Source organism: Ambystoma mexicanum, chromosome 6q, assembly GCF_040938575.1.
Source record: "Ambystoma mexicanum isolate Mex_15411 chromosome 6q, UKY_AmexF1_1, whole genome shotgun sequence".
NCBI lineage: Eukaryota > Metazoa > Chordata > Amphibia > Caudata > Ambystomatidae > Ambystoma > Ambystoma mexicanum.
In genome coordinates, this window is record NC_090937.1 from 1,096,150,045 (window position 1) to 1,096,294,223 (window position 144,179).

The following is a 144,179-nucleotide window of genomic DNA, read 5'->3' on the forward strand; positions in this document are numbered from 1 at the left end:
GACCTGGATCAATGGAGTGTGTGACGAATACGCATTCTATGTTGCGGATGTCTAGTATCTGGTGTTTGACACAATGACTGAGACAGCCCTGCCCGAAACCAGTATGAATGCAGTGTGGAGTGTTGAATGGCTGGGTACTTGTCCCAATACACATAACTTGTTGTGAGTGTCTGGAGAGAAGTGAATGGCCTGAATGCACTGTGTGCCTGATTGGCTGCCTGCCTGCATGAATGTCCTTAGTCGTGATTGGATGCTTGAGTATGACCCAGCGGAATGAATGAGAGATCAACAGTATATCTGGGGAACTCTCACTGCTAGGAATCATGTTCAGAAGCTGAAGTCCACTACGACGAGTAACTGGAGTAACTGAAGCTTGACCTTGAAGCCCTGCTGGATGAGAAGAATTGCTGTTGCTCTCCTTCACAATCTGAAAGCTGCTGTGCCTCCAAGGACTGACCCAGAGAGGACCTGGTAAGGCGTCCTCTTCCCGAGCTACGAAGGACCATCGTGCACCAGCTGATCTTTGCCAAAGCTCCCTGGTAGACAGACCTTCGGCAGGCTGCCGACCCGAGATGAGGACTGCTGCGGAACTCCAGGGAGAAGCACCCGGACTGTTGTCCGCCACTGTCGCCGACCGTCGTCGCCGACTGGAGCCGCCGTGCTCCCGTTTTGCCTAAGAACTTTCGAATCCAAGGACACTCTCGTCCGCATCGTCACCACTGTATCCTGCTGGAGAAGGCCTGACTGTCGACGCTCCGTGGAGCATCCACCAGTGGGTTTCCCGCCACCCAAAGACCACCGAGATGCCGACAACTCGACGCCCTTGCTGGGCCACAGATCTTCCAACTCTTTGCATTCCAGAACTATCGACACAGAGGTACCCCACACGCCTCTTCCTTGCAGGACGTTTACGCTTCCTCGTCAACGAGCACCGCTAGGAACAAAGCTGCCACTTCACTGTTGTAGCTCGACCTGTTCTCTGTCGGACGTTCGACGACCCGTGACTCCTGCCTTAAAGAGAGGGCACTCAAGAAGGGCCGTTGATTCCCCGATGAGGAAGGCTACAACGCCAGGTACTTTGGGGTTGCAGAACTATTGGCAAGGCTGTTGAGAACAATATATGGACTGGGCTTGTATCTTTATTTCTACAGGTTGCCCAGGTGGGGGGATCTCCACACAGAGCTGTGTTTAACAGTAGTGACCAGTATTCTGCCAATTGTTCAACCATCTTGCTTTCCTTCCTCTCTCTACTGCTGGATTCCTCTTTATTTTGATCTGTGTGTCATTCTGACCGTATGCACTTTAATGAGATCTGATAAGATTGGTGGTACCACTTTAGAACTGTATATATTTACCATTATTGATTTTTGGAGCACAAAGTGAGTTATTGTGATAGTGTACATAACCTTGAATATTAATTATATAAAGACTGTGTTTTAAACAATACAGTGTGTGGACATTCCTTTGTGGGTGCTTGGGGACTACACTGTACTTAAGAACCAGCCTGCAACACATCCTGAGAAGCTAGGCCTTGATTGCTCGACCACCTACCAATAATAGAGAATCTTGGCTGGGGTCATCTGTGCCTCTCCTCTGCCATATAGAGAGCAGAAGTACAGACACCCCCCTCCGGCATCTTTACAGCGGGGTCCTTTTGAAATTGTAGGCAGAATCTCACCAATTGCCTACAAAATCTGCATACCCAAGGGCAGTTTGGCAGAAGGGGACGGTAAGTGGGTCCACATAAACCAGCTGAAGAGTTGCCATCCCAGGCATACTTTGCAGCAAATATAGGAGACAACCGGAAATCCAGAGGGGTACATTCCGGATACCTAGAAGAATCCAACTGTTAAAACCATTAGTAAATCCAGGCGGGGAATATTGTAAAGTGTATTTAATGTATGCATCTGCCCCACTACATGAGTAGTAGTGGGGACATTTCCATAACCATGCTCTTTTCTGTCTCATAGCATTGGAACCAAGAATTTCTATTTACCAAGGAGGACCACTCAGGGACCGGGAGGAAAGACCCAAGGAGCCTGGAGTATCGCTCCATTCTGCCCTCCAGAACTGGCGAGGAGAGCTTGTCGATCCAGCATTGATGGGAGAAGCAGCTGAATTTCTCCACCTGGACCAAGGAAAGAATGAACATCCCAATCTCCCGGCCTCCCCTTGATGGGCGGTCACACTCAAGTCGGGAGGGGGCGTTCTGTGCAATGTTTTAACCCACTTCTGCTCTGCTATGCTGCAGCACTGTGTTATGATGGTGCCAGAAATAGCACAATGGCCGCAAAACCCTTGTGCGTGCCAAAACCTCTGGAAACCGCGCTTTGCAACACAAAAAGATGGCTGCCCAATCTGCCATGCATGTTGTCAGTGGTGGAACAGAGATCTCATTCCTGGAAATGTCACTGGGCTCCACAACTTGTGAAAATGGAGTACAGAAGGAAAAAGTAGGGTTTTGCTAAATGAAACCCCAAAATCTTGCTTCAAATCCCTTTTTTTCTTTGTTGCTGAAACTGCAGAATGCCAGTACAAAACACCCTCAAACATCCAAAATTCTTGCTGGGTGTTACCATTCATTTAGTTTAAGAAATGTGAACTTGCGAGGTCCTGAAAAGCTGAAAGCATAAAGGGATTTTCACAGCAAAAGTGGCCTGTCTGTGGAGGTCAAAAATGCCTGTGCAGCAGAGGGCTGCTGGGATGACAGCTGTCAGGAACCTGCCTGATTAAACTTTAAACATGTATAAACTGAAATCAAATCTTTGCAATCTAAAAGGCCTGTTGCTGTAAGTAACCTATGTCGTAATTGTTTTGATTCCATGGTTTAAAAATTTGAACGAGAATTCTAGATGCTATTTTGAAAATCACAAGTTTGTTTTAAGCTAAGGAAAAATGCAACAGAATTAACACTTAAATCAAGCCTGGCTAAAGCTAACCAAACTGGAATAACAGGTTCCTCACAGATGCCTTTCCCTCCAGCAGCAAATTACACCTAAGCGATAATTATAGGGTATGGAAAGAACCTGCTCTACAAAGGCATGAGGAACAATGAACAGCTGCTGCTGAGGAAATGCAAGGTGTGAGGATAGTCGTAAAGGGCCTCTGCCAAGCGCAAACAGGGAGGAGATTACTCCTGGACCGCAGGGAGACAGGAAGAGGCGGACCCGAACAACCATCTGTGGCTGAACATTAACAAGGGACACTTTTTTAAAAGACTTATGATTTGCCAGTTAAAATTGTGAAAAATATAAAAGTAACAGATTTGTGAATCAAAATTGTGGCTGCACGTTTCAAGAGGTGAAACAATCGTGTGACATGTTCTGGAAAGAAACGGCAGGAAATGTGATTTTACACAAAATGTATTTCTGCTAGAAGTATGAAATTTTATATACTTATGCCCATGTTAAACGTGCACACTTGTAGAATTTTGCTTAAAAATTGGACATTGTGTTCCTGATGAAAAGGGCAAAATTCTGTGAAAAGCCAAGACAAGATCCCACAGCTACTGGGTTTTGAGGGATAGCTGCTATATAAAATATGTAATCTGTATATGTGATTGTTATAGAGGTTGCACATGTGGAAATATGTATGGTGCCAAAAGTAGATTTTGTGTTCAAGGTGCTAGGGGTAGATTCTAAGCCTCATAAAATCACACCATAAAAGTGACACACTGTTCCTCTTCTCCTATCAAGGTAGAGAGGGAACTCTGACCCAATCACCTACCAAAGGGGCAAGCTTAGGATAAAGCAGCCCACACACCTCTTTATCATAGCATAAATAGAGACAGCTGACCACTCAAAAGGACAGACATATTCACTCACTATCCTGATACTGGCAGAGCACCCTGCTGCTGAACTCTACATCTTCCTTGCTCCAGACTCCAGAAACTTGGCAAAGCAGAAACCCATTGCATAGATGTACCATTTTCAGCTAGGCCTCAAATTCCAGAACCAGAACCCCACAAACCTAAGGGGAAGCATCAAAATACAGCCGAGCTGTGCTGTACTGCTTGCCTGCTGAAATAATTATCATCAGAACCAAGAAGGGCAGACCCAATCCAGTCCTGTGCCGGGCTGTGACCAGAGTGCTTTGTAGATCCAGTCCAGTCCTGTGCCGTGCTGTGACCAGAGCGCCTTGCTAATTGCAGATCCAATCCGATGTGTCCAGCCGTCTGTCTTAGAACCAGATCCAATTCCCTGACCAGAATCTTGACGGACCAGAATCCTGATGGTTCTATTTAAAAACATATTTAGTGAGTATCTATAGATAGAACTGTGTCACTAGCCTATGTACCTTGCTTAGTCAATCCCTATCTTAAACCCATCCTATCTTGTATTCAGAACCTGCATTGTTATGAGTATTTTTGAATTGTCTGAATTCTCTATCCAATCCCTCCTATCTTCCTCCTGTACTAATATTGCTAAAACTATCTTTGCGCTGATCTTTTCTCATCTGAAGAAGGCAAGTCCTTAGCAGGCAGTCATTCTGATCAAGTGGCTGTGTTCCTGTGGGGTGTGTGCCGGATTGAAATTACTTACCATATTTTTCCAATGTACTGCACTGTCACCACCCCCTTCCACTCCGCACTTTTCCTCTTCCCTCTTCCCCTGCACTTGCATTATCTGAATGACACTTGGCCTAGTAGGATCGTTGTCTCTGTCTTCCCTCTGTTCCCCCATGTCACGCACCTTCCTAGCTGGCGCTTATGGAGACACTGGCACCAGCGCCGTTGGTAACCCCTTATCTGTTCGTGTTTGTCTCTTTTCTATGTTCCCTGTTTATTTCCTCCTTGGGTTTGAGTCTTAGTCCGTTTTCTATATCCACTGGTCTTTATCTCTTCTTGGTAGCGGTTCAGTATGTTTCCTTTAGTCCTTTCAGCCATCACCAAGTTGTTTTCCGATCCCTTCTAAGGTGATCTTCATACCAATAAGAAACTCCTTTCTTTCTGTTTTTTCAAAATAGGATCAGACAGAGATCAGCCCGTGTGGCTTATACAACTTTCAAATAACAGAACCTTTGGAATTAATACACCAATAGGTAAGCTGTGTGTGTTTTCAATACTGCACAGCACATGATTCATTCTTCCTTACATAATTGGTGCATGAATACTCCCCTGACAACTGTCTCCATTCCCCCTGCAGCACAGACATCATACAGTACAGACCCCCATCCTGATGAAGGCCGTATACCAGATGTGGCATATTAAGCCCACCTAGAAATGGCTGAAACACCGTGGTGTAGACGCACGATCCCCAACTGTAGTATATTCATGCTGCTTTACACAAAGAAAATGACCTGTTTTTGTTGAAATGTTCAAGTGATGTTGTAAATGTCCAACTATTCATATGTTTGCCATTTTCATGCGAACTCCATGACAAATTAAATTTGAATTTGACTTTGTCTTGCACACACAAAATGGGTGTTTTACCGAAAAACCTTTGGCTCCGTGTGATGTAAATATTTTCTGTACTTTAGGTCAATGACCTCCCCCTTTTTTTTATGTTAACTCTGGAGCGTCCATTTTATATTGAACTGTACAACTTTAGATAAAGAATAAGATTGATTCTACAACAGAGTTTGAAAATATTTATTCTTTCTTGATGCAGAGGGTGACAAAAAAACAGGAGTATTCTGACAGCACCTATTTTTCTTGAACCTATTCAATTGTAATTATTGTTTCATGCCTATATACTATCAATTGATAAAGTAATATTGTACAGTAACTTTGATGGTGAGAATAAGTTTACTTGTACGATTTTGTGCCACACAAGCATAGTAGCGTGCCAGTGAGAAGGGCTTACACTCCCGGCTTCAATAATTACTCCAAATTCTTACATGGAGGGTCATAGAGAGCTTGCCACTCATTCCTGTGCTCCATGGTTGTCAGCCCGAGTTAGGTTTATGGGCAACTCTATCCCTATAATTAAAATTCAATTATGAAGGTCAACCTGTTCTCAAGGAAGTCTCCTAACAGTGGCAGACAGGCACTATAGAAGACCACTTACATTACATTAATGTTTGAGCAGAATCAGTATTTCTATTCGCAGCAGCACAGTCAAGTCTCACGTTTGAGGAATTAAAACCATTTGCATCTACTTAGTTGTGTAATGTTGCTGCATATAGTGAGATAATGTGGAGTTTAATGTGATAATGATCTTGTTAATAGAAGTATTCATTTTGTGGTGTATGTTTGTGTTTAAAGGATAGTTCCGGGACTTTTTTTTTATTGTTCCTATGGTTCGGCCATGTGTTTTTAAGCATAAATCGGTAGATCGTAGAAAACTTTCCTATGGACCTTACCCGACTTTTCGTCCATTAACGCACTCGAAAACATCCGCCATTTTATGATAATCCTCTCACTTGCCGCATCGCCCTGGCTCACCTGCTTTTGCGGCACTAAAACAAATCCCCCGCCCCTGAAACAGACATGATCAAAACATTCATATTCCCCGCCTCTATCCGTGACGTGACTGAGCTGCGTAGGCAAACGCGCCCAGGCGTCTTCTACGCGACTCCACACAGAACCAGGAAATCAACACAGATGAGCTCACACAACACAGCGCGCCACAATTGGGAATATGAAACTGTACTTTTAAATTAAACCGCAAGATTGTAAATTTGGTAAAGTACATTTATTTGACATCAAATGTTTTGAGAATATTCAGCGATTTGCATTTTTATTTGCTCACGTTCCAAAAAGTTTGTTTCGAGGCACACGATGTTCCTTTGCTGTACACAGGGTCTTAGATCATCTCACAATACAGCGCCACAATTCGGAATATGAAACTGTGGTTTAAAAGCAAACGGCAAGATTGTACATTTGGCAAAGTACATTTATTTGACATCAAATGTTTTGAGAATATTCAGCGATTTGCATTTTTATTTGCTCACGTTCCGAAAAGTTCGTTTCGAGGCACACAATGTTCCTTTGCTGTACACAGGGTCTTAGATCAATGAATTTTTATTTGCTCTCGATCCAAAATATTTCGTCTTGAGGCAAGCGATGTTCGTGTGCAGTAGACAGGGTGTTGGTTTACGATAAAATAAGCTCTTCGGTCGCACTGATAATCGCATGGCTGTTCCAACAACGAGGCACTAGGCCACCACAACGGTCTGTATGTTGCATCTAGCCGTTAGTACCGCGTAAGGGCATACTTGTACTTAGCGATCAACCCACAAAATGGTCAGGGTGCTAACGTTGTTCACGCGGAGAAGCAACTGGTGGTTAAAAAATCCATCCGCCGGTGTCTGGTACTCGTGACACAGACAATAATGGACGATGTATCTATTTGAAAAACATAAAAAAAGGAAATTAGTCTCACCATCAGATCTTTATTAAAATTATTCATCTTATATATTAGGTCTGGAAATTATTTCATAGCTAGGACAGTGCAACTGGGTTTTATACGTCAAGGGGGGGCTGTAGGATACTGAGACAGTCCCCCAGTGCAGGGGTTGACAGGGAGTGCAGGTGGAGAGTGGAAGGGCCCAGGACCGAGGTCGCAGACAGTGGACCAGTTGTAGCAGGGGAGAGGGAGAGAGAAAGCAGAAGCAAAGAGGAAGGTTTTGAGGTGCTTCCGTAAAAGGAGACGGTTCTCCCCAAGATAGTGCGCGGTACAAAACAATATGCCACATAGAATGAACAAGTACAACTTAACCCGTCTTTAAAGCTACTGTATAGTAATTAAATTGCGGTATAAACTCATCTAAAGAGTTACTTACATTATATTTGCATTTTCCATTGTGTCTGTGCGTAGGGCAGCCCCGAAATACCACTCCTTCTATGCCGACGTTTTATTTCTTCTAATGAACGAACATGAAATGGCTTTCGTTTCTGAAATTATATTCATTATCGTTTCTTACGTGGTCCCGGCCTGTCAAGGTCAAATAACAATAGAACCTTATACTGAGTCGTGGGCCATTCTGGCACCTGAGAAAAAATCAAAGCAGCTGACCTTCACTTTGAACGAACACACATTCCTAGTTAGCTACATTCAGTGTAAGGCCGTCTTACAGGACTTGAAATTTACACTCCATCTTTGCATTTTGTCTGCGTGCTTTGCAGCCCCACAGAACCATAAATACGGAGACATTCTATATTTTTGGAAAAATCATTTATATTACTGTTTGGTTTAATTTAATGCGCAAATGAACAAGGTTGGATAGATAAACATATTCAATGGGCCTGCGACATGAGGAGACTCGAGAGAACAGACAATCAAATTACAATCATTTAAACCGTGATGTGTATTTCTCAATGAGCTCTTCTTTAGGTGGACATGGAACAGAGGCAATGTTGGGTGGCAATGCAGTTGTCACCTGCACAGGTTCGTTCACAACTCCATTTATGTGCCTATCTAGGACGTCAACAATAAGTCTCTCAATAAACTCATATTGCATATCCTCAAACACTGGTTTGATCACCCATTGTTTACTTCTTTTAGTGAAGGCCTTATTGTAGCGAAGCGTCCCTAAAGTTCCGGTCGTCCTACTTTGTTGACGGCCGACATTATGGTTATGTGCCAAGACCGCTAAAAGAGTCCGATTTATCATGCCCTCCATGCCAAAATGCAATCGTTTTGGCCTGTACTTTAGGCACATATTGTGGAACACCTCCAAATCTCCTGTGTGGCAGAATTCCGTGAGTCCCCTCAAAGCTTTTGTTATAGTTTTATCAAATACAATCTTTTCAATGGCTTTGTGAGTGGGTGATGAAGGAATCAACCACTTCTTCTTCCGTGCCTCCTCTGTGGACAAATGGCCATGTTCACAATTGTGGAAATGTTGGTTGGTGTTCCAGCTGTGCACGTTTGTACAGTGTAGCATTACTGACCGCCATTTTTCCAGTAGAATTTCCAACGACCCTCCACATGTTTTTGAGCTCCACCAAAGATGGTTGCTGATTGACTTGGACCACTGTGAAATACCTTGCATATCTTTTTTTTTACCTGCAGCCGACAATTTTTTATTGATTGTTTTTGCAAGATGCCAAACGTCAAATTGGTGATTTATATTTTTGTACTCTTCTCTCATTGTCTTGGCAATTGAAACGTGTCTGTCCGTGGCTATCAGGTCGATCACCATTCCCCGCGATTGTAGTTCTTGCAATGATGCTACAAAGCCAACTTTCTCCATGGCCACTGAGGATGTACTTTGTGACACCTGCACGACCACCGAACTCACAATTTTCTTACTTTCCATGTCCTGAAAGTGGTAGGTGCAGTACTTGGCTGAAAATCCTGGGCTGTCGCACTGTCCATCACCGGCTAGCCTGAACCGTTTGCCCGCGAATGTACTATCAATAGACATTTTTTCCATTCTCCAAGCTTCGCTAATGGCTGGAAATAGATAATCGGTTTGGTATTTGTAGAAGAGTTTTCGCAATGAAATGGATTCCCACAAACTGAAAGAAAGACTCTAATTTTTTAAAACTTGAACCACTAAAAAGTGCAGCCGCTGCACAAAGTAGATTGCCTGCTGGCAGTTGTCCCAGCATGGGTTGTGCAGACCATGAGAAAGGATGATATTTTGTACAGGTGGCATGTATTTTAAGGTTAGTGCCTCGAATTGCACGAGTCACATTAATCAATGGTTCCCCACATACTTCCCCACCTACCGAATGCCCACATTTCAACCGAATAATAATATCAATCAAACAACTATCGAATACAATGAATTTGGCCTCTTTCCTTATACTGTCACTCTGCATCCCAGCAGGTTCGGCCTGTAACGTTGAGGACATGTCACTCACATGAAAGGTAGAATCTCTGATATCGTCTTCCGCTATGTTCAGTGATATTGATGGTGTTTCATTGTAATCCACTTCATTCTCTTCCATTGCAACATCTGTTCCTTCTACGGCGATGGGTGAATAAGACAATTTCTTCAACTTTCTCGCGGTCTTAGTTTTTGCGGGTGTGGATTCTGTGAATTGATCTCCGACTGCATCCGAACTACCAGGAGGACATTCACTATCAATGGCTGGTGGTGGTATAGCTCCGTTGTCAATCACTTCATATTCTTCCCATTGGCTCGATGCATCTCCAGTCTCAAGTCCCTGCCAAAAGGTTTGACAAGCAACATCTCTCGTTCGCTTCACTGTCTGTGTAGATCTAGTTCGTACACCCACTCGCAACTAGAGGACAGATTGGAAAAGGGATGTTCAGTTTAAACACAACTTACAGTATTGAACTATTAACAGTGAAAAACAACATAATATAGTGACCAGGACACTAACCTTCTTTTGCTTTCTTTTCTTTGAAACTTTCTTGCCTCGAACTTCAACATCAGGACGCTGTTGCTCCGACTCGTGTGTGCATGTCTCCACTTCCTCTTGCGCTGCAACGACTACATTTTCATGATAAGCACATCCATCACGCACTGACGCTCCATCGACTCCCTGAAACATAGAACTTTCATTAGTATGTATAATAATATCGAAAACACAAAATGTACTTGGGGACCAATACCCACGTACATCTCAATAGCAAAACACGAATGAACGCTTTGTGTAGAACATTCAAACGACAATTATTCACGCATTGTTGATCTAGTTAGATGGAACTGTCAAGATCCATACCTCGGGCTCCTCATAGACTTCCATTGATGATATTATTGAAGATGATGCTTCAGTGACTCCCTGAAACACAGTAATTGCATTAGTATGGTTTTCTATTTTGATAAAAAGAACAGAAACTTTGTGCAGGCGTGAACGGCTCATCTGAATAGACCTGCACAAATGATCAGTTGTCTAAAATAAATAATGGATATGTAAATATGATTCGATTTGCTTGATCGTTGGAAGTGTCACCACCCAGAGATCTGCATCAACTACTAGGGGTGATGTTCTTGTAGAAGAAGCTCCGTCATCTCCCTGAAACATAGTACTTGCGTTAATAAAGAAGGAAGTATAGCGGATGTAATCACGTCATATGATTTCGCTTGATCGAACTGTCAGTATCCATACCTCGAAATGCATAAGAACATCAAGGGACGATGTAACTGCGGTGCACACTTCTGCAAGCTGTTGCACCGACCCGTAACTGCATGCTCCCCCTTCTTCTTGGACTAATGCTCCATCGACTCCCTGAAACATAGGACTTTCATTAGTAATGAACACAAAATTGAAAAAAGAAGACACATAGGAGGGCGACGGAACTGTCCTGAAACGTACCTCGAGCATCTGAGTGACATCAACGGTAGTCGTCAATACGTTGGACTCCTCAGCATCTCCCTGAAAGACAGTACTTGCATTATTTTGGATAACAATAATTATAACTGAAAACAAAGACTAGAGGACGAGTACAAGGGTGTACCATTAGGTAACATAATTACACGATAAATTAAAACTATTGATTTACATGCCTAAAACAAGTCAGTGGCAGAATAGCCAACTAAGATTACCCGATAGGCGCTTGAAGTGGCTGATGACTGCAATAACGACACGGATGGAGAATCTTCCGCCTTCATATTGAGTGGATACATAAATGGGGAAATTATTGTTAGCTAATGCTACACACTACCGCAAGGCCAAGAGATAAATATGTAAACTTGACTCACCAGTGGAGGGATGTGGACGAATAGAGTGGGAATAGCGGTTGAGAGCAATTTTCGCCTCGCTCGCGGTGTGTTCTTCTTTATTAGCAATGATGTGGAGTACATGTCAGAGGTAAAGTGCCTGCTGCAGATGCGGTATCGATCACCCCTCTTGTCCGCAAAGACCTCTAGGACTCTACTTTCAAGCTCAGACGGTGGATATCCGCAATATCGGACCCATTCTCTTATCTGATCTATTGTCTTAGGGAAAACATGCATTATAGTACCTTCAGATTTATTATGGGTCTTCGAAGGGCAACCGCCAATGGAACAGGCAGGCATTGTGGAAAGTTCTGAAAAGTAAAGATCAACAATTCTCTATGAATACCAATGTAAACTCAGAACATGTGACTAGTTCCTTGCATGTACTGTCTTGAACGAAAAGAAATTGGACGCAGAATGATTATGGTACATGGCCTTACCTTGACGAACAAACAGTTAGATGCAGGGATCAGAGTAGTTTCTTGTCGTAGAACAGGGAGCAGTTCACAGGTTGCAAACTGGCGAGTTTCCTCGAAGTGGTCACGGAAGTTCACAGAGACGAAGAGCAGATAACCAGCACCTTCACGGGTTGACTAGCAAAGCGCAAAGAAGTGCTCATTAGAAATATGAAGTGGGTTATAAAGAATTCGAAACAGGGGTGTGTTTGTGAATGAATGACGTGTATATGTCATGGCATTATGTGGATTGCAGGGGGCCGTCCAGCGTGAGGGGGGATGCTTGGCAGGAGACACGGGGTCTGGAGGTAGACATGGGAACAACAACCCATGCTCTATAGACCACTTTGAAGTGTACATGGTCTTTGGCACCTCTTGGCCTTTATCGCTCCCTGACTGCTCCAGTTGCCAGCACAAGTACCCCGGTGCGAACTGCCTTTGATAGGGCGGGGGGTGGATTGGGGCGGTGGTCGTGCAGACAAGACACAGGAAGACTCGTGAATGGAGACACACCTATGTGGATTGCAGGGGGCCGTCCAGCGTGAGGGGGGATGCTTGGCAGGAGACACGGGGTGTGGAGGTAGACATGGGAACAACAACCCATGCTCTTTAGACCACTTTGAAGTGTACATGGTCTTTGGCACCTCTTGGCCTTTATCGCTCCCTGACTGCTCCAGTTGCCAGCACAAGTACCCCGGTGCTAACTGCCTTTGATAGGGCAGGGGGTGGATTGGGGCGGTGGTCGTGCAGACAAGACTCGTTTGCCGCAGGGCCTCACCAAGGAGAGGCCATCTAACTGCATGTAAGAGGCTGGCTGCAGGATCTAGTACATGGAAGGCAGGGGGGTGAGTTTATAAATACCTCACCCTCCCAGGAGAATATATGGGTGCAGTTCACCCTGGAGACCCTGGATGCCTAGGCAGTTAGTCAGCAGCAGGCTGGCCTGTGGTGGCAAGGCGGCACGGGCCAGAGGTGGTCATCTCTGTACCCGGTGCCCAAAAGGATGATTTATTATGATGAACCATATTTACCTATAACCATGTTTTGTATCAATAAAATACAACGGCCTTCCTTTTATTGCCAACGCTTGAACAAATCAAAACAACCATTGTTAAAATATATATTGGGTTTTATTTTGGATCTTAATTTCAATTGAACATAAATAATAAACATTACACATTGTAAATTTGCGGTTGCAGCACATCCAGGGAAAATCCGCGGTATTGTCCACTGTCGCTGGGGAAATGTTGTCTAATGGCAAGTACCGCACAGGCAGGTATTACTCTCCGAACGCGGTGTCCGAGCCTCCCGTAAAGCCACCAAGTGAAGCAACGATAGGCCACCAGCCTGTACCACCTGTGAAAATGAAAGATGCAAACTGTATTAAAATGACAAAACTTTCTTATCACTGTCGATTCAGGTAAAAAATGTCATTCTGCTTTGAAAAAAATTCTATCTAGAAAATGCACAATATGGAACCAATTTACATGCATTCGAATGATATGTAGATGTAATTTTATATGTGGGAGACGACCATGACATAGTAGTGGCATCACTGACATCACAACCAGAGTATACTTACTCGTTACTCGGATTACGCGGACGAACAGTGCCGCGAAGTTCGTGCATAAGCACCATCATCATCCTCAACACGGTCCGTGAGAGGCAGGCTTCCCTGAACTCTGGCAGCTCGGTGATGCATTGCGGACTTGGCTCGCCTTCCGAAATGTAGGCCAGGCATCCCGAGTTTTCTCGGCAGCAGCAGTTCTCCTCCTCAGTTGGCATTAGCTCGCACCGATTGCACGTGCACCAGGTGGAGACGCCGTCCATGCGACATGGTCCAGCTCTTCATCCGTTGACTGGTCCTCCCAACTGCCGTCCGAATCCCCATCGTTTTTGCGTGCTTGCCTTTCCAGTAGTTCTTCCTCGGTGTACTCGGGCTCGTACATATACGGCATTATTGTAGCCATTATGTGGTAAAGAAAGTAAAATAATTTATAGCGGTGGTACTGGTATCTGTTCACACGGGCTACAATCAACGAAGGTAGCTGACCAGAGCACAGAAACGAGTCACAGAATACTCAAAGTAACACAGAGAGAGGAATGGATTCTGCTGCTGTGTGTTGTGAAACGGTCTGTTTATACTTATTGAGGAAAGAGGCGTCCTGCCATTTCCATGGCGACACTTCATTAGCTGAGGCGCAGCGATTGTTGACACGAAACGGGAAATGGGCGGTACGCGTCTGCTGATGTCAGGCTCAGGGGCGGGGGATTTGATTTAGTGCCGCAAAAGCAGGTGAGCCAGGGCGATGGGGTAAATGATAGGATTATCATAAAATGGCGGATGTTTTCGAGTGCGTTAATGGACGAAAAGTCGGTTAAGGTCCATAGGAAAGTTTTCTACGATCTACCGATTTATGCTTAAAAACACATGGCCGAACCATAGGAACAATAAAAAAAAAGTCCCGGAACTATCCTTTAATAACCTGCAGATGATACACAAAGCCTTCATTATGAGGTTCAACTTCTACTTTATGGTGTAGACGTAACATCATTTATTGGTGTTTCTAACATTATTGACTTACTGATCCATAGTGCTGACGAAATGTTTGTAAGAGGTAAAGCATGACAATGTATGCTGTGAATGACCATCACAGATACTACAGCACGTGTTTTAACGTTTTTTGCATTGTAATCTCTTTCACCGGACACAAAACTAACATTTTTTGGAGGGATCTGCATGACGTACCTTTGGCTTTGTGCCCCTTTTTCTCTATCATGTATGTGTTAAGATTTTGTGAGTCAAACCTTTCAAGTATATTTTCCGTCAGCTCAAATACATGTTTTCTTTCACCCAGCTAGAATATTCAGACTAGTCCATGATTATTGTTGTGACAGTTCTTCCTTTTGAGTGTCAGTGGATAGGCCTCACTACGCCATACATTGTAGGATTAATTACCCCCTATGAAGTGGCAACTGTGAGCAATTTGAACTGTAGGAAGAAGTAATCTCCACATGTAGTTTTCAGCTGATTCAATCACCCCATGCAATAGAAATATTAGCGGCCTGATGATTTAAAGAGGGTTTACTCACATTGATGTTTGTGACAACATTCAGATGAGATGCAGTACATCCAAGACCCTTGAGTCCAAACCTGAGTCCTAATAGCACTTATTTCTTTCACCACGACTGAGCTTAATCATTATCTTCCTCCCAGTAGGCACTGCATTATCAATCCAGGTGATGTCAACCTCTGCCAATCTTACTTATCTATGAATTAATGTGCAGAATCACAAACCCACAGCCTAATAGCACCTGTGTTCAAGCAATACGATTGTGCAAGATCTTGTCATCCACCGGGTATACAAGGTGGTCTCGGATCTAGCCATGTTGCCCTGATCTGCCTGAGAATTTGATGCCATGAACTCCTTCACCTGGGGCGCAGTATCAACTATGCTTTGAATGGACTTGCTCCTTGCCCTCTTACAGATATGCACTACACTCTCCAATCAGACGAGCTCTCTAGCACACTCAGCTCTCGCAAGGGACAATGATGCGGCATAATTCCACAATTCAAACCATGAACTATGACAGGAATAACCACCCACTCGCTGGAAACAATTAACTGGAACCCGGAAAATTGGACCACCAGCCCTTATAAGCCAGTTTCAGAAATGGACTAACTGTTCCACCTCAAGGGAATACGCTCTGAATCAAGTGAAGAATCTGGCAAGGAAATACTCCTGCGAGTGACATTGAGGTGCTTACGCCTGTCATCAATATTCAAACCGCACACCAGGTCAGGAACACCCTAAACCCTGCTGCATATTGCAATGTCAGCCAGACACATCACTAACATCATGGCCGGATCTGTTGCTGGACCTTTGGGTTCACTGAGTACTATTCTTCACACCTAGGATGTACTCGTATGTCCGATTCAACAGAACTGAAGTGAATGCACACTGAGAAAGTGTCATCCTACAAGCAACTGCAGACTCAACAAGAAACAGGGATAACCATAGTCGCTGATACTGGGCCTTGGGTCCACTGAAAACCAGTCATTGAATCTAGTTAGTACTCATAAATCCAATAGACCAGAACTGGATGTAACTTCACAACGAGAAAATATCATCCAAAAAACATGGGCAGGCTGAATGAGGCACAGACCTGTAATCTGCTTAACCCAAAAAGGATTAGGAATAGGGCAGCTCAACACTGATGACACTGCCAAGCAGGGAAAGACAATCCCAAGCCTGGTAATCAGAAGAAACTCCACACTAGACAATGAAACTCTAGAATTGATACGGTCAGCCCAGCAGGCACTGGAAGGTAATCCGGAATAGCGGTCTCACACCAATCCACACAGACACTCACAAATACCGATATGCTCACGCTCTCCTCTACAACAATAAACAATAGAATGCAGCTATACTCCTCAATCAGTTTCGGCCTAGCTGCACACATACCTACACACATTCATGAACACCTCAACAGTCTTTAGAACACAGCTATACCCCACGAGAAATGGGGCCTAGTTGCACACATAATATCATACACAAGCTCCACCACCACCAGAATGCAGACCCTGAGCTCAACGGCCTTGCTGCACACACTCCACTGAGATCACACAACCACCGCACCCCACCTAGAATTCGAATGCAACTGCACCCCACGTCAACCGCACTGGCTGCACACATATTGAGCACACCCAAGCACTATCTACTGGCCTACTCTCTCTACTGACCTGGACTGCGGTCTGTGAGGGTGTTCAACCCACAGCGCTTTGAGCTCATACCAATACTATATGATATGATATGGCATTTATAACGCGCTATACAAATGCACATAAGGTGCTATACAAATGCACAGTAATATGACATACCATCTAATGAAGGTCACTTTCTGTTTATCCGCTCAATGTGGGGGAGCCGGATCAAGGGATTCTAACTTCATCACATGTAGCACTGATACACAGTTGGTTATATCCAATAATCATCAATTATTGTACTCAAATAAGAGCATTTGCCATTAACTAATTGTTGCCATACGGCTTTTGTTGTTGTGAATTTATGAAGGGTTGTTTGCAGTGTATCTATTTCTGGTCTACCCTTCCTTCTTGTTGTGACAATATATTCTCTCTTGCAGAGCCCAAATCTAATTTAAAAGTCACATCTGCAGTGAAGTGTGTCTGCGTGAGAAGGTTAACCTATAATCAACTATTTAAATGTAAGAGAATGTAAAGCGTTAGAAAAAAACAGTGGCTTTAGGATAGTCTAGGAAGTTTTTCCACCAATTGAAGTCTCCCTGAAAAGCAGCACTCTCTTTGCTCAGCATGCTTGGGATCTCCTCAGAAAGCAGCTTTTTGTGGGCCCAGTATGCCTGAAGTCTCCCCAGAAAGCAGCACCCTCTGTGCCCAGTATGACTGCAGTCTCCCCAGAAAGCAGCACCCTCTGCGCCCAGCATGCTTGAAATCTCTCCAGAAAGCAGCACCCTCTGTGCCCACAATGCTTGAAATCTCCCCAGAAAACAGCACCCTCTGTGCCCAGTACGACTGCCGTCTCCCCAGAAAGCAGCACCCTCTGTGCTCAGCATGCTTGGAATCTGCCCAGAAAGCAGCATTTTCTGTGCCCAGTATGCCTGAAGTCTCCCCAGAAAGCAGCACCCCCTGTGCCCAATGTCAATCTCAGCATATATGTTCCCTCACTCCCAAATTTGCATGTGAAATATTGCTGAGAAAAACTTACAGTAAATATAGTTGTCGTTACTTTGTAAAGCTATTAGAACCTGTTAAAAAAAGAGTTGCATAACTTATGTTCTACTGAAACCCACAACCTCATCCCTCATCACATGGTTTTAAATACACATACCTCTACACATATTTTGATCTACTTAAGAAGTAACATTTATGGGGCAAAACCACTTTTAAGTAATTGAACGACGACCTGAAGGAACCCGACATTTTCGTTATCAGCGGTTTATTTTATTATTATTCTGTACCATTAGTCAATGGGATGAAAATGAAATGTGCAAAATGTAGAATATTAGCAAATTAACTTTGTGAAATATATCTTTACAACCTCAAGATTAGCAAAGCAGGTAATAATTAAAGATTAAATTGCTTTCTACAAAATAAACTATTATCATGAGAATGTTTCCTGGCTCCTTGGAATGGAGCTATGTATAAGGGGGAGCGCAGTGAACAATGAGCAGCAGCTGCCACTCAGACAATGTATCAATACTCCCCAGGGCCGACTCATGCCTTTATCTTTTGTGGTCGTAAACTGAGTGATGTGATTGGTTATTTATAACTTGCTTAATACCCAGAGGTTTCTAAGCACGGACCTGGGCATCGAACCTGTGTTGCTCCGTGTCGTCTTGTCTCCAAGACAAGCATGTTGCTGCTGAGCTATCCTCCCAAACGATACCACAAACGTCAATAGTGACGGAAATTTGTAACAGTTCCATGCCTTCTGGAATTTCCAGTTGTAAGCATATATACAACACCAAATCTATCATTATTGTTGTATGTCTCCGGTTATACCCGGAGTGCCCATGAGCCCCCTGCCGCCTACAGATCCAAACAGACACAGATGTAGTCGGTTCGGGCTCCCCGGTCGCTCTGCCGCGGCCAGGAACGACTTTTATTTATAGGGCACGGGGCGGAGTGCAACGTCACTCCGCCGCTTGTGTGTGCCCTTAAAGGGGCAGCACCACATTCCTCCTTTTTCATAACAACAACAACGAACAAAGGATTGCTACCTACCAAATATATAAGCACACTGCACACCAACATTACCAGAGAACCCCTTTAATGACCGCGACCCTGGTTCCCCTCATAACTGTCGGTCCCCAGATGTTGCTACCAGTTCAGGTCTCCAGCACATAGTCAGTGAGGCAGGCAGGTTTCCCTCGGCCAGTCCTCTGGGGTACCTCCGGCCGGCCTCCCAGATTGGGACTTCCTTACTTGGGCTCTCTCGAGCCGGAGAGCTTGGCAGAAAAGCCAGGCCATGGCCCTCATCGGGTACTGCCATCATGTCCTTGCTCTGCGCCGTCTCTGCCTTGAACTCGCCCCGCCTCTTGAAGAAACTGGCCTTGCGAGTGACGGATGCAGTCCCATTAGATGCGGTCACCATTGGCCCCTTCACAGCCACCACGTACATGGGCCCCGGCTCATACGTTAGTGACAACTTTCCGTGTGTGTGCTGGTTCCTTACCAACACCTTTTCGCCGTGGGGGAAATGCTGAGGCCTAGGTCCCCTCCGAATGTTCTCCTGCTCAGTTCTTTCCTTCCTCTAACTTTCCACCTGCTCATTGTCTATGACGGCGGGCTCACGCTCACCCCTTTCTGTCAAAAGACCTCTTGGACATCACTGAACATCGTTTCTGCTGGTGCCACCCCAGTAGATGTGTTGGGGGTGGCTCGGTCTTCCCGCAGAAACTTGTACAGGACCCTCTGTAAACACTGACCTTGTCCCTGAGCAATGCAGAAGACCTTGTTGAGAGTCCTCATCATTTGCTCTGTCTCGCCATTCACCCTGGCCCACAGCGGTGTGAACTTCCGGTGATGTACTCCATATTCTTCCATCAAATTAGCAAAACTCTTGCCTTGAAAGGGTGCTCTGTTGTCTGAGCACAGCACCTTGGGCAGTCCATGAGTGGTAAAGATGTTCTCGGCAGCCACCACCACATTCTCAAATGCCACCGATTCAACAAACGCCACCTGCGGGAACCGGGACAACTCATCCACGATGACCAAGAAGTGCGTGTCCTGAGTCGTAGACCCAAAGTCTGCGTGGACCACCTCCCATGTTCTGGTGCCCTGTGGCATTGTCTCTATGGCGGGCTCCTTCTGCGCTGGTGACGCCACTTGGCACCACACACATGCTACCACAAATTCCTCCACCCACCTTTCCAGATCTGGAAACCTCATCTTCTGGCGCAGACAGGCCTTTGTTTTGGCAGTGCCCTGGCGCCCCTGGAGGGCCAGCTCGATGATCTGCTATATCCTCCCTTGTGGGATCACTATTCGGTCACCTCTGAGCAGTAAGCCAGTCTCTGAGAATGTCAGCTCATCCTTCACCCTCCAGAGTTGTTCCAATGTGTCTTTGGCTTATTCAGTTCTTAGGGCCAGGGTGTTCAGTACTGCCCTCCACGAACCCTGGTGAATGGCCATCTTTAGAATGAGGAACCATTCATCCTCCGCTGAGGCCTGCTCCAATTCGGCCATCGGCACTGAGTTGGGAGTGGCCACTTCCACCACAAGCCGAACATGCTCCACCGCTTTTTCTGCACAGATGTTACGTGGCCCTTTGGGCTCACGTCTCGGGTGTCTAGAGAGGTAATCAGAGGTAATCAGCTGCGTTGTTGCTGCCAGGCCGGTACACCAGGGAGACCCCATACTCCAACAAAGCCAGCATCCATCGTTTAATCCTCGCTGGTGGCTTGGAGGAGGACCCTGCCAGGATGGGCAACAGGGGCTTGTGGTCCGTGACCACCATCACCGGTCTCCCCAGCACATACAGCCTGAAATGTCGACAGCACCACAGGCCTCTAGCTTAATTTGACAATGGGGGTCATTCTGAGTTGGGTGGTAAGGGTTAACAGGCACCGGTAAGGATGCCGTGCCAGTAAACCCTTACCGCCCAATTCTGAGGTCCTTTAGCAGAAACCGCAAAGGACGTGTGGTCAGACCACACGTCCTTAGCGGGTCCCGCTAAGGGACCAGGGTGCTAATTACGGGCCCACTATTTGTGGGCCCGTAAGTAGCACCTTCCCCATTCCCATTGAGCCCTATGGGGAATGGGGGCTCAATGGGAATGGGGAATGGTTTACTGAATGGGGACTTACCGGGTCCTCCAGGGTCGGAATGACCCAGTAAGTCCCCATTCAGCCAGACCGGACCCGGTATTGGAGGCAGCCATGGTGCTAATAGCACCATGGCTGCCTCCAATCTTGGAATGACCCCCAATATCTTTGTTCCGTTTCCGACAAGCCTTTGCTGGATGGACTTCCAAATTTGCGTCAACCTAGGTGAGCACTGCACCTAGACCAAACGGCTGGCATCCACCATGATCTTAGATTGAAGGGCGGGGTCGAAAAAAGCCATGGTGTCCTCCCCAGTCAGGGCCACCTTAATGTCCTCAAACGCAGCCCACTGCCAGGTGACGTCCTTCTTGGTAAGGGCCCTCAGAGGATCAGACCTGGACGCAAGGTTCTTGATGAACCAGCCACAATACGTGACCATTCCCAGAAAACTACGCACCTCTGAAATGTTTTCCGGCGGTCGGGCCTCCATTATGTCCTTCACTTTTCTTGGGTCAGGTGACAAGCCCCCTTCTTTAAATACAAAGCCAAAGAATTCAATTGTAGTTTTTAGGAATTTGCATTTGTCCTGGTTTAATGTTAAGCCCAGCGACTGGAGCCGCTCAAATGTCTTTGCTAGTTTGTTCAAATGCTCAGTTTCGGACTTGGTGAATACCAAAATGTCATTGCTAATATTGAGCACACATTCCAGGTCAGCAAGGGCCCCACGGATTATGTTTTGGAACACCTCGGCTGCGGACGACACCCCGAAGCTTAGCCTTTTGTAGCGGTACAGGCCACGATGGGTGGTGAACGTGGTAATGTACCTCGACTTAGGGTGCTGCAGTCCATGGTGGTATCCAGCCTGCAAGTCCAGCTTTGAAAAGAACCGGGCTCCTTGCAACTCCGTGATTATGTCATCAATGGTGGGCATCAGATGTCATTCCCTCTTGATTGCTTTGTTAGGGAGCTGCATATCCACACATATTATGGAGAGTCAGGCTGCCTTGGCTTTCTCACGATGACAATCGGAGAGACCCACAGAGTCGGGCCCTCCACCTTTTCAATGATGTCTAGTTTGACAAGGTTGTCCAGCTCCTAATCGACCAGGTCTCGCAGATGGAATGGTACCCGCCGATGTTTCAGGGCAATCGGTTGGATTGACTCGTCTATATGCAGTCTCACTGGATCACCAGCAATGCGCCCGATCCCTTCAAACAGGCGGGCATACTTCTCCAGCAGCATCTGAATGTCCTCCACATACACTGAGTAGGCAAAGCTGACGATTCACAGCGCTTCCGCAGCCGCACTGCTCAGCAGGGTGTTACTGCTAACTGTGGTGACGTAGAAACATGCTCTAATTACTTAAACACCATGCCTCACATCAGCCACAAATGCTCCATCCAGTGGGATTGGCTGAGCCCCACCAAATTTAAATATGCGTGCCTTTGGCGTGGCTAGCATTGGTGGACACTCCATGGCGTCATATTGCTCCTGCGCCATGACATTCACTGAAGCTCCTGTGTCCACCAGCACTGGAACCGATGATTCATTTACTTGCACTAGGCACCTTGGTTGCCGCCTATTCTTGTACCATAGGACACCCACACTGGATACAAAAATGACATTCTCCTCCACTTCTTCTTCATCATCGTCCAGCGCGGTACCTTCCTCCCCTTGATCCACCTGGGCAACATTGGGCAGGCGTTGTTGGCGAATGAATCGCACTCTGACTGGACCCTTCAGGACTATGAGTGGGAGCGGAGCCCTGCACATGCGGCATAGTGGTCCGCGACGCCACAGTGGCCGCACGACTTCCCCACTGCTGGACATTTTGCTGGATGTGGCAGGTCGTACCCATACTTTGTGCAAGAGTACACTGACCTGGTGCCTCTGTCCTGCTGGTTCCAACCTGGGCGCCTACCCTCTGCCACCTAGGCCATGGCCCACTGCAAAAATGTCCTCTGCCTTTCCGCGGCACACCCCCACCTCTCCCCAGGATGCCCTCAGCTCCGACACCTCCTGACACCGCCTGAGCTCCAGGATGCGAGGCAGAGAGATACCGGGCTCCCGCAGTACCTGCCTGCGCAGTTTTCCTGAGGCACATACCTGGATTATCTAGTTCCGTATCATGGTGCCAGGATTGTCCCAGCCACACGGAACCACTAGCCGGCACAACCTTCCGTAGAACGTGTCCAAAGTCTTGTCATTCTTCTGGCGAGACAAATTCATGACGAAGCGTTCATAGTCTGCTTTGGCAAGTCAAGTGGCAGGAAATAGTCATGTAGAGCATACTTCGCCCAGCAGAGTATAGCAGAGTTGCCAAATAGCTATCATCATTGGTCTCCATGGTGGTCCGAAAGTACATCTCCAGTTTATCAATCCACATCTTCCATCTGGGTGCTAGGCTGGATGGGGCACCCGAGATATCAAACTTGGCCATTGGTTGTAAAGCGCCAGGTGGTCTCATCCGAGGCAGTTGTGGCACTGGGGCCTGGGGCATCTGCACAGGGAGCTGCAGAGGTGCAGCTTGGTGGACATCACTCATGATGGCGAGCGCACAGACATCCCACCCAACTTAGATGGGGCCGCAACTCACCACACCCTTCTTTGCGATGTAGATCTTCACTCCCCCGATGGCACTGGGCCTCAGCAATCACCACTCCACCAGTCTGTTGCAGCATAGTCTTGAGCACCCCCACAAATGTCTAAAACAGAAGATTCCAGGCCCCCAAGCAAAGCACTACAGTCCAAACTGCGCAGGATGGGAAGATGTTACTGCCAGGAACATTAGGCCAGTCAGTGGCTCCAAAAATTGAGCTTGGTGGGCCCAGTGGGTCAAACAAAGGAACAGCAGGCCTCCCTTGGCTCCTCACCTCAAACTAGATGAAATTCTGAAGAAAACAACTTCACAGAGCACTTCACGTGCCATATCAGCTGTTCCGCTGATGGATTTTCCATAAATTGAGCCCGGATGGCGCACAGACGCTCTAAGATAGAGCCGCGACCATCCCGTGCCCGTCATACAAAATGGCCACCAAACTGCGTGGTCCATCCCCTCTCCGCGGTATTCAGGACAGTGAAAATCAACTCAGGAGAGAAAAAGAAATTCACTGCCTTCCCCACCGTACCCGTGTGGCCGATCCGATCTTCGTCGCCACTGTTGTATGTCTCCGGTTATACCCGGTGTGCCCATGAGCCCCCTCCTGCCTACAGATCCAGACGGACACAGATGTAGTCGCTTCGGACTCCCCGGTCGCTCTGCCGTGGCCAGGTATGCCCCTTTTATTTATAGGGCATGCGGCGTAGTGCCACGTTACTCAGCCGCGTGCGTGTGCCCTTTAAGTGGCAGCACCACAATTATCATTATTAATTATTATTATTATGTACAACTGCTTCCAATTTTGTAGTATCAAGAAATAATTGAATTGTGACCAGTGTGGCCACGTGTACATTTTATTGTTCCTTAAGTCTTTCAGCTATACACTCAAGCCAGGTGTTGCTCTGAGCTAAGAGCTGCCTTTTGTCTAGCTCTTGCCAGATTGCATGCTCAAATCTCCCCCACCACCCGTTCCCACCCGCCCCCAGGTTCATGCAATAGCAAAATAAAAAATGTATAAATTAATTGAATAAAACAGAAGAAATCCAAGGGTGGAAACAGCTGTGCAATAAAATGAAACATGCTGTTCCTGAAAATTCACAAGTACAAAACGTGCAACAAACAATGGAAAACGTGTGCGGTTATGGAATAAAACAGTCACTATCCAACTGTGACAGGGTTTTCTGCCTCTGATAAAGCAAGCTGGCCGGGCGGAGTGACAAAGAGGCACCGAGCCACTGCTGCCTGACAGGGCTCAGACGACCGCCCTTCTAATGGGAACGATCTGCCACACGTCTGCCGGCTCTTGCAGCTTGCAATAACAAACCTCTTCCAGCAGCAAATCATCGTGAGTGCCGGGGACCTGGAGGTCAGAGTCACAATCATTAGCAGGCTGCCTTCTGAGTATTTATGCTCTGAAAGAGGAAAGGGACTTTTAAACCTCTCATGTGTAAACCCTGGTGCTGCAGCAACAGCTCGCAACTCCACCCGTCAACCACAGCAGACAATACCACAACTTATGATGAAGTTCGATGTGTGTTTGAAAGAACACAAATATTATGAAGAAAAAGTGATGCTGCTTCTAAAATGTTGTCGCGCCTGTACAACCCCTACCGCTCTAATTCCAACAATGCACACTCGCTAGCACCTCTACAGCTCCGATAGCACCTCTACAGCTCTATTTCCAGCAGTGCACCCGCTCGCACCTCTACTGCTCTATTTCAAGCACTGCACACCCTGGTGAATGAATGGGCGGATAAAAAACTAGAAGGCTGAAAAGAAAAAATTAAACATGACTTACATGTGTGGAAGGGACCTTCCATGTTTTTGCTGTATTTGCACATTCTGATTGCTGTGGGCCGAGCGAAGCGTGTTGTTGGACACACTGCAATGGACATGCCCCATGGCGTGAGGAAGAGGCATCCCTTTCTAGTGGAACTGGATTATTTCTCTGAATTGAGCCTGCTAAAACCAGGTGCTACATGTGGAAATCTATCGTGGAATAACATTGTCATTTTTTTATGGTGAGCATGATTGCTGGTCTCTGCCATGGGTAATGTGCTCATGGTGGCGATCCCTCCAGAATCATTGAATGCATGAAGTGATCTACTGCGCCATCTCCACTGTGCTCGGGGTGGAGCAGAATGAAGAGGAAACACCCGACGAGAGGTCACCCAATCAGTTGGGATCTTTTCAGAGGTGTTCCTGCTTTATGAACCTGCCTATGTTTTATGGCATCCAAAATGCTGATATTTGTGGTACAAACGATCGATACTGAGCAGTCACTGGAGTTGACCAAGACATTCTATATCCTTTGACTAGCATATGTCTCTTTTCCACCCAACTATCTTCCCACCATTTTAAGAAACTATTGCATTGGAAAACTACTATGAGGAAAATGACACGTGAGGAGGGACACACAGCCTGTGGTTTTTTAATGGTTATTTAACCGCCCATTGACTGTCCATGGCCATGCCAATCCCTATGGACATTCCCACCCACTACCTGCCGCAGCCTTACTACAACACATCCACCGGGACCTTTTTGGACTAGCCTTATCAAGCATTAGCTCCACTGAAGGGGACACTGGCCAATGAGGATGCTCGGAACATGGGCTGTATTGTATAGAACAAGCCAGCATTGCGAGCAGCCTGGGTGCTGCTAGCCTGCGCCCCCTTTTCTTCATCGCCCCTCTAACCACACCTAGCACCAGTGTAGTTTTAAAAAAAAAGAAACTTAACTTTGCTGCACAGTACAGAGCTGCGCAGACTTTTTCCAAGTCCGTTTTCAATGTTGAAGACTTCAGTTCATGACTTCAGTTATCAATATAAAAAGCGGATTTAGGAACCGTAGTGCAGGGCTGCACACAAAGGTACATTTAAAAAAAAAGAAAATAAAATGATTAGCCCCTGTTTAGAGAACTACATGGGTGCTAATGGCAAAATGCCCCTCGGCGGTGGGCCGACCCTGTCCATAATAGCACCGCCACCCTTGTTAAGGGACCCTTGCTTTGCTCGAGCCCTTAACTTGGAAGGCAGCCCATTACCGACAGTGTTAACCCGCCACCGAGAGGCATATCGCCCACAGGACACAGGTTCCTCATACAGCAAATCCACCAACCATCTTGAATTACAACCTGAGCCACAAAAAGAGCACCCACAAACAATCCTTCTCTTGTCACCCACCCATGCTCAGGAACCAGTGGCGTAACACAAGCTCTGGGGGCCCCCCTGCAAGCCATGCTGAGGGCCCCCCCCAACTCGGCAACAAATCACAAGTCGCGCCACACTCTGGGCCGCCCTAGATTACCACGCTTGCGCAATACGCACAAACGTGTTGCTGAAGGGGTATGCCACACACTGCAGTAGGAGAAAGATAGAAATATGTGTTTTAATGCAATATACAGCACACTTTGAAATAAATTGACTAAAAAGCCACTGTGTTTGCTATTGTTGTGTAGAAAAACATCAATCCAAAACATGCAAGTCACCAACAATGCACATGAACATTAATGCTTTGCTATTAAAAATGCCATGCCACAATGAAAACATGTCCACTGGCTGCACAATGTAGACCAGTGTAGACACATAATAACATTACAGTAACATTAAGCCATACCTAGACTGGTTGCACCAAAATGCCAGTCGAAGCAATAAGACTCATCAAGAAGAGAGCACACATTCAAGCCTGCGTCTCTACGGCCTCTAACAACACAGCCAAACTCTTTTAAATCTACAAGGAACTGGCCAATCCTGTTGCGGTTTCTACCTCTCCTGTTCCCTCAAAAGGACCTCTGTACGGCTTTGGCCTCTCGCTTCTCTGCTAAAACTCAGGACATCCTGTCCACTATCTCCTCTTCCTCTCCCTCTCCCCTTCTCGGTCCCCTTTGGCCATCTCTCACTCTCCTCCTCCTTTCTCCTCTTTCTCTCTAACACCTGACAAGGTTTCTAGACAAGTCCCATCTATGGAAGTGTCGTCGAAACAGATGCTCGCCTGCTCCTCCAGAGCCATCAAGGACCACATTGACACGATCCAGCCTTGGCCGATTACTGTAAACATTCTTTTGCCACTGGAACTTTCCCCTCATTCTTTTGCCACTGGAACTTTTCCCTGCTCCCAAATTCTTGGAAAAGCTGGCCAACTGCCAGCTTACACTCCACACTGAATCTGTTGGTTGTCTCCATGACCATCAGTCTGACTTAAGAGCTGCCAGAGGCAAGGAAACTGCTCCCCTGAACACCTGTGAAGATCTGATCTCTAACCTTGATTCCAACATTCCTTCTGTCCTCATCATCCTGGAACTGTCCTCTGCTTTCGACACGGTCAACCACGCCATCCTGATCAATTGACTCTTTGAGAACCTGGGCATCATGGATCAGGCCCTGGAGTGGCTGACCTCCTTCCTCTTGGACCACCTCTCCCAGGTCCAACTTTGTCCCTTTCACTCCGCCACCTCTCTCTACATGTGGCGTTCTCCAGGGCTCTATCCTCTCACCATGGTTTTTCAACCTCTACTTGGCCCCTTTGACCCACCTGATCTCTCCCTTCTCCTCTAACTTACAGTGTTATGCGGATGACACTCAGCTTTACTTCAGGCTCCCCTCAGCCTACTCTCCTCTCTCGCTTATTCTTGGTGTCATCTTCAACTCCACTCTCTCTTTCTCTCCTCACATCTCGGATGTCGCCAAGAAATCCCACTACCAGCTGCACCTCCTCAAAGGGACTCTTCCATTTCTCACTTTCCCCCAGAAGCTCACTGTCTCCAGAGCGCTGGTTCTCTCTAGGCTGGACTACTGCAACAGCCACTTTCTCAATCTGCCTTCCTCTACTCTCCACCCTCTGCAACTAATCCAGAACAGGACTGCAAGACTTATCCTTGGCCTCAAGCCCAGGGACTGTATCTCTCCAGCCATGATATCTCTCCACTGGCTCTCGGTGGCTGCAAGGATCAAGTTCAAGACCCTTTTCATTATCCACAAGGCTTTCTGGGGCTGGTATCTGCACTACATCCAACGCTATCTTCCAAAATACCTTCCTTCTCGAGCCCAAGGGTTAGATACTTCTCCAGGCAGAGAGTGGGGGTAGATCCTTCCGAAATGGCCCCCCTGACCCTCCCAAACTTGAGCCGGACCACCTGAAGTTCTGGAAGCAGCTCAAAACGTTCCTCTTCTCCTCTGCTTTCTCTCTCTCCCTCCCCTGCTGACCTACCTGTCCGCTGTACCAACTGGTTGCTTGGCTACCCTGTGTCTCACTGAGTCCAGGCTCTTTCTTGATCAGTCACCCTTGCACTGCCTCCAGGCCTACCACGCAGTTAGGGGCTGTAACTGTAACCCTACAGTAACAGTACCTTGTTCTCCTTGCACTACCCAGAGCCGCGCTGCCCTGGCGGCACTTACTCAGAGTATTGCTGCCCTGTTTTCCCCTCCCCTCTCCCTTGCACTTCCCCCTCCCTTCCACACTTCTCGTTCTCGCACTTGCACGATCTGAATGACACAAAGCTTAGTAAGATCATTTGTTTTGTCCTCCCTCAGTTTTCCTTCTGTTATTCTGTTGTGCCTAAAAACACTTGTGTACAGGTGTGTTATATATGACTTATCATATCATAACATATAATTTTATCACAGATGCCCAGAAAAATATACAGTGCCGCAGTAAGAAACGGCTAGACTGGCAGAACCCAAATGCAAGTCTAGCCAGGTAATTACACTTAGCAGGACTGCTTTATCCGAAATACACAGTTAAAAAAAGTCATATCAAACTGAGGAATGACTAGACTGGCAGCACCAAAATGCCTCTCTAGCCTCTAATACCACATATCATGCCTGCTTAGCATGGACCATTATGATCTATTGCATAGTGCCTCATACACAAGTACTGCCTCATACACAAGTACTGGGATGAGGAAGAATAGGGCTAGGTGTAAAGAAGATTACCAATAATTAATCAAGGCATTAAACACAAGTAGTGGTACAACACCATTGAGCTGACTGGGCTTCAGCACCCCCCCGCCCCTCCACACTGAAATTGTGGGCTATGTTGACTTGACCTGTCTGACCTTCAGAGCAGTTGCCGGACAGAAAAAGAACACAGATGTTAAACGGCACCTGGGTTTTGCCATTAACAAGGGCCCGACCCCGCAATTACTGATGTACATCATTTCACTGTTAGTACCTGCATTCAAATGCCAATTTTTTTAAGCAATTGAAATTGTGATTTGGGTTTAGTACTTGCATGCCAGGGAGTGATTGGAAGGGTAGAGCGGAAACAGGAGACCAGTCATTCTCACAGCAGCCCATAAGTGGGTGCTTTCAGACCTACAGGAGGGAGTTAACTGCTTGTAACATTGAAGCTGCACTAGAATAGTCTCATTAAAATGCGTAAAGAAGTTAGATGCCCCCACACAAATAAGTTTGCTCCTCTCCACCAAATGTGAAGTTAGCACCTCTCCCAGCATTTTAAAGTTAGCCCCCCTGAAATGTAGGTTTTGTTGCACCCCTCAACACAAGCACACACACCATTCACCATATATACACACGCACACCCAGCCATCCATATATTTAAATGTGCACCCTTTCACCATACAGGCACAGGCAGGCAGCCACCCGTACATTTAAGTGTGCAACCTTTCACCACACAGGCACACACACACAGGCACCTACCCATACATTTAAGTGTGCACCCTTTCACCATACAGGCACACCCAGGCAGCCACCCAAACATTTAAAGGCATGGTCTAGTAAAAAATGTTATTGTCCCTACGGGTTGGCCATGTTTTTTTAAGCCTAAGTGGCTCGATTTTAGAAAACTTTCCTATGGACATTACCCGAGTTTTCGTCCATAAAACGCACGCGAAAACAGGCACCAGGGAGCTGCCATTTTGTGATAATCCTATCACTTTCCGCATCGCCCTGGCTGACCTGCTTCTGCGGCACTAAATCAATTCCCCCGCCCCTAACCCTGTCATCAGCAGACTCGTACCGCCCATTTCCCAACGCCAAAGCACGTCTTGTGTCAATGTTCGCTGCGCTTCAGCTAATGACGTGTCGCCATGGAAATGGCAGGATGCCTCTTTCCTCAAAAAGTATAAACAGACCGTTTCACAACACACAGCAGCAGATTTTAGATTCCATTCCTCTCTCTGTGTTACTTAGAGTATTTTGTGACTCGTTTCTGTGCTCTGGTCTGCTACCTTCGCCGCTTGTAGCCTGTGTGAACACCTGTACCATCTCGGTAAATTATTTTACTTTGTTTACCAAACAATGGCTACAATAATGCCCTACATGTATGAGCCCGAGTATACCGAGGAGGAACTACTGGAAAGGGAAGCACGTGAAAACGATGGGGATTCGGCGGCAGTTGGCAGGACGAATCAACAGATGAAGAGCCTGGGCCTAGTCGCATGTACGGCGTCGCCACCTGGTGCACATGCAATCGGTGCGAGCTAATGCCAACCGAGGAGGAGAACTGCTGCTGCCGAGAATTTCGGAAGGCGAGCCACGACCGCAATGCATCACCGAGCTGCCAGACTTCAGGGCAGCCTGCCTCACACGGGCCGTGTTGAGAATAATGATGGTGCTTATGCACGAACTTCGCACAAATGTTCGTCCTCGTAATCCGAGTAACGAGTAAGTATACTCTGCTTGTCATGCCACTCCTATTTCATGTTCTTCTACTATATCCAAAATGACATCTACATATCATTGTAACGCATGTAAGTCGTTCAATAGTGTGCATTGTCTAGATAGCATTTGTCCGTGCAGAATGCCATTAGTTACAAGAATTGTCATTGACAACAAACGTTTATTAAACTTATCTTGGTCATTTAAAAACTGTTTGTTTCATTCCTTTTCACAGGTGGTACAGGCTGGTGGCCTATCGTTCCTTTACATGGTGGCTCCACGGGAGGCTTGGACACCGCGTTCGAAGAGTGATACCCGCCTGTGCCGTTCGTGCCATAAGAGAAACGTTCCCGAGTGACAGCGGTCAGTACAGGGGATTTTCTCTCGCTGTGCTGCAACCTGACCTGTATAATCTTTAAAGTCTTGTATTTTTGTGTCATGAAAATAAGATACAAAATAAAACACCACATATATTTTAACAACGGTTGTTTCGATTTCTTTAAATGAATCAAGTGTGCCTCCATTCAAGGATGGATGTCAGACATCTGTGCTCCGAATGGGTGAAGGTCTGGTCGCTGTGAAGCAGGGTGGTCACTATCTAAGCTAACATAAAATATTCTCGATAATGCATGCACTAAATAACACTTGTTCAAAGTCTTTCAGTAGGTTATGACTCTATAAAAGTCACACATATATCTATACTAAAAATTAACATTGGATTATACAGGCCTCAGGTTAAGGGTCTTGACCACTATAATACACCGGTTGAAGTGTGGGTCTGTGCTCACAAGAATCTCTGGTATGTGGCATTTGTTATTGATAAGCAACGATGTACTGCAGTAGGGGTCTAATGTTAATTGGGGATCTGCTAGGTGGGCATCATGTTGTGGTCAGTGGTCTGGCACTTGAAGAGAATACCTTGCAGGTACACAGGGTCACAATGGCAGTAAGTTTCCACTGGCGAGGGTGCGTGGGCAAGGACACGTTTATGGAGATGAACGAGCGATGTGCTTAGTTCAGGCTGGTTCACATGCAGGACAGTGATCTCAGAGGAAGAGTCATGCTCAGTGGTCCCATCTACGCGATTGTCAACCAAAGATATCACATAAGGGCAAGGGGTGAACCCACTACTGGAGGCACTTGGTCCGAGTTTCTACTGAGAAGTAAAGCATGAGAGGAGCCATCGAGAGGGGCCTGATGGCCCCTCGTTCCCACACACTTATCTGCACGCCCACCGGCCCATCAGTCCACCCCCCCTATCAAAGGCAGTTTGCACCCGTGGATGAGCGCTGGCATGTGGGGCTGTCTGGGGCGCGAACGGCCAAGGTGCCAAACAACAATTACACTTCAAAAGGTATCTTACGCCCAGGGTCCATTGTTCACATGGTCTCCTCAGACCCCGTGTCTCCAGGCAGGCCTCCCCTGAGGCAGGCCGCCCCCCTGCAATCCACATAAGTGTGTCTCCATTCAGCAGTCTTCCTGTGCCTTATATGCACGCCCCAGGCCCATCCAGCCCACCCCCTCTATCAAAGGCGGTTCGCGCCAGTGGATGCGCGCTGTCAGGGGCGCGAAAGGCCAAGGTGGCAAACTACATGTACACTTCAAAAGGTATCTTACACCCAGGGGCCATCGTTCACATAGTCTCCTCAGACCCCGTGTCTCCAGGCAAGCCTCCCCTGAGGCAGGCCGCCCCCCTGCAATCCACATAAGGGTGTCTCCATTCAGCAGTATTCCTGTGCCTTATCTGCACGCCCCAGGCCCATCCAGCCCACACGCCTCTATCAAAGGCGGTTTGCGCCAGTGGATGCGCGCTGTCAGGGGCGCGAAAGGCCAAGGTGCCAAACTACATGTACACTTCAAAAGGTATCTTACGCCCAGGGGCCATCGTTCACATGGTCTCCTCAGACCCCGTGTCTCCAGGCAGGCCTCCCCTGAGGCAGTCCGCCCCCCTGCAATCCACATAAGTGTGTCTCCATTCAGCAGTCTTCCTGTGCCTTATCTGCACGCTCCAGGCCCATCCAGCCCACCCCCCTCTATCAAAGGCGGTTCGCGCCAGTGGATGCGCGCTGTCAGGAGCGCGAAAGGCCAAGGTGCCAAACTACATGTACACTTCAAAAGGTATCCCACGCCAAGGGGCCATCAGTCACATGGCCTCCTCAGACCCCGTGTCTCCAGCCAGGCCTCCCCTTGAAGCAGGCCGCCCCCCTAATACCACGACATACATACGTCATTCATTCACAAACACACCCCTGTTTCTAATACTTTATAAACCACTTGATATGTCTCATGAGAACATCTTTGTGCTTTGCAAGTCAACTCCTGAACGTGCTACCTGGCAACCACTGAGATCTACGCTAATCTGCTTGTCGTCGTGCTATCCGTAAACTTCTGTGACCGCTTAGAGCAAACCCATCAGTGTGCTACCTGTGGCCACTCACCTATTCTCCTGCAACATACTGCTCTGCTTGCTGAATCCAACTGTTTGTTGGTCAAGGTAGGCCATGTATCCTAGTCATATTTCGCAGATTTTTAAATTTCTATCTATTTGCGAGTAGAGTACACAATAGTGCTATGTTCATTGGTCTCATTGCTATTGACTTGAACATCCAAGACAGAACATCCAAGGGACGAGTCACATGTTCAGATTTTAGTCACATCATTTATACATTTCTGCAACTTATCCAAATACTAAGCCGCACATAATGAACTGGTATTGTTCCTGCGACCAAAACAAACCTTGCATTGATCATTGTATGATTCATTTACTTTTGTATCAAATCTTTATTCTTGAAGATTGTATAATAATGTCGATATTTACTTTTCAGATTTATCAACAATGCCTGCCTGTTCGATTAGCGGTTGCCCTTTGAAGACCCATGAGAAATCTGAAGGCACTACAATGCATGTATTCCCGAAAACTGTTGATTGAATAAGAGAATGGGTCAGACATTGCGGATATCCACTGGATGAGCTGGAAAGTAGAGTCCAACAAGTCTTACAGGACAAGAGGGGTGATCGATACCGCATCTGCAGCCGGCACTTTTCCTTGGACATGTACACAACATCTTGGGTAACAAAGAAGAATAAACGGCGAACGACACGGAAATTGATCGAAAACGCTATTCCAACTCTATTCGTCCACATTCTGCCACCGGTGAGTCAAGTGTCCGGATTTAGCTTAAGGCCTTGCTGTAGTGTGTAGGTAGCCGAATGGATTAATTGATATTGTAGGTGTTCTATCCCTTGTAATAATTTCGATATTGATATGAGTGTATAGTTTTTTGAATAATGACATTTATCATATATTCTTTTTCGATTTCATAACCCACAAACGCAATGTATATATATAATGGAACAGGGAACTGTGCTGTATTGAGCATTTTTCAAGTATTCTGTCGCCTTACATGGCTATTTTTAATATTGGCATTTCATTATCAATCCTTAATTTACCTTTACAACTTCTTGACTATCCCTTGAATCTGAAGCAAGAACATTCTACATCCTTGACGTGGTCGCAGTTATCAACCACTTCTAGCGCGTATCAGGTAATCTTACTAGGCTAATCCGCTACAGACTTGTTTTATGCATGTCAAGTAATAGTTTTATTCTATCGTGTAATTATTTTACCGAATGTTTGGTTAGTGCTTTCCAATTGATATACACCTTAGTTATCGTCCACTGGTGTTTGTTTTCAGTTATAATTAGTGTTATCCATACTAATGCAAGTACTGTCTTTCAGGGAGATGCTGAAGCGTCCGCCACATCTACAACATTTCTAGATGTTCTTCACCAGCAGGAGGTATGGATACTGACAGCTCCATCGAGCGTCATCATCAGAGCTGGAATTCTTGTTGTTTGATTGTTCTACACAATGTTTCATTCGTGGTTAGCCGTTGATATGTACCTGTGCTGTCGACCCCAGGTGTGTGTTATGTTTTCACTATTGTAATCCTCACTAATGCAAGTACTATGTTTCAGGCAGTTGATGGAGCGTCAACCCCTGCACTTGATGCAGAACCTGACATTCAAGTAATTCCAGGGGAAGTGGAAGCGGGACCTTGCGTATACGAATCGGCGCAACAGCTTTCGGAAGTGCGCACTACATTTGCAACATCCATAGATATTCTTCAGCAGCACGAGGTATGGATACTGACAGCTCCATCATGCGTGATCATATAACATGATTCCATTTGCTATACTTTCTTCCCTATTAACGCAAGTGCTGTGTTTCAGGGAGACGACGAAGCTTCCACTACAATCACAACATCCAATTTAGATGCTGCAGATGTAAATAAATCGGAGAAATAAGTCGATGAAATGTGATCATATTTAGATTTTCCTTGATTCTTTTAGACAATGCATCATTTGTGGTTATCTCTTTATATATACCTGTGCGTTCGACCCCAAGTGTGTGTTATGTTTCCAATATTGAAAAACATACTAATGCAAGTACTGTGTTTCAGGGAGACGATGGAGCTTCAACTACAATCACAACATCCCATTTTGATGATGCAGATGTAAAGGAATCGGAGAAATAAGTCGATGAAATGTGATCATATTTAGATTTTCCTTGATTCTTTTAGACAATGCATCATTTGTGGTTATCTCTTTATATGTACCTGTGCCGTCGACCCCAAGTGTGTGTTATGTTTCCAATATTGAAAACCATACTAATGCAAGTACTGTGTTTCAGGGAGATGCTGATGCCTCCTCTCCAATACAACCATTCATGGCAGTCCATGCAGAGCCAGAGGTATGGATACTGACAGCTCCATCGAAATAGATCATCACTGGTCGAATACTTGTCGTTTGATTGTTGCACACAATGTTTAAATCGTGTTTGGCTATTGAGATGTACCTGTGTGTTCGTCCTCAGGTGTGTTTTATGCTAACAATATTTTGATACATAGTAATGATGCGGATACAGAAAATATAGTCGTTGCAGCACAAGAGGAAGGGAGGACATGCGGAAACGAATCAGAGCTACAGCGTGCAGATGTTGAAGGTCGAGTCAAAAAAGTTGCAAAGAAAAAAAAACAAAAAAGGTTAGTTACAAATAGTTCATAATTTAAAAAAAATGTTTGTGCTGGGGACTATTTTATGTTTTTTTCCAGTCAATTGGACTACACTTTATCTTGTGTTTAAACTGAACATCCCTTTTCCAATCTCTCCTCCAGTTACCCGTGGGTGTCAGAACTATACATACACAGACAGTGAAGCGAATGAGAGATGTTGCTTGCCAGACCATGTACACTATGGAGGAACTATTAATTGAGGCGAGGCATGTTCAGGCTCGAGATGCTCATGTCCAATGGCCAGAACATGAATTAACTGTGTTTGGAGAATACAGCAAAGTTGCATTGGACCATTGCTACAGTGCGACCGCACCACCACAAGAAGATGTTATTGAATGTATTGAAGATAGCTCTGAAGTAGTTGCAGATCAATTCACACAATCTACACCCACCAAATATTTGCCACCCAAAAACCTGTCGACATTGTTGTGTTCTCCCATCAATGTTGAAGTAATAGATGTCAAAATGACAGAGAATGAACCAGCCGCAGCATCCATAGATGCATCAGAACTTGATATCAGCGATATTACTTTCCAATGTGTTGAAATCTCCACAACGTCACAGGCCGAAACAACGTTGACGCAGGATGACAGTCTAATGAAAGAGAGCAAATACATTGTATTCGACAGTTGTTTGATGGAAATTATAAGTATGCTGAAATGTGTGCATTCCGTTAGAGGGAAAGTATGTGGGAAGCCATTGATTAATGTGACTCGTCAAATAAAAGGCAGTAACGTCAAAATAAATGCCGCCTGTAGATTAAATCATAGGTTCTCATGGTCTGCACAAACGATGCTGGGGAAAATGCCAGCAGGCAATCTACTGTGTGCAGCTGCATCACTTTTTAGTGGCTCCAGTTTTAGAAAGTTAGAGGCTTTCTTTCAGTTTGTGGGACTCCATTTCATTTCTAAATCGCTGTACTACATATACCAACGTGATTATCTGTTTCCGGCCATTAGTGATGCTTGGAAAATTGAACAATTGTCTCTAGCAAGTACATTCGAAGGCAAACGATTCAGGCTAGCCGGCGATGGACAGTGCGACAGCCCTGGATAATCTGCCAAGTACTGCACCTACCACTTTCAGGACATGGATAGTAAGAAAATTGTGAGTTTGGTGGTCGTGCAGGTAACACAATGTACATCGTCAGTGGCCATGGAGAAACTAGGATTTATAAAATCAGTGGAATATCTACAATCAAGGGGAATGCACATCGACCTCATAGCCACGGACAGACAAGTTTCAATTGCCAAGACAATGAGAGAGCGGTTCCCACATATTAATCATCAATTTGACGTATCGCATCTGGCTAAATCAATCAGTAAGAAAATCTCGGCTGCAGGAAAAAAAAAAGGTTTTGAAAGTATTTTGCAGTGGTCCCATTCTATCACCAACCATCTTTGGTGGAGCTCAAAAACTTGTGAAGGGTCAGTGGAAATACTACTTGAAAAATGGCGGTCACTGATGCACCACTGTACCAACGTTCACCGCTGGACAGAAAATCAACATTTCCACCAATGTGAACATGGCCCTTTGTCCCCAGAGGAGGCACGGAAGAAGAAGTGGTTGATTCCATCTTCACCGACCCACAAAGCCATTGAGAAGATTGTTTTCGACAAAACTCAAGAGATTTGAGAGGACTGACAGAATTCTGTCACACAGGAAACTTGGAGGTGTTCCACAATATGTGCCTAAAGTACAGGGCAAAGCGCTTGCATTTTAGCTTTCGGGGCATGAAACATCGCACTCTACTGGCGGTCTTGGCCCATAACAGCAATGTCGGACGTGAGCAATCTAGGACTAGGGGTAAAGTAAGGATGCCTCGCTACACTAAGGTGTTTTCAAAACGAAGTAAGCAATGGGTGATCAAACCAGTCTATGATGAAATGCAGTTCGACTTTGTGAAAGGCCTTATTGTTGCTGTGTTAGAGAAGCACAGATATGGAATTTTGGACGTTTCTGTGCAGAGCAGTGATCCATTGCCACGGAACATTGCGACTGTGCCATGCCCACCCGAAGCACAGCTGGTTGTGAAGTACAAATCCCGGTTTAAATAATTGCAATACGATTGTCTTTTTGTAGATAAATGTTATTGTACAGTGTACCTGTAACCCTAACCCCTACCTTCACCATCATGGGTGGCGAACAAGCTGGGTGTCATCTTTGAATTCTCTCTATTCACCTCATATATGTGTATGTATATATTTTTCTCATGTCTCATCTCATGTAAATGTAAATGCTGCGCACTGTTGTGCACTGTTAACGGAGGGGAGGCTTGCGTATTTCAAATAATAAAACAAACAAACAAACAATAAATCTCACTTTTAACTCAACTCCTGTGGTACTTTATACTTTCCCTGACCTTCAGCCAAAAATTAAATGTCTCCATTTGGGCTGCAAAGCTCGCAGACAATGGGGACAAAATTGGGGGACTTAGAACGCGCCAAGCGGGCCGTGGCATTTGGGAAAGAAGCCAATTTGCATTTGCACATTGAGGCGCACTACATAGAGGGATTCTAAACTTCAAGTTCTCACAGATGCCTTTACTACGTGATGTTGCAAATAAAGAATGCGAAGGACAGCGGCTTTGATTTTCAGCTCGCGCCCAGATGAGGCCCACAAGTCGCACTGGAAGTATAAGGGTCTATTGTTTTTTGACCATGAGACAGGGACCATGCCGAAAGAACTACATTTGAAGGGGGTGCGCAATAATGTAAGAGACGATAAGGCAGAAAATTCAGAAACTAGACCGAGTTTCATTTTAGTTCAATATACGAAAAATCGTTGTCAAGAGCACGGTCTGTTTTACAGACTGCATTACGAAGAGACACAATGGAAATTTCAAATATAATGTGAGTAAATCTTTACACGCTTTTATACCGGAATGAAGATTTAATGAATGGATGCATGAATAAATGAAGAGCTAGGAAAAGCAAGGGAAACGTGTTCGTAGTGGGCACATGGGCATGCAGGTCCACTGGTCTCACCGATCTCGGTTCTTGGCCCAGCCACTTTTCCCTGCAGTGCCTACCTGCACTACGGGACTGTCTCTGTATCCTTCAGCCCCTTCTCCCGGCATTTACCTTGCACTTGCCACCAGCTGGCCCTATTATTTAATTTGTATTCAACTAACCATGTACAGCACTTTTACTCCCCCTCTCCCCTTCCCCATGCGCAGTCAGAAAGACACCTGGCCTAGTAGGATCGTTGTCTGTCTGCCCTTGTTCCCCACTTGCCTCGTTGCGCCTTGAAACACTTGAGTATATTCGCGTTACAAATGCCATATCATATATCATATCATTCCTCACACATGTAGACTAACTGTCGTTTATCATTGTGTGTTGGCCTCGATTTATTTCGTTACTTTTCGCATTGATTTTAGAGCCAAACATACTCCATTGAACTATCCTTGCAAGCAAATAGTTTCTGATCAGCTGTAATAAATAAACTGAGTAATATTAATGAAGATCGGCTGGCGAGACTAATTATAATTTTTTTGTTTTCATAACAGGTATTTGCTCCCCTTCTGCTACTGCCATCGGTTTGAGACACCAGCAGACGGTTTCTTCGTGAGACACCTGCAGCTTCGTGTGAACAACTGGAGCACACTGACAATTTTATGGGACGATCGCCAAGGGCCCACATGCCCTTGCGCTGTACTAGTGGCTAGAAGCAACATATCAACCTTTACGATGGACTAGTGCCTAGTTGATGGAACACCCTTGCAGTTCATCGTGCTTCCAAAGTGCTTCTTTTAACGAAAAGCAACACCCTGTGTACCATTGCGGATACAGATAAAAGAAAATAAATGGCTTTCGGAGTTCACATGGCAATTGCTGAATATTCTCTAAACATTTAATGTCAAATAAATGTACTTTACCAAATGTACCGTGTTGCTGTTTGATTTTAAAGTACAGTTTCATATTCTGAATTGTGGCGCGCTATGTTGTGAGATGGTCTGTGTTGGTTTCTGGGTTCTGTGTGAAGTCGCGTAGAAGACGACTGGGCGCGTTTCCCTACGCAGCACAGTAACGTCACGGAGAGAGGCGGGAATATGAATGTTTGGATAATGTCAGGCTCATTGGCGGGGGAATTGATTTAGTGCCGCAGAAGCAGGTCAGCCAGGGCTATGCGGCAAGTGATAGGATTATCACAAAATGGCGGCGCCCTACTGCCTGTTTTCGCGTGCGTTTAATGGACGAAAACTCGGGTAAGGTCCATAGGAAAGTTTTCTAAAATTGAGCCACTTAGGCTTAAAAAAACATGGCCGACTCGTAGGGAAAATACAAATTTTTACTAGACCATGCCTTTAAGTGTGCATCCTTTCACCGTACACACACACCCAGCCACCCATACATTTGTGTGCACCCTTTCACCATACACTCACACAGGCTGTCACCTATACATTTAAGTGTGCACCCTTTCACCATACCCTCACACAGACAGTCACCTATACATTTAAGTGTGGACACTTTCACCATACAGGCACAACCAGGCAGCCACCTATAAATTTCAGTGTACATCCTTCCACCGTACACGCACACACGCATACCCAGCCACCCATACATTTGTGTTCACTCTTTCACCATACACTCACACATGCACATGCCATGGGTTGAGGAGAGCCATAATACTTCAAAAATACATTGGGCCTCATTAGGACCCTGGCGGTGACGGTATGAACTGTGCCGGTAAGGCACCGGCACCGTTCATTCCGTCCCGCCGCATTACGAGTTCTGCTCGCGGGTTTCTGACAGCCCGCCAGGTCTTACCTGGCAGGTGGTGCGGCACCCGCGAGCATAACTTGTAATTGCGCCGGCTCCGCTATCAACGGTGCCGGCGCAACCATGCGCCCCACCCCCATTCTGCCCTGTTGGGCAGAATGGGGATCGGGAACCCGGCAATACCGCCACCCGCGAATGGGCAATTACTGGCCCATTCATCTTGTAATGGGCCGGTTATTGCCCAATCGCGGGAGGCGGTGCCGGTAGCGAGAATGTCGGTAGCCGTGCCTGCTATACAGGCACGGCTACCGCCATGCTCGTAATGAGGCCCATTGTTCCTTATTGAAGTCACTCTGACTTCATAAAGAAATTATTTCCGTTAAGGACTGCACCATAACGGAAAAAATGTCTTTATGAAGTCAGAGTGACTTCAAAAATAAATTATTTTTGAAGTCACAGGGCTTCCCCCACCCCATGACATGAAGGCCTCCAGCCTAGGGTCTTCATGTCATGGGGTGGGGGTAGCCACCGGACTTTTTGTATTCAGTCTGCCTTCATAAAGAAATGATTTCTGTTACAGAAAGCATTTCTTTAGAAATGCAGAGTGAGTTAAAAAAGAAAATGTAAAAAAAAAAAATGTGTATATGTTTTTGTTTTACTTCAAGTGGGGCCCCCTTCCAGAACATGTGGTCGCGGGGCCCCCCCGCACCTCACGGGGTGCGGGGGCCCCTGTTACGCCAGTGCCAGGAACTGGTTACAGTTCTCTGCTCAGAATGCGTGCACAATTCTTCACTTTCACAAATCTCTTAAAACGTAGCTTTTTTTTAAAACACCGGACCAAGTACTAATCCCAATGAATGAACAGACTGAGGCCCAGATTGCAAAATCAAGTATGGCACTACTGTTAAAAGATGCAAGCTCAAACACTGGCGGCCCACACCATGTACAGCTCTCAAGCTGCTCTTAAGCTAGGTCCGTGCTTTAAACAAAAAACTAAAATAAAATAATATGCCGTCACATTGAGTATTTTACACAAAAAATAAAAATAACAATAGGGCGTAACTGAGTATTTCACAAAAAATGTGGTCATCCACGACTGTAAAGAAAGTTTGACTGCACCAAGTAGAGGAGAAAATAAGTCCATACAAGAGTGCAAATGAGGCTTTGTTGCACCAAGTGTAGTACACAATAAAGTCAAACAAGACCACAAAAGATGTCCTGTTGCATCGTGTAGGGTAAAATAATATCATACATGACCATGATAGATGCATCTAAACTGAGTGTATCTACTACCCTCTGATGGCTTACAGTAAATGTCCAGATACATATTTGTTCGTTTCCATCCCAGCAAGGCCACTGTGGGTCACCTCCTAGAAAAGAGGAACTGTGATGACTGGCAGCTCAATGCAAATACGGGTTCCCATGAGCTCACTCACTGAATATATGCTCATGACATCATCCCCAAGGAAAACACCAGGAACTCTCAGGATCCTGTTTCAGATATGGATGCCAGACCTTTTACAATGTGTGTTGAAAGCTGGATGGAGTTCAGAATATAAAGAGTGACATGTAATTAGGCAAAGTCATTTAAACCCTCCCCACTGGAAGGAGGAGAGTTTGAGCTTTAATTATGCGTAATTGCTGACTGAAAGAAGATCTATTACAAGAGGTTAGGGCGCACACTGCACAACATTTGACAGAGACCCTACACTTTGGGGAGTCCTTGGGCCCCCTCCCGGAAAGCGCAAGGAGCATCCTCAAACCGTATGAGATCAGAAATTGACTGCTTGTCTCACAGGGCCTTGTGACACTCCCCCAAACAAATGACTGGGGACTGTTGGAATCCTCAGAACCTCTGGATGTAGTCAGGCACCTGTGAACGCTGAGAAAGGGATTACAATTACCAAAATTAAAGTCTTGAAGAGAAAAGATAGGTGTAGCAGGGCCCAAACTGCTGCATATAGACCCCCTGTATCTCTACACTACATTTCAATTAGTTAACAAAAGGGGCCTTCTCTAAAAAGAGGTTTGTTTATGTGATGCTCTGCACAGAGGGTCTCCCACAGAGGTCTTACCTTGACCCTCCCCAGCCTACCTCATGGGCCAGCTTGAACAGTCCTCCCACAGGTGTCCACATACGGCTGTTTCTGTATTGAGCCAAACATGTTGAAGGTTAATGTCCCACAAAGATCTATTCTCACTTTTAAGAAGAAAGGTGTGAGTACGTGGAGAGCGAGGACGTTGATGTGACATGGGTGAGGTTAGGTTTTTTTGTTGTTAAAATTTGTGCTATGAAGAGATTGTTTTGATAAGACATTATAAGGTAAGGCAGAGGTAAGGCAGGGAGCCCCTCCTAGAAAGGGGAAGGAAGATGGTACCACATGACAGTATATTATTTAAAGGAGGAATATAGAAATAAAACTAGTGGTCTTATAATAGGCCTGGAATAAGTAGTGGTTGTTATTTTAGCCTGTTATTTTATTACATTATATTTGTGTTTTATTGGATAGGCCCTAGAAGGGGTGGAAACTGTTTGCATCATGGTGTGGTGTGGTATTGGATGGTTTCGTGGAGTGGTGTACATGTGCAAGGAAGGGGGACAGAAAATGGGGGGGTTGATTTTCTTTCTTTTTGTTAGAAGCAAGTGGCAGTGTGTGCGGCACGTTAGCGGGACTTTGTGGGGTCAGTAAGAGATAGAGTCAATAGCATGGGGTGGAACACCAATAAAACATATCTATAAGGCACTTACACTGTATCGTGACATGGGGGCGAAATATCATAAGCAGCGGATTCGCGGAGACAGGAAGAGGGGGGAGGGGGCGCTCTGCCAACAGCCAGGGCAGGGCTCACACCACAAGCACATTTTGGAGCACATGTCCACATTTTTAGTAGCTAAATGTAAGGGGAAGTAGCTACAGAAGAGAGAAGAAATTCTAGATCTCTGGCATATGTGTGAAGACGCAGAAGATCAAGGGAACAGAGTAGAGGTGCAGAGACAGAAAGATGAGAAGTGCAGGAAGGGAGAAGGGGAGGGCATGGTGCCAGTGGAGTTTGTTATTATGGTATTCAATATAAGGGGATTAGTTATTTTGGATTTGTTAAAATCACATGTAACCAAACAGGTATGCAGTGATTATACCAAATAACAAAATAACAAATCCCATTACAACAAACCAAAAATAACGAATTCCAAAATAACGAATTTGGAAAAAAACAAAAAAAAGGGAGTTAAGAGTGGGGATAGAGGTGTTGAGGGTGGGGGAAAGGTATTAGGAACAAAAAAGGGGGGGTTTGGAGAGAAAACACCAAAAACAACAAAAAATAAATGTATTATTTTGGAATTCGTTATTATAGTATTAGTTATAATGGGATTAGGTATTTTGGATTTGTTAAAATCACATGTAACCAAGAAAACATCCCAAGATACTTTTTATTTCTGTGCAATAAATCAGATATTGTAATAAATAAAAATTCTCTAAGAATAATATCCATATCTACCTTATCTCAGGTAGGGTGAACTGTTGCCAGGAATGGATTTTTGGGGAGTGATGGCTATGGGGGATGGGTTAAGCCTTTAGAGCAGGGAAAGGGCAGCAAAGTAGTGATGGGATTGAGCAAGTAATGGAACCTGTGGCAGGGATGTGCCTTGTTGTAGAAGTGGGACTTGGGGCAGGATGGTCTTCAGATCAGCTAAGGACTGCAGGGAAGGGATGCGTCTGAGAGCAGGTACCGGCTTTGGAGCAAGGCATGGACCTCAGAGCTGTGATTGGCCTCACAGAGGGATGTTCCTCCAGGAAGGGTTGGGCCTCAGAGCAGCCATGGGCCAGAGGAGAGGAGCATGTGTGTGCCTCACTTGATGCACAGGGAGGTGCTTTGGATAATAGAATGGTATTCGTAGGTGCAGAGTGGGAGGTGGCCCTCGCGTGAGGAAGAGAGATTGACCCACAGTTCTCCTTTTGCTGTGAAAAGCATTGACACAGTGTATCTCACATACACTGCAATGATGCCGGAGCTATCCAGTTACATGGAATTGCCAAGCTCTGACATCATTAATGAAGGATTGTAAAAAGATTACCATTTGTATGTTGTATATAGATTATTGATTACTTGGTGCTATAATGGAGGTCATAACAATATCAGACCTAATGCATATAAGCACTGCTCTTAATAGCTTTCAATGCATTGTGCTGCATAAACTCATACTAAAGCACCTCACACGCACAAAGGTGAACTTTGTTTTATTTAATAACTAAATGGGTTTCATGTAGGAAAAAACTGACTGTGGTTTGAATAGATAGCATGCATGTTCACATCACCTCCCTTGGGTTCCTTAGGATCTGGAGAGGTCAGGCTTGAGAAAGGTATCTGCAGGTTCTTAGGCATGATAAAACATTATGCAGTCTGGCCAGGGATAACTTCTTTTGTGCAGTGATAAGGTCTTTCATGTGTGATAAGGGATGCCATGATGGTTCAATTGCATGCTCACTTGAGATCATCCCCAGAATGTTTCATAGTAGTATCGGTTAGGCGATAAGTCGCCCGAGATATATCAGGGACTGGAGTGCCTCTTCAAAGAAGGGTTGTCTGCCTCTATAAAAAAAAAAGTCTATTTAGGAGGTATATTTAGTAAGGTATATGAAGTTTGTTGTGGTTCCAACATTTCTTCTGGGGGGTTTGGGCCATTATGCATCAGGAGATTTTAAGACCATCTTCAACTCTGATGGTGTCCATGTCAGATGCTCCCTGGGAATAATGGGGACCAGCACATCACCACAGTTGCAATATCGGCCGAGAAATGATGCACCATTCTTCCCGATGTAAGACCCGTTGTCTCTTTAATTGACATCTTCTTGATTGATTTGTTCCCATTGGCCAAAAGGGAGAGTAACTGCACCTCTCCAAACTTGCTGCTAGGTGGAAACCGCACTTCCCATGCACAAGGTTTTTTCCCGAGCATAGTGCGTGGTGACGCATGGTGGTGTAACAAAGCTCATCTGTGCTTCTGTGGCTTCATTCACACAATGTTTGGCTCTCCCGATGGATTAAACTTGAACTCCTATCAGACCTAGCCAGCATGTCGACTCTGCCCGCTAGGTGGAAACCGCACTTCCCATGCACAAGGTTTTGCCCGTGCATAGTGCGTGGTGACGCATGGTGGTGTAACAAAGCTCATCTGTGCTTCTTTGGCTTCATTCACACAATGTTTGGCTCTCCCGATGGATTAAACTTGAACTCCCATCAGACCTAGCCAGCATGTCAATTGTGAGGGATCATGAGATTCGAAAGTTCACAACATCAGGAAAGCCCCCGGTTGCAGCCTGACATTCAAAAGGCATAACTAGCTTTGCCATTGCTGGGTTGTGTTGGTTTTGTAACAGTGTGATGGAAATATACACATTCATATTCGGAGAAGCAATGAGCCTTGCATACTGTGGTATGATGCAATGCAATTATAACTTTGTAGCAGAGTGCATTTTGATGTATGGGATGTATTAATGCTCTTCTACCTTTCTCTATGCGTCATTGCCAGATGTTCGTGTGGAAGTGCTGGGAGTCTTTGCCTGTGATGGCAAGAAGCCAGCAGAGCAGGGTTTGACTGTCAGCCCCACCAATGCCTTATTGAATTGGCATTTTTTCAATTTCCTTTTTAACTAAAAGAAAAAATTATAAAAAACAAAATTGAAATAATACTTTTAGATTACAATACTGCATGTGCTCTTTTATATACATGGAGCAGCATTTACAGTTGCGGCTTGATTGGCCAAGGCATTATGTGCATGTGCTTACTAGGATTGGTTAAAATAATGCATCCAGGAATCAAATAGCCCAGCTTTGATATGATATGGCATTCATAACGCGCTTATACACAAGTGTTTCAAGGTGCGACGAGGCAAGGGAGGGTAAGGAGGGGAGAGACAGACAACGATCCTATTAGGCCAGGTGTCATTCAGATCATGCAAGTGCATGGGAAGGGGGAAGGGGAAAAGTGCAGGGGGAAGAGGGAGGGGACAGTGCAGTACATGGGGTAATAGAATAAATAAACAATAAGTAAAAAGTACGGCCAGCAGGTGGCAAGTGCAAGGGCAAGTGCAGACATCAGGTGTCAAGTGCTGGTAGTGGGACTGTAGGGATACAGAAAACAGTCCCCAAGTGCTGAGGTTGCCAGCTAGGCAGTGCAGGCGTGTGTGACTGACGGGGGAGGGAACTGGCTGGCGAGGGACCTGGGCCCGAGATCAGAGGGTGGCCAGGTAACCAGTGCAGTTTCAGCCAGGAGGTCAGCAGGGGAGAGGAGGAGAAAAAGCAGAAGCAAAGAGAAAGGTTTTGAGGTGCTTCCTGAACCGGAGATGATTCTCCTCAAGTTTCAGGGAGGTTCAAGTTTGCTACTGCTTGACAACCAATATCATGTTAGTGTTTGCGGGAAAATAATACTAATGACAATAATACTAATGACAATGGTGTTTATTTTGGCATCTTTATTGAAATGTGCAATATGATATGGGCTGCCTTCTCTATTTCTTAGTTTTCTAAACAGTATCTTTGGATAGGAGTGTTTTGTGGTTTGTCACTCATGCAGAGATGTTAGCCTCATGCAGAGAGCTTAAGGCTGCCTCTGGCCACTCACAAGGAGCCCACACCATGCAACCAGGGACCGTTTTGCTGTCAGGTGTCAACAGTTGGGGAGCTTTGGTGCGCAAGCGGAAGGCAGGTTGAGTTTCAGCTGAACAACAGTTTTGAAAGAGGTGGTGGAGTGGGGGATGGGTCCAACAAGAAGTGTACTGTAGATTGTTTCTGTTTCTGTTGTACTGTATGTAACACGCAAAAATACCTGATGGCCAATGAATTCAATAGGTGCTGTAAAAAACAATGGGATAAATAAAAAGATTAATTAACAAACAAGTGACACTGGGCATATTTTCTGGCACTTATTTATATGTGAAACACAAGCAAAAAGCAGGGGAAAAGGAAAATAAATAATACATAGAAATTAAATAAATGCCACATGTGTAAAATGTACGGTTTACTGAAAGCATTAAACGTAACAATGGGGGTGCGAATCAAATCCTGGGATTCAATTGATGTTGGAGCCCCCCAGTTGATGAGGCTCACACCAGGTTCAGAATCTGGTCCCTAGTCTATCATGGGTGCATCAGGTCAGCTTTCTTATCTGCAGCCACCGCTGCTTAAGAGAGCAATGGGCTCCCCTCTCCCTCACAGTTCATGTGACGGTAGCCAGTTCATGAAGGTACAGGCGCTTCCACACCTGTGAATAGTGGTGATTAATAAACAATGGTCCCCATTACAAGTCCGGCGGTAACTGTGCCGATCAAACCATCAGGTTGGCGTCGGACTCTCAATATTTACCGGAACATGGCTTGACAGAAACACCGGGGGATTACAACCCTGGTTTTCCAGGAAGTCGGTGCCAGTAATTGTACTCAATGGGAATGGGGACCACGGAAGCACCAGCACCATTAATAACGGTGCTAGTGCTTCCGTGAAACTCTGCGGGCAGGTACCGTTCCACCCGCCAGGTCAGACACTGGCGGGCGGGACGGCACCCACTCGCAGAGTCGTACTGTGTCAGTCCAGTAACAACGATGCCGGAATGGCACAGACATAATGAGGTCCTATGTCTGGAAGGGCTGTGCACCACCTGCATCAAAGGTAGGGTTGAGACAAAGCCAACATCAAAATCTGTGGACAATATGGCACACTTAGGCCATAAAAAAAAAGTAATAGTTAAAATCTTCACTCTTAGGTACCAAGGTAGTAAGGTTAGTCACTGGCAGATTTAGTGGCCACGCACTATCCCACATTTACTGCTCAATGAGAGGGAACTTCTTTGCATGTGGGAAGATGTCTGCTGAGATATTTTCTGTTCTAGAACAGCTATATTGGAGAGCTATTCTTCCCAAATGACTATTCCAATATGAGTGAACAGCTTGATGTCTCCTTTCATTGTCTATCAAGGGAAGTGGCAACACCTGTGCTTGAACTAAGACTTGGAAGAAACGTTTGCAAGGTATTTGAACTTTTCTTAGACGATATTGGATTGGGCACTAGAGCTTGACTTGCTTTCTGTTGTTAAGTGGCCCTTGTTGATTGTTTGCAGATCAACATTGGTGTCTGTGCGCATGCAGGTCAAATGAATGCCCCGTGGCATGGCAGGACGAGGAGGCAAGAAGAGCCAGGTAGTGGTTAGGGAGGACCTCTTAGAGTTTGGAAGTGTAGCCGGTGTTTGGAAAGTCTAATCAGGAATTTAGATGTTTTTTAGCATCATGAGCTGGTTGAAGGAATAGATCCAGACAATTGTGAATTCTTTTAGCAATTAAAAAGATTTGATGATTCCCATAATGGATTCAGGGACACTGAACAAGTTGATCATCCTGGCAGAGAATACGCTTCTGAGAGAATATAGGCTCCAAGTGAACATCTAGTCCATCACACCATCCATAACATTTTTAACTGGTCATGGCACAGAACACTATGCACCATCTGAGTGTCTTGTCAGCAGTGCACACAGTTGGATCACTCAGTGGCTTGCTGAATTGAAAACACAGGTGCAATAATGCCCATGGAACTCTGGTATCGTGTTGCCTCCTAATCGCTGTTACAATGTCTCACTTTGACTTGTCGCTGGTCCCCTGGGATTTCTGGGAAGGGCGAATCTCTTTGCAAGTGTTGCTCTGGAATCGTAGAAAGCTCAGTGACTGAGTCCGGGGATTAACTTCCTCTGTTATTCTACAAAGATGTGCTGCAGGCCACGGAGATGGTAATTGCTCATTAGGACGAAGGCTGCTGCCGATGAACATGTGCCAGTTAAGACATGTAGGCCATGCTAGCCATGACTGCATCTTTCCATGCCCCACACAGGGAGAATGTTTAATGTCAGACAGCAACAGGAGGGAAACGTTACCACTTATCCACCCACATGAGCGAAATTGTTTCCGAGCACTGCAAAATAATGTGTTGTGATGCACTTGGGCTGCTTCAAAATAAACACATTTTTAGAGGTACAAGCCATTACCGCTCCCTCTGCTGCAGTGGGAGAAGGCTGTAATGGCTGCACCGCGCAAGGATTTAAACCCATGACGTGGATATTTCACCACAAATGCCTTTTAGAGATATGTTTTAATATCGAATGCTCGAATTCTCGGTTTCCCAAAATGGCCATGCTTTAGCTCTTCTTTCACCATAACCATGTTAAACAATTCACTTCCTGCTTTCTCTCCACATATAACCTATGCCTCCTGGGATTTTAACTTACTACAGTCCTTACTCTGCATACTGAAATGTTCAAACAGTTTGACAAGTAATCTTCGCATCATCTTTAACAGTTCGGCACAAACATTACTAGTTGTTGCTTATGGTAATGGTATCTTATTCCAGAAAGAGAATATTTTGGAGATTAAGGCTGCCTCTGGAGATTAGTTTACAAGGTCGTGAATCCGGCCTATACTCCTCATTCACACAATAAGGATGGTATTGCATGAATTAGGGTCACGTCAAAATTCATCATTGTGGAGTTAGCACCAATAGAAAGTGAACAGTGAGCAAACTGACTCAGAGACCGTTTGAGATATAGGCAAATCTATTGGCAAAGCCATGATGCACTCTGCTGTGTGAAATCTCCTGCTGTGCCTCTGTTTCACCTGAAATCTACCACACATGTGCCACGGATGTACAGCACGTAAAGGACCTGTAAGTGACTTCAATCCAGCACTCCAACTAAGTCAATGCCTGGTCTGGGATGTCCAATGGAAGCCCTTATTTATATATTTTTATGTCAAAGTTCTTTAAATCTGGATGATGAACCCTTATATAACACCCCTCTCTTTGGATCTCCCCGATCTCACTGAGCCAAGAAGTAGGTTTGTTTTGCAAATTAAAAGGTTTATTGAAGAATTGGACAATATATATATATATATCACACTTTTATGAATAAAATAATATCTGAATAGCACACTTATGAATATGTACAGTGAACAGCAATGGGTAATGTTACAAGATCAACAATCTCTTTAATCAGTTAGGAGTAGGAATAGGAAGGATAAGGTAGCAGAGAATACCTTATACGATTCAAGGAAGTGCAATGATGGGAGGCAACACAGAAATAAAACTAGATATGGGTTCTATCAAAAGACAATATGATCACGCTTTCCCCTGTTATTACTCACTCCCCCCACTATGCAATATGAAGGGATGGAAATAAGGGCACACAGGTTTCAGGAATATTAATCAACAATGCAGTTCAATTCCAGTTCCCCCAGCAAGCTTAGAGAAAACAGGTATGATTTTAAACAGTCAAAAATACTTTTGAATGGGATAGCAATGAATTTGAAAAATGGTTTATAGTCATAATTTCGAAAAAAAATGTCGACAAACAAAAATGTCGAAAAATAAATGTCGAAAACAATAATGTCGACATCCTATACTTATAATGTAAAAAGTCATTTTTTAGAAAAAAAATGTCGACAAAAAAAATGTCACTTAGAACTATCAACACCTCACCCAACACCCCCCTGCCACCCCCCCACACACACCCCCACCATCCTCTCACCCCTCATACTCAACACATTATAATTATATATTTCTTTATTTATTTATTTATTTATTTATTTATTTATTTATTTATTCAATAATTAAATAAATAAAAAGAGTATCATTTACTATGGGGGGGTCCCCCCAACCCCCCCCCTCACCCAACACCCCTCTGCCACCCCCCCAACCCCCCCAACCACCCTCTCACCCCTCATACTCAACACATACTAATTATATATTTATTTATTTATGTATTTATTCAATAATTAAATAAATAAAAAGAGTATCATTTACTATGGGGGTGTCTCCACCAACCCCTCTCACCCAAAACTCCCTGCCACCACCCCACACCCCCCACCACCCCTCATACTCAACACATCTAAGTTATATATATTTATTTATTTATTCATATAATAAACAGTCAAAATTTCGAAAAAATATCGAAAAAATGTCGACATTATTGTTTGTCGACATTATTTTTTTCGACATTTATTTTTCGAAATTTTGACTGTCGACATTTTTACTGTCGACATTATGACTGTCCACCGTGAAAAATATGCAAAAATTACTTTAATTCACTAAAGGATATTCAGTATAGTGAGAGTTACTTTGGATTGGTACAGGTCAACACTAGCAATGATTCATGAATGATTATCAGATTGAAAACAGATCTCAGCAGTTGCAAACAAGAAACAGCTATTTTGGCATGTGTTGAAATGGTGCTAAATGGCAATTTGCGGCAATTTTTCCGCGTGCGTCAAAGGCGATTACTTCAAAATGACAGTTAAATTTCGGTTCTAGGACGTATGGTTCAAAAGTTACGGATGTTTTTGTGAAGGTAGATTTTTCAGAAATAAAGTCAAGATTTCAAAATGACAGATCGCTTTAAAGATTCAGAACCAATATGGACTTAAACGAAGGGGCTATGAAGAAGCAAGGCACTTAATGGGCAGCCATCAGAACAGCGGCGCCACCGCTCTGATCTCTGTCCGTCAAAACACTTGTCCCTCTTCAGAAATATCAGCGTAAAGATGATTATTGCTACAATTATCACAGACTTAAGTGGAGGAGAGACGATTTTAGGCTAGACAAAAGGTTCTGTAATGCAGTTCTGGACAGGTTGAAATGGAATAAGATTACTTTAAACTAAGAGATGACTATGGACAGTTCTAGACTAAATACACACTCCTAGGCTTTGGAATGGAATGGGCCTCGTCAAAGATCTGGTAAAGGGTTTGGCTTCACTCGCCACCGGACAGGTCTCAGGCACTCTGAGTTCTGCTCTCAGCACTGCACGGCGGTCTGGGTGGCCTCTTGGACTGGATCTGACGGGTTCTGGATACAGCTCTGCTTTCTGGGTCTGGACCTTGGTTCTAGCAGAGGGTTCTTGGCTAGAACAGCAAAACAGCACAGCCGGCTGTTGGATGTGAGAGCCCCTGGAAGTTTAGGGGTTAGAATCAGGTTGCTAGATTCTGCAGGCCTGCTGAGAAGGGTTCAGCTTGTGAATTAGGCCTCTCTGCTTCAAAGTTCTAGAGTTTGGTTCTAGAGTCTGGTCTCTGGATCTATCTGGAGTCTTCCTGCAGGGTGCTTCGTCAAGAAATCCGTGAGTAGTGGAAAGGTGTGTGTGTCCTATCTGTCCTAGAAGTCCTTATTTATGTATTTCCAAAGTGGGTGGGGAGGCTGATTCTCTATGCCCAACCCTCTAAGGATTTGATAGGTCAGAGGATTTCCTGTCCCCTGACTGGAGAAAGGATCAGCGTGTCACCCGGTGTCATGTTTATGGCTTAGGTGAAAACACTCACCTTTGTGTTTGTACAGAATATCTGATTTTTCATAAAACACATATTGACAATATACACAACTTGTGAATGCTACCTAAATTGCATGACAGATTGCCTAAGGTACAATTCTGGCCAACTCCTATCTTCCTAGGAGCTTTGGTTCAGAAATGACCACTTTTTGCGCTTTTGGAGGGTTTCCCAAGGTTATTTCTGCACCCATTTTTAGACATGCATTCATATCCTCTTTGGGCATATTACTGTAATGTCTTATGTTCATAGCAACAACACAGCAGCTGCAATATGAATAAATTCCGGGGTTTGGTCTCAGAATATCACAGAGCGTCCAGCTTAGTCTTAAATCGTGAGGGAATTTTATTTTTCATTTTAAGAACCTCAAAGTTTCCCATTTTTGTCAGCTTGGTACAATTTGTTATAAGCATTTTTTATAAAACATACATTTGCTTTCAATTCAATTCACAACCCAGTCTGGTCCGCCTCCTAGAGCTGGGCTGACTCAGAGGGTCACATGTCTTGTTTCCTGCCAGCACTTTGTTGAGACAGTTACACCCAAATTTAGCATATTCCTATTCATCCCAAAGAATCCATTATCTTGACTGAGAGCAACAGGCCAGGGTGCCTCTGCTAGTTCCTGTTCACACCAGCCTGTCAATCTCTTGGCCAAGGTCAGGGGAAGCTTCCTTTGTCCAGGGAAAAGGTGTGAAGGGTTCTCAGGGGAAGCAAGCCTTTTGGAGTTTTAACTGCATCAGGTTACTTTCTGATCAATTGTAACATAGTTCCTTGTGAAAAAAAACATTTATAAACTTAAAATAAGCAACATATCTTTAAATCAAGTCTTTTTCAACATGAGATCACTGTGTGGCACTCTATATGGCATTTTGATGGAATTCTCTTCTTTTGGCATAGTTTGGATTCAATTGTTCAACTTTACACAAATGGTTTTAAAACGCTGGCTTTCTGGTAGAGGTGAGCAACGGTATTACACCCATTTTTGACAGCTGTCTTTCCATCAAGTATCTTTCAAATATGATTTTGTTCTGAGAACATATGATTTTTGCTGACATTGTATTGTTGTGGATTCTTGCAGTAATAAGGTGGAACACCCAAAAAAGGCTGGATCTTTTAGGTGCTTTGTGAGCCATGAGTTCTACAAATTTGACACCAAATAAAAACGGATTTTTGAAACTAGCTCTGTTTCTTTTGCAATGATTTTGCCCTGTGAGCAGCCAAATGGTGGGTTTTGGCAGTGGTCTCCGGTGTTACCACTGACATAGGCAAAAGTAGATGGTGGCCTATTTTTCAGGTTTTCACTGCGCACTTTCTGGTGATTTCTAGCGAGCAGCATGCTTTCCAGTGGCCATTATGATGTTTCTGCTGCCAGCAAAGCACAGTGATGTTGCAGGGCTTGGATGGGTGGGTTCATACATCCCACAAGCCCCCCTCTTGCGATGGCCGTTGAACTTCCATCAATGGAACTTCGCAAGACTGGGATCTCGGCCTCATCTCTCCGGATTCCACAAATGGCAAAGTTCATCGTATTTTCCTCTATCAGGGGTGGATCGATCGGCTCTCCTCGCCAGTCCTGATGGGAGAATTGAGCAATACCCTGGGCCCCTCGGATCTTTGCTCCCGGTCCCCGGGTCGTCCTCCTTGGTTAGTCTACATGGTTTATCTCTCTCTCTTTCTCCTAGGATGACAAAGCAAAAACATATTTGTAGACATTTCCCCACCACTATTAATGTAGTGGGGCCGACATATACATTTTATAAATCAGGAGATATTTGCATTATTGTATTTTATATACTATACGTGGAATATTTTAGGGTTGATATTTAATGGATTTGGGGTGGCCTCCTCTGGGGTTCCAGAAGACTCCTCCAGTTGCTGCACAGTGTGCCTAGGATGGCAACACTTCAGCTGATCAATATGGAGCCACTTATCTTCCCCTTCTGCCAAACTGCCTTTGGGGATGCAGATCTTGTAAGCGACTGGTGAGATCTTGTCTACAATTTCAAACGTCCCTTCCAGGTAGGCAGACATTTTCGCTGTTTGGCCTGGTTCCTTTGGAAATTGTATAGATAAACTCGGTCTCCTACGTTGTATTCTTTCCTGGTTGTCTTCAAGTCGTAGTGGGTCTTCATGCTGTCAGCTGATCTTTCTAGATTTTGCTGAGCATAGGCAAAAGCATGTTGAAGGTGGTTTCTTAAATTTTCAACATACTCATGAGTTGTGGAGGCATTGATCAATGTCTGCTCTTGAGTCCTATAGAGCAAATGCCGGGGAAGCACCATCCTGCGTCCAGTCATCAGCTCAAACAGTGACATTTTATTTGCAGATGAACGGGTAGATCTGATGGCCATTAGGACAAGAGGTAATTGAATATTCCAACTTGGCCCAGAATCTGCCACAAACCTTTTTAATATGCTCACAATGGTTTTGTTGTAATGTTCTACTGCACCACTAGAGGCTGGCTGGTAAGCAATATGTAGCTTCCTTTTAACCCCAAGTATCTCTCACATCTTTGTTATTACTTCGCTGGTGAAATGGCTACCTCTGTCTGGCTCAATCCTTTGGGGTAGTCCAAAACACAAAAAGATGTGGTTGATCATCAGGGTAGCTGCTGTTTCTGCCTTGTAGTTTGGCGCTGGGAGACATTCCACCCATTTAGTAAATAAGCATGTCACAGTCAACATGTACGTATTCCCCCTAGAGGAGCGAATCACGGGCCCGATAAAGTCGACTTGCAAATCTGACCATGGCAGTGTCATCCCCCTCTTTTGGAGAGGCGCACGGTGTGTGAGGGATGTTGGCTGAAATTGTGCACACACAAGACACCCCTTCAAGTATTGGTCGAGGTCCTGCCTCATGTTTGGCCAGTATGCAACCTCTCGTAAGATTTCAAGTGTTGTATGAAACGCCCTATGACCGGCTGTGGCCGGGTCATGGGCGTGAACTAACATCAGGCTTCGGCATGAGGTAGGAACCACCCACTGGTCATGGCCAGCATGGGATTTCCTTACCAACAAACCGTCTTGGATTCGGAACATTTTTGGTCATTTCATCAACACTCTGAGGTCCTCTTTCAAAATGTAATCGGTATCCGTCATGGGACAGTTCTCAGGGTCCTCAATGTGTTGATAAAACTTACCAATTATTGGATCCCCTTTCTGAGCCGTACTCAAATCAGCATCTGGGGTCTCCTTACTCCATTGTGCAGTTGAAAGATCATTGTGAGTGATTATCTGGGACCTAGTGATAGCAGTGACCTGGATTTTCCCCCAACAGGGACTCAATCTCTATTAGATCCCCTTGAATGGCCCCAGTTTTTGGCCAGCTGATCAGCTAAGTCATTTCCAGTTTTACGTGGTCCCTCTACTTTGGAATGACCCTTGATCTTTTTCCAGTAGACGGTAATCCCATTCGAGGTGACCAGATCATCAATATTTTGGATTAATTTCCCATGTTTCAAGGGTTTGTTATTAGCACATAGCATGCCTCTGGTTTTCCAGTTAACCAGGTACTCCACGAACCCGTTCCGTACATTATCTGAATCTGTGATTATGACCAGTTTGTGGAGTTGATGTTGGATAGCAGTGAGGATGGCTTGATAAACAGCCATCAACTCTGCCAATTGACTACTTCGGGGACCAATCTTGTACCCAGCGGAGGGTTCTGGGGACTCATTCACCCATGCATTCCCTACCCAGCCACAAGTTCTTTTTCCCCGTTGTCAACATGGTAAGAGCATCCATCCACATAGACAGTGGGCATTCCCTCACACTTGTCTTCTTCAAAGACTTTGTGTGGGGAATTGAGGTATGCCTCCATGTTGTCCTTGATTTTTATACTTTCGTCCTCGAGACAGTTTTCTCTGGCACAATCATGCAAGTCAGCCAGAACTTGTGCGAGGAGACTCTTCTTGTTTTGGCCATATCTGACCTCCACAGGAATGCCTTGCATTGACAGAATCCAGGAAGTAATTCGGGAATTACTCACATTTCCGGCCCGGATTCTGTCACTTTGGAGATATTGCAGAGGCTGGTGTGGAGTCTACACTTTGATGTGTTCCCCCTGGATAAACGGGCAGTAATTTTTCAATGCCCACACCGTCGTCAGGAGTGCCTTCTCACAATTGTTGAATTTCTTCTCCATAGAGGATAAAGTTTTACTCGCATAGGAGATTACTTTATTGACCTTGTCATGCTTTTGGCATAATACTGCAGTCAAGCATGTATTAGAGAACCCTGTCTCCAAGAAGAACTCCTTGTTTCTGACAGGGTAAGCTAGGCAAGGCGCTTGTGAGAGGCTTCTTTTGAGCTGCCTTACTGCCTCGGATTGTTCTGGACCCCATTCCCACTTGACCCCCCCTTCAAAAGATGAATCAGGGGTCTGGTGATCTCTGCGTAGCCCTCAATGAACTTTCTGCTGTAATTAGTCAGTCCAAGGAGGCTCCTTAGTTCCCGCAGAGTTGTGGGGTCCTTCACTTACTGGAGTGCTTCCACTTTCCTTTCCTGGGGACAGAGACCCTGAGGAGTAATCTCATGCCCCAAGAAATTAACACGGGTTCTACACCACTGTGCTTTCCGAAAGGAAAGTTTTGCTCCGGCAGCCCTCAACTGTGTCAGAACATAACGGATCTCCGCTATGTGTTCCTCCACAGTTGAGCTTTTGATGACGACATCATCTACATAAGCCAGGTTACCTCTTTCACCCAGGTCGGGCATGGCCTTATGTAGGAAAATGTTGAACTCATTGCCGGAGTTGAGGTATCCGAAGGGAGTCGTGGTCCATGTGTACTGCTGGCCCCCAAAGGTAAAAGCCAGCTTGTATTGGTCCTCCCTACTGACAGGTACAGTCCAGTATCCATTGGTCAGGTCTATTGCAGTGAATACCTGTGACCCCTGGATCTGGGCCAGCCCTTGGTCAATGTAGGGAAGAGGCCATCGGGAAGTATGGACCCATTTGTTGAGCTCCCTAAGGTCGGCACAGAGTCTCCACTGGCCGTTAGGGTTCAATACCCCCTGCACTGGATTATTGAAGGTGCTGTGGACTGGACGGATTATCCCACGGGACTCAAGGTTCTTAATGATTTCAGTCAGGGACTCCATTGATGCAAGAGGCAAGCGATATTGCTTCACAAACACTGGAGTTATACCAGGGTCCCTGGGAATTGTTGTTGTGTGGATGTCGGTGCAACCACAGTCATATGAGTCCTCCGCAAAGAGATCTTGAAAATCCAAGAAAACTTGTTTCAACTTTTGCTTCTGCTCTAGAGTCACACAGGCATCAGCTAGGTTGACTCTCTCTTCAACCATCTGCCTGAAGCCTGGAAAGACTTCTGGATTCGCTATCTCAGTGGCCTCCTCCAGCTGGGTGGAGAAGTCCCTGGTCATAGTGCTGATTTGGACTGGTGGCTTCAGGTGGGAAAGGCAGCCCTCATGGACCTGGAAAATCACCTCATCCCTCCTGTAGTCACAAGTCACATCTTCCTTACCATAAGGGCAGGAAGTGTACACCAGGAAGTTCCCCCCATGCCAGGTAAAGATCCTGTCTGGTGTTGTATTGTCATCACTGTCACTTTCGAAACAGTCCTTGGGGATTGGTCCTAACAGTTCATTCCCTAAATCAATGGAAAAATGTCGGTCATCCACCGCCATTCCAATAATGGTGCCTGCGGCTAGAGTGATACTCTTTAAGTTGCTGTTATCCACCTCTATTGGAATGGTGTCATGGTCTACCTTGACTAATGGTGTTGGGTTTAAAACCCTTGCTGTTGAAGAGAAGCATTCAGATGAATATAAGCATCAGGGTTTTTCAATTTTTGTCCTCTTTTAAATTTCACTTCCAGGGAGAATTGTCGGGTCCTTTCTGGGATGATGAATTCCTCTCCAATCTGAATTTCAATTGCATAAGGTAGCAATTGAGCTGACCTAAATGCTTTCTCTTGGTCTTCAAAGCCCATGGGATTATCCGCTAATTGGGACCAAGCCTTGAAGTTTATTAGGTCCAAACTAATGGCAAAGCGATTGAGAATATCACTGCCTAAGTAAACGGCGACAGTGACGTCTCGCACGACCCAACAATTATGGACTATGCTCTTGTTGCCTATGGAGATGTTGAGCATACACCTGCTTGGAAGGAGATGTTTGGAATTGGGTGCTTCCAAATCCATTTCCCATTTGTCTATCAGTTTGAATGTGGGAAATGGCTGGATCTTTTGGGAGTTGGCGGAACAGGGCTTTGCTGGTGAAGCTCTTACCATTGTTCACACACACTCGGACGAGAACAGAGTCCTTCCCTTCATTTAACTGAACAGGGATGAACAACTGCTCTCCAATTTGCTGAATATCAGCCAGGCTCTGAGCTGATTTCACATCTTTCTGGACTATTGGAGTGGGAATATCTGATTGTGGATTGGTAAAGTATTTCAGAGTGTTTCCTTCCAGTGTGGAATACCACCTTAAACTGGAAGGAAGGTTGATTTTCAGAAATAGAGAGGACCCCCCATCACCAGTCTGTTGTCCAACTGCTATTACTGTCACATCTGGAATTTGGTTGTTCTGGAAGTGAAATTCTACTTGGTCAGATTTTTGTTCAACCATGTGGCATGTGCCGTTTAAAATAACATGGTTGACACTCTGTTTTAACTTTATTGGTCGGCTAGTCTGGGTCCAGAGGACCTTGTTTACGCAATATATTAGGGGTGACAACCTTCTCAGGAGGTCATTCCCTAGTAAACCAGGGGTACCTCTGGAGTCACTACTATGACCGGGTGTTTCACCTTGCGGCGCACAATTTTAATGTCCAAATCCGCAGTCCCCTCAACTGGAATTTCCTTCCTGTCAAAGTTCTGAAGTTGTCCAGGAAGAGAGGTGAGAGGAATTTGGTAATTCTCCCCCCTTCCTGAATTTAGTTCATCAAAGGCCTTTTTGGACATAAGGGTAGCTTGGGATCCAGTGTCCACCAGTGACAAAATTGTACCCTGCCCCTGTACTTGAACCAGGGCATAGTATCTTCCCTCCTTCTCTGCAGGGGGGCACAGATAATGCACATTTTTGGACAACTGGTAGGCTAATTTTCTGGTTTTGGACATTGAAAGAGAAGATATTTGGGCAGAATTCTGTGGGGAGTCTTTGGAATCTGAAAGAAAGAGTTGGCAACTGGAGATAGGAGCGGTTTTGAATTCCCCTGGTTCTGGTTCTGGGCCACCCCCCCTTTTTGGAGGCAGTCACCAGGATGGGTTTGAACCAGGAGTTTTCGGTATTGTTGGTTCTAGGATAGAATGATGGGCTGCGCTAGCTCAGTCCCCACATTTACCCTTTCTGGATGTGAATCCCTTGGGACCCATTTTTCTTTAGGATGAGTTCCCGCATCTCTGAAGGAGAAGATCCTTTTCCCAGGATCCTCTGAGGATCCCTCTCCTTCAAATTGGAAGATGTTTACCTCCTCCTCAAAATGGGTCTGTTTGGGTCCTTTGTTCCTCCTACCCCCCCTCTGCTCCTTGGGTAGTAGGCTTTCAGGGGCAGGAGATTTTGTTTCCGGTTCCTGGGTTTCCAGGGGCTGTTTACAAGTGGGGAAGGGAGCTTCCTCCAAGGCTTTGCACCCCCCTTCCCCTTGTGCCTCCTCCCTGGGAACCGGTGAGTTATCGGGGTGCTGCCCCCGTCATTGTTCTGGAGCACCAGGTCCAGAGTTTGGGGCATTCTGTGCCGGCATGCTCATATGAGGATTCTGCTGAGCCCTCAGCATGCGACTCAGATCGTGTGCCATATTTTGGACCTGGCGCTCAAGCTGTGAAACCCGCTCAGGCTGATACAGGGTTCTGTTTTCTCCCCTGGGCTGATCCCGGGAAGGGTAGCTATCCCTTCTCTGGTAGTGCCCCGGGATGGGAAGATTTGGGTACCCCTCCACCCTTGGCCTCCCCTCTCCTGGATTAGGTTGTCTGGGCTCAGGGAAGTGGGGAAAGAAGGATGGATGATTTTGAGCTTGGAAGTTTTGTGGATACATGGGGAAAAAGTTCTGCCCATGATTTGGGGAATTTCTGCCCTTCTGGGGGAAGTTAGGAGGGAAGTTGCCTGGGTTAGGTGCTTGTTTGGAGCCCCCCTTGGGCTGGAGGAGTCCACACATAACCCAGGATGGGTCGGTTTCCCTTGTAGCGGGGACTTACATAGTCAGGGGAGTGAGGGACCCCATTTGTGGAACTACCTCCTTGACTCCCTGTCTGTGACTCGCCCGAGGGCCTTCTGGGCTTAGAATTATTCTGTGCAGGCAGGTTTTTAGGCCCCCCCATCTCCAAATCTAAAATGGGGGCAACTTTTACCTCTGCCACCTTGGCAGCGGCAGGGGTGCTTGTCGATTTGGGGCTTTTCTGAGCATTATTTTTAATTTCTATGGGCTTCTGCACCTCATAGATTCGGGTGGCCTGTTCAATGACCCAGTCTAGTGACCTTTTCTCATGAAAGTCTCTCACTAGCTGGGTCATAATGTATTTGGGTAAGGCATGGAAAAACATATGAACAAATTCTTTACTGTCTGTGCGCACCCTTTTGGTAGTCTGCGCAAAGGCACGCTTCAACTCCTGCACAAATTCTTGTGGGGCCTGATCCTCCCCACATTGCAAATTGTAAGCTGCCTTGCGAGCCTCTTGGGGATTTCTATGAACAGAAAAGTGCTTTAAGATTGCTGCCCTATATGTGGACCATCTTTAATGGTTTTGGTCCTCCAGCCCCGTAAAGAAACTGGAGTATTCTGGGGAGAATGTCCATTTGATGTACTGCATGCAGCTACTGCTGTCTTTCAAATGGAAAGTCTCCATCATTTGCTCAAAGAGCTCTAAGTGTTCCCACACAGAATACTTGGCGTTCTTGTGATAAGGCGTGATGACACTCCTTATTGCCTTAATCTGTTTTAAGGGGTCATTAAGCAAGGCCCTTTTTGCCTTATTGGCCTTCTTGGTTCGGGTAACCCTGGTCCATTCATCTTCTTACTCAAAGGCACTGCTCCCAGAGGTGCCCGTCTGATCTTCCAGGTTTTCCCGGATTCTGTGAGCCTGGGAATGGCTGGCAGAATGTGGGGACCTAGACTCCTGTGTCCTGGGACGCTCAGAGGAGTCTTCTGATTCCTCCTTGCTCCCAGGAATTGATGGGTACCCCCCCACTGACCTATCTGGGCAGAGGATTTCAGGATGCCCTTAGTGGGCCTACTCTCCTGGGGTTCCCCACTAAATTGCACTGTACTTGGGTGCCCATACCCAGATGCCCGCCCATCCATTCCTGTGTGGTACTGGCCTATGAGCCCCATAATTCTGACTGGATAGTAATCTGCCATCCCCGTGGCCCTGGGCTCATGTGCGCCAGGGGACATGGGGGTGGCAGAGTCCAGGGACTGGGAGAGATGGAGGCCTTTGGTACTAGGGCTTCTGAGGTTATGCTCAGGTGTTTCCCTTTCCCAGCGAACTTCATCTCTATCAGCCCCTGCTCCCTGTTGCCATGCAAGAGCCTGAGCTTTCTGTTCCTCAATCAAGGCCTTACTAGATTCTATCGTCTCTCTTGCATGGCTACTTGTCGCTGGAGCCTATCATTGTGCTGACAGAGAGGCCTCATTTTCCCTCTGTGCTTCCTGGTTGGTCCTGGAGTACTGGGCCAGTCTTTGCTGCAGGAGGGTTACCTCCTGAGTCCCGTCCCTACTGGCCTGCTCATTTCTTGCCAGAGCATCTTCCACCCTCCTGGTGTGCTTTAACAAGTTTTGATGCTCTTTTTGGAGGTCACCCAGTCCCTGGAGGGCCGGGCGATTTTCTTCCAGCCTCCCTTTTAAGTTACAGAGTTCCTGGCCTAAGGTATCTCTTTCCTGAGCAAGAGCCTGCCTCTGTGCCGCTAGGATGTCCCTCTGCCTTTGAAGGAGCTTTCTGGCGCTCTTCCTCAAATTCTGCCTGGGTGTCTAGGTCTTTCAGAAATAATTTGTTGCACTCTGCCTTCTCTCTATCCAGGTGGCTTTGCAGGGTGACTACCTGCTCTGCGCATACCCTATTGAAATCCAGTTGTTGCTCCAGCTTTTTCTGGCTCTGCAGCCTGTGCTCAGAAGAGTCCAGATCAGATTGGGCCTTCTCTAATGCCATCAGTTGCCTACTTGCCAGATCTTGGCCTTCAGCACATTTGTCCTGTATGGCTCCCATAGATAAATATAAATATGCTGCTACCCTGGCAATCTTGTTGTGCCCAATCTTTGCCCCAGGGGCATTATATAGTTCACGCAGGGCCACATGTAAGGGACCCTGATCTCTCCAGATATCTAACCCAGTTGCTGTGACCTGTTGTGTGATCGACTGCAACCATGCATTCTGGTCCTGCTTAGTCCACTCACCTCTCACAAATAGCTTGTGTAAAAGGTGCTCTCTAGCTATCTTGATGTCTACCAATGTCGCCATTCTGGAAATTGATTTCCTTCCTGATTTACAGAAGTGTATTATTTTATTTCGCAAAACAGACCGTTTCCTTTTGAGCGTTCCCTTTTGAGGGGTGCTTTTACAGTGTAACACAGCATAGTAGTCCAACAGGATTTATGTATCCTGTCAGTTAGCACACTGTATTAAGCTGCACAAGTGGTAGATCTAATCCAGAAGTCCCGGGTTCCGAGCCCTCAATCTGTAAGTGACTTCAATCCAGCACTTCAACTAAGTCAAAGCCTGGTCTGGGATGCCCAATGGAAGCCCTTATTTACATATTTTTATGTCAAAGTTCTTTAAATCTGGATAATGAAGCCTTATATAACGCCCCTCTCTTTGGATCTCCCCAACCTCACTGAGCCAAGAACTAGGTTTGTTTTGCAAATTAAAAGGTTTATTGAAGAATTGGACAATATTTATATATAACACTTTTATGAATAAAATAATATCTGAATAGCACACTTATGAATATGTACAGTGAACAGCAATGGGTAATATTACAAGATCAACAATCGCTTTAATCAGTTAGGAGTAGGAATAGGAAGGATAAGGTAGCAGAGAATACTTTATACGATTCAAGGAAGTGCAATGATGGGAAAATGCAACGCAGAAATAAAACAGGATATGGGTTCAATCAAAAGACAATATGATCACTCTTTCCCCTGTTATTACTCACTCCCCCCACTATGCAACATGAAGAGATGGAAATGAGGGCACACAGGTTTCAGGAATATTAATCAATAATGCAGTTCAATTCCAGTTCCCCCAGCAAGCTTAGAGAAAACAGGTATGATTTTAAACAGGCAAAAATACTTTTGAATGGATAGCAATGAATGTGAGAAATATGCAAAAATGATTTTAATTCATTAAAGGATATTCAGGATAGTGAGAGTTACTTTGGATTGGTACAGGTCAACACTAGCAAGCAATGATTCATGAATGATTATCAGATTGAAAAAGGATCTCAGCAGTTGCAAACAAGAATCAGCTATTTTGGCATGTGTTGAAATGGAGCTAAATGGCAATTTGTGGGAATTGTTCCGCGTGCGTGAAACGCGATTACGGAAAAACTATAAAGAATTGGAATGTCGTTTTAGGTTCGTTGGAAAGCTTGGGATCTCAGCTTCAAAATGACAGTTAAATTTCAAAAGTTACGGATGTTTTTGTGAAGGTAGATTTTTCAGAAATAAAGTCAAGATTTCAAAATTACAGATCGCTTTAAAGATTCTGACCCAATATGGACTTAAACAAAGGGGCTATGAAGAAGCAAGACACTCAACGGACAGCCACCAGAACAGCGGCGCCACCGCTCTGATCTCTGTCCATCAAAACACTTGTCCCTCTTCAGAAATATCAGCGCAAAGATGATTATTGCTACAATTATCACAGACTTATGTGGAGGAGAGAAGAATTTAGGATAGACAAAAGGTTCTGTAATGCTGTTCTGGACAGGTTGAAATGGAGTAAGATTACTTTAAACTAAGAGATGACTAGGGACAGTTCTAGACTAAATACTCACTCCTACGCTTTGGAATGGAATGGGCCTTGTCAAAGATCTGGTCAAGGGTTTGGCTTCACTCGCCACCGGACAGGTCTCAGGCACTCTGGGTTCTGCTCTCAGCACTGCACGGCAGTCTGGGTGGCCTCTTGGACTGGATCTGACAGGTTCTGGATACAGCTCTGCTTTATGGGTCTGGACCTTGGTTCTAGCACAGGGTTCTTGGCTAGAACAGCAAAACAGCACAGCCCGGCTGTTGGATGTGAGAGCCACTGGAAGTTTAGGGGTTAGAATCAGGTTGCTAGATTCTGTAGGCCTGCTGAGAAGGATTCAGCTTGTGAATTAGGCCTCTCTGCTTCAAAGTTCTAGAGTTTGGGTCTAGAGTCTGGTCTCTGGATCTATCTGGAGTCTGGAGTCTTCCTGCAGGGTGCTTTGCCAAGAAATCGGTGAGTAGTGGAAAGGTGTGTGTGTCCTATCTGTCCTAGAAGTCCTTATTTATGTATTTCCAAAGTGGGTGGGGAGGCTGATTCTCTATGCCCAACCCTCTAAGGATTTGATAGGTCAGAGGATTTCCTGTCCCCTGACTGGAGAAAGGATCAGCATGTCACCCAGTGTCATGTTTATGGCTTAGGTGAAAACACTCCCCTTTGTGTCTGTACAGCATATCTGATTTTTCATAAAACACATATTGCCAATATACACAACCTGTTCATGCTACCTTAATTGCATGACAGATTGCCTAAGGTACATTTCTGTCCAACTCTTATCTTCCTAGGAGCTTTGGTTCAGAAATGACCACTTTTTGCGCATTTGGGGGGTTGCCCAAGATCATTTCTGCACCCATTTTTAGGCATGCATTCATATCCTCTCTGGGCATATTACTGTAATTTCTTATGTTCATTGCAACAACACAGCAGCTGCAATACGAATAAATTCCGGGGTTTGGTCTCAGAACATCACACAGCGTCCAGCTTAGTCTTAAATCGTGAGGGAATTTTTCATTTTAAGGACCTCAAAGTTTCCCATTTTTGTCAGCTTGGTACAATTTGTTATAAGCATTTTTATAAAACATACATTTGCTTTCAATTCAATTCACATCTCAGTCTGGTATGCCTCCTAGAGCTGGGCTGACTCAGAGGGTCACATGTCTTGGTTCCTGCCAACACTTTGTTGACAGTTACACCTGAATTTAGCATATTCTTATTCATCCCAAAGAATCCATTGTCTTGACTGAGAGCAACAGGCCAGGGTGCCTCTGCTAGTTCCTGTTCACACCAGCCTGTCAATCTCTTGGCCAAGGGCAGGGGAAGCTTCCTTTGTCCAGGGAAAAGGTGTGAAGGGTTCTCAGGGGAAGCAAGCCTTTTGGAGTTTTAACTGCATCAGGTTACTTTCTGATCAATTGTGAAAAAAATAACATTTATAAACTTAAAATAAGCAACATATCTTTAAATCAAGTCTTTTTCAACACGAGATCACTGTATGGCACTCTGTATGGCATTTTGATAGAATTCTCTTCTTTTGGCATAGTTTGGGTTCAATTGTTCAACTTTACACAAATGGTTTTAAAACGCCGGCTTTCTGGTAGAGGTGAGCAACGGTATTACACCCATTTTTGACAGCTGTCTTTCCATCAAGTATCTTTAAAATAGGATCTTGTTCTGAGAACATATGATTTTTGCTGACATTGTATTGATGGGGACTGTTGCAGTAATAATGTGGAATACCCAACAAAGAGGTTGGATCTTTTAGGTGCTTTGTGAGCCATGATTTCTACAAATTTGACACCAAATAAAAACTGATTTTTGAAACTAGCTCTGTTTCTTTTGCAATGATTTTGCTCTATGAGCAGCCAAATGGTGGGTTTTGGCAGTGGTCTCCTGTGTTACCACTGACATAGGCAAAAGTAGATGGTGGCCTATTTTTTAGGTTTTCACTGCGCACTTTCGGGTGATTTCTGGCAAGCAGCATGCTTTCCAGTGGCCATTATGATGTTTCTGCTGCCAGCAAAACACAGTGATGTTGCAGGGCTTGGATGTGTGGGTTGATACATCCCACAGACCACCGAATTCTCTCACAGGAATAGGCGGTTTCAGGTTTTCAGGGCCTTGACTCGTGCCTCCGTTATGTGTATGGCAGCCCCCCTTTGCTCCCACACGACCCCAGGTGAAATAAGGCACGGACACCAGGAGAGGAAATAAACATGCTGTTACTCTTTCCTTACAACATCAGAATGCCCCACCCCATCCATCCACCCACCCCGCACCTTCCAGCTCACTTACGTCCCACGTGATCCTGCTCAAGCTCTTACAACATCACAACCTCCACCTTTTTTAAACAGTCAACTTTCAATTGATTTTTTCAATATGTCTTTGAGGTCTGTCCTGGCCTTCTGGGACCGACCAGGTGACTCACCTGATCCCACATGTCACTGCCGGACTCTTTGTCTCCTTTGTGCTGATCTTCAGACTCCTCTGGGTCCGTCGCCTCACGCTCTGCTCTCAGCCCCCCTGTCTCAGTGATCTCCCTTAATTGTGAGGAACTTCGAGTTGCTTGCCAGTGTCCATCACCTGAGGTTACCAGAGACCCCATTATTTTTATGATCGTTACGGGGGCTCTGTTGAAAGCCACAGTGTGCTTGTGGGTGTGAGGCTGTCTCACTATTACAGTATCCTGCATCTCGAGTTTGTCTGTTGTGTGTGTCATTCCTTCTTTGGCCCCGGGAATCTCCTCCATAGGCTTCATCGAACTGAGTGACATGTGGCAGTCGCGTTCTTTTGGTGAGCCCAAAAATCTTTTGTGAGGGAGCTTTGTCTGTAGTGCTGTGGGCTCTATTTTTTATAGTACATCAGAAGCTGATAGAGCACCATTTTTCTCCCGGTTCTCCTGTCAGATGAGCGATCTGGATGGTTCTTTGATGTTGCTTATGAAACGCTGCACGGTTCTATTTGCTTGGGGCCATTAGGGGGTTAGTCTCCAGTGTTTAAATCTCAAATATTCAGCGACATATCTATAATCTTGTTCTTTAAACGGGGGACCAATGTGAGACTTCACTACTCGTGGACCCCCCTATGCTGTAGACATCCTGTCAAAGGCCAGTATGGTATGATAAGCCACTGTGTGGTATGATAAGCCACTGTGAAGGTCACCAGTTGTATCTCTGGATATCTGAAGTACTCGTCCATGGCTACGAGTACACAGTCACCTCCATTGATGGGCCCAAAGAAATCAATGGCGATTTTGCCTCACACCTTCCCTGGTATTTCCATCATATGCAAAGGTTCAGGTCTAGTGTCACATGGAACAGTTCTTGAGGAGGGCTTCAACTTGGCCATCAAGGTGGGGAAACCAGACCTTCTGTCACAGGAAACGCGTTGTGGATACTATGCCCCTGTGTGCCTCATGTGCGAGCTCTACTATCTTCCTTCGTAGGGTTAGAGGTATTACTATATTGGTCCCCTTCAAGAGTAAAGCATATTCTGCCCATGTTAACTCTTCCTTGATGAGCAATAACCTCTCAATGTCTTGCTGCACCTCAGGACAGGCACCCTCCCCCACCTGTTCACCTTGTTTCCACATTCATGATCTCAGACAATGCAGGATGATCTGGATAGCCTGGTTGTTCTTTGACTCTTAAATAATCTGGGCGATGTCAACTCTTTTCATGGCAGCCGCCTGGACCACATAGTGTATGTTTTGGTCCGCAAAGTAGGGCTTGTCTCCATCGAGGGGACCGGATGGTGAGAGAGAGAGTCTTCAGGATTTTCCTCTTTCCCAGGCTGATGTATGATGAGAAAGTGATAGTCCTGGAGTCGTAGACCCCATCTCGCAATTCTGGGAGGCATTTAAGCCTGGGGGTTTCTGAAAATGAACAGAAGGGCCTGGTGGTCTGTCACAATGATAAACGGCTTTCCGTATAGGAACAAGGGAAAGTGTTCACAGTCCGACACCACAGCAAATCCTTCCTTCTCGGTCTGGGAATAGACATGTTCCATCTGGGATAGGCTCCTGATAGCATATGAAACAATGCGCAATTATTCCGGCACCTCCGGGTCACAATTGTGAACTGCTTTCCGTATATGAACAAGTGAAAGTGTTCATAGGCCCACACCAAGGCCAATCCTTCCTTCTCTGCCTCAGAATAGTCCTGTTCTGTCTTGGAGAGGCTCCTGATAGCGTATGAAATAATGTACCATTTGTCCAGTGCCACCAGGTCTACTTTGGCCAAAATGGACCCTAACCCCACCAGGCTGGCGTCGACCGTGAGCTCTGTGTCTTCAGCAGTATTGAAATAAGCCATGTTTTCTGCAGATGAGATGTTCTGATGAATGGCTTCAAAAGCTTCCTGCCAGTCCTCAGACCATACAAGTGGAACCTGTTTCTTCTTGAGCATATAGAGAGGTTCCCTCACTGATGCACTATTCTGTATGTACCGGGTGCAGTAACTTGCTAGCTCCAGGAATAAACGCAGGTCGAATACATTGGTGAGCAGAGCAGTGTTTGTGAGTGCGTTAGCTTTTTATGGGTCTGGAGTTGTGCCCTGCGCTGTGAACACATGCCGAATAAATTGTAGAGTTATTTTACGAAATTCACATTTCTACTTGTTGAGGGTGAGGTGGGCAGCTTCTAGTGAAATGCACACCTTTGCCAGGGTGGTATCATGCCTGTCCTAATTCTTTTCAAACACCAATATATCGTCACTATAGTTCAGGTAGTTAGGGATGTGTTTGATGACGTTATAGATCTCAGCCTGGAACATCTCAGTGGCTGAGGCGCTTATACCTGAGAGACCTAGGTGTGTGACGAAAGTTATTCTATACCGGGATTCCTCATATGGTTCGAGCTGGTGATATCCCTTGTTTAGGTCCAGCTTGGAGAAGATCTGAGCGCCATTCAGAATGTAAATAATTTCAGTGATTCTCGGAGCTTGATGTCTTTTCCTCATGATTGCTTCATTTGGCCTATGCATGTCGACAAATCCTGATGTCATCAGAACCTTTCTTAGGGATCGGGACTATGGGTGAGACCCAGGGAGTGGGTACTGTTGCCGGCTCAATAATGTTGTGTGCAAGTAGTTTGTGCAACTCTTCCTCCACCTGTTCAATGTTCAAAGGTATCCTCCTGTACTGTTGCACCAACGGGCGCACCTCTGGGTCAATGTATAGCTTAATTTGTCTGTTCCTCAGTTTCCTGAGTCCTCTGAAGAGTGTGGGGAAGAGCTGTTCCATTTCCATGGTGGAGTCTATGTACTTGTGTGCCATGAGCCGATAAAGTACATGGCTCAGTCCCATGTCTAGGGCTGCTTTGAAACTCCTGTTACACCCACTTTCCACCACTGCCTCTAGCACATCAATAGGTAATGCCTTTGCTTGTCCCTTGTACTTGCATTCAACCACAAAATATCCTTTGCATGGCAGGAGTGTCTTTGACCAGTAGGGGTGGATTTTCACTTCCACCAACTTGAGTTTGGGTGCACGTCGAATACTGCTGTAGACCTCTTCATTGATACTGATATTTTATTTGCATCGCGGTCATACGCAAGTGTGTCAGAGCGCGACAAGGCAAGGGAAGGGAACAAGGGAGAACAAAAAACAATGATCTTACTATGCCCAGTGACATTGAGAAAGCGCAAGTGCATGGGAGATAAAAAAAGGGGAAAGTTCATGGGAGGGGGAGAGGTGGAAAAGTGCTGAGCAAAGGAATACAAATAAATAAAAAGATAAATAAAAATAAGAATGAATAAAAATAAAACAAAAATAAATAATAAGAGCAACAAACAGTAGTAGTGCAGCCAGCAAGTGGCAAGTGCTAGGTATAAGACAACAGAAAGGGTGTGCCAGGTAAGTGCAAAAAACAAGGGTGTGGGGGGTTTGTAGTGTTACAGATACAGACCCCAGTGCAAGAGATTGCCAGGAGGCAGTGCGGGTGGGTGGCAGGGTGAGCAGGTACCTAGGCCCGAACGTCTGAGGGTGATCAGTTGCGCGATGCCGAGACAGAACAGATCAGCTGGGGAGAGGAGGAGAGAAGGCAGAAGCAAAGAGGAATGTCTTGAGGTGCTTCCAGAACCATAGATGGTTCTCTTCATGTTTCAGAGTGGCAAGGCAGCTGTTACAGAGGGAGGCCCCGGCCGAAGACAGAGATCTACTCCCAGCTTGTTTCTTTGAAAAACGACTGACCGTGAGGGAGTTAGAGGTGGAGGAGCGAAGAGCTCTGGAGGGAAGGTATTTACAGAGGTAGAGCTGAAGGTATCTTGGGCCCAGGCCCCAGAAAGTCTTGTGGACAATGCAAAGGGTCTTGAAATTAATCGGAGTCCCGAGGAGAGTCCCAGTCTGCCCCAGTCCGCTCCAGGTCGGTCCTGCACCTGTGTAGGGCATGGTTGGCCATTTCACCCGACAACGCATGCTGCTGGAAAGGCGCGTGATTACAGGTAATGTGGATGAAAGCGGAATGGAAATTCCTTCGGCAATGAGCAGCAAGGTAAGAGAGGCTGCGGCAAAAGATGTATTGCATTTGGAAGCCTTGAAACTGACCTCAGCAGTATGTGTTCCTATGTTCCAATTTCTAGCTAAAATGAATGTTGTTGACGATGGAATACGGTCAGCGGCACCTGTATGCTCTCGTACTTTACCAGTCATTTCACAAGTTGAGCCATTAATAAATAGACCCTCCAGCTTATAGCGATTTTGCGATCCCGCAAAATGCCGCGAAAATGGCCGTTTTGCGCAAAATGCCGCAAAAACTGCCGTTTTGTGCAAAAACAGCATTTTTTTAAAAAAACATTTTTTTTTTACTTTTTTTTTTTAAGTAATTTGCAAAAATGACTGTTTTAAGAAAAATTATACTCGGGGTGCCAGGTTCTCAATTTTTTTTTTTTTTTTACACAAGAAATGAAATGCGCTAACGCATCTCATCACTTGCGCCCCAAAAAAGTGCAGCCCAATCCACAAGGGACACATGAATGGGCACATTTTATATGCGCGCCCATTCAGATGGCCTTTTTCACCTCCTTGATCAAATAAAATAGCGTTTCTGTCAATTTAAAAGTGCATCCCTCATTTCCAAGCAAGATGCACTTTTACATGTGTAGAAATTGTAGGCAACCCTACGCGCACGGGATGTGGGGCTGCCACTGCATGACAGGGTCTTTCCTGACCCTGTCATGCATTTCTTTTAAGGTATGAACCGCTGCTGTGTTGCTTGCATTTCTGTTCCTCAAACAGGATCAAAATGAATTTTTTGGGTCGCATTTTACAGCGGCAGGCACCTGGAGGGCCTGTCCCTGTGAAAGGCGCTGGGAGCTTGCAGAACACTGTCAGGAGAGCGATTCCATTCAAAGTACTGCCCATTTTGATGACAAAAATCTATCGAATGTTCCAATTTGACCTATTTCGTCCAGTACTATTCCATCCATTTTTATAAATACTGAACATGTGTTGCGGGGGTGTCACCCGCTCCCCATGTTCAGTATTTTTGGTCTAGGGTGGTTGAGAAGTGTTTTCCCCTTTTTCTTCAAAATTGGAGGCGGGGACAGAAAAAAAGAAAATAACGAAAAAGGGACCCTGCAGAGTCGGATCCAACCCGCGTTAGAGGGACGGATCTGGCACCGCACGGTTGCAGGGGAAGCGGCAGCGACCAAGCAGTTAAGTGGGGGAGGGGGTGGGGTGGTGGTGAAAGGTACATTTTGGCTTATTTGGCAGAAGTGCAAATCAATTTGTAGCGAAATTGACTATGGTCAATTCCGCCGCAAATAATTACACTTCGGTCAAACAACCCAGATCACCATTCAAGGCAGCTAGACAGCGCACAATTTGCGCTACAGCTCAAGCCTGTGGAAATGTGCCGGTCACCTTTGAGAATAAGGTGACCTTCTCATTTCCAAAAATGGGTTGTTTAAAAATAGCATATCCTCCGTTCTTTTTTTAAATGCCCCATTATTTGAGGAACTGGGTCAAAATGTACCATTCAAAAAAATAAAAAAAATGGTTACACTATGAGAGAGAGGGAGAGTGATGGGTGAGATGTGAAGTGATAGGCAAGAGAGCAGAGGGAGAGCAGTGGGTCAGAGGAGGAAGCGCTGCACAAGAGAGCAGAGTAAGCAGTGATGCGGTGGGCCAGAATTCTGAGAGCGAGCAGAGGTACAGAAAGTAGAGGGAGTGTGTGGTCAGTGATCCAGAAAGCAGAGAGGAAGCAGTTGGCCAGAAAGAGGCAGTGAGCTGCAGATTGGGAAAAAGGATGAGGGAAGAGTGCGATAGAATGGGAGAAAGGATGCAAGATGCAGAAGCAGCACAAAAGAATGAAGGACTGTATATTGCGGGAGGAATTGTAGAGTGTAAGGTGTGAGTTGGGAGTATGATTTGGAGTGTGGCAGGGGCTGGGCAGTGTAAATTGTGACTTGACAGTGTGACATAGCACGTGAGTATTTGTATGACAGAGTGAGAGGTTAAGGAATGCAAGTTGTGATGGAGAGTTGGTGAGATGTGTGTTGGTGAGAGAGGTGTGTGGGTTTTTGGGGGATTGGAGAACATAAAAGGGGAATATTTTCAGCATTACAATTGATAATGATCAATTTAGTTAATACTATTAAATAGGCATGAACATTAAACCAGAAATGTAGCCAAATCAAACACTGTTCTGCCAAGCCAGAGACATCTGGGACTCTTCCTATTAAATTAATACAAAAGATACATAATAATGAGACCCTGGCTCTCTTGTAGCCTTGCACTATGCCTATTTTCTGAAATGTGGCAATCTTACACCCTCCAGTTAATACAAAATGTCCCACAAAAATGCTGCAATAAATAAAGGTTTGTGCCGCAGAATTTGCCATTTCATGCCGCAAAATCCTGGAAGGTCTGAATAAAAGAACCAAACAATGGGCGCATTGCATTACCTGTGGGCGCCTTATTACCGGCTGATGAATCGGATGAAACTTACAAACCCGATGCACGGAATGAGGCAAATGCGAAAACATTTGTCTCTGAGACTTTAGATGGCAACATTGTAGATCGTAGTCTCGCAGACCAAAAAGTCAATTTCAATCGTGCACTGGAGCCAAAAGATGACACCGGAGGAAACGTTATAGAAATAAATACGGCATTGTTTCTCTCGACGTTTGATGTAACAGATCATGAGCTTCTCCCAGTACAAGCCTCTGCCGACTCTGTGCGGCTGAACACGTTTGTGTTCAATCCCCCACTTCTCACAAGTGATGATTGTTTTGCACTACAACGTGCGCACGAGAGTCCTTGCAGAAACCCTGATTTGGAAAGTGAGTTGCTCCATATTCCGCAACCCCATGTTCTGCTCCATGAAATGACAACCACAAAGCCATTAATGCCTTTCCAAGACAAAAATCTGCAGCATTGTTCAAGTGGGTACGAGATAGAAACAAAAGGAATGGTGCCGCCAAAAAAGTCATCCAACAAACAATTTGTAGCTAAAGTGGACACGCAAGCTAAAGTGGACACGTCAGACAAATCGAGGCAGGCATATTGTGTGCACAAGAGCGCCATGTTGGCTGGGTCTCTTCTGCACTCTAACAGCTCATTAGGTATGCCTGCTCGTACTGCCCCGCAACATTTATGTGCCGTTCTTGAAGATAATACTTGTGAATGGCTCTATAGTTCCTGCTAAACTGAACAAATTGTCAGGTCAAGACCTAGCAGCCCGTGAAGCACGTCTGGTTGAGTGATTGTCAGTTGATTATCAACAAACAAAGGACAATTTAGTTAACAGTTTCTGTTCCAAATCTGTGAAAAAGCCTCACTCACAGCCCAAAATTACAATTGCTGAGGAGGAGTTGCAAAAGTTGCAACATTCAATTTTATACTTGCAAACCAAGACCCAGACAAGCACACCGCTCATGAAGGGTTTGGCATTGAAAGATCAAGTTCCACTGTGCAGCGAGGCCACTGTGTTAGAAGCTCTTTCCACTGGTTTGGTGGATAAAAGTGTCTCTCAGCTGCACATCGACTCAAGTATGAGCTCCAATATCAGCCAGACACAGCTTTGTCCTGATCCTCTCCAAAAACATGACCAAGAAATGGAGCGCTCTAACAAAGGGAACATATCAGTGGCTGCAGGCATTCAAATTCACAATAAAGTGCTTGCAGCAACCTCTCTAGCATTGATTACATTTATGAAACTGTATGAGTCCCTAAATGACTTATAAAAGATCAAGGTTCCAAACTATCTACCATCTTGACAAAAATGGAGAAACTTGAACAATCTAACAATGCTTTACAGATGCGTACCGAAAGGGAAGCAGAAATATCAGCACAATGGTATTATCGGCTGGGTGATTTAGCATCTAGCGCACACACAGACAATGCAACTCTTATGAATGCGGCCCTTGAACGCAGGAAATGGCTGAGGCATAATGAAAACAAGGAAAGTGGGCATTCCGAAAAACAACCCACAAAACACACATCCAGGCATACAACTTCTGTCAAAAGCATGGGATCTCAAACGTCGTCTGCTAAAGTGCTGAGCGAAACAATGAACGTGCTAACTTCTGACTCAGTCGTGGGTTCAGCTCCCAGTCGGAAGAAGCTAACTGAAGCTCCCGCCGTAAATGTGCCTGCTACTCTGGCGAATTCCGTATCAAACTCGACTGACTGCGAAAGTACAAGCATCTGTGCCTCAGGGGATGTTTCTGCAAATGGCTCTAATCCAGCACGCAAGCTGTCCACTAAAGAGAATGTGCCCAGCAAGTTAAAGCAACCATATTTTGGAATTTTTATTGGGTCGGCTAAGAACCTATCTGAAAAGAGTTTTTCATCAAATAAAGCCAAGCCAGAAAAATTAACATCTAAGGCCACAAAATTAGGTTCAAAGTGAAAGTCAACTAATACTAAACAATTTGTATGAAATTTACCAACACCTCGAAAACTGGGGTTATTTGATCACAACAAAGATAAGAAAATACAAAAGATACACCCAGAATCAAATGTTGATTTAACTAAAATTCCAAAAGCAACTGATCAGAAAACTGCAATCAAAATACAAAGCTCTAGGAAGAGAGAACAAATTGATTCTGAAACGGACGCTAGTCGGGTAGAAGACGAATCAATCAATCTATGTGACCTTTCGACTTACTCCATTGAATCAGCTAACTCCATGAGTACTAATGGTGGAAGATGGTCGCAGGAGTCGGCCCGATTGTTTCAGAGACCAGTGCGATCTTGCGTGCTAGGCCTAACAACATGGAACATGAAGACATACCCCCTCCTAAAGAACTTGATCGCGGAGCAGCGAAAGCATTGATCGATGTCCAGACTCTTAGTGTCAAAACCGTGATGGCAAGCACTGTGGAAAGACCTGCGCAAGTCAGAACCTCACAGAGCCATAAATTCAATCCAAAAATGACTTTGGCTCAAATGAAGAACCAAGGAGATCTCAAATCTAGTATGAGGTCAAGGTCCCCTGTTGGGAAAAAAACAAAGACCTTGAAGATCAGAGTCGAAAATCTTTTCCTGGATGATAAGGACATCAATTTCAATCGAAGAAACATGATGCATTTACTTCACACAATTCCTTCCCTTCGGACAAATAGCTTGGACGATATTGCCATTGTCGAATACATCTCAGAGGATGTTGCAGGTAGAATATTTCTGCATATAAGATCGAATGCAGGAGAAAAAACTCTACTTGCGGTGAAGGATGAGTTACTCTCTTATGGCTTTGACTTCCAGGTAGAAAAGCAACAATCCGACCTCAGCGAAGTTAGTAACTTGTGGCCAGTAGGCGCAAAATCTTCAAATGAATCTAGAAGAGAGGTGCTAAGGCAACATTTCAAACTGAAATCGCCTAAACCATCTTAAGAAGCGCGCTACCAACAAAACAATGATAATAAGAGGAAGCACTAACTTTAGACAGAACTAATAACTAGCATATCTCAGTGGAGAGGAACTGTGTGGACTAATCTCATGGAATACAAGAGGTTTCAATCATCTGTTCCAAGAGTGGTCTTTACGCTTGGAAAACAATTTTGTAATATTTCTTCAAGAAACCTGGTTGCGCGATACCCCAGTAAAACACATCTATAATATACTGCTAAACGCAGCTGGGCCGTCCTTTTTCTGGGCTAATAACTCTATTGAACAACATCTATGGATGGAAGGTTATCAATATATACAACCCGAACATCTATGTACAAGGAACTCTGCTGGTTCTGGACTAGGAAAAAAAAAGAGGAGGTGAAATGTTTGTTACTGATAAACATCTACTGGAACCCTGTCACGATATCTACAGTTCAATTTATCACTTCTGTCACAACGATCATCGATCAGTGTTTAATAACACTTTCAAACCTTGTTTTAATAATTTGTGGAGATTTTAATTATTCCTGGTATGAAGATTTGCATACAAGTTCAACCACGGTCTCCACTAGATTGTCAAAAGGTGAGCGTTGGAGTCAAGCCCTAAAAGCATGAAACTGTGAAATGATAAACGGCAGAGTACAAAGTGACATTCCACCTGGTTTCACATCGCAGAGAGAGAGCTGTAAGAAAATACTAGATTACTTCTGGATCAGCACTTCATATTGGTTGAAAATTTAACACTTAGATATACACAAGTCATCTAAAAGCGATCATTATGCTTTGGAGTTGTCCTTGCTAATGGCAAGGTGTGGTACAAAATTAATGTATAATTGTCCACTTGAGATAAATCAAGGAGTGAACAGACTCAGAATAAACAATCAACAAATTCAGATGCTGAGCAAAAATGTTGAGAATTCGACCAACGCCATAGCCAAACGATTAAACTTCTCTCCTCTGCTTCAACAATTTTGCACAAAAAAACACCAGCAAAGGAGCACTTGTCAAACAAACAAATACACATTTAGTGTGCTGGTGAGCACCGAGAAAAAACAATTGGCCAAAGATATAAGACTGTTGAAAAAAAGTAGAGGCTGTGATATGGCAATCAAAATCAGAAAGCGTAAGGCGAAATATCAAAATTGGCTTAAACCATTCAAATTAATAAGAGATCAAGAATGAGCCGAACTTATGCTGAAGCTGATTGCACAACATAAAGTATAAGACTTTTGGACAATTCCAAACAAAGGATCATTATGGCAAGAGGCAAAATTACCGAATGGACTTCTGCATCTATTTGGGAAGACCACTTCAACTTAGTCTTTAATGGCAAATCAAGACAAATTGAGCAATTAACTCTGGATTGTCCAGTACCCTGGGGTATGAATGAATCAAAAGATCAAATTTTGATACTGATACAACAACTAAAAAACTCACGTGCGGCAGGCCCTCACGGTTTGTCCAATATGATGCTAAAAGAAAAAAGGAACTTTGGGCCGATTTCATCGAGAACCTCTTCCAATTGATATCGAACTCAAAAAGCATCCCAACGTCGTGGAGAACTTCAGTTATTGTGCCACTATTGAAGAAGGGCAATAGGGACGATCCGAACAACTATTGCCCTAATGCCCTTCTGGACACAATAGGAAAAATATTTGCAACCTGTTGACAACAAAAGTTAACGTCTTGGGCATATGCCACTGGGCTAATGGACTGTGGACAAACAGGTTTTACCAAAGACATAGGAACTGAGGTGAACTTGCTGATATTAAATTTATTAAAACTTGACGCACTAAAACATAGCAAGAAATTGTTTATAGCTTTTATAGACATGCGTCAAGCTTTTGACACTATCAATCTTGGAAAATTATGGATGAAACTATTATCATGGTCCTGCCCACCAGCCTTGCTTCAACCGTTGATTACATTGCATAATGATACTTCTACAAGAGTACGCTTGGATGCATCTGGTCATTTGACAAATGAAATAAAAACCTCTAAGGGCGTAAAACAGAGTGTCCCTTAGCTGCCCTACTGTTTAAATTATTCATTTCAGATATCTCAAGTACTCTAGAAAACACCCATCATTTTCCACCGAAACTGAATGGGCAAGAGATCAGCTGGGCATACTATGCAGACGACATTGTGCTGTTCAATTTAACCCAAATTGATCTGCAACGACTTTTGAACAACTTGGTCTCATATTTTTAAGAAAACGACCTTGCGATCAACACAAAGAAATCTAAAATTATGGCAATTGGATCAGGACTTAAAAAGAAATCCAACCAATTTAAGTGGTCTGCAGCAGGTGAGAAAATTGAGACTGTGGCCTCATTACACGGTAGGCGGTAAGGGTTAACGGTCACCGGTAAGGGTACCGTTGACCGTTAACCCTTACCGCCTTATTACGAGGTCCCTTTGAGGGTTGGTACTTTAACGGCTGCTTTTAGCAGGCGTTAAAAAACGAACCCGCAAATGGACCTTGGTGCTAATTACGGTACCGCAATTTGCGGTACCGTAATTAGCACCTTCCCCATTGCCATTATGCCCTATGGGGGCAAAAATGGGAATGGGGAAGGGCCTTGGTGAATGGGGAATTACCGCCCCCGCTCACCTTGGAGTAGGGCGGTAATTCCGCCATCCACCAAGGCGGACACGGTAAAATACCGGCGGCAACCATGGCGCTAATAGCGCCATGGTTACCGCCTACCGTGTAATGAGGCCCTGTATCAGCAATCCAATATCTGGGTGAGCACATAAATAGATTGATCTGTGAATCAGCTTGGGTGGTAGAGTTGAAACATTGTATGTCCATACTAACAATGCAAGGCCAAAAGCTAAATTTTGAATACAGCAAATTCACTCTCCAACCATTATGGATTTTCTATATACAGAAAGTAATCCCTGTAATCACGTACGGGGCAGAAGCAGGATGGAACATTGACAGCCGAATTTGGGCCATCTTGGAAGGCCAATTTTGGAAGAAAATTCTACGACTCCCAAGCAGTACCTCGATTGTTGCATTAAGATATGAACTGGGCTTGGAGGCACTATACGGAACCATTCAATGGAAATCTATTTCAGCCTTACGTAAAATGCAGTTGTCCAATATAGCTCTAGCATGTAAGATTTTTGAATCAACACTAAAGAATCCACATGCAGGAATTCTCTTGGCTTGGGCAAACAAATCAGGGAAATTTTAGCAACAGCTGATATTTCATGGCAGATGGTAATAGCAATGCCTCAACTTGCAAAGAAAAAACTAAGGCAATGGAACTGGATTTCGAATGAAGAATTGCGTACCTCAATATCCTTATCCTTGAATCTAGGTCTATCTTGTAACTGCCTAGACAAACTTCCAAGATATCTATCAAGCTTTCCCTCCAGATGGCATCAGAATAGGTTTCTGAGGCTACGCCTGAACGTCTACAAAACTAAAGAAGTTCTATGGAGAAGACACGACCTGAAGACTGCCTTACAATCTTTGTCGATTCTGTACAACAGAAATAGAATCATTAAAACATCGAATTATGGAATGTCCCACAATATCTACTCAACGGCTATGTTTCACACCCCCTGACATCAATTTGGATGAATGTTGGTGGAAGCTGCTGACTGGAAATAATGTGATGTTAACCTGTGCAGTGATTGATTGGCTGGAAAAACTCTTGGAGTAGTGACAAGTCTCTTAATTGATTTGAATTATATTGGTTACTGTACTCCAATAAATGAATTATTGTGGCCGGCCAACACTGACAAAGTTCCATTTTGACAAATCATAAAATGGGCGAGCGGGAAGTTGCTACAAGCGTCCACCATAGATGATTGAAGAAACATTAATGGCTGGTATATGCGTTGGTTGGACTCACATGTTTGATTGGATTTATGGGTTTTATCTCTTAGTGATGTGCTTTGTGATGTTATTGTCCTTGTTTTGTAATTAAAGTTTGTAAAAACTAATTGTTACAATAAAAAAAAAACTTGCAGCCACTGGGAGCCAATGAAGAGATTTCTGGGCTGGAGATATATGACCCCAGGGCTTGAGGCCAAGGTCAAGTCTCACAGTCCTATTCTGGATTAGTTGCAGAGGGTGGAGAGTAGAAGCAGGTAGATTTAGAAAGAGGCTTTTGCAATAGTCCAACCTAGAGAGAACCATGGCTCAAGAGACAGTAAGCTTCTGGGGGAAGGAGAGGAAAAGCAGAATACCTCTGAGGAGGTGCAGTATGAAGTTTGACTTTTTAGAGACATCAGAGATGTGGGCAGAGAAGGAAAGCGTGTAGTCAAAGATGACCCCGAGGTTCTTAGCCTCGCAGCTTGGGGTGGGAGGAGGGCCAAGGGAGGCTGGCCAAAGAGTGACAGGAAAAGAGGTTGGAGGAGTGCCGATGAGGAGGTTCTCCGTCTTGCTGGGATTCAGGCAGAGATCATTGGCAGCACACCAATCCTGAATGGAAGATAGGCAATCAGAGATGACAGAAGGAGAAGAGGTGGCATAGGGAAGTCTACAAATTAGGTGAGCGTCATCCGCATTGCACTGGAAATTGGAGCAGAAAATGGCAATGCGGTGGGCGAGAGTTGCCAGGTATTGGTTAAAAAGCCAGGGTGAGAGGTTACACCCCTGGGGAACACCACAGGTAGAAAGGGAGATAGATGAAAGGAAGGACCCGAGTTGGACCTGGGAGGGTCGATCAGAGAGGAAAGAGGTCAGCCAGGCCAGAGCCTGATTGGTGATACCCAGGTTGTCATGGAGATGGTTGAGCAGGATGGTATGGTTGACTGTGTCGAAGGCATAGGAGAGATCGAGTAGGATGAGGACAGAGGGGATGTTAAAGTCAAGGTTGGAGAGCAGATCTTAACAGATGTTCAGGAGAGCAGTTTCCGTGCTTCTGGCCGCTTTAAAGCCAGACTGGTGGTCATGGAGACAATCAACAGAATCAGAGTGAAGGTTAAGCTGAGAGATGACCAGGTTTTCTAGGAGTTTGCCAAGAAAAGGAGTGATGGAGATTGGGCGATAGTTAGCTGGGCAAGAAGGGTCAGTTGCCCCTGTGTCCACTCGAAACTTGGCTGACAGCCCGTTCACTTGTAGCAACAAAATAGGGCTCTGTTCTTGGACTTTAGGGTTTCCAAAGCTTACAAGTACCCCTTTCTCCTTGGTTCTTCCGCTGCTGACTGATTGGAGCTGCTGTCACTGTCTGATGCAGATTGTTCCACTAAGTATCGAACATAGCATTTAGGTCTCCTCTGAGGACACGTACTGGATGGGCGGTGAGAAGGCCATTCTGTCATAGCTTTCTCATGATAACGCCCCTCCTCCTTTCTTTCTTTGTGTCATCTATGCGGGGGCTCATACAGTGCTGACAGTCCTATCTGGAATGAGCTTGTTCACTCTTTTGGCCGTGACGTCCCAGAGCTCACTCCTTCCCCATGTGCTTGGTTTTGAGACATGCAGCACACAGCCTTAAAGTGGTTCTCCCCCCTCAAACGCCACACATTGCTCTCTCAGGGCAGGGCACATGCCTTCATGCGGGAGTTCATACCCACATCTATAGCAGAAAGGGCTGCTGCGGCCTTAGTGTGCTGAGGACATCACGTACCTGTGGATGGGTTCTGCCGGTGGGACAGACACTTTGATGTTGCTCATAGCTTCAACCTGTAGCTCAAGCGCCCTATCTGACCGTGCTAACCGCAGAATATTATCCATCGACCAAAGCTTTTGTAGAAGGCATTTCTGAAACACCAAGGATTCACATCCTGCAATGATCTGGGATCGTAGAGCTTCTTTGTTGGAGTAGTTATTCAAGTCGCAGTGCTTCATGTGGACGTGCAGGAGGAAAATATGAATGAAACCATAGAGAAGGATTGTAAACTCTGTTTTTCCTCTCTCCCGTTGGTTTTTTCTCCCCTTTGCCCTCCTCCATCGGTAGAAGTAGCTTTTGGGAAACAGACTTGGTTTACTGCAATTTCACACCCGATAAAAGTGAAAGAAACGAGTCTTTGAAAATTGGACAACTATCAATTTCACACCAACTTGAATTCTCTTTTAAACTGTCTTCTGTTTGTAATCTTTATGTCCTGATGAAGAACACCAGACGGAAAGTGTAAAGACAGCTCTGGTTGCCCGAAACTCGAGTCGAGAACACCATAGAGCCTACTCCTCCCAGAGTTCGCCCTAACTTGGCTTTATATAGACAAAATGTGGGAATTGATATGTGTTCATGAGTAACCATGTTGGAACATCTACCCAGTGTTTTACTCTTTTGAAATTGTTAAATAGGCACTTCTGAATAACTAAGATACCAACCCAAATAGATGGGATGTTCTGAGTTACAGAACAGAACTATCAAGATTTCGTATATATGAGTGGCGTTTTTGTATGTACGGGGATGAAAGGGTATGTGTGGAATGATATGTGAGATGTGAGCCTTTTTTGTTGGTTTGACAATAATGTGTGGTTTTGATGCTTGGTTTTTAATAGATGTGTTATCAATGTATTTAATATGTTTTGTATAAATGTTTTTCATGATTAAAATATGATTAAATAAATAAAATAAGTGAATTTTGACATGCTGTCTTGTGCAGTGGCGGCTGGTGAGTTTTAATGCAGGTGGGGCGGTAAGTTCCCAGTGTGTACTTGGGAGCGAGCGAGTGCGCGCAGCACGCGAGCCCACACCACCCAAGGGGGGTGTGGAGGGGTTCTCCCCCCGCAACATTTTTGAAAAATGGCCTCCAAAATGTGCTATTTACTATCCAAAACCCACCAAAAATTGACATAAAAAGCAAGGTTTTACATACTAATGGTGGTACATTATTCTTATGTGTGCAAGTGTGGTAGTGTATTTTACAGCAGCATTGTATTGAGAATAGCTGGTACTATGATGTATGCATAAAGAAATTCATCATTATATAGTCAGTAATGATGGAAAAATATCATTATGTCATGCTGTTACTGGCATTCATATGCATTCATCCTCTTACTAAGGTGGGATTTTAGGCATTTTCTGAAAGGGGGGGAACTAAGCTAAAATATTACTTTTTAACCGCTTAATCGTGACCAACAAAATCAAGGTCAGTGGTGGTCAGAATCTTCAGGTGTGGTGCGTGAAGATTAAAGTCTGATTCATGAGGTCCAGGTGGTAGTGGTAGGCTGGTGAAGGTAGGGTCAGGGTACTTGCATCGAGATAATGATCGCCATCTTCTGCAAGGTATGAAGAGGGTGATTCGACACGCAAGACGCTTTTCTGGCAACCAGACAGGCTGGATGGTGTGTGAGGTGGTGGTATATGAGAGTGATTGATCCAATCAAAAGCCTGGATCACCTGCAGGGACTTCGGAGGTGAGTGCTGGCTGGCAAAGAAGTGGATAGTTTCGGGTTGCCCCAGGCAGAGGAAATAGCCTGGGTTTCGATCACCCTTAAGTGCCCATCACACAATGGTTGAGGACTAGAATGGCTGATGGGCTCCTGGGTCCAGGGTTTACTGCAGGAGATGATGGTTCCGGGTCAGGTGTTCAGTGTTGTGCCAATATAAGGCCTAGAACACATGCTTGGACTGCGGAGGCAAGGATGAGCCAGCGCAGGGTCAGACTGGTTGCATAAAATTGTCTCTGGAACCAATGAAAAAGTGGCCCACAGTTGCAAATGGCAATTCATTCATTTTGTGACACTGTTTGAATAGTACACAAGGGGAGTTTTTTAATAAAATGTGATACAAATTGTACATTTTAAAGATATGTATTCCACAACACTGGCTAAACCAACTAGCCGCATAGTGAAGTAACTTGTCATCAAACTGGCTCACAGCACAATTTTGCATTCCAATCCGAGCCTAGCCAGTGGTAAGTTCCTATTGCAAGTGGGCATATGTCACTGGGAAGAATCTTTTGATTGATTGTTCTGCAAACTTATCTGCGCACACGTTTCCATTAGATGCGCTAATGGCAAATACAGAGCTTTGTGTGGCAGACCATTTCTTAAAAAGAGAACATTACACACACGCGGTTTGCGGCAATATGTTATTAAATGCAAGACACACGCGCAAACATAAAATGAAAACATGATAATACATATAACGACAATATAGAACAAGGCAAGAGGAATTCCTTTAGTAGCTACAAACACAAAACATTATTATGAGGTGCATTCGTTCAGCTAGCAAAACACTCTTTTAAAAAGGAATGCATATAAAACGTACCGACTGGTTTGAATGAATATTGAATGGGGCATTGCTAGTTGTGCAGCAGAAACATTAAATTCCAAGTGCGTCATCGTCATGTATGTTTGTTTTAATTATTCTGCCACCAGAAACACTGTTTGGCCTGCACCTGAACCTTGAAGGAGTGTTTGATGCATTATCTCCCGGCTCGAGACAAGACTATGATGAGACTGAAACTTTCAAAAGCACTGCAAAGTGTGTGATTTCGCCTAACTCCAAGCTTGCAGAATGCTCCCAGCTGAATGTAGAAGCACACATGGCATGCACATCTCGCAGCCTTCTTCTTTCGTTTCTTGGAAACGGCCAGGCAGAAGGAGAAAGCGAAAGGTGTACGTTTCGTTTTAGCATATTAAGTGGCTTAGGCTGGAACGACAGGCCCCAGAGACAGCACAATGGACGGGCGGGGACTCGCGGCACAAAGAGAAGCGCGCATGAGGGCCAGGGTGCCTTCAGAAACGAAAGTATTTTAACTTGTGTTTCTCTCTCCGGCCCTGCTGTCTATACAAAAAAGACTAATCCGGTATTGCACCATACCATCAATGTACAGGTGGTATGCGATGCAAAGGGAATCATCACCTCTGTCTATGCAAACTACCCTGGCTCCACCCATGACAGTTTCATATACAGAATGTCTGCCCTGAGCCGGGCCCTGGAAGCTGGGCAGCATGGCGACACATGGCTCCTAGGTGAGTACAAATGCCCTTGCACATGCATGCAAGTCACACACAGACAAATACCCAAACCCTAATAATCTCAACTATTATCACCTCCCCAGGGGACAGTGCCTACCCTCTGAGCAACCACATGATGACGCCAATCCGGAACCCCACCACACCACCCCAGGTAAGATACAACGCGGCCCATATTGCAACCAGGGCCATAGTGGAGCGCATATTCAGAGTGCTCAAGTCACGCTTCCGCTCCCTTGACCGCTCTGGCAGGCAGCTACTCTATGCAACCACAGTAGTGTGCAGGATCATTGTGGCAGCATGTGTCCTGCACAATGTTGCAACATGGCAGGGCGTACCGGTGGACATGGTGGTGCCCCCACATCTCCAACCACAGGCACAGGCGCTGCCCATGGGAGGGGACAGGGCACGTGGCGAGGAAGCCCGGACCCAGCTTATGGCCACATTTTTCACCTAAACTCCCACCTCTGCGGAGTGCACACAGGCCTGGCGCATACCAGGTGACAATCGATGATGACAAAGAGACAGTCAACTGTCACAACCTTACCACCCTGAGATTGTTGCCATGGAAGTGCCACATTGTGTGCAACCCTAGCTACTTAAACACAAGCTATCCTGTGTGACCAAAAGGCACACATATGATATATGATATGATATGATATGGCATTTGTAACGCGCCTATACACATGTGTTGCAAGGCGCGACGAGGCAGGGAGGGGGGAACAAGGGAAGACAGACAACGATCCTACTACTAGACCAGGTGTCATTTAGATCGTGCAAGTGCAGGGGTAGGTGGAAGGGAAAAGTGCAAGGGGAAGGGGAGGGGGGGAGTGCAGTACAGGGTAAGTAGAATAAAAAATAAATAAATAGGCCAGCTGCTGGCAAGTGCAAAGGTAAGTGCAGACAAGTGCTGGGAAGGGGGGGCTGTATGGATACAGAGACAGTCCCGCAGTGCAGGGGTTGCCAGGGAGGAAGTGCAAGTGGAGAGTGGCTGGGGCAGGGACCGAGGTCGGTGAGAGTGGCCCAGTTGCAGATTCAGAGCAGTTTCAGTGAAGAAATTAGCAAGGGAGAGGGAGAGAGAAAGCAGAAGCAAAGAGGAAGGTGTTGAGGTGCTTCCTGAACCAGAGATGGTTCTCCTCAAGTTTCAGGGAGGCAGGAAGGCTGTTCCAGAGGGAGGCCCCTGCCGCGGAGAGAGATCTACCCCCAGCTCATTGCTTCGAGAAGCGGTTGACCCTGACATGCCCGGTGTGAATCACACACACCTGCAAAACAGGCTATGACCATCACTGTTATGTCACTCAAACCCTCCCAAACCACATCATGACATGGCAAGCAATAGCCATACACAAACACAGTACCATTAAGGTATACATTGCCATGTGAAAAATGTAAATTGGCATCAGACAATGATGCCTGACATGGAATCAGATTAAATGACTGACCAACAACCTCCCACCCAAAATAAGTAATTCCCAAATGCATCACAAAAGTAGTAGCCGCAACATAACAATGAATGCCTGTCTACATGCACATTGTGCATTGCAAAATCAACACTGCAGCTTCTGTGTGCTGTGTCCAACTCCTGCAACACACTGCTCAGCGCACAGCACAGTGAACAGCCATTGTGTGTGATGCACACCCTGAGCATCACATCCAAGCGACAAACCACATCAAAAAGCAAAATAGGATGTGGGAACGAGGAGGGGACCTTCTTTCACATTCTGTGGTCCTGTCCCCGCATCCGAACTTTCTGGGGGGCCTGTTGTCGGTAACTGACCCGGATACTCTCCACTTCAATAGAACTTGACCCGAAGGTCCTAATCCTTGGAGCGCCAGGGGAGTATGAACTGAATAAATGGGGAGAACTCTTATTGGATACGGCGACGGCCCTGATGAAGCGGAACATTGCACAAAAATGGGGAGTCCCCGAATATCCGACGATGGAGCAATGGGCGATAGACATGGACACATGTGCTATGTTTGAAAGACGGGTCTATAATGCAAGAGGCTGTCCCAACAAAGCCTCTAAAATATGGGCGGCATGGGAGGAGGGAGGGCCTTGAGACGTGTGGCCTTGAGAGATGCCCTTTTGAATATTCACACTGTGAATTGCAGGTGTGTCCCCTGTGAACGGTAATGATATACTACTACTGCTGAATGGGTCATGTGGGCCTCATCTGATGTAGCTGCCTCTTTTTTCTCTTTTCTCCTTTCTCTTTTCTTTTTTTTTTTGCGCCTCTCTTTTGGTTTTGGCCTATTATGTCTATGTTATGACTAAATGAAAATAAAATGTTTTATAAAAAAAAAGCAAAATAGGCATGTACAGGATCCATAATTGGTCACAGAACATGTGCTGCAGGGACACAGTGGGCAGCAGAAGGCAAACAGAGTGTACATGTGGATATCAAAGTGTGGTTGTACATGTAGTGCATCATAGTGCGAGTGTGCGGGTCAGCAAGGACATGCACTCAACATATGCATGTGCAATCAAGTGACCATCAGTGTCCTCTACACATCACATGTGAACATTCACCATGTGTACACCCCAGCATGTCAAACCACAACTATCCCCTCACACCTGAAAGGTAAACACAACACATGAACATGCATTGATCAGCAGAACACATCATGTACATAGGATACCACAATTACAATGTCAGGGTTCCCATCACACAGCAGGGCAAGGCAACTATCAACAACAAAACACCCCCCCTCCCTCAAAAATGACCATGACCCACTGAACAACTGCACCTGGGTCATGGAGCCTTCAACCCTCAATTTCACCTGGCCACAGGATCACCCTTCCCCTTCGTCACCATCTCCCACCTTGTGTGTTAAAAGTTGCCTGCACCCTCAGAGTCCACCTTCATTTGCAAAGACACAAAATCCAAGGCAGAAAAACGAACCAGAACAGCCTCCAGTAGATGACTTGAAGTAGCAGTACCTCACAAAGTCCAAGTACTACCACAATGATGTAACAACCAAGGTAGCACAGTAAAACAATGTCACAACAGGATGTGAACCAGGTGTGGTACATAACATAGAATGATGCACCACGAACGGATGTGTACTGTCACAGCTCCCGTGTACAGGCGCAGGAATGGCACGAACCAACCACCCCCACCGAGGCCTGGGTGCCTGCAAGGTCAAACTCACACAGGACTCTGAGACCCTGGTGGGGAAGGAGGGTCAGGGATATGCAGTCGGGACAGCCGTTGGCATACTGGATAACTGGAATGAGGGGCAGGAGAGGGGAGTAGGAATGACACGTGAAAGTAGAGAATGCACTAAAATGGAGTACTTGCATTAACACATACACAATCATAACAAACTTGTACATCATTGTCAGGGCCTTCCGGAGTCCAGGCGCAGGTGTGGCACGAACCAACCACCCCCTCCAGGGTTTTGGCGCCTGCAAGCTTGGGGCTTACACAGGCATCCGCAACCCCAGCGGGGAAAGAGGATTAGGGAACGTTGGTTGGATAGGTACGGGAAGCAGGAACACCAGGTAGAGGGTACAGGATTTAGAATTGGATAGGACTCGGGGTGATTATGGAGAAAAAAAAACATACCAAATTGAATTACACATTCATCCATGCATCAGTGCACCCCAGCAAGCCTATGTAGAGCAGTTTGAAAGAAAAACAACAAGACACTCAGCTCTGGTTTTGAGTGCTGGCCTCCTGCCTGCGCACTCTCAGGTCCGGTTACAGGAGCACTTCAATGCTGCAAAGAGAGCCACAGTTAATAATCTGTGCGTGCCCATAACACACAAACACACCACCAAATATGCCCCATAGCAACAAACTACTCTACAAACAGACAATCTGGTGTGGATGCTTCGTACCCATACGTAACATTCCGCCTGTGATGGTTCATACACAGTCAATGCAGTAAGTCAGGCGCCGGTGGATGCGTGGCAAATGGAACACCAATGTGTCACGATGCACACAACATGCAATGTTCCCTGGGTAAGCAGACAGACGCATATAGCAAGGTATGACTTCAGAAAAAGTCGCGTCCCACCATGACCGTAAAAAATAGGCAGTGCATGTTTAAAAATGTACATGGAAATGAAATGCACTGCACCCGGGTCTGTCCCTTGCTGTATGTCCCTGTGTCACAAATTGCTGGTTTGTCAGAAATGTCCAAATCACTTTCGACTTCAGTTTCCTCCCCTTCCTCCTCACCTGAAGATAATGAAGATAATATCCTGGAGGACTTCTTTCTTCTTTCCTTGATTAATGATTTCTTTTTTAGTAGGTATGGTCTGCCACGGAATGACGCCACCCTGGTTGCGGAAGTATTCCGGGAACCAAGGGCCCCAGGACCGTGACAGCCAAAAAAGGGGAAAAAGCCACCCGGGCAAAAAAAAACGAATCCTCCAGGCCGCGGAAGGATCCTCGGAATGGACACTGAAGATCCAGATGGAGAGTCGATCGGAGCGGAGTATCCTGGAAGGTATCCGACGAGGCTCCAAACAAGTAAAGAAGCCAAAGGAGAACCAGGAGAAGAGAGGTAGGTGAACCAGGGCTCAATGATGCGGACAGGAGGCAGAGCGAGAGACAAGGAAGCAGGGAGGAAAGGGGGAAGGAAACGGAAGAAAGCAGGGCTTAGCAAAGCCAAGGGAAATAACAGAAGCGTAGCAACAAAGGGAGAGAGCAAAACTCACAGTTGAAACGCGAGGAGCCGGTGGCTACTGTGCACAGATAAACAGAGGGCAGCCATATTGGAAAAAGACTAGACCGCTGCTTCCGAGCGTATCAAACGTGACGGAACGGTTAATGGCGGCTCATTTTCCATCTGTCCCAATGTCTGATGAAAAAGGGGTGCATGACAGTATGCCCCCCTCCAAAGCGGGAGCACCCCGGCTTACCCGGATGGGCCCGAAAAAACTGTTTGATCAAACGTGAAGCATGTACATTAGAACAAGGTTCCCAGGAGTCTTCGGACGACGAGGCGTTTTTCCAAGAGACCAAAAACTCCAATCGTCCCCGGTGATAACGAGAATCCTTGATCTTGGCCACTTCATATTCATCTTCAACCGGATCTTGGTCTTCCACAAAAGGACCCAGAGGGGTAGTGGGAACGTCAGCCAAAGTTGGTCACAGCTGGGAAGAATGAAACACCGGATGAATTATTTTTATGCGAGTAGGCAGTAGCAGTCTGAAGGCCACTGGATTGATCCGAGAGGTCACAGTATAGGGGCCCACAAACCTGGGTGACAACTTGGATGGACAAATCCATCTTGGGAGAAATCTGGTGGACAACCAGACCCTCGATCCGACCTTGATAGCGGGAAGGTCAGATCGTCCTTGATCCGCAGAGAGTTTGTACCGGTTGCGAGCCTGAACCAGAGCAGCTTTGGCTGTTTTATGGGCTGCCGTAATCCGTTGCAAGCGGTCTTCAATTGGTAGGACTTACTGCATCCGATTCCAAAACCGGTAAGATACTTCGTGGATGAAGGCCAAAGGTAGAGAAAAAAGGACTTAGTCCCGTAGCAGAATGGACACTGTTATTATAAGCAAATTCCGCTACAGGTAGTAGATCGTACCAGTTGTCTTGAGCATCATTAATGTAACACCGCAGGTATTGTTCCAGAGTTCTATTCAGACGCTCGGTCTGACCGTTAGTCTGGGGGTGGAACCCCGAGGACAATGGCCGTTCAATGCCCAATCTTCGACAAAAAGCAGCCCTGAATTTCGAGGTATATTGGCTTCCTCGATCTGAAATGACCTTAGTTGGCAATCCGTGAAGGCGGAATATATCTCGTATGAATACCTCGGCCATCAGGGGGGCCGAAGGAATCCCTGGGAAAGGAGAAAAGTGAGCCAGTTTGGTTAGGGTATCGATGGTAACCATGATACAAGTATGACCTCGAGACTCTGGTAGATCGACCACGAAATCTGTAGAAATCTGTTCCCAAGGGGTCCGAGGTAGAGGGATTTTCTCCAAGAGTCCTATGGGTTTTCGAGAACAATTCCTTTTCTGGTGACATTGCGCACACGCCCGGACATACTTCTTAATGTCCGAAGACATCTTCTGCCAGAAGAAAGATCTCTGAACAAGAGCTGCAGTGTTCTTTATATCCCTATGCCCTGCAGTAGGATGATCGTGACATCAGGCGATAACCTTCTGCTGCAAACTGACCAGAGGCACAAACAATCGTTTGTCAATAAAGCATAAGCCGTCTCTAAGGTCCACCTTGACACGGGGTGAAGAACCGAATGGCAATGAGTTCTTGGAGGCAGAGGACCTTACTTGAGAAAGGAACGATGAGACGGAGCCAATAAACACTCGATTGGGAAACAGACTTTCCTTGTAGCTCTGTGATGCATCTTCTGCGGTGTTTCTACGGGAAAGAGCATCCGCAATCACATTTAGGGTTCCAGGTACATAAGTGATTTCAAAGTCGAAATGAGCAAAAAAATGCACCCATCGGGCTTGCCATGTATTGACACATTCCAGGTTTTGTAATGAACGAAGATTCTTGTGGTCGGTCCTGACGAGAAAGGGCTGACCTCCTCCTTGTAACAGATGCCTCCACTCTTCACATGCCAATTTTATGGCTAGAAGCTCCCCTTCTATAACTGAGTAGTTGCGTTGGCTGGAGGTGAGTGTCTTGGAAAGGTATGCAATGGGGTGTTCTTCTCCCTCCATTTCCTGTAGAAGGACTGCTCCCACTGCATTGGCGGAAGCATCGGCTTCTACAACAAACCTCTTGGATTGATCGGGTTGGACTAAGATGGGAGCAGAACTGAACTTACTTTTGGGAGTCAAGAAAACTTCCTCGGCTGCCGAGGACCAAGTAAAAGGTTGGTTTTCTTTTTTCAACAGAGCGGTAATGGGAGCTACTGTAGCGGAGAAGTTCTGAATGAATTTTCTGTAGAAGTTGGTGAATCCCAGAAATCTTTGTACCTCTTTTATGGTCTTGGGAGATGACCAATCCAGGATGGCGGATACCTTCTTATTGTCCATCCTATTTCCTTCTTTAGAAAGTATGAATCCTAAATAATGGACAGAGGACACCAGGAATTCGCATTTGCTGGGTTTAACCAAAAGATGATTTTCTTGAAGGCGTTGAAAAACATGGTGGAGATGGCTGATGTGTTCTTGATGGGTCTTGGAAAACACGAGAATATCATCCAGATAGACGATCACCGAATGAAATAGCAAATCAGAGAATGTACGATCCATGAATCGTTGAAAAGTTGCGGGTGCATTAACCAACCCGAAAGGCATGACCTTATATTCATACAGACCATAAGGTGTCCGAAATGCTGTTTTCCACTCATCGCCGTTTCTAATGCGCAAAAGATGATAAGCATTTCTTAAGTCAAGTTTGGAAAAAACGGTGGCCCCTCTCACGGCCTCTATTATATCAGCAATCAGAGGCATAGGGTACCGATCCCAAATCGTTACAGCATTGAGACCTCTATAATCAATACAGGGTCTCAGCTCAGTGGAATCTCTTTTGGCGATAAAAAACAACGGAGCACCTGCAGGAGAATTGGAAGGCTGACTGAGACCGTTGATCAGGTTGGCGTCCAAATATTTCCGGAGTACTTCCCTTTCTTTCAGAGAAAGTGAAAACATTCTGCCAAAGGGCACTAAGGCCTCTGGCATCAGATTGATGGCACAATCTTCTGGACGATGTGGAGGGAGGTCGTGATCGACCTTTTCTAGGAAGACTTGACCATATTCTTGGAACTGAGGCGGTATCAGATGTATGGCTCGTGGTTGGGTGTCTACTGACTGAAGGATCACTGGAAGGTAACTGGCAGATTGCAGACAGGACTGTTGACAATGAGTAGACAGAAAAATGAGAGTGTTCTTTGACCAGTCGATGGTGGGGTTGTGTAAGCGCAGCCTCTATGACCCAGGAGCGCTGACAGTGTAAAATGGGCTGTTCATAAACCTGCAGCGAATCCCACACCAAGAGTGAGCCTGATTGTTTGGTGACCACCAGAGTGCAGGAAAATCTGAAGCCTCTAGGACCCAGGAGTGCTGGCAGTGTAAAAAGGGCTGTTCATAAACCCACAGGTGGCCCATGCCCAAAAGAAAAGCCAATGCTATCTTTTCAATGGGCAGTTCTGCTAAAAAGAAGGCCTAACACAAAATGAAGCCTGTAATGGAAGCCAACGTTTTAATAAATGAAATTGAGTTTTTTCTATCGTCCCCCAAAGGTCAAAAAGCAAGAAATCTATGTTTAGCCCGGGACCAACAACCCAGGAAAAGAGGTCTCTCAATGAACTGTGTTATTAATGAAAATCAAGGGGATACTGATGAGATATCTATAAACCCTCCCATGCCTACGGCACTTCCCAAAGAAACCCTCCCTTTAACTAGGAGACACAAAACCAACAGGAAAAGAAGAAATGGTAAAAACTCACAAGGGGACTCACTTGACAAATACTAGATTTTAAGATCAGAACACCAAGAAGGTGGTCCAAAATATAGTATCCCAGTTGTTTTACTTCATGGGTTCTATTCATGGAAAAGTGTGCATATATCCTGCAGTGTTTGCGTGGTGAGAACTGCTTTGCACGTCCCTGCATGCAGAGGTTTTTGTGTGTGCTCTGTGTATTCATGGAATCAGTCCTGCAAGTAACTCTATGCGCAAGTCGCGGCCAGAATGCCCCGACACCCCCCCCTGCACAGCAGATACAGCCACCAATACCTACCTGTGCACAGTACTCGGCACAAACTCATGCACCCCTGCGTGGGGTCCCCCTCAGCCAAGCCAGCGCCCCGGCGACACTGCGTAGAGTCCCCCGTAACTATTCCCAGCACCCCCACATCATGCATACCATGTATCGTAAAAGTTCTAATTTCCCGGTAAATATGGGTGTGAACCCCTGTAAACTTTGCCTGCACCCCAAAAACACTGCTTACCTGCACCCCTAAGTTCGATCGGAACTCTGATTGCGTGTACGCACCTCTAAATCTAACATGCAATCTTACCTCTGAGTGGTGATTCCTATGTGTGAGTGTCTGTACGCCTGCCTTCAGGTGGTGGTTAGATCGGGAGCTTTGCATCATAATTTCCCTGATGTGAGATTGCGCGGTCAGATCCATAAATACGATTTGTTCTGCGCAGTTGTGGGCATGCGATTGCCTCGCGCAGACCGTCCTCAGAATACCTGCATTTTTCCTTGTTCTTCCTCATTTTGCATGTTCCACCCCCTATTTATATCTCTTCGTAGGCCCAACCCACACTCTGTGAGGAATCTCACTCAAGGTGCTCGAGCGCTCACAGAGGCATGCCAGACCTGCGCAAACTCCATGCAAGTCCCGGAAAAGTTCTGCACAGTTGATTCCATGAGTAGACAAACAGGGTTTTGCATGCAGAAAGACACGCAAAGTCTCGATTTTCAGCACAGATAATTCCATGAATCAGGGCCCATGTCTCTAATCCAGATTGTGAGGCTGCGTTGGTCAAGGGGAGAGAGGTGAATGGGGAAGCGAAGGAAGAGGAGGAAACCATTGGTCCAGATTTTAGCATTGCAACTTCTAATAGATTTACTCTGTTAGTGGACAGTACAGCCCCTGTATTTGTTAAGGGGGCTACTAAGTCCACAATCCCCTGTGTAAACCAGAAAGTCAGAACTAAGACAAGAGATGAAAAACAAACCCAAAGACAAAGTAAGGCAAGGAATATTAGGAGAACTCGGATGGCAGATGCAGGGCACATTGAGGGGGGTCGTTGCATTGGTAATCAAAATGTTGCATGAAGTAGATGTGTTAAAATAAATGGTATAGAAATCGAGTGGTGATTTGGTAAAACTATGAGACAAATTAATAGCTTCACGGCCCAATGCGAGCCACGCAGTTTCTATAGGCTTGTTAGATAAACCACAGGCTAGAGATACCACAAGCATTAGAACAACTGGAAATCGTTCACCAAAAAGGGAGTGGGAGCTTTGAAGGGAAGAGTACGCCTTACTAACTGTAGTAAGATTGGACGTGTTAGGAGAAGCCCCCCAGGGCATCCACCCCTCTTAGATGGAGGGACAGCAAATAGGAAACTAATGCAACCCACTTTGCAGATACTATAAAGAACATCCTGCCGAATCATATTAAGTCAAGGAATCAAGCAGTATGACAATAATATAACTCGCCCAGCTTCTAATAGGTTGTTGGCCTAGAAAAATGTTCCCTCCAGATAACATAGGAGGGATATTGCAGGGAATTGCTCAATTTACATGCACCGATTACCAGAATTAACTAAAGGAACATGGGAGAGCAACACCTTACTCACCAATAAATGCACAAGGGGTTGTCTCTCGATCATACGTGACAATATTATACACTGCATGAGAGTTCCATCCCCAGTAAATCCGACCGTAGATTATATAAGCATTGCGTTTAGAGCCCCCAAACTCGTGTAAGGCTTTTTTGCAGTCTAATACAGGACCATCCCATTACTTCGGATGTTTTTTTGAGTTGAGACCCTACCAGCGGCCCGTGCGGTACTGATACACCAACTAGATCTATTGCGGCTATTGGGCTAGCAAATGACCACTGATTCATCCCTAGAATACATCCCTAATTGAACACCATCTACAATGAGCACACCACCTTAAAGGGGTCAATGTAGCAGAAATGACCCCAAACAGAGAGTACGATTTGGATGAGGTCAGTTGACTACCTGACCAAGTACATGATTCAGCCAGTCCATCCGCGATTATAGAGAACCCGATCACTGTCACTAGAAATACGCAGATGAACATTGTTCTCACGATTAATACTCCAGCAGTTCTGAGAGCATGATCGTGGAATATTGCTAGAGAAGGTAAACATCTTGGTGAACAATGGGTGGAGTGAATATGTGAGGTCCCGCGACATCATTTGCTCACAGGAACCCAGGTAATTAAACAGTGTGCATTTATAGGGTTTCACTACTTGTATCTCTGCGAAGCAGCAAACAAGGGGAAGATGGAGCGGAAGCCTCATAATATGGCTATTCCCGACTATCCACTGCACAGTGAAAGAGTATGAAACAGGTTCTTGTGATGTACAGGAATTAGAACTAGGAAAGAGTGTAGAAGCAACCATTCCCATAATGACTTTTCACCTGCAGAAAATAATATGAAGATGATGAAGCTAATTAAGAAACGTACAGATAATGCTAGAAATAGGTATGAGGGGAAGGTCCACATTCTGGAAATGGGGGATTTTAACCTTCAAATTGAGCCACTGGCCATGCTTGAGGGAGTGATGGAGGAGGACGACTTCACTTAAGCAATCCCAGAATTAAAAGCTGTCACCCCCACCCCCAAAGTAAGCAGAAATATGCTCTAGAGACAGCTAGGCCCCTATCCATCCTCGGGATGAGGGCATACAATGTTAGGTTTGTAGACAATCAACCAGCCAAACCTACCTATGCTGTTTGTAGAAAAGCCTTGCACATTGATTACATCTTAGCTCCAATTAGCAATTGGCAGTATATGTAGGCTTTTAATAGAGATGGCCAGCACAGGAGTGACCATTAACCACTTGTTATCCACCTACAGAGGGAAGGATGGCTGAAATATTTTACCACCAATGCAGATGGTGAAGCTAACACCATAACTGAAGTTACTGGTAATGCATGACGTACTATGAGGTCGGTAGAACTGGAGGGGATTCATTGCCTCACTAATTTATATGCACTGTTGTTGGATTTAATAGAGCATTTTGCATCTCTAGATATAAAGGACAACAATGTAGCATTGGCTACTTATGGGGACATGATACAACGCACGCATGAGTAAATAGACTACAAAACCCAGGGAAGTAGTCTCCCACCGGATGACCCAAAGGGCAGGGTGGTACGACACAGATTCTAGGAACAAGAAACGAGAACTCATGCAGGTTTTTAAAGCCATGGAACGTGATCTCTCTATACATATCCGTTCACTGAGAAAGGACTATAAATCACCAAGAAAATAAAGGAGTTTGCCAAGGGCAATTGAGACATTACATATTAAGCTGCCAAAAACAGCGATATCAGCCCATTTTAGAAAATAGTTAGTAAGAGTATTGGCAAGGATATAAGCTCCTTATATGCCAGTATTTTGGCGTGAACACGGATAGCACACGTTACCAGACTTTATGGGGTTCCATCCTCTCATGCCATTGAGCCCTCTAAAGGAGGTTAGGGGGGCCAGTTTGAGTCAAAAGGTGGCAAGGCCCCAGGGCCAGATAAGATTCCAATCAATCTATACAAATCTGAAATTGACATTTGGTCCCCCATAAATGTCGACTCTTTGAAGCCTTAACATCCAAGGCCGAGGTTCCATTATCATGGTCCACCGTGGAAATGATTCCAATATTTAAAAAAGGCAATAGGTACAATCCTACCAACTATCGGCTGATGGCTTTATTAGATTCAGGAGAGATGTTTTTTAATTGAAAGCTGTGTTACAACCCTTGCTGAACTGGCTGGCAAATGATAACATCATTAGCCATCATCAAGCTGGGTCACAACACAGATTAAGTACAACGAATCAAAGTGTCAGCCATTTTATCCTGTTATTCTGAGGAGAGTTAACATCTGCGTCATGTTTATAAACCTAAAGGCAGCCTTTGATGGGGTTTTAATGGCCAAACTGTGGAAAATACTAGGTGACGCAAACATCCCATTGTCCCTACTCAATGCAATTCAACGTTTTTACTTGGGAAATAAGGCTTTTGTTAGATGCAACCTGGCTGTTGACACCACTGATGCCATTCACATCCACATGGGGGTCAGGCAGGAATGCGTCCTGGCCGAACCCTTTTCTGAAGTCTAATGAACAAAATAGCCGACATGGTGTGTGCCATCAGCACGGATGCTCCCAAATTGGGGCTGGAGAAAACTCCTCTATTGATGTGCACAGAGCATTTGATTCGTATCTCTTTGTCTCCTATTGGGTTAAAGGAGCAATTGGCTACCTTATGTGAGGTTTTCATAGATTTACTGAAAAGGCCAAAAGTAATGTCCTAATGTCCTAATTACAAAAGAAAAGCCCCTACCCCGAGATTAGAGAAAGAAGGGCCTCATATTGAACAGGTGGAACATTTTAGCAAGTTCGCATCAGCTTTATGAGCAATTGTAAAGGGACTACACACATTGAAAAAACTTGCATGAAGCTTGAGCCTTGCAGCAATGCCATGATTCGGTTCCATGTAAGCTGCGGAAGTGCCTTCTCAGCTGCCCTGTACATTTACAATTTAGACAGAGGATAAGGTCGCTGCAATGTTCGCTGCTGGAATCTGGGGCCCTCAACACCATACTAAACTAGCGGCACTTGAGTGTACATTTATCTTTAAGCAGGGTGGCATCTTGGACGAAATAGCCCTCAAGTCTATATTACTTTGGAAATGCCTATGGGCCTCACCTCATTTAATGAAATATAAGGAGGCAGTAGCAGACTTGTTAGGACAGGCAGGCGGACAGGGCCTTCCCTGGTGTATGCATGTAAAAACGATATCGTCCAGCCTCGGCCTAAGCCAAATGTTGACCAACATGGAAACAATGCAGTCCGTTGCTAAAACGGTCGTAAAAATAGCATATAACAAACAGCTATTAAAGCCAGTATGATAGCAACAAGTGAATGATCCAGGCTGGCCATAAATTATTACTATGATATGATTAGTTATTTATAACACACCGAACCCAGGGATCGAACCTGTGTTGCTCCGTGTCGTCTTGTTGCCAAGACGAGCACGTTGCCCCTGGGCTATCCTCCCGAGACAAACCGGCCTCCAATGTGGTCTCGCAAATCGGACTCCAAGAGAGAGAAGTATATTGACATGATAGAGCCATCATTTGCTCCAGCACTGTTCGTGAAGTTTCGTTTTGCCACACTGCCGCTAGGATCCAACATAAAAGAATGGAATATGGTGGACAGAGATCTCTGCCCGACATGTAAGGTCAACAGGGAAACTTTAGATAATGTTCTATATTTCTGCCCGGGATACAGCAAACATAGATAATGTTATCTTAAGCCGTTGTTGAGAGAGAGGAACCTCCAGTCTTTTAATGAAGCTATTCGCCTAAGTCTACTGACAGTGATGCAGTTAGTGCCATGGCTATTGACTGTTAAGGTCGAAATGGTGACAAGTGTTCTAGGTTGCACCCTTTATTAATTCTGCACTACAAGCCTGTCCGACAATTTGTAAATTTTATGCCACTCCAGAATATGAGGCTGGAGAGGTGCTGTAATTTTGCAATTTTTGCACTTTCTTACCTTTTTTTCTCTATTGATGGAATAGTTTCGTTTCAGCCAGACTTAGAATTGACTTTTGGACTGTGCATGCAGTTTGAGACTGGAGTTAGCATTAGGACCCTAACAAGGTATCCTTCTCTTCATTTCCATGCCTCCTATCCCCCTGTCTCTCTCTCTCTCTTTAACTTGCCCTGACCCCCCATATAATTGCCTTTTTCTTTCGGGGACGATTGCATTTTGTGTTCATCCCGTACTACAGGGTGCTCACCTGGCTGTCATGCACTTTACTTGTATATATTCTATATCTACTGTCTGTTTTTATGCTGTTTTATCATGGATTCAGCACTATGTGTTATGCAATTTAATATGTGAACAATAAAGATTATTTGATTTGACATTATCCTTGACCCGGCCTATCCCCTCATTGGGCTCTCATATTGATGGTTACTTACCTTGCTTGATTTTTCTAGCGATTTGTCCCACGTCATCCCCTCTTCTTTGTTTACTTGTTTTGTTACTCACCTGGGTCTACGCGGTAGGGGACGCCTATCCTTGATCATATGTTAGTGCCATGGCTAGCATGTACTTATATAGAACGTTGTTAAAAAAGAAAACTTTTATAAAGTAGCTCTTGTTGGCCGCATATAGTGCTTATTGTGTGCGATTGCGACACAGACAAACTGAGTTGTTATAAGTTGGATGTCCTTCCTTTTCAAAATGCTTCTCTCAGAATATTTATAATGAATTGATTTTTTTAAGCAGCTGTTTTTAGTGGTTGTCCAATATTTTAATCGAATTAAAAATGTCCCATGGAGAAAAAACCAAAATTCATTTGAACGGAAATTACTTTCTTTTTCTTCTGCGGATGTTTGTGGTAACCCGCACCCCCCCCCACCTCCTCACCCTTTGGCAGCACACTTTGCTGTGTGCCGCTGGCTCCTCCATCCCTCTGCAATGCCGGCTCCCTTCACTTACGTGCATGGGAATCGGCACCACAAGGTCCATTTTATTTTCAGCCCTGCAACCCCCAATGTGATTGTAGTGAACAAGGGTGCAGGGGACACCCCTGCAACCCCTGCTCCACTTGTTCATTATAATGGCACTGAATGGGACATTGGGCCTCATTACGAGGTGGGCGTTAGGGATTACCGGCACCGGTAAGGGCACCGGTTCCGATAATCCCTTACCACCCTACTACGAGTTCCCTTTGCGGGTCCTCCCTTAATGCCTGGTTTGACCAGGCGTTAAGGACGGGAGCCGCAAAGGGACTTTGGAGCTAATAACGGTACCGCAACTTGCAGTACCGTTATTAGCGCCTTCCTCATTGCCATTGAGCCCCATGGGAGCTCAAATGGGAATGGGGAAGGGCCCTGGTGAATGGGGAATTCCCGCCCGCCAACCTTGGAATGGGGCGGTAATAGCTCCATTCACCAGGGCGGAGTCGGTGAGGTTTTGGAGGCAGCCATGGCACTAATAGCGCCATGGTAACCTCCATCCTCGTAATGACCCCCATTGATTCATCATTTTCGACTATTCGAAATTTCCGTTCAGCTGAAATTCGAACAAATATCCCTTTTGTTTTCTTTTTTTTTCTACAGATTCATTTTTCAATATTCTCTTTACATCTGAACGCAAACTGATGCTTTTATGATATATTGTTGGTTTCTATATTTTATTTCTGTAAAACGGATGTCGAATGGCGCAAAATGATGATGATGAAATAATCGTTGTGAGCTGCAGGGAAAGGAAACGTCGTGCCTTGTACGGGTGAACTAATTTAGGATAACTGGAGAGTATCAGTGAGTAACCGGCAGAGCCGGGTGGGGAGCAGGCCTCGTTGAGTTGGGCCAGCGGTGCTCAGTAAAGGGCTACATCCTTTTTTTTGTCTTTAGAGGCTTCTACATGCCAACCTTTGTGGGATGCTAATGCTACCTTTGTTCTCTGTGCTGCAGTACCAGTATGATGCCAAAGCTGCAACCTACCACAAGCCATATTGCTACTTCCTAGTCTTTAAATGCAGTCTCTGTGCATATGTGAGGTGGGAGGCTTTCCCTTGGTTCATGAAATATAGTTTCTGGGGTTCTGTGAGTTGGTAGTCCATTCCCTTGGTACATAGAGGTAGGAGAGAGGGTGGTGGTGTGTTTCCTTGGTTCATAAAATGTTATATAATGGTGGTATCTTTTATTTACTGATAATCTGCAGTGTATGGTGGCATGAGAGGTGTTGGTGCCCTCCCTTAGTTCAGAAAAGGTAGTATCCTGGGCATTTATTTGGTGGTGCAATTCACTGTCCATAAAATTAAGTCTCTGGCATTATGTGAGAGGGTGGGGGGGGGAGAGTTGATTTCTGTTTGTCCATAAAATCCCCTCTTCTTTAGTTAAGTTCGCTAGAGTCCACTCTGGAAAACAATCTCAAGTATGTTGCCTCTTACTTGGCAGAAGAGGGGTGCTCATGTCCATTTTAAAGCTGTTCTGAATTTCCTGTTAGACTTCATTGCTTGGAGGAGATTGCCCCTCCCTGCCCCTCTATAACGCATTTCGTTGTGCTGGACCACTTATGAATAGAACCTTGTCTAAGCAGCCTGAGATCTTCTGCCATGCACCATTCGTGGCCTGAGCATGTTTGTGAGTCAGTCAAGTGAATTATTATTTAAGACTTCATTCAGTGCGGTCCCACTTTTAAAATCATAGAGGTTTGTCATTATTCAACACCTACATTTTCTTCTCAAGCAGTTTAGGCATATCACAGTTCCATGGTCTACAGTTTCCATGTTTCTGTGTGTTGTACTGCCTGCGCATGGCCTGGAGCAGCCTGAGTAGTACAATGTATTAGCCTTGCATGTTTGATTCTTGAGTCAACTGGTAGGTGTTATGTTGTGCTTGAAGTCTACTTATTCATGGGGAACCTTAGGAATATGTGGAAGCTTACAGGGCTGTGGGTTCTAGAAGGTTGGGATGATGAAAAGAGAGCAGTTGGTGAGGGAGCTGGGAGGGAGGTGAGGGAGCTGGGAGCTGGAAGAGAAGTTCTGGGGGGCCTTCATACCTACTGAAGCTTGCTGGAGACACAATAAATTTACAGAAATACCTTGCCTCAGTGTTTCCTTACCGATGTCCATGACCATAATACTAGGCTACTGAAAGAGTTTGGGGGAGCACACATGATCTCATTTGGGCCTGTTACTATTATAATCTTGAATTTGACACTAGATATCTAGTTCATTCTAATCCATGACACCGGCATCCTGCCCAACCACTGCATCCCCCCTTCATTCTTCCTATGTTGTGCTCTTCCTCCTCATCAGTTGCTTGTTAGAAGGTAGAAACCAGCGCAGTGTGTTGACAAATCAGGTGAGCTGGATTTGGCGGTTTCCAAAACCCTTGAAAATGTATTGGTGGCTCCGCTCCAGGAACAGCTTAGATGTTCCTCTGTACTCCACCCAGTACCATTCGGACTTTGACCAGGTTGAGGCAATGGAAAAGTCATTCTCAGGATGTGGGAAAAGGTGTTAAACTTCTTGCCAGCTTGCCGTAGTAAAAACTCTGCCTTGGTCTGGTAGCTGTTGAATAAATGTAACACCTCATCCCAAGATCATGCGCAGCTCAATAGCGTACCTGAATCGGTGTGGGTTACACATTTTTCGTCCCTATACGACGATCCCATGATGAACTACTATAATTACAATATAATATAATATTATATAATATTAATATATATATAATTATAATTACAATAGCAACTCTGTAAATAGTTGGACTTTGCATTGTACAAGATTTACTATTCAAGCCTTTTTTAAAGGCTTGAATTTATTCCCCACTTATTCATGGGGAACCTTAGGAATATGTGGAAGCTTACAGGGCTGTGGGTTCTAGAAGGTTGGGATGATGAAAAGAGAGCAATTGGTGAGGGAGCTGGGAGGGAGGTGAGGGAGCTGGGAGCTGGAAGAGAAGTTCTGGGGGGCCTTCATACCTACTGAAGCTTGCTGGAGACACAATAAATTTACAGAAATACCTTGCCTCAGTGTTTCCTTACCGATGTCCATGACCATAATACTAGGCTACTGAAAGAGTTTGGGGGAGCACACATGATCTCATTTGGGCCTGTTACTATTATAATCTTGAATTTGGCACTAGATATCTAGTTCATTCTAATCCATGACACCGGCATCCTGCCCAACCACTGCATCCCCCCTTACCACAATCCCCCTGTATTTAGTTGTGCCTGCATTTTGATAGCACAGATTCTGCTCACCATATCTTTTCACAGAATGGATTTTAAACTTGAGGCTGACATTACATGTGGGCCTTATAGTTGTATTTGCCTTTCTTCTACCACTACTAGAAGGCCAATTCTTTGGTTGAATTTAGCGGGTGCACAGCCGTTTTAGGGGACATGGGATTTGAGTTTAGCACCCCCTTCAGCTATCTGGATTGGTCTTCACTTGAGTTTGTTGACCGCACTTTCTCATCAAAATTGTACTTTTGGCTTCTGTTTGTTGCTTACTATGGTTCCTTACTGGATAGAATCTATCTTCATGTGCTTTGCTCAGGCTACTCCCCTCAGTAACTTGACCCCGCATGCTTGCCAATAGAAATGTTGTAATAATATAACCTCCTCCAATTTTGGGGGCTGAAGTAGTCCTTATCCTAAGAGGTTTTCTCTTTCTGTTCCCCCATTCGTCTAAAATGTATGGAATGAGATTAGGCACTAAAGATATGTTGGCTGTATTTGTTGCTTGCTCTGAAATGGCCTGAAATAATGTGATAGTAGGATCACATTTAGGCACGTAATTAGTTTCCTTGGTCCTTCCTTGCATTCTCTACTTTTTTAAATCTTGTCAGCCATATTCTGCTGCAGGTGGCTGGCGGGTGGGTATTGCAGAACATTTGAGGTAGATGTTAAGATTCAGCTCTTCATCTGAGTGCACTCAGTGGTCTCTACTTGTTGGTGGATTCCGTTCCTGCTAAAACACTTTGCTCAGCCCCCACCCACAAAGCATGAAAGTGGTGTAGGGTGGGTGTAGTACTGGGGAGTTCAGAGTATACTTGGATGGAGTATAAGCTAAAGTAATTAGTTAGTAGTTAGAGTGCATAAAATGCATAGCATGCATGCAGACATTTTAATGTTTTAATGTAGTGCTCATGTATATTTCACTTAATTCTGTTTTTATCTGGTTTTCAAGAACAGGATGTGGGATCAAACACATTGATCTTGTTCCCAAGGCAAGTGACCTGTCACTCTGCCATCCTTCTTAAAAGATAATTTTTGCTGACTTACTCAAAAGACCAAGGCACTGCCTGCAGAAGTGGGAGGTTATGGGGGCAGGGGTAAAAGAATGAACAAAATGGCCAGAGAAAAGCTTAATATATGAAGAAAAGGGGGCATTAGCATTCATGTATGGTCTTGTTGCAGGTGGCTAGGCTAATAATTGTGTTTGTGTGGTATTTCAGAGCAATCCAAAGTGTTCTGAACACCATTGGGGTTTCGTTTGAAAATCATTGGTTTCTGGTATGTTAATCCAGTTGAAACAAAAAAGGCTACAGCCCCCAGGATGAATTGATCTGTTACATGAAAGCCCAGTACTGGAGAACACGTTCTCAGGTGACCTGCAGTCACCTTGTCAAACTATGCTGATTAATTGGAGGAAAAGCAATATTGTTACCCATTATGGGCCTCATTACGAGTTGGGCGTTATTCCGACTGGAAGTCCACCGGAATACTGCTCAACTGAATTACTGTTACCGTCACTTGGTCCAGCGGAATTACTGTTGGATTGGAAGTGGCGGTGGTGATGTAAATCCCAATTTTGTATGAATTTCTGCACAGGTAATTCCGCAGGGGTAATTCTGCCGATTTCTCGGCGCAGAGTTGGAAGATTCACCTCCAGCACAATGCCAAACCCGTAGTATATTGGTGCAAGAACATTGGAGGTAATTCCGTTACTGCCAACTTTTTCCTGCTCCATATATATTTGTTGCTGCATTTTCGAAAAGGGTCCAGGAGTTTGGAAAATTGTACATTTGAAGGCTCATTGGAATGAGCTTAAGGGGATTACTTCTTTTGTTTGGCGTTGTATGTGCCCAAAAGCACTTTTGAGTGTGTGTGTGTTATTTACTGTAGGAAAAAATGTATGTGCCAAGATATACAAAAACAAGCATTAACACAGCCAACAGTTTTTGCTTAGGTACAGTGAACATTTTTACATTCTTACTATTGCAGCTATAACGATTGCGTTTCCATATACCCTCATGATGCGTCCAGTGTTACCATCATTTAATAGGTTTTGACAGGATAGCTTAACACATAACCTACACCTTCAACTGAGAGTGATATTTTGGGAAAAGTAGATTGCACAGCAACATTAGAAGCTTTTGCAGCAGAAACATTAACAATGAGGAGAGAGTCCTTCATTTAAACATGGAATAATGAAAAGGAATTCCTGTTGGTAATATTGATGTATACATTGTCTACTTATTCATTTTAAGTAGAAGTCAATAAAAACATTATTTAAATTGCAATAATCTAATGATTCTGGAGGGGAAGTGCAGTGCAGGGTAGTAGTAGAGTAGCAATGTGACGGGCATGTAGTCTGGTGTTTCCCCATGGTTGCAATATTGTCTAGATACTGCCTGGAATGCCACAGACAACTACATTTCCATAAATAAGCATGCAACTCAACCTCTCTGATCCTCTTCATTCTTCCTATGTTGTGCTCTTCCTCCTCATCAGTTGCTTGTTAGAGGGTAGAAACCAGTGCAGTGTGTTGACAAATCAGATGAGCTGGATTTGGCGGTTTCCAAAACCCTTGAAAATGTATTGGTGGCTCCGCTCCAGGAACAGCTTAGATGTTCTTCTGTACTCCACCCAGTACCATTCGGACTTTGACCAGGTTGAGGCAATGGAAAAGTCATTCTCAGGATGTGGGAAAAGGTGTTAAACTTCTTGTCAGCTTGTCATAGTAAAAATTCTGCCTTGGTCTGGGAGCTGTTGAATAAATGTAACACCTCATCCCAAGATCATGCGCAGCTCAATAGCGTACCTGAATCGGTGTGGGTTACACATTTTTCGTCCCTATACGACGATCCCATGATGAACTACTATAATTACAATAGCAACTCTGTAAATAGTTGGACTTTGCATTGTACAAGATTTACTATTCAAGCCTTTATTAAAGCTTCTTCATCATCTAGAGCGGCAGGCTTGGATGGGCTTACCAATATAATGCTCAAACAAAACATAATAGAATGGGCACTAATTTTGAACAACACTTTTCACCACATATTACAAACTAAAAATATTCCACAATCATGGCGTTCTTCTGTGATCATTCCGATCTATAAAAAAGGTGATCGAATGAATCCCAAAATTTATCGTCCAATAACGTTACTAGACGTGCCAGGCAAAATTTTCTCCAGGCTGGTGCTAAGAGATTTTAATGCTTGGTCAAATAAAGTAAATCAACGAGACCCAGCACAAACTGGATTCGTGGCAGGTTTAGGTACTGGCGTCAATTTAATTGCTTTAAATGCCATAAAACAACAAGCAATTCATAAGAAACAAGCAAGATACTTTGCGTTTGTGGATCTTCACTCCGCCTTTGATTCGGTCTCAAGACCAAAACTTATAGACAAGTTAATCGAAGCGGACTGCCCATCCACTCTTATTGACATCATTTTTGCCCTCCAGTCACAAACCAAGGTCTATGTAAGACTAAACTCTGAGGGTCTTCTATCAACCCCAATTCCAACGTTTAGAGGGCTGAAACAGGGGTGCATTTTAGCATCTGCCTCGTTCAATTTTTTCATTTATGATGTACGTTGCATTTTTAGCAAAGTAATCGCTGATGCTCCTAAATTGAATGATGTAAAAATTTGTGCCTTATGGCATGCGGACGATCTTGTTTTAGTATCAAAAACTCCCAGTGGTTTACGCAATCTCTTGTCAGCATTATGTTCTTACTTCAAAGAAAATGAATTGGTAGTAAACACGGGTAAAACACAAATTGTCTCGTATGTTCCTAAAGGTTTACGCAAACACTTGTTAAATTGGCAGATTGAGGGGACACCCCTAAAGATGGTACCAAATTACGTCTATTTGGGCCTTATCTTTGAGGGTGGTCCAACGTTAGACTCACATCTAAATAAAATTAAGCAGAAGTTAACCACGGCAATCTGTCAGACACGAGTATTTGTTTCTAAACATGGCAAATTCTCCATCAAAGCTGCCATCACTTATTTCGAGCAGAATGTTGTAGCAACTATTCTTTATGGTTTGGAAACACTAATTGTCCCCCCAGGGTTTCTCAATTTACTAGAAGCCAAGTTTTGGCGTGCAATCTTAAATCTACCACAATGTATTCCTGGTGTGTTAATACGATATGAATTGGGACTAATTTCTTTAACTGCATTATATAACTGACGCCTATGTGCCTTATTTCGCAAATGCTTATTATCTACACATGATAATTCTACATTATCAACCATCTCAAGTTACTTGCTCAACTCTACAGAAGTATTTCTGAAATATTGGTCTACGAAAATATTAACAATCATGGTGCATGCGGACATATCACTTGATCTTCTTACGGTTCATCCAGAGCAAGCAAAGAAGAAGGTGTATATGATGGACTGGATTGATACCAGAACTCAGTGTTTAACTTATAAAGACTTTGATTCTACAATCTTTGGTCCAAAGCGTTTTAAAAACATTGCCTCTTATCTATGCTTGGCACCATCTGCTGCCTTAAGAACTGCCATTCTTCGCTTGAGGCTTAACATCTGGCCCACCCGTGAGGTTAAAACAAGAAGAAAACAAATCTCTTCTGACCTCAACTGGTGTAGGTTCTGTAAAAATGTACTGATTGTAGAAACTCTTCAACACCTAATATTGGAGTGTCCAGCACTTAGCACTTTAAGAAAATTGAACTTTGTTAATCACTTTGCATATTTTGCACAACTTGATCCGAGAAATAGATGGGTCACCTTGGCAGCCACTGAATGTATGAGTATAAGAATTGCAACGATTAATTTTCTACAGGCCTTGAACTTAGAATGATGGTTTTACAGTATTCTGCAAATTTACATGGTTTTTTCTTATGTGGATTTTATGTTTATGAAATTTTCTATTCTATATAAATTGAAAAAGTTGATGTAATTTCAACTATATTCAATAAATAAAAAAATAAATAAAAAAAGGTGTTAAAGGCTAAAGACTACACAAAGCTACTTGCACTGTTGTCAGTAGGTCCACTTGAATCTTTCCACAGGGTAGCTCATGATCTGCTGCTTTAGAGCCCATTGGCATAAATAGGAACAAATATGACCAGCCAACACTGGTTTAAAGCGTTTCTGGAAAATAGGGTAAGCATTGTAGGAACATCTGGTTCATGAGAAAACATATAGGGCAAGGCGTCATTTTAAAAACAATATTTAAGCTGCAGCCTGCACACAGAGGTTGGGAAACACAGGGGCAAGTGAAATGTACAATGTTTTGCAGCCACTCAAATCCATAATTGACCAGGCATGGGATGAACATTTCAATTACCAGAAAATAACCTGCAACTTTTATTAAAATGGGGAACTGTCTAATCTGAGGAGAACGAAGAGTAGTTTAAAGAAGGTAAAACAATATTTTATGTGCTGTGTTTTGGGAAAAATGTAAAATAAAGGGAAAAAGGAAAAGGGACATTAAAATCTGCAATTTTGACCTAAACCAACTTTATAAAAGCCTGCACTGAATTCTGATATATGGGAGTCCTTTCCACTCACAAAGACCCCCAACCCCTGTATATAGGATGGGAAGACAGATAAGTTCCCTTCCCAAGCTAATACAGTCTTTGAAGCCTGCCTACAGCAGATAAGGATCCTTCTGCAAAAAGGTGAAGCAAACCAAACTGTGCTATAAAGTGTAGGTGTTGGGTTTTATTACTTGCCCAGTGAATATGTTAGGGGAGAACATAAAAAACAAATCAGGTGAATCCGTTGTCCTGCTCAGTTCAAATGTATCAATACATTCTTGCAGGCGTTACTGACTGAATGGAAGAATTTAAAACTTGACAGGACTACCGGTCTGGAAACTTCTCAAGAAGAGACAACTAACACCATAAAACCACAGATATTCAAATTACAAAGGCTCTTGTCATCAGGCAGGCCCTGAGCCATAAATGCCAAATGAGCAAAGCAATGACTCTAAAGAAAAAGAAAATAAGACCATATCTAGTTTTTGTAACTAGGCAGAAGAACTTTGTTTGTAATGCCATATTGCTGTATAAAGGAAATGGCGCTTTAATGTACATTAAATTGTTTTATATCATCTGTAGCTATGGAACCAAACCTCTTAGAGAATTCATTTAGGTGTTGAAACATTCATCTAAAAGTCCTCTATTAGATGGACGAAAAACTATTTTTTTAAATGTCATTTTAACATGAAAATGAAGCAAATGTACAATGCTTTGCACCAAAACAACACACCCCAACGACCCATATAACAACATAGGTTCACATTGCCATATCCCATTATATTGAGATGGAATAATAATTTCAATATGAATGTAGAAGTGAGTTAAATGGAAAAATCTATAACTCAGGTATTATTTGTGCAATAATGATAAAACTTACATCAAATAATTGGTAGGAGAGAGTGGAATCTGGTGAGCAAATTATTAAAATGGTCACATAGGGGGAAATTAATGTTCCAGAATGAGATACATTTTAATACAAGAAATCCCTGAGATGACATCACAATAAATGGGAGGGAAACTGGGTTTAGAAGTTACATCCATCAGACTGTCTCCTTCATTAAATTGCATATGACTGTGGAGGGGTATGTCTACTGTGATGTCACTTTTGGAACACTGTCCCATCACAGATTTTGACCAATTGAAAACCTAATTGAAAACCCAATTGAAAACCCCATATTGCTTGTGTAATTCAGTCACCTTCCCATAGAAGAATCTGTGTTTAGCCTGTGTATGTTAGCATATTCCCTTTCGTAGACCTCTCAGTGTCTGTGTAAATCCTTAGCATATTTTTAAGTAAATCAATTCATTCCTCCATTGAAATTCATGGTACAAGTTGGTCAAAATTTGAAATTAACCCCCTTGTCCCTGGTGTCTTTCTTTAATAATTATAGTCATTAAGGTGTTGGCTCAAAAGAATTAGGCCCTCATTACGACCCTGGCGGTAAGGGGTTTACGCCAGCGTTAGCTGCGCCGACCCCTTACCGCCAACTACGAGTTTCCAGAGCGCCATGGTCACTTTTCCGCCCGCTTTTTGCGGGCGTAAAAATCCATGGCGCTATGGGACCTCGGTGTTAATTACGCCACCGTAGTGTACGGTGGCGTAATTAACACCTTCCCCACTCCCATTGAGCCCTATGGGGCCGAAATGGGAATGGGGAAGGGTAAATGGGTCAATGGGGACTTACCGCCCCGCCAACCTCGGAATGGGGCGGTAAGTCCGCCATCCGCCATGGCGTAAAGGGACTTTGCGCCATGGCGGAAAAGTCCACCGATGGCGGAAAAAATCCGCCAGGGTCGTAATGAGGGCCTTAGTCTTCTTGTAACCGAAAACCGAATTTGCCTGTGTATTGTGTGCATTACCCCACAAATTCCTATTTGCATCTGTCCTATTAAAACCCCAAACTGTTGTCCCATTGAGAAGAGCAATCCCCTTTGCCTAAAAGTCTATCTGTTATTTATTTTAACATATTTTATTTAGCATTTGTATAGACATACATTCATCATTTACAGGATAATTGTCACAGGATTTTGTGCATAAATATCAATTGCCATTAATGGCCAAACAACAAAACAACTACTAAACAAAAGTTATCTTCGCTTATTGGCAGTATGCATTTATGAACAACTTCAATTGCCTTGCAGGTGAATGGGGCTGGCGTTTGCATATGACATTCTCCACTCATGGGAAGGGGCATGTTAGTCAATGTCTACCTCATGTTGCCTGACATAAGTATTATAGGGAAAACCCGTTAAAGTTCATGGCGGTTTGTCATCGGAAGGGTGGAACATGTCCCAGACCAGTGTCTTCCAAGCTTCATAGACATCGCTTGTGTTCCCCTCCACCCTAGTGGCTCCATCCCACCATACACTGGATTCAGCATCTGCCCGGCACTCAAATTCTTTGTGCCAACGTGTAAATTGTGCCCCCCCTGCTGATTTCCAAGCCATTTCAATTGCCCTTTTGGCCAATATGCACACCATGTCCATGAATTTGACCACATGCCTAAATTTACCAACCCTGGCATAAGCACCCAGCAAGCATTCGTTCGGGGTCCAGACAAGTCTATCTGTTATGTGTCTCTGTCCGTGTCAATGAAAACCGATTTTCCTATTCTGAGCGATAGCCCTTCCCTGATCTGCCTGTCATTGTAATCCCGTGTAAAACAAATGTCTATTTGCCATTGTACCAATCCTTTTTGCATTTTATTCCATTTTATTCCTCCCAAAACCGATTTTCTCACTTTATTTATACATTGATTAGTAGTCTCTAAGCTTCCCTGTCTCCTTAAATTACGCAAAATGAATTTCCTTTCATTCTGTCCCATAGCAGTTGTGAGTAATAATCAAAATTCCATTCTGCCTTGTTGCTCCAAAAACGGGTTTTCACTTTCTTTGCTGACTTCCCATCTAGGGGTGGTGGGCTGTACCCCAAATCCGATTTTCTCTCTATGTCCCTACTCTGTGCCACTGCCTTCCATTCAAAGGAATCAAGTTATCTAATGTTTGGGGGGTGGTGCAGGGGGAGTGCTAAACCGTTGGTGCTATCTCAATCTAAAATATCTCTTTATCTGTGTTCCAATTAAAGATTATGAGAATTGTAACAGTATATCTTAACCTAATTGTTTTGTCGAGATTAGTGCATTGTGTTACCACAACATTAGTGGCTGTGAAATTGATTTTCCTTTTCCATTAAATAATAAATGAATAAATATCTTATTGATACACACCGGCCTGATTCCTGGTCCATTGCGACATGGGGTGTTTGTGGAGGTTGGGTGCGAGATGAGTTGGAGGCCTATTCAAACAGAAAAGAACCTGTGGTTTATTAAAAATATAAAGCGCTTTATTGTACATCACATTGATTGTCGGGGAAGGAGTCCCTGGCTGGAGTGGCCGTGTAATAAAATTGTGACACCCTCTCTGGCACCTACACTGATGATGACGCCACATTGAGCTCTACCTACTCCACCATCCAAGCCTGGATGGAAACCAATGGCATTTGTCTCAATGACGAATCATCAGAACTCACAGGTCCCTCCGCTGTGCTGTAAAAATTGGAACCTGAATATTGGAAACCAATGGCATTTGTCTCAACGACGAATAATCAGAACTCACAGGTCCCTCCGCTGTGCTGAAAAAATTAGAACCTGAATATTCAGCCTTCAACATCGATGGCACACTGATTCCAGTCTCACCAGCTGTAAAAACTCTCAGAGTATACCTTGATGCTACACTTTCCCTAACCCGTCAAGTAAACGCAGTATCCTCCAAACTCTTAAACTCTGCCAGACCCTTCCTCTCTACAGACAGATGCCTGATGATCGCCCGTGCGGTGGTGGGTGCTAAGCTGGACTATTGTAATGTACTCTGCCCTGGGACCTCGGCCTACAACATACAAAAACTCCAGACTATCCAAAATAACACACAATGAGTTGCACTGAACATTCCCAGATCACAACATATAGCTGCCCGCAGAGCAATACACTGCCTCCATTGAAGAGACAATCACCCATACATGCATCTCTAAATCTCTGCTGCACTATATGGTGCAAAGAATCGCCAAGACTCGACCAGGCCCACCAGAATCCCTTACACCAATGGATTGGTTCAACCTAAGTTCAAACGTGCCTTAGCAGTTGGGACAAGTTTCCCAATCATTGTGGCTAAGCAATGGCATTCCCTCCCACATGCACTAAATGTGCAGGAGTCCTATTGGGCCCTCTATAGAGCCCTTAAAACATTGCTGTTTGGCTAACCTGCTCAAAAAGAGCCTCCCATCGAGTTATGTACCTATTTCGATGTGTAGCACTTGCTGAGTGTAAACACTATGTATTCCACTATTCGTGCTCCCTGCCTGTGATGTGTAGTACTTGTTAATGTAGCCACTATGTATGTTATTACTTGTGATCCCTGCCTCCGGGCTACATGTAACTGGTTCTCCCCAGCGCCCTGATGCCTGAGGGTTTGTGTGCGCTATACAAATGAAAAAAATAAAATAAATACATACAGGACGTTTGATGTTGTAATCAAATCACATTCAAATTCCGCTATTTTATGAGCCTGTCTGTCACCACAAGAAGTAAACTTAAGAGTCTCTAACCAGTAGGTTTCGCTACTGAATAATTAAACGCCTTAGATTGTCGTTTTACTTTACATGTTGCAAACGTTTTACCGGACAAAGAAGTAGGCAAACGCATGCGAGCAAGCCTTCCTCTGCACCCTTGGAGCTCTGGGGAGTATCCTGGAGAGTTATAAAAGGCCTCTGTTCTCTGACAAACAAATGCAATCAGCATGTTGTAGACAATTTATGTTCGTCCGATGCTGGCTGCATGAACTGATGTCCTCACAACATTGGGGCAAACTAGTGAGAGTTCCGGCTTGATAACTCGCGTGCTTTCCCTGGAGAAAAGAACGTTCCAAACAAATACATGAACGTTTCTGGTTTCATTGAAGACACGGAAAGCTTTCTGGTAGACCTGCTGCAATGTGCTTGCGTGCTGTCATGGTGCGGAATCTGGCGTGCACACAGCACACGCCAAAGGACTTCTGGAGCACTGCGACTTTAAGACCGAGCACTGTCGTAGAAACAGATCCCACATATAGCTGCCAAACTACCACAGATAGGAAAATATCGCTTAATTGGAATGAAGTAAGCTCCTTTATTTGGAGAGAAATCGGAGACTTGGCATCTCAGAGGAACCAGGACACGCAACTGTGTATTGTAAACTCTGTCTCTGTGAGAGCGGGAATGAGGATTTGGGCAGCTTCCGAGATGGTGCTTGGTGGTCTTTGCTCCAGCTGCAGCTGTCCCTGGCCCCCTACAGGTCCCACGCCTTCACATGTGCACTGATCCAAGCCCTCCCCCATCCACCCATCGGCTAAAAAGCAGACAACAAAGATGCGCTCGGAAACCAGGCTGAGCAAGGCAATACAGTGAGGGTCAAATGGACATCAACCCGTGAACCAGGCCCCAGACAATCTCATGTTAGGTCAGAGCAGGTCAGGCCCATGGCTTTCAGTGACTATCTTTCATTCAGTGCACGGGTCAAGTTATATACACGAGAGGAGTTGACTGAAGAGAACTAATTACTCAGAAGAGCAAACAAAGGCCGGGCGCCAGGCGTCCTTGGGCCGGAAACGGAACTAAAACAGTAAACCAAAACAATGTATCTTTAGACATTAATTGCGCAACACAATCTGAAATAAATGCATGCATGGTTATCAATGGACAAAAAACATGAAGAGAAAATAGAGCAAACTGAAATGTATCCCTTTCCCTGTTAAGATAGGAGATAACAAATACATGTTGCCTCCTTCTTGCAAACGTGAAACACGCAGCGTGGTCCATGGTACATAGACAATTGGTATTCTGTTGGTCCTTTTTGGTGCTGGTGCTTGTTAGGGGATAACCTGGGTGGCAAGGCGGCCCCTCAGGGCCATTTTGCACGTGGCAGCCACAAGACCACACGACCACCAGTCTCGGCTTGCAACTGTGGAGCATCTTTATCACCTCGGTCACATGTTCATGCATGTGACCGTACACACGTGACACCGCACAAGCCCTGTAGCTCGGCGATGTCGTCACAGCATCCCATGCCAAGGGTAAAAACAAATAATTCATGCAATTACAACATCAAATGGCATGCGTTACAATGACTGCTACAAACTCACACTGTGGGTCATTTTGGAACAGACGTATTTACAACAAGGCCCACTAGACTCAAGGGCGGCAGATTGCCAGAGGGGCAACATTTTATGAAAGTTTATTTTCAATGTACTGGTTGTCATTTTTTAAATATAAAACTAATTTTGATTGGCTGATCCATAACAGTGCAAGACAGTTTGAGCAGTTAGCAATCATTCCATCTGACAGCTGAAGTCTTTGCTGGCCATGCTTGTGTATATGCTTGACATTTGCAAAAGCTTTATTGGTCGGGGGACTTTTGTTTAAAAAACAAAAAAGGAAACGTGTACCAAACCCAGCGTGCTTTAGGTATTTAGTGATTCAGGCATACAACTCTCACAGACATATATGACAAATATAAAGTTCTTTGGTCATTTTTATCTTCCCAAAATTCTCTTTAATGTGTAAAACAGCCAAAACCTCATTGGTTTTGTTGGTGCCAATTCACATTATCTTTGGAGTTCTTTCTAATCAATACACACATACACTGTGTTAAGCAATCACTTTTATATTCAAATACACAACATGCATCTTTTAAACAGTTGCAAAATCAGGGTTTTTCTTTCAGAAAATTAAAGGTTAAAAATGATGCATCATTTTACAATGTTACACACATGCCTATGCTTAAGTCAAGCACATAGATCACAAAGGTGGCACTCAAATGATGTTCAGAAGCATGCAATCATTTCCCTCTCCGGCCCCACATTTCAGAGGTCTGTGGCCGCCCAAAAGATGCAAACATGAAATAGGTCATAGAGAAGTTAAGATGGCGAAGATTAAATCTGAATGTGCAAGTGCATTAAGAAACTTGTGAAAGCATACCCAAATGCATAGATGGGGGAGAACAAAAACTTTGTGCCAAAGGTGCACACTGTTTCACAGCTGTAAAGGTGTCTCGTAAAGATATCCGTTCAGCCATCTTTACCGAAGCTGCTCAGTGTTAAGCAGGCAAATGGCATCCATGCTGGGTTTATCATGTGTCTTTAATGACATTCTGCTGCACACTCAGTACTACCAGGAGAACCAGCTGCAAAGTATGTCACGCAATGCATAACTGTAATGTTTATAAATCATCTTTACATTCATTATATTTTAAATACAAGGCAGGACATTTACTGTGAAACAGTACTTCAAATGACAGCAGGACATCCATATCTATACCCAGACATTTCAAAATGTTCCTATGTATTGAACAGTCCAACCAACTCTACGGAGTTAACAAACATTGAAAAAATACCTTAAAGACAAGCTGGCAACAGTGATAGCCTAAACCACACCCACAAAGCTAATATTGTGCTGGAACGCCCGATCCGTTGCTCATTTTTACTCTTGGAGTGTTGGGAATTTTGAACAATTGCACTTACAGCAATGGCGTAAACAGTATGTACCACCTCATTAGTTATAAAAGGTGCCTGCATTGTGCAGCTACGTGGAATGCTGTCGCTTCCCACACATGAATGTTCAGGGTCACACTTATACATTAATCCAAAGTGAGAATGCGCAGTCAAAGATTCCAAGAACCTTCTCCAACTGCCTTTAATCTCCTTCGGTGTTTCTGCCCAGGCAGAGTTTACAAATTTCACTTGTGATTTAGCCATATTGTAATGGTGTTCCAGCCCAAGGGATTGGAGGTACATCGGCTGCAGCAGGCAACTGTTCTTATTTCCATTTTACCCCCTGCTAACACCAGAGCTGTAATCATGAGAAGGGCGTTCAGTTCTTCTTATTCAACATTTGTTTATAAGATGATCCTGTACCACTTGCATATTTTCATATGTAAACTTTACCATGTGACGACCAGATGCTGAAATATAGTTATGTCACATTAATATTAAACTTTTCCAAAAATATTGAGCATAGAGGGTCCTCTTTTTTTTGGGGATGAATTTGCTTTCCTCACTAAACCCAACCCAATGACACTGCCATTTTATGTGTTTCCTAAAGAACATAAAAATGCAAACCCCCAACTCCCCCCCCCCGGGCAGACCTATAGTGTCAGCCATAGGTCCATTGTTGGAACCTCTCTCCATCTACGCGGACACATTCTTGAGACCCTTCGTGACCACTATGCGGTCATACATAAAAAACACAACCGCCATGATTTAAGTCATTGATCAATTACAACTAGGACCAAATGACATTCTTGTAACAGTAGATGTTGAATCTTTATATAGAAATATTCCACAAACCAAATGTATAGAAGTGATGCATCCATAACTTGAAAGATGAAAAGACCACACAGTACCATCTGACTTTGTTGCAGAATGTATTAGATTGGCTCTTACTAAAAACCTCTTCCTGTGTGAACAGACTTATTACCAACAAATGCATGGGACAAGTATGGGGGAAACATTTGCCCCCGATTTGGCCAATCTTTATATGAACAACTATGAGGATTGCGTCATTTATGCAGAGCCCAACCGCTTCCAGAGGCAAATTACATCTTGGCATTGATATATCATTGATATTTTTATGCTATGAAATGGGCAGCAAGACGCTTTAGCCATCTTTCCATTGTGGTTGAATCAACAGGCACCCACCATCAAGTTCACTATGTCATTTGACACACAAAAAATGGCATTTCTGAATCTTGTCATTTTTAAAAATAAATTAACAACACCCTGGGTACCACACTATATAAGAAGCCTACCGATAAAAACACACTACTATTGTACAGTAGTTTTCACCCTTTGAGCCTTCGGGATAATCTCCCATACGGGCAGTTTTTGAGGATCCACCGCAATTGCAGCGAGATAGATGACTTCAAAATCAATAGTAATGAACTGAGTAAAAAAACTACTGAACTGCCAATATCCATTGAAGATCATAAAAAGATCTATGAAACGAGCACGTAACAGCAACCGGGAAATGGTTTTAACCAAACGTGAGAAGTCACAGGAAGAGATAATTACATGCATCTCTTCTTTCTCACCCCTCAGTAATGACATCAGAAAGATCATCCTGAAAAACTTGAGAATCACCCAATCGGATGACTTTAAACCTAAGAATCCTCATTTAAGAGGATGCCTAACCTCCGTGATAAGTTAGTACATACATACCGAGTTAATAAAAACCCTCCATCTTACCAGAACCAGCTATGGCATCTTGCACCGGTATGTGATCATTTCAAATGTGGCCAATGTTCTGTATGTCATTTTACAAGCAACATCAAACAACTCGACCTTAAAGGACGTACTTGGAAGCTAAATACATTCTCTAACTGCCTGACAAAATGGATGATTTATGGCATTTAATGCTGCTGTGGCCTCCTATATATTGGGAAAACTATAAAACCAGTCAAAATGCACATATGTGAACATCGATCTGCCATCAAATATCAAACGGTAAACAAACCTCTGGTAGCCCATTTCAAGGAAGCAAAACACTCACATAATGACATCTATTGGTTTGTTCTTCAAACATCTAGAGCCCACCCTTGTGGTGGAGACAGGGATTTGGCTTTAAAAAGACTGGAGCAAAAATGGATTTACGATTTAAATACTGTGAAAACGGGATTGAATATCGCTGTTGAGTGGATTTGTTCTTTCATTAATTCCATATACTATAGATTGATTTTTTCCATTTTATGCCTGGTTAACTTTCCATACATCAGCTGGAGCCAAATAGAAAGAAATGTAAGACAACTAGTATACATAAACCCCCATGCACTTGGTATACTAAGAAAACAGCCACTATCTGGTAATAGTATATACGGTGGGCTATACTGTTCTTTGTATATATAAATATTCTTTATCAACAAATACGAACCGAGTGACACGCCTAGCAATATAAAACAAGGCTAGTCATGATGGCAGCTAACTGCTCATTAAAAAGTGCACCTGATATAGTTCGGGACCTATAACCGAGCCCGAGTTAATGTATCTACATGCAAAAAGTATCCACACAAGATGGTGGCGAGTTGAATACAAATGCAAATGCGATAGTATGACTAGCGTTTAGTCAGCTCGCTTGCGGGAAAATACAACATCCGCTATACCGGGGGGAGCTTTTTCGAATCAGGCTCCACTATGGGAACGAATTTGGCATGTATACAAGTAAGTGTCTGTCCGTTTCGGAAATTCTGTTGACAGCAATCTGCAAGCAATAGACGGTGTTTCATAGACCATTGTAAACATTTTTGTAGGACTGCTGATAGATCCTATGTACGGATGAAAAGGGAATACAAAAAGGTGCTCCATGTCCAGCTGCTATTCAACGCTGCAACTTACGGCTGAACAGCCTGTGGGATGTTTTAACCCACTATGCTCTGCCCTGCGGCATCACTGTGTGCTGGTGGCACCAGAATCAGCAAAATGGCTTGCGAAAACACCAATGCACGCCAAAACCTAAGGAAATTGCACTCTACCAAGCACAAAAAGATGGCTGCCAAATCTACCATGCATGTTGTCAGTGGTGGAATGGGGACTGCACTTCTGAAACATGTCATTGGGCTGCCCAACATGTAAAAATGGAGCACAGATGAAAAGCAGTGCTTACTGAAAGAAATCCGAAATCTTGCAGATAAATCTTTTCTTGGTTGCTGAAAATACGAAATGCTGGTCCTAAACACCCGCAAACATCTAATCTTCTTGCGGGGTGTCACATTTTACTGAAGCCAAGAAAGCATTGTGGGATTGCAATATCCTGGAAAGCTGAATTGGTCACAAAAATATCCACAGCCAGTTTGCCAGTTTGCCCTGTACCAGTAAGATCTAATGTCTAAAATCTAAGTGACCTGCCATCAAGAGTAACCTAGGTTGTAACGATTTAAACTTCATGGTTTAGAGCCTGGAATCAGTGTTCTAGATGTTTGTTTTAAAATTGCAAGTTTATTTTAAACAAAGAAAAATGTAACAAAAATGACATTTAAAGTAAGCTTGACTCCAAAGCCAAAGCTACAAACAACTTCCCCCAACGGGGCCAGCCACCTCCCTTCTGCTCTCTAGACCAGGAACTCACATTCATGTGTTGATTAAGACGGGGCGGAGCACTGGGGCTGGTCTGGGAAGGGAACAATGGACTGTCTCTGGCTGAAAGGATATGCAGAAGGGTCAAAAATGGCCTCTCCCAGAAGGAAGGGGGCGGATTGCTTCAGACCTGCCAGCAAGAAAAGGAGGCGGGGACAGACAACTTTTGTTGATTCACAATGGACAGAAAGCATATTTCTAAAAAGACTGATAATTGACTGTGGACAACTGTAAAAAATATGCAAACCCTGGACTTTTGAACCTAAATTTTTGCTGCACATTTTAAGAGGAGCCAGAACTCTGTGCTATGTTTTGGGACGTAACTGTAGAAATTGTGGTTTTATAGCAAATGTATTTATGTCAAAAGCATGAAACTTCACACGCTCATGCCCAGATACAATGTGCACAGTTGTACAAAATGTTGGACAAACCAGATATTGTGTCCCGGACAAAAAGTGCGAAATACTGTCAAATCCAGACCCAAGATCCTACCGCGACGAGGCTTGGAAGAGTATCTGCTCCACAAAATATGTGATCTAGATATGTTATTGTTATAACGTTTGTAAAATTGTAAATATGTATTATACTAAAAGTAGATTTCATGTTCAAAAGCCAAGGGACTTTTCTGACTCATAAAACCACATCATCATGGTGACACCCTGTTTCCTTCTCCAATCAAGGGAGAGAGCAAACTCTAGCCAATAACCTACTTAGGGGATGCACTTAGGATAATTCAGCATACACACCCCTTTATCAAATGCAAAAATAGAGACAGCTGAGGACTTAGAAAGACACACAGATCCACCCACCATCCCGATCTTGGCAAAGCACCCTGAAGGAGAACTATCCATATTCCAGACTCCAGACTCCAGAAACTTTGCAAGCAGAAAGGCTTATCGCATAGCTGAACGACTTTCAACTGGGCCTTAATTTGCAGAACCCATCCCACATACTTAAAGGGGAAACAAAAGAAACAGCCAGGCTGTGCTGTACTGCTTCCCTGCTAGGAATTATTGCCAGAATCCAAAGACACAACCCATTAGAGCCGTGCTGTGACCAGAGAGCCATTGCAGATCCAGTCCAGTCCTACCGTGCGGTGACCAGAGCGCCTTGCTGATTGCAGACCAGAGCGCCTTGCTCTCCAGTCCGGTGTACCCATCAGAATTCCTGTCCAGAAATCTTGACTGACCTGAATCCCTGACGGCTCTGTCCAAACCTATATAGTGAGTATCCTTAGTATAGGACTGTCACTAGTTTATGTACTGTCCATAGTCATCCCTATCCAAACCCATCCTCTAAGATATCCAGAACTGTATTGTTAGAATATTTTTGAATGGCCTGAACTTTCTATCTAATCCCTATTATCTCCTTATGTACTAGTAGTGTTAAACCAATCTTTGCGCTGATATATATTTTTCTGAAGAAGGCGAGCGTCTCGGCAGGCAAAAACCTGATCCAGAGACCTCCTGGGATGGTGGCTGTGTTGTCGTGTAGTTTGTTTCTTCATAGTCCATCCCTAGTGTAATGAAATCCTGTTTGTCTTTTTAAAAGCGCATCCTTGTTTTACAATTTGCCTCTATCTGAAAAAAACGACCTCCACGAAAACGTCCATAACTTCTTCAATTTTCATGCTAGAAACGAAATGTAAGTGTCTGCTTGTAGCTAACATCCTAAAACCGCATCACAAATCCTTGTAGTTCTCCCGCGATTGCAATTACCACGCTCGGAAAAGGTTGCCGCAAATTTTTCGTTTTGGCAAAATCTATAACGTGTAAAATAGCTTTCATTGCACCCAACCTCAAATTTAGGTTTTCTAATTGCTTTTTGGTCTCAAATCATTGCTAGTGTTTTTCTGCAACCATACAAAGCAGCTCCCATTAGAATTTGAACAATTTCTGTGATTTAGCCCGTATTTAGTGTTTTTCCTATTCCATTCCAAGCCAATTTTAAAACCATTCTGACAGTTTGCCAATTAGTTCTGTTTCTCTCTTGTGTTTGCTGAGGGGGAATTGGGATTGATATATTTGCTTGAATTCTGCATTCCTGAAACCTGTTCTCTCTCCTTCTATCTCTCTACCTTGCATATTGGGGGGGGGGGACTGAAGGGTGTGCAGGGGGAAATAGTAACCACATTGCTATTTGATTTGAATATACACCCAAAAGTATTATTTCTGTGCTGCATTGTTTCTGCTCATTATTACTTCTGGTGATTAAAGAGATTGCTTAGTGTGTCATCACCCCATTGGTGATTATTGTATCCCCATTAAAAATAGTGTGATTATATGGTGAATATATAAATCAATATTTTAACTCTGCAAACCAGCCTGATTCCTGGTTCAGTGTAGCTGGGGCAGGTTCAAAGAGAGGGGCGTGATATAAGTGGTACATCGTTCAGAATAAAATAACTTTTAGACACAAATAAATAAGTAAGGTTTTCAGTTGTGCATTACACGCTAGGCATTGATTTAGGTGAAGTGCCAGATTGAAATCACTTACAAGATTGGGGGCTCGTCTCGAGATCCTGAATTTGACATACCACTTGTGACAGTGTAATACAGCGTGCTAACTGACGGGGTACATAAACCCTGTTGGGCTACCACACTGTGCTACACTGTGAAAAGCACCCTTCAATAGAAACACTCTAAGGAATTTGGTCTGTTTTGCAAAAATGAAATAACTCCTGTAAGTCACAAAGGAAATTAATATTTCCGGAATGGCGACCATAGTAGAAATTAAAATGGCAAAAGAATACCTACTGCACAAATGATTTGTCAGGGGTGAATGGACAGAACAGGATCAGAAGGTTTGGTTGCAGGAAATCAAAGAACAGGCCACTGCCACAGGATTAGACATATGGCAGAATCAGGGTCCATTACACATGGCACTGAGTGAACTGTACATGGCCCCTAAGGTAAAAGAAGAGCAAAGTAAAATTGCCAAAATAGCGGCACATCGGTACCTCCATATTGGAGCAATACAGAAGAAATATGCCAAAAATCTAGATCTGGCAAATAGGCGTGTACAATCACTAGAAAAAGCCCAAACTGATATGGACTCTGCAGGGCAAAGGCTACAAAAGAGCCTAGAATCAGAAAATGAAACCAGACTGTACCTGGTAAAAATAAAAGGAGATCTGGATATCCTGCAGCAGGAGAAGGTAGAGCAGGACACCAAAGTACTGGCGCTGCAGAAAGAGTGCCAAGAAAGTTTGGACTCTCTACTACGGAGCCAACAAAAGCTGGAGCAGCAATTGAACTACAATAGAGTGTGTGCAGAGCAGATAGTCACCCTGCCAACAAAAGCTGGAGCAGCAATTGAACTACAATAGAGTGTGTGCAGAGCAGATAGTCACCCTGCAAAACCACCTAGACTAAGAAAAAGAAGAAAATAATAAATTAATTCTCAAAGACCTTGACACCCAGTCAGAATTTGATGAAGAGCGCGAGAAAGCTGTTGCACTCCAAAGACAAGGGGATGACCTTGCTGCACAGAGGGGTACTCTCATTCAGGAAAGGGACACCTTAGGCCAGGAGGTCAGTTATTTAAAAGCTAAAATGGAAGAAAATCACCTGGCCCTTCAGGGACTGGGTGAACTCCAAAAAGACCACAGAAAATTGTTAGAGCACGCCAGGAGGGTGGAAGATGCTCTAGCCAAGGAGGACCAGGCCAATAAGGACAGGACTCAGGAGGTAACCCTCCTGCAGAAAATATTGGCCCAATATTCTAAAATTACCCAGGAAGCACAGAGAGACAATGAGGCTCTCTGTGAGAAAAATGACAGGCTCCATAGAATGGTGGCTATGCAGGAACAACTAATAGAGACTAGTAAGGCATTGATAGAAGAGCAAAAGGGACAGATTATTGCATGGCAACAGGGAGTAGGGCCTGAGGGAGATGAGGTCCGCTGGGAAAGGGACACACCTGAGCATAACCTCAGGAACCCTAGTACCAGAGGCTTTCATCTCTTCGACTCCATGGACACTGGCACCCCATGTCCACTGGCGCACATGACCCAAGGGCCACGGGGATGGCAGACTTCAACCCAATGAGAAATATGGGGCTCATAGATCAGCACCTCCCAGGAATGGATGGGCGGGCATCAGTGTATGGGTTCCCAAGTGCCAAGGCCATCTTCTCTGATCAGGGAGACTCCAATGAGGGGAGGGTCAGAGAAATTGATCCTCAAAAATATAATTTAACCAGAGACCAGATGGTAAAATTTAGTGGGGAACTCCATGAGAGTAGGCCCACTAACGGCATCCTGAAAACCTCTTCTCAGCTAGGACAGTGGGGGAGGGGTATTCAGCCAATCCTGGGAGCAAGGAAGAATTAGAAGACTCTTCTGAGCGCCACAGGACTCAAGAAACTAGGCCCCCACATTCTGCCAGCCATTCCCTAGCTCACAGAATCCGGGAGAGCCTAGAAGACCTACAGGCACCTCTGGTAGCAGTGCCTCCGAGTCAGAGGATGAGTGGCCCAGGGTCACCCGAACTAAGAAAGCCAACAAGGTCAAGAGGGCCTTGCTCAAGGATCCCTTAAAACAAACCAAAGCCATTAGGAGCGTCATCACACCCTATCATAAGAATGCAAAGTATTCGGTTTGGAAGCACCTTGAGCTATTTGAACAAATGATGGAAACTTTCCATTTGAAGCACAGCCAAAGCTGTATTCAATATGTTAAGTGGACATTTTCTCCCGAGTACTCCAGCTTCTTTGCGGGGCTGGAGGATCAGAATCATTCCAGATGGTCCACATATAGGGCGGCCATCCTGAAACATTTCTCTATCCACAGGAACCCTCAGGAGGCTCGCAAGGCAGCCTATAACTTGCATTGTGGGGAAGATCAGGCCCACAAGAATTTGTTCAAGAGTTAAAATGCACCTTTGCGCAGACCACTAGAAGGGTGCGTACTGACAACAAAGAGTTTGTAAATACTTTCTTCCATGCTCTCCCTAAGTATATCATGACCCAGCTAGTGAGGGACTTTCACAAGAAAAGATCACTAGACTGGGTCATTGAACAAGCCACACGCATTTATGAGGTGCAAAAGCCAGTGGAAAATAAAAATAATCCCTAAAGCCCTAAAACAACCAACACCCCTGCTGCTGCCAAAGTGGTAGAGGTAAAGGTTGCCCCATTTTAGACTTAGAGATGGGGGGTCTAAAAACCTGCCCGCACAGAATCAAAACAACCCCAAACCCAGACGGCCCTCGGACCAATCACAAACATGGAGCCAGGGAGGTAATCCCACAAATGGGACCCCTAGTTCCCCTGACTACATCAGCCCACGCTACAAAGGCAATAGACCCATCCTGGGTTATGTGTGGACTCCTCCAGCCCAAGGGGACGGGGGATCCAACCAGACAGCAGCTAACCCGGGAACTTCCCTCCTCACTTCCCCCAGTAGGGCAGTAATCCCCCAAATACCAGACAGAATTTCTTCCCAAGGTACCCACCAAACTTTAACCTCCAAAACAATCCATCCTTCTTTCCCCACTTTCCTGAGCCCAGACAACCCAATTCGGGAGAGGGGAGGCCAACGGTGGAGGGGTATCTAAACTTTCCTAACCAGGGGTATTTTGGGAGAAGGGATAGCTACCCTTCCCAGGATCAGCCCAGGGGAGACATTAGGACCCCTTACCAACCAGAGCGGGTGTCCCAACTAGAGCACCAGGTCCAGAACATGGCACAGGATCTGGGTCGCATGCTGAGGGCTCAACAGAACCCTCAGATGAGCATGGCGGCGCAGAATGCCTCAAATCCAGGACCTGGTGCTCCAGAGCAATGACAGGGGAAGAACCCCGACAACCCACCAGTTCCCAGGGAGGAGGCACAAGGGGAAGGGGGGTGTAAAGCCTTGGAAGAAGCTTCCTTCCCCACTTGTAGAAAGCCCCTGGAAACCCAGGAATCGGAACCAAAATCTCCTGCCCCCGATAGTCTACCACCCAAGGAGCAGCGGGGGGCTGGGGGTAGGAGAAATAAAGAGCCCCAAAAGACCCATTTTGTGGAGGAGGTACAAGTCTTCCAGTTTGAAGGAGAGGGATCCTCAGAGGATATTGGGAAAAGAATCTTCTCCTTCAGAGATGGGGGAACTCCTCCCAAAGAAAGATGGGTCCCTAAGGATCCAAATCCAGACTGGGTAGATGTGGGGACCGAGTTAGCACCGCCCATCATCAATCCCCAGAATCAACAGCACGAAAATCCCCTGGTTCAAACCCATCCTGGTGACTGCCTCCAAAAAGGGTGGGGGGCAGCCCAGAATCAGAACCAGGGTAACCCAAAGCTTCCCCCATAGCTAGCTGTCACCTTTTTCTTTCAGATTCCCAAGACTCCAAGCAGAATCTTGCCCAAATCACCTTCTTGTCAGTGTCCAAAGCCAAGAAACTAACCCACCAGTTGTCCAAAAATGTACATTATCTTTCCCCCCTTGAGGAAAAGGAGAGAAGATTTTATGCCTCGGTCCAAATACAGGGGCAGTGTACAATTCTGGCACTGGTGGATACTGGATCCCAAGCATCCCTTCTGTCAAAAAGGGCCTTTGATCAACTGAATTCGGGAAGGGGGGAGAAATACCAAATTCCTCTCACCCCTCTTCCTGGACAACTTCAGAACTTCGACAGGAAGGAGATTCCCATCGAGGGGACTGCAGATCTGGACATTAAAATTGGGCGACTCAAGGTGAAGCACCCGGTCATAGTTGTGACTCCAGAGCACACCTCTTGTTCACTAGGGAATGACATCCTGCGTATGTTGTCTCCTCTCATAGATTGTGTAAACAAGGTCCTCTGGACCCAGACTATCTGACCAATAAAACTGAAACAGAGTGTCAACCATGTTAGTTTAAACGGCACATGCCACATGGTTGAACAAAAACCTGACGAAATAGAATTTCACTTCCAGAACAACCAAATCCCAGACATGACAGTAATTGCAGTGAGACAACAAACTGGTGATGGGGGGTCCTATCTGTTTCTGAAAATCAACCTTCCTTCCAGTCTAAAGTGGCATTCCACACTGAAAGGAAACACTCTGAAATTCTTTACAAATTCACAATCAGAAAATCCCACTCCTATAGTCCAGAAAGTTGAGAAATCAGCTCAAAGCCTGGCTGATATTCAGAAAATTGGAGAGCAGTTGTTCATCCCTATTCAGTTAAATGAAGGGAAGGACTCTGTTCTCGCCCGAGTGTGTGTGAACAACGGTAAGAGCTTCATCAGAGAGGCCATGTTCCTCAAACTCCCAAAAGATCCAGCCATCCCCACATTTAAACTGATAGACAAATGGGAAATGGATCTGGAAACACCCAATTTCAAACATCTCCTGCCTAGCAGGTGTATGCTCAGAATTTCCATAGGCAACAAGAGCATAGTCCATAATTGTTGGGTCGTGCGAGACGTCCCTGCTGCATTTTACTTAGGCAGTGACACATTTAAACTGATAGACAAATGGGAAATGGATCTGGAAACACCCAATTTCAAACATCTCCTGCCTAGCAGGTGTATGCTCAGAATTTCCATAGGCAACAAGAGCATAGTCCATAATTGTTGGGTCGTGCGAGACGTCCCTGCTGCATTTTACTTAGGCAGTGACATTCTCAATCGCTTTGCCATTAGTTTGGACCTAATAAACTTCAAAGCTTGGTCCCGATTAGCGGGTAATCCCATGGACTTTGACATCAATGGAGTCCCTTAGTGAAATAATTAAGAACCTTGAGTCCAGTGGGATAATTTGTCCAGTCCACAGCACCTTCAATAATCTGGTGCTGGGGATTTTGAAGCCAAACGGCCAGTGGAGACCCTGTGCCGACCTTAGGGAGCTCAACAAATGGGTCCATACTTCCCGACTGCCTCTTCCCTACATTGACCAAGGGCTGGCCCAGATCCAGGGGTCACAGATATTCACTGCAATAGACCTGACCAATGGGTACTGGACTGTACCTGTCAGCAGGGAGGACCAATACAAGCTTGCTTTCACCTTCGGGGGGCAGCAGTACACATGGACCTGGACTCCCTTCGGATAAATGAACTCCGGCAATGAATTTAACATTTTTCTACATAAGGCCATGCCCAACCTGGGTGAAAGAGGTAACCTGGCCTATGTAGATGATGTTCTAGTCAAAAACTCAAATGTGGAGGAACACATAGCAGATATCCGTTGAGTGCTGCAAGAGTAAAACTCTCCTTTCAAAAGACAGAGTTGTGCTGAACCCATGTCAATTTCTTGGGGCATGAGATTACTCCTCAGGGTCTCTGCCCCCAGGAAAAGAAAGTGGAAGCACTCCAGGAATTAAAAGACCCCACAACTCTCCGGGAACTAAGGAGCCTTCTTGGACTAACTAATTACAGCAGAAAGTTCATTGAGGACTACGCAGAGATCACAAGACCCCTGATCCATCTTTTGAAGGGGGGGATCAAGTGGGAGTGGGGTCCAGAACAAGCCGAGGCAGTAAGACAACTCAAAAGAAGCCTCTCACAAGCGCCTTGCCTAGCTTACCCTGTTCTTCTTGGAAACAGGGTTCTCAAATACATGCTTGACTGCAGTATTATATCAAAAGCATGACAAGGTCAATAAAGTAATCTCCTATGCGAGTAAAACTTTATCCTCTGTGGAGGAAATTTTCAACGATTGTGAGAAGGCACTCCTGGCAACGGTGCGGGCATTGAAGAATTACTGCCCATTTATCCAGGGGGAACACATCATAGTGGAGACTCTGTGGAGTGGATTGCCTCTGCAATATCTCCAAAGTGACAGAATCCGGGCCGGAAATTCAAGTAATTCCCAAATTACTTCCTGGATTCTGTCAATGCAAGGCTTTCCTGTGGAGGTCAGAAATGCCCAAAACAAGAAGAGTCCACTCGCGCAAGGTCTGGCTGACTTGCATGATTGTGCCAGAGAAAACTGTCTCGAGGACGAAAGTCTTAAAATCAAGGACAACATGGAGGCATACCTTAATTCCCCACACAAAGTCTATGAAGAAGACCAGTGTGAGGGGAATTCCCACTGTCTATGCGGATGGCTGCTCCTACCATGTTGACAACAATGGGGAAAAAGAACTTCTGGCCAGTGTAGGGAATTCAAAGGTGAATGATGCCCCAGAAACCTCCGCTGGGTACAAAATTGGTCCCTGAAGTAGTCAAGTGGCAGAGCTGATGGCTGTGCATCAAGCCATCCTCACTGCTGTCCAACACCAACTCCACGAACTGGTCATAATCACTGATTCAGATTATGTACGGAACAGGTTCATGGAGCATCTGGTTAACTGGAAAACCAGAGGCATGCTATGTGCTAATAACAAACCATTGAAACTTGGAAAATTAATCAAAAATATTGATGATGTGGTCACCTCGAATGGGATGACCATCTACTGGAAAAAAGATCAAGGGTCTTTCTAAAGTAGAGGGACCAGACAAAACTGGAAATGCCCTAGCTGATCAGCTGGCCAAAACCGGAGCCATCGAAGGGGATCTACTTGAGATCGAGTCCCTGTTGGAGGAAATCCGGGTCACTGCTATCACTAGGTCCCAGACAAATGCTCACAATAAACTCTCAAATGCACAATGGAGTAAGGATGCCCTGATCATCAACCACATCTTCTCGTGTTTTGGACTACACCAAAGGATTGAGTCGAGACCGAGGTAGCCACTTCACCAGTGAAGTGATGACAAAGATGTGGGAGATACTTGGGGTCAAAAGGAAACTACACATTGCCTACCGGCAAGCCTCTAGTGGTGGAGTTGAGAGATACAACAAGACAATTGTGAGCATATTAAAAAAGTGTGTGGCAGATTCTGGGTCAAGTTGGGACATTTGATTACCTCTTGTCCTGATGTCCATCAGATCTACCCCTTCTTCTGCAACTAAAATGTCACTGTTTGAGCTGATGACTGGACGAAGGATGGTGCTTCCCCAGCATCTGCTCTACAGAACCCGAGAGCAGACTTTGATAAATGCCTCCACAACTCATGAGTATGTTGAGAATCTTAGAAAACTCCTTCAACATGCTTTTGCCTATGCTGAGTGGAATCTAGATCGATCTGCGGACAGTATGAAGACCCACTATGACCTTAAGACTACTAGAAAAGAATACCAAGTAGGAGACTGGGTCAACTTGTACAATTTCCAAATGAACCAGGCCAAACAGCGCAAATTTCTTCCTAGCTGGCGGGGACCTTTTGAAATTGTAGACAGAATCTCACCAGTCGCCTACAAAATCCGTATCCCCAAAGGCAGTTTGGCAGAGGGGGAAGATAAGTGGGTCCACATCAACCAGCTGAAGTGTTGCCATCCTCGGCACACTCTGCAGCAACTAGAGGATTCAGCTGGAAACCCAGAGGCGGACATTCCAGCTCCCTAGAAAATTCCAATTGTAAAAACCATTCCATCTGCTATAATCAGTAATAAGTATAAGAGGTTAGGATTGTCACATATCTATTAAATGTATGCGTCTGCCCCACTACATAAATAGTGGTGGGGAAATGTCTTCAAATATGCTCTGTTTTGTAGTCCAAGCACTGAAACCAGGGATCCTAAGCCCAAGGAAGACCACTCGTGGACCAGGAGGAAAGACCCAAGTGGCCCGGGGTATCGCTCCATACACTTCCATCTGGAACCGGCGAGGAGAACCTGTGAATCCACCACTGATGGGAGAAGCAGACACATTTTTTCCACTTGGACCGAAAAGAAAATTGAACATCCCAATCTCCCGACTTCCCCTTGACGAGCGGTCAAAAGTCAAGTCACGAGGGGGGACTTTGTGGGATGTTTTAACCCACTCTGCTCTGCCCTGCGGCATCACAGTTGAGGACTTAGAAAGACACACAGATCCACCCACCATCCCGATCTTAGCGAAGCACCCTGAAGGAGAACTATCCCTATTCCAGACTCCAGACTCCATAAACTTTGCAAGCAGAAAGGCTCATTGCATAGCTGAACCACTTTCAGCTGGGCCTTAACTTCCAGAACCCATCCCACAAACTTAAAGGGGAAACCAAAGAAACAGCCAGGCTGTGTTGTACTGCTTCCCTGCTAAGAATTATTGCCAGAATCCAAAGACACAACCCAGTAGAGCCGTGCTGTGACCAGATAGCCATTGCAGATCCAGTCCAGTCCTACCATGCGGTGACCAGAGCGCCTTGCTGATTGCAGACCAGAGCTGGTCCAGTCTGGTGTGCCCATCAGAATTTCTGTCCAGAAATCTTGACTGACCTGAATCCCTGACGGCTCTGTCCAAATCTATATAGTGAGTATCCTTAGTATAGGACTGTCACTAGTTTATGTACTGTCCATATTCATCCCTATCCAAACCCATCCTCTATGATATCCAGAACTGCATTGTTAGAATATTTTTGAACTGCCTGAACTTTCTATCTCATCCCTATTATCTCCTTCTGTACTAGTAGTGTTAAACCAATCTTTGCGCTGATATATATTTTTCTGAAGAAGGCAAGTGTCTTGGCAGGCAAAAATCTGATCGGCTGGTGGCTGTGCTGTCGTGTAGTTTGTTTCTTCATAGTCCATCCCTAGTGTAATGAAATCCTGTTTGTCCTTTTAAAAGCGCATCCTTCTTTTACAGTTTGCCTCTATCTGAAAAAAACGATCTTCACGGAAACATCCATAACATCTTCATTTGTCATTCTATAAACGAAAGCTAAGTGTCTGCTTGTAGCTAACATCCTAAGCTTTCCATGGCACCCAAAAGTGCCTCACAAATCCTTATATTTCCTCCGTGATAGCGATTACCGCGCGCTGAAAAGTTTGCCGCAAATTTTTCATTTTGGCAAAATCTATAACATGTAAAATAGCCTTTCATTGCACCCAACCTCAAATTTAAGTTTTCTAATTGCTTTTTGATCTCAAATCATTGCTAGTGTTTGTCTGAAACCATACAAAGCGGCTCCCATTAGAATTTCAACAATTTCTGTGATTTAGCTCATATTTAGTGTTTTTCCTATTCCATTCCAAGCCAACTTTAAAACCATTTTGCTGGGGGAAATTGGGATTGATATATTTGCTTTAATTCTGCATTCCTGAAACCTGTTCTCTCTCCTTCTATCTCTCTACCTTGCATATTGGGGGGGGACTGAGGGGTGTGTAGGGGGAAATAGTAACCACATTGCTATTTGATTTGAATATACACCCAAAAGTATTATTTCTGTGCTGCATTGTTTTTGCTCATTATTACTCCTGGTGATTAAAGAGATTTCTTAGGGTGACATCACCCCATTGGTGATTATTGTATCCCCATTAAAAATAGTGCGATTATATGGTGAATATATAAATAAATATTTGAACTCTGCAAACCAGCCTGATTCCTGGTTCAGTGTGGCCGGGGCGGGGGGGGTTCAAAGAGAGGGGCGTGATATAAGTGGTACATCGTTCAGAATAAAATTACTTTTAGACACAAATAAATAATTAAGGGTTTCAGTTGTGCATTACATGCTAGGCATTGACTTAGGTGAAGTGCCAGATTGAAATCACTTACAAGCTGCAGCACCTATCATCACAGAAAGGCAGCTAATTGACAAAGTAAGTGAGGTCCATCAAGATGATAATTTACAACGTGTCCTAACTCCACTACAGATTAAAATGACTCCTCGATATGTGTCTTAGATGAAACACTGAGGGATTATGGGCAATGCAGTCCTATACCTGAAGTGTCCTACCTTCAGAAATAATGAATGATGAATACAACTGAACAAAAGAATGACAACAAAAGAATGACACCATCAACTATGATAGACACCCCATTTAGCCGAAAAAGGTATATCTGATGATTAATGCATGCTTAAATGAAAACCAGAGATGAAATAAATCACTTTGTAATTCAGAAAAGAAGAAATAAGCAAAGGTTTCCTTTGGTTTGCAGTTATGGATTCATTCGGATGCACAAGTGTTGTTTGCAATAATATTTGAATTTGAACTCCTCCCCCACTTGAAAGAAATTGAAAGCGGCAGGTCAGTGGGACAATTACCTCCTTCTATGTGTGTCATCGAAACAAGCAATATATTGGTATACTAGTTTTTTTTAAAACCGGGTTTTATTTTGTTCTTAGGCAGAGGATTCTTGATAGAAGGCAAGATGGCCCCTGTCGCCTCTTGGTTTCTAGTGCCTGTTACCTTGTTTTCTGAAAGTCCTGGGAAGCCCTGACTCTGTCCCTTCCCCTGACTGGCTGTTGGGTGGAAGAACCATATATGGTATTGTGGGAAAGTGCAGGCTAGACTGGCTGGAGCCTCCATGTTATGGGTACACCCTTGGGGTGGGACCTTTGTGAATAGAGTGTATGATAAATATGCATTCTATGTTATGGGTGTCTGCTTTCTGTGTGTGTGACACAATGAATGAGACAGCCTGCCCGAAAATAACATGAACGCAGTGTGGTGTGCTGAAAGGCTGGGTGCTTGCCCCAATCCACATTCCTTGTTATGTGTGTCTGGGTGGAAGTGAATAGCCTGAATGCCTGTGAGCCTGATTGGCTGCATGCCTGCTTGAATGCCCTTCTGTCTGATTGGCTGACTGAGCTTGGCTCAGCAAAGTGAATGAGGGACAGATGTGTATATCTGGGTACCTCTCACTTCCCAATCTGTTCAGAAGCTGAAGTTGAAACATGAAGCTGTTTATCCTTGAAGCCTAGCTGGAAGAAGAAGAATTGCTGCTGCCTTCCTTCGACAAAATCTAAATCTAAAAGCTGTCCAGTCTGTGGAGGACTGATCCGAGAGAGGACCTGGCTAGGAGACCTCTTACTGAGCTATGAGGGAACATAGTGCAGAAGCTGATCTTCATTGAGGCATGCTGGAAGCCAGTCCCAAAAAGGCTGTCGACCTGAGACGGGGTCCACCGAGAAATCTTGATGTAAAGCACCAGGACATTGAGGCCGTTGAAGCTCATTGCTGTCGACCAGGGTTCGGATGATTTCTGTAAACGCTGGAAGCCAGTCGAGTCGTGTTGCCCAGAACCGGGGACAGCTTGACATCGTGCTGCTCAACGACGGAGCTACAACGCTCCACCTTTGCCTAAGAACATTTGAACAAAGGGCTCCCTTGCCATCACTGTCAATCATTTTGTCCCGCCAGAGAAAGTTAAAGTCGTTGACGACTGAGAAAAGTCTGCTGGTAGGTTTCCCGCCACCCGAAGTCCACAAAGACGCTGACAAGTGAAGATCCGAAGTCTAGCCCATGGTCAAGTCCCGATCGACGAAGTTATCCCGATGCCCAATGCTGGGCATACGTTCTTCACCGAGTCTTCTTTGTGGCACTGAACCCTTTGCATCGAGGTGGAAGGAACGCCTCATCTTCACATGACTTCCACGATCAATCACTGAAGAGCACCGCAAAGGTCAAAGCTGCAGTCTTGTCGCAAGTGTTCACATTTCTTCAATGAATCTCGATGCCTTGTGGCTCCTGCTTTAAAGGGAGCCCACTCTCGAGGGATCCATCGATGACCCATCGAAGAAACTCATCTATCGCAGGTACATTGGGGTGGTTGAGCATTTTGACCAGGAAACAACACTATTTTACATTAATAGCCTGGGCTTGTCAATACTTTTTGTTACAGATTGCCCAGGTGGGGGATCCTCACTCAGAACTGCCGCTAGGTAATGGGGGAAAGCATTCTGCCATTGTTTAAACTAACTTGCCTTCCTTCCTATGATCTATGCTGATACCCATTGCTGTATGATTTGTATGCCATTATAACTGTCAGCAGTTGATGCATTTTAAAGGCGTCAATAGCTAAGTTTGTTACCACATAGACATTGTATATATTTGCCATATTAGAATTGCCAGAGTACAAAGTGTGTTATTAATAGATGTATATTTCTTGAACCCTTATTTTATATAAAGAACTGTGTTAGCACATAACATAGTGTGTGGACATTCCTTTGTGGGGTCCTGGGGACTACACTGTACTTAAGAACCATCCCGCATCACCTCCTGAGAGCTTAAGCCTTGGTTGCTTGTCCATACTATCATATAGAGAATCTTGGCTGGGGTGCTCTGTGCTTCTACCCTGCCATATAAAGGGCTGGAGTACAGATACCCCCCTCCAGTCTTTACACACACACCTTTGGAACTTTAACACTTCACACTTAATTAGTCCAGCAAAGAGTAGGGAGAGTCCCACTAGCCGGAAAAGCCGCACCAGCAACACTGGGGCCACGTCGGCAGGCAGGTTGTGGGGGCAGCCCCTCATTCTTAGTCCAAGAAAGAGTAGGGATAGCCCCAACTCAGGGAACACCAGGGCCACATTGACAGGTGGTCATGGGGCATACCCTCTGTCAATTCATAGAAGGCTGAGCGTGCTTCACTAGCCGGCAAAACCGTACCTGGGTTTACTGACGGCTACATCGGCTGTTGTCTCACCAGCAAGTCACCGCTCAATCTGGGCTAAGCATGCAGACCGCCATTATGGAGCCGGTGGAGGATCTTCGCTGCGGCACCCCTGTTCCCAATGCTGCAGGATGGTTGTTTCAGCAGTGCCTCAGAGTTTCTTCCTCCTCGCAGCAGACAGTCTGGAGTCTTTTGGACCCACCGCAGTGGATGGGGCAAGGGTTAGGACCCTCACGTTGAGTCCCCCATTAGTTGGGGAAAAGATTATGGCAGCAGGCAGGGTCATTCCTGGGGTTCCCCCCGGCGGGAGTTTTTTCTAGCTACCATAGTGGTGGCAGCCCCACCGCATTGAGGCTCCCTGCGGTAGGAGCTGTCCCGGGCAGCGGCCAGGGCAGAGCAGTGCTGTCCGGGTTCCCCCCCAGGTGGGAGGTCATCCCCAATCATGCGGCAGTGGTCAGGTTCTATCATGTCTTCTCTCCTTTTGGCAGTCACAACTCACTTTGATATGGTGGCGGCAACAGCCGCACCGCGGCCAGGCTCCCCCAAGCAGGAGTTGATGGCAGCATCCTTGGGCTATGCATCATTCCTGGCTCGACTTCTGCCTGACCGCATGAGCACTCTCTAAGGGGGGAGCTGCAGTCAGGCCATGGCTGTTGCATCGTTGCCTCCTCCGCCAGGCGAAAGTCCATCTTGGTTGCAGTCCAGGACGCATCATCTGTGGGCTCCCCCAGAGCGATTCATGGTGACAGGCGGGGCACAGGAGAGGCAGCGGTTCTGATCATGCAATCTCTGTCCCACTACTGTGATGACAGCGAAGGTTGCACGTTTGTTGTCCCCCCCCTCTGGCAGGAGGTCACTGTGACTCTTTTCAAATTTGATTACACTTCTTCTACAGCATGGGTGGATTCTGCACCACTCCCTCCCTCTCCCAGGTGGGAGACTTTAATGCTGTAACACAGAAGAGAGTACGCTCCTCTCCTCCCCATGTGGGAGGTTCAAATTCATTTTTGTTTTTCACACGGCTGAGTCCACGTCGCTTCTCTCCCTCCCTGGGCAGGAGACTTGAATGTGCATTACTATTTCCCCTGCAGCCTCGGCAGAGGTTGCACCAAACTCTCTCCCCCAGGCAGGAGATTGCCATGCTTGAATGCACCGATGGTCCTGACTATGCTGTGCCTCCATCTCCCCCAGGCAGGAGATGATCAACATGCACTGCAGCAGCGGTCCTTACCCCATGCCTCTTTCCCTCTCCACAGGCAGGAATCAGTGTTGCTTGGCAGCACGGCGGCAACCCCGCCCCTTCTTTCACCCAGGTGGGAGACTTATTTATTTATTGCAGCACCACGCTACAGTACGGTGACGGGCCGCTTCTTGGCTCCCCCTGTGGGTGCTTTGAATATTGCATATTTCTTCTTTTCCTGTGGATGCGGCGGCAGCTGCATGCATCCTCATTACCCCCCCATGCAAGGGTGGACGATGATGGGCCCAGAAGGCCGGTGCTGCAGCGGTCCGCAGGGGGCAGAGCACGTGCCCTGTCAGCAGCTCCCAGGCTACGCTGGGCAGGGCACTCCTTTCAGGGCGTATCCGATGTGTCTTTTTTCTAGTTTTACACCAGCAGCAGCACACGGGTCCATGGACCTTCGTTGCCAGTTGTTAGGGGGCTGGCATGTCTGGCCCCCGTGTGGTGAGGATGCCCTGGGTGGCAGGGTGGCCCGTCGGGCCATTGTGCACATGGCAGCCCCGGGCTGCAATGACCACACATACACCAGTCTCTGGTTGCAGCTGCCGAGCGGAACTGCTCAGCATCTTTATTACCTCGGTCACATGACCATACACATGTGACACTGCACGAGCCCTGTAGCCCAGCGGTCTCATCACAACAGTTCATTTTCGTTAAAGCAATATGGAGAGATGCAAAACCTGTTGGCTTTTTTTTATTATTAGGGAAGCAGCAAATATGGTACAAATTAATTTCCTCCATTTTTGCCCAATGCAAACCGGAAGTGAGACAATCCATGCAGTTGGTATGTGCCCTGTTTGACTCCAGTCTGGGGTGTCGGTGGGATTTTTCTCTCTGTCTTTCTTTGGTTTTTTCTGCTATTGGGGTTGAGCGTTAGCTTTGGGTGATTGTTTTCTGACTTGTCTCCACCTTGCCTCTTCCTTCTTTCAGTGCTCTCTAGTAGGAGTCTCACGACTGGATGGTGTGTATGTTTGTGATTTGCATGGTGTGGATCTGACTCCCTCATCTGTGGTAAAGAGAAGCAGGTGTGTTGTATCTTATCCTTGAGTGAGCTGCATATGTGAGTTGTCTTGTGCATGTGTTCTGCTGGTCATCCCCGTATGATGCTAGAATGTTGGTGCCTGTGAGTGAATGACAGCTCAGTGAATGTTGAGTAGCTGATGATGCATGGGTGCTCTGAGGGCATCCAATGAGACCACAGCTGCAATGTCTGATGATGGCCAGCAGGTGTGCTCCCTACTCATCTAGTTCAACGAAGAACTGGAACTTTGGATTTGCTATATGAACAAAACTATACTGTTTACATGTGCTGGCAGGGTCAGACTGGGCCATCGGCCATTCGGCCCATGGCCAGGTTGAAATCACTTGGAGGCGGGCGACGCTCTGGGGGCCCATTTCTGAAGCCCACACCTGGGCCGGTTTGGGTTTAATTAATATTTGTAACTTATGTTACTTTAAGTAACGTAAGTTGCATTGCTTTCCTTTGCGGCCCGTGACAGATGCATTCATCATCAAAGAAAGGTAACACAATTACCTTTCTTTGATGAATACCTGCATCTGCAAGATCAGAGTAGGCCTGGGTTGGGCCCGGCCAACCGTGCGCAGAGTGGATGGGGTGGTGGACTGGGCGGGCGGATCCTGAGGCTGGGTAACATGTGCTCATGCTCCAAGCCCCATTTGGCTCAGCTAAAGAGTAGACTACTGCTGGAAGGGGCCAGAGAAGCTGAGCTGATCCTGTCCGTCGACTCCACTGCTCAACATGTATTTTCAAGCCGTGAAGTGTCCTTTAATATTGAGTGATTTGGAAGCGTTGATCCTTCATTTATGAATGTATGGTCTAGCCGACCTGGCTTTCTTTGTTTCCCTTTCTTCAGTCTGGGAATGGCTACGTGAGGACGCCCGACGGCATGGTTGCCCAGTACCTCTGTATTTGGTGATACGGACGTCTGATCTATGCGACAGTCATTAGAGGCATATTTATTGATGACATACCCAGCCTTCCCATCAAGGTGAGCAAGAGTGTGGCTCCCTATAGGTTCTAAGGGGGAGATTTGCTGTCCATTGTGGGTGGCTACCCCTCTTTTGTTTAGGGTGTCATTGTTTATGGTTCTTTTGTTCCTATTTTTGCAGACCTGGGGGTTCTTTCCCCTTTGCGCCGCTTTTGTGGCAGCAAACATCCTTCTGGAGGATTGTTTCTTTTCTTAAAGTAAGTTGAGGGCCTATTCAGCCCCTTATATACACTGGTTTGGGGTATTGAAGATTCCTCAGCCTTGGGTTCGGTCTTTTGGGGCACTTGGCACTCCGGTTCTTGGGCACAGCACCACCACACACAACCTTGTTGGGGGTTTTATAGTAATGGCTGTTTTAATTTCCCTCTTGCCCTTCATCGTCCTTAGGTGGAGGTTGCTCTCTATGTTGATATCACCACACTGGTTAGGTGTGGGGTTTTTGTCTACACACAGTAGTTTGGCGTTGTGTTGGTGGAGGTTTTTCCCTTTTAGCCTCACGTCTCGACATATTATTTCCCCAGCAGCCGTCCCTTTCGGCGCTGGCCCTGTAATATGTTTTTATTTGATAGTAATGTTAACTATTTATCACATCTACAGAGCTCCATTTCCCTTGGGGTCCTGACGAAGGCAGTATAACTGATGTCCTGCCGAAACGTCCCTTGCATCACTCTGTACCATCGAGCTATGCTATGTGGTCCAACATCGCCACCATGGACGTAGACCTGTGATGTGTATTTTCAGTCATGTACAATTCATCTTGTCATGCATAATCAATTTTAGTATGTGTATTAGGTGACACTATTTCTTGGAGGATTTCTGTGACTCATTAGCCAGATAGGGCCAGGAAGACAGTGTTTTGTGCCCGCTTTCCTCCAAATTGCAGAATTGTCTTTGTGTCACCTTTCGTTTTATGATTGAATCACTGAAAGGCTATTGGATGTATATATACATCCTCCATATCGATATATGTATTTATGTGGTTTTTTTACTTTGTTAACGTAGGACCAATGGGCTACGCAATAAATTATAACTATTTTGTATAAAATGACAAACACTGTGTATTATATATTACATTCTGTGTGGTGATTCAAACAGCATACGGAATGGGACCTGGTATGAGCTAAAACTGGGCCATTAAATTAGTTGCTGAATGGTTCATTTGGGGGACCCCCCTATGTGTGTTTATTTATGTCGACTCCACTGCTGCAGAAAGTGCTGTGACAGCTCGCTGCAGCAGCGCCCCTGGCGTTTCCTTCACGGACCATGCCTTTAGCTCCAGGTGGTGACAGAGCTGCAGCAGCGTGGTTGTCTTCTGTGCATGATGGCAGAGCACACAGGATACAAACAATTATCACTGTTCGCTTGCCCGCTGCTCTTTGTGCCCAGTCCGTGCCAGAAGACCTGGCACATTAAGGTAGGGAGGAGTTGGTAATAGTGGTCTCCATTGTGTTGCCTCCGCCGCGGGGCCACAACATTTGGTTGCATGCCACCTCCCCACCTGACAGTAATCCTGCCTTCAACCTTTTTTCCATTCTGCAGCGATGAGCAACGGGAAAAGCGGTGTAGTGCATTAAAAGGTCCGCAAAGTTGGGACAGTTTTTAAGGTCTCTAATCGAAAGATATGCATGATAGAGCAGGGTTAGGGATCAGATGGGAGAAAAAGGAGGTTGCTCGTCCCAGTTTGCTGCACGCCGACAGGTCGCAAAGATATCTAGCTTAGAGACTCCGCCTTTTGGCATTGATGTGTTTAACATTTATTTACTATTGGGTGAGAGTTGTGTTTTTTTTTGCACAGTGCATTTAATATTTTAGCATTTCGTATTGTAACGGGATGGAATAGCACGCCTAAGGTTCCCTCGGCGAGAAGCTTTGATGAACGAGTTTGTTCTTGACTGCATCGCTGCCGTCTTTTGCATGTGTTTCAGTTAATTCTATTTATCAATGAGATCACATGTAACCACCGGGATACCCAGGAGAGAAGTTGGGCCGCTGTTAACACCATGTGTTTCACTCCAATTTTCCATAAAAGGTATGCAGACGCCATTCCCATTCCTCCTCCCCTGACACACATCAGCCCATTCTTTCCTCCTCTGCATCACACACCTAAACCAGCTCCTTCTTCCCATCACACACCAGCCCATTCTTTCATCCTGCCCATCACACACCAGCCCCTTCTTTCCACCTCCAACAGCTTCTAACAACCAAACAACACCTACAAGCTTTGTGTCCATCCTCATTTACCATTCTCTGTCTCTGTACCCTAATGCAAAAGTTTGGGCTTGAAGTGCACCTAATAGACAAAACTAAAAATAAAACAGTGAGCAATGTATTAAGCCATTATCTGCTAAATGTGGGGTAGATGGATTTGGGCAGGGCAAGCTATTGGGTCGTTAATACTGGCCTGAAGGCACAGGGCTATGAACACTTTGAAAGCAGAGCCATTCATGGCATTTGTCTTCTATGTCCTTTCAGTTCTTGAACCCTAAGGCGTTACTAACTGCTTACTCCTGCATGCCCTAACAAACACGTTACCACTTACCAGAGCCAGATGCGGCCCCCGCTGTGTATGTTTAATAGCTATGTGCGGCCTCGCTAATTCTCCTGCATGTGTTCATGCACGTGAACAGCAGCCCACATGTGACTGTTTTTGATATGTGCACTAATTGTAGCACTCTCTCTCCTGCAGCATTTGAACAGCTACTACGGCACATGCTGGCACAACAAAATGACAGGAGACAACAACAAGGGACACTATGGGCGACAACTCATCTAAGGTAAGTGCTGCAATACCTCATGTGTGTTTATTATGCTGCTGTTCCTTTTTATACTGCAATAGTGATATTGCATGTGTGTGTAGAGTCAGAAGCAGGGACCTATGTTTATATGAGTGCTGTGTAACAGCTTACTGGAAGCGTTCGCAGTGGTCAAAACCTTACCCTAACAACCCAACCTATCCATAACCTCTCCCTAAACCTCATTCCGGTTTCCCTAATTCCCCTTACCTATCGAACCATTGTCACCCTAACCCTCCTTCCCTGCTGGGGTTGCGGAGCCCTGTATAAGCATCAACTTGCAGCAGGTCCCAAAACCGCAGTGGGGGTGGTTGGTTCAAGCCACTCCTGCGCCTCGGAGCTGTAGACCCTGTCACAGAATGGTATGCAAAGTTATGTTATTTTATGAGTTGTGTTGTAATGTAATATTTGAGCGTAAATATAACTGGCAAGGTACTTTCCGGTGTCATCATTTGGATGTACTGCTTATTAATGCAACTCTATTTTCATTACTGGTGGCAACGAGTTGACATGACTTCAGTCTGGTTCTGCAAAATAAGTATTTAGCTATGTGATGATGTTGTTTTTAAAAAAAAGAACAAAAGGAATATTCTCACTTTCTGAAGCGTTTACACAAAACATAACATGCAACAGACACATGAACCCACCATAAGTAAAGATTCACGGATGATGGTTTGAGGGTGACTTTTTTTGAGGCGAGGGGTGGCCCACTTTTTTGGAGGCGAGTGGTGGGCCCGTTTTTTTTGGGTGTCCGGGCCTATTTCTTGTTCCAGTCCGACCATGTGTGCTGGCTCGCTACCTATTCCTGACCTCAGCCTTAACAGGGAATGCAGCAATCTCTTTTTAATCAAATATATATAACCCCCATTGCTTGTTACGCAGCAGGTATTGAGTGGGCAAACCCTCCACATTTGTTCAGCCTTTGGTTGAGGCACTAACATGTTCCACAGTCAAACAGAATAGAACATTAGAATAAATAATGTGCATCAAACACTCATATATCGGTCTGGCGTGTGCTCTGCCGTAAACTAACTGCATCATTAACCATTTTTGGAGACATGATGTTAGCACTTCCAATTTATATAATCCACAAGGTGCATGAGCACAGTTATGGAAGTATATAAGTTATGAAGTTCGAGGCACATGTAAGTCACTGATGAAGAAAATAACTCGTATCTCTCCAGGATTTAAATCTCTGCACTGGCTCCCATGGTGGCGACGATTATGTTCAAAACCCTCTGCATTGTCCACAAATCCTTCTGGGGCATGGGGCCTCAATACATTCAGCTCTCTCTTCCTAAATATATTCCTTCTCAAGCTCTTCGCTCATCTGCCTTTAACTCCCTCAGGGTCAGTCGCTTCTCAAAGCAATGAGTTGGTGGCAGATCTCTCTCTTCTACTGGGGCATCCTTTTTGAATAGCCTCCCTGCCTCTCTGAAACTTGTGGAGAACCATCTCTGGTTCCGGAAGCATCTCAAGACCTTCCTCTTTGCTTCTGCTTTATCTCCTCCTCTCCCCTGCTGATCTCCTGGCTGAATCTGAAACTGCACTGGTTACCTGGCTACCCTCTGATCTCGGAGTCAGGTCCCCTCCCCACCACTTGCACACCTACACTGCCCCCCTGGCAACCCTTGCACTCGGGGACTGTTTCTGCATTCCTACAACCCCCTACCATCACTTGATGTCTGCACTTGCCACCAGCTGGCTGCAGTATTTATTTAGTGTCTTATTTATTTTACTGTTATCCTATGTACTGCACTGCCCCTCCCCTTACCCCCTGCACTTTTCCCCTTCCCCCCTTCCCTGCACTTGCGCGATCTCAATGTCACCTGGCCTAGTAAAATGGCTATCTCTGTCTTCTCTCTGTTCCCCCTCCCTTGCCTCGTCCC